Below are 119,252 nucleotides of genomic sequence, written 5' to 3' on the forward strand. Positions count from 1 at the left end.
CAGTTGATTTACTTGAATTAAAAATGAAAGAAAGTCAAACATGACATCCTCATGATTTTGGTGTGCCATAATTCTTTTTCTTGTTTCACTATCGAATATAAACAACATGATGTAGAATTCCTTACTTTAATCTGTACGTGTAAATGTAATTCTACATTTACATTTACCAATACTGTAAAAAGAAAATTTCCACGTCAAACCTCCTTTGTGACTGTTTCAGGTAACAGAAGTTGCAGAACTCTAAACAGAAAATATCTTCACAATTCACAGCAACTCCAAATCTGAACACTCTGGAAACTGAGCACTGTTACAGTGATGTTTATTCCAAAAACAAAACATTCCTGGTTACATTACCTTTATGGCATGAGGACAGGGAGGAGACTGCTTAATGCTAAAAACACAAACATTTTCTTGGCATTTAAAGTTATCAAATTATGTTCGTCTGATGATGGCAAGTTTCACAGAATGTTGGTACGATACGGGAGCTGACTGACATTTCTCCAATGGCAAAGAGGTCTAAAGTATCACATCTGGCTTTTTTATTTCCATTTTATTTCAAAAACTCAACATCTGTTTTTATTTTAACTGATGAAAAAGTACCTCAACCGTTCCCACTAAATATCCAAGAGGCCTTTGTTTGGGTTGATCCACCATTCACATTTATTTTTTGAGAAAAACATACGGTTAAAGTGTCTCTTTTTAAAATGTGGCAAAAGCAAATTTTTTAAGTCGGTCGTTGGTAAAATTGTGCACTGAGTGATAAAAACTGTGCATCAGCAGCCCACCAGATCAATGTATCCCTTCGATCTTCATCATGCCACACAAAGAAAGGAGTCTCAACGTTGACAAACAGCATGCAACTCTTAAAAAGGTTTGCTGTCCAAAATACAGAAAGTTTTCCGGACACAAAACAGAAGCCAACATTCCAAAGGAAAAGCACCCATTCTACTGAGAAAGCTGTTTCTGTATTGGACGTCTTAACAGTGGAGGGGTTTGGGGTTTATGTTTGCATAGTAATAAACTAAATTAGGACATAAATCTACAGTTCTGACCTTATAGTGAAACAAGTTCGTTCACCTGGATGTGTGGTATATCAGTTCAATGGTGCTTTAAAGAGGAGACCATAGCAAGGAACGGTTGTGGCTCAGTGTTAAAGGACTTTGGATCTTTGCTACATCTGGACAGAGTTTAACAGTCGCCCTTGTGCCAAGTCAGAAACATTTTCAACTACGTTAAAAAATAAAAGGTCCCCTATTTGGAAACCCGGGCCTTACATACTTTACAAAAAATACTGGATGTGTAATGAATAAAACAAGATTAATGGTATAATACTGCATACATTTGAGTAGTGGGTTCCATGAGGCTTTTACACAAACTCGGTTCAGACGACTCGTAAGGGGTAGAAAAACACTTACACGTGGTTATGTGTCTCATAAAAAGGTGCAATCTGTAACAGTCAAAAGTGCTCTCCCTGCTGTGTAATGATGCCGTGTTTTGAATCCAATAAATCTGTGACTGTAATGCTGAAAAAGACAAAAAACAAGTCCATAAAAAAGTGCAAACCCTGCACAAAACTAACAAAGTCAATTACTTATTCTAATTCACAAGTGTAACAAAGTACACTGTGATTAAAAACATGAAAATGACCATTTACAGATTACACCTTAGAGAGTGGAAAAATCTCTAAAAGCAGCTGTGCCAAACAGAAGGAAAAGTAAAAGTTCCAGTGACACCTGTAATTTTTATTTCTTTCTTTACCAGATGCCTGCAGATCACAGATCCTGGTGCAAAATGTTTAAAAATAAATACATAAATACGAACGTGGATAATACATCCTTACATACATACACATATTGTATCATAAAATAATTATACATTAATATAAAATTCCTATTCACAAATGCATAGTCCACATGCGGCCAGGGACAGTCAGAGCATAGAAAGTATCCCTCTTCGGAAACCCGTGGTATGCTGTGGTGTGTGTGGCACTTACTGTACAAGAATACAGGAGTTACACACCACACAGTTCTGTGCTGTTTCTTTTTGTCACAGCTCCAGCATCAGTGGAATAACTAGTGGATAAAAGTTCACAGGTCAAAAGTTGAGAGGAACATGGCCTGCTGTCTCTGTGGTGTCTGGGGTTTGTGTCCGGAAGAGTTGTGTGAGTGAGAATACTGATGAGATGAGCACAGTACAGCGCTTGGCGAGGAGCTTCACGCCATCGCCGTCCCCTTGAGCCTGTGCAGACCCACCAAGCCCCTCATTTCTACTACCAACTCCAGTACCAGTTCCAGCTGTCTCAACAGCCCTGACAAAGTCCTGGTACAGACCCACAATTTCTTTTATCTTGTCCATAGCCTGCTGGTCACTGCTATCCTCATCCCGGTGCGTTGAGTTTGCTTTGTTGCAGAAGTCACAACCAGGGCAGGGATTTGTTCGCAGGCAGGCTGCTGACAGCTGAACCAGAGCACTAAAGCTATTGGATAATGAACGTAGTGCCTCATCAGGTGCCCAGCCAACACGTGTGGCCCGCTGACACCCAGATGCCAGACGTCGAGCTTCTGCCTGGAGAAGACTCCTCTCAGCCTCTGTCATGATGGCAGATCTTTCCCCAGTACAACACAGGTTTGGACCAGGTATAGCACTGTCTTCAGTTGCATTGTGATTAAGGTCTGGCCCTCCTTTTAAGAACGTCCTCTCTGATTTTAAATGCTGATGTGGATGCTCTGGTGCTCCCCTCTCTAGTACCAGAAGTAGTTGCTCTATATCTTGATGTAGAGAAGCAAAGCCTCCCTTCAACCCAGCATAGTTCTTTTTGGTAAGGGAACGAAGGGAACCACCAAGCGAAGTTGTTGGTGAAACAGGACATGACACCAGAGGACTTAGCTCAGACGAGGCAGTGGAAAAAGTAGATAAAGGACGGGGGTTGTCCTTTAACAGTGACAAAATGTTAGGTTTTGGAGGTACTTGTGGAGAAGGGGCAGGTATGGGTTGGACGGGTTTTGTATGTATGCGTCTGGAGAATTCATAAACAGTGAGCTCTTCATCAAAGCTAACACCGTCTTCAGAGTCTACGCTGAAGCAATTTGTGTAAACGGTGCGACAGCCACAGGTATCACGGTGTTGCTGTGGAGGAGTGGTGTCTGCTGCCGAGGATGTTGGAGAGTCACCGCCAAGCTCCATACTAGATACACCTCCAAAGCCCACAGCTGAATTACACCATGACTGAGGTTGTTCTGATGAGATGCTGCAGCTATCTGTACAATTTTCTCTAAAACTGAGATTAGGCTTTGATACATTTGACCTATTAGTCTTATTCATATGGTAAGTCACTTCCTGGGCTTCTTTGATGGTTGCAATGACAACCTCAGCTCCGTCATCCAAAATGCTCCCTTTGTATTCTGATTTTAAGGAAACAGTTTCTTTGTCTTTGACAGGGGTCTTGTTTAAATCTGATAAACCACTTGCAACAGATAAACCGGAGCCAAAGCCAGATGTGTCTCCATTGATGGAGTTTGTGGAGGGATAATCTAGAGTCCCTAGAATTTCCTGTGAGCGTGTCATGTACCAGGGCAGAGACTGGATCTTCCCTCTCAGAGCCGATGCTGGTAGTCTACCTCCAAGACTTGAGGAGCTAGTTCTTAGATCAGATCCAGAACCAGATCTTCCAGGTTCCTTACTTTCTTGGCCACCTATGCCTTTGGAGTTGGAAGTGGTCAATGAGGTGGTAATGGTGATTGATGCATCTGAAGTTTTGGGTGATAGGCTCTCATGACTCAAAGACACCCTCCTTGGCCCTGACTGACTGCTACCATTGCGACTACTCCATAGGTGAATTCCATTTGGTGGACTTACTGCATCCTTAAAAGACCCTTTGTCTGGATCAGTTGGGGAAACTGGAGAGCTGGCCGGTAGTGATAATGGGTGAAGACTGATGGGAGATGTGGGTTTAGGAGGAACTGGAGGAGGACCAGTTTGCTTTACAGAGGAAATGGACAGGGACTGGTTCTGTTGTTTTTTCGATAACCTATCAGTACCATTGCTCACCTTCTCACATTTGAGAGTTTCTGTTTCATCAGGAATGCATGAATGCTTTTCTTTGGAAGTAAAAAAAGATCCATTCTTATATATTAGATCCTTACTGTGGTTTGAGACGTCTTTTGGAGTGTTTTTCTCAGTTTGTGATGTTTTGACTGACAATGGCTGCTTGCTACAACGCACTGCAGTGATCACAGATGCTGGCAAAGGCAACCCACCTGTGGTGACAGATTTGAACTCCATGGTTTCTGGTTCCATTTCCACAGGCTCAGCAGATAGATGTCCAGAGGCATCCCCATTACATTGGGAATATGATCGTCCATGCTGGGACAATTTGGAAGGAACCAATTGGGGTTTTGGAGGCAGCTGGGGCTTTGGAGCAAGTGGTGGTTTGACTTTGACATCAACTTTTTGTGGTGGTTTTGAAGGACTGGGTTGTTGGTTGAATTTATTTGCGGGGCCTATCACTGCCTCTGAACTCTTCTTGGTTTTAGAGGACTGGTCTTCTTTGGCAAGTGGGGATAATGACTCTTTCTCTTGGACCGAAGACAGACCATTCCAGATTCCACTCAAACGATTAGCATTTTGCCTGTCGGCCAACTCAGCATCTGTGAGAAAAACAAAATCACAGAAGAGAGAAATGTTTTAGGTTGTTTGATTGAATACAAATATTCCAAACTTTTCATCGCTATAAAGAGTTTTCCTGCATAACTGTCACTCAAAAAACAAATTAACATTTAACACTAAAAAAACACATGATGTTTTATTTATGGTTATGTCAAACAAAATAACAGCAAACCTGATAGATCAGGAACTGTAGGTGTAAATCTCTCCTGAGCATCGAAAAACTCATCCTCAGAATCTGAGACATTGTCTCTTAGCAGAAGCGCTGATTTAGGGTTGGGTGAAGGTGTCAGAAAAAGTCCCTCTTCATCCTTGGACATCAATCCATCAGCTTGACATGGTTTGTTTCTTGGGATTGAACTCGTCCTTACTGGGACTTTGGGAGGAGTCCTTTTTGTTTTTTTAATAGATGATCTTACAAAAGGTGTGGTATCGATCATCCTTAAATCTCTTGAACTTGGAATCTTGGAAATACGCCTGAGCACTTCGACTCTTTCAATCTCCCTCTCTTCATCCTCTTCCTCATCCTCATCAATATCATCATCACTTGTAATTCCAGTTGGACTTGACAAAGAATCAGCTTTGGAGAGCTCAGTAAAACAGAGGAAAGAATTGTCATTGCTGTGGTAGTTCAGGTTGGTGGGACGGGTGAGCCCTTGATGCCGCTTAGGCTCCAGGAGGTAGGGGTGATGAACGTTCAGACTCAGATGATCCTCACCTGTGGGTTTGGCTGTAGCAGTGTTTTCATCCAGAGCAGCACTTAAGGAACCACTGGATAAACTAGAGAAGCTGCTGGTGACACGAGGGTCAGTGTGGTACCAGCTGGTCTCCAGGCTCATCTCCTCATCTGTATTATTGACTTTACACAGAGCACTTCCTGTTGCTCCTCCTTCTTCTTCACTCTCGTTTCCCTTACCTTCTGCTGTCACCATTATCTTAACTTCCGGGTTGCCTTTGTATTCTTCTCTTTCTTTCCTATCTTCCTCTCTCCTCTTTTCCTCCTCTTCCCTCCTCCTCTCCTCCCAGTCTTGACTTGCTGGGTCCGGACTTTTATAATTCTGAGAATCCATTGGGTCATCCTCATCTGTGGAGTCATCTGAGTCACTGCAGAGGCGAGACACGTAACCTAATGCACAAACATCCAACAAGAACAGCAGAGAATTTGTTAGTGCACTGGTTTTAGACAATTGTCATAAAAGATTATTCAGTATCATTTTTTTTTTATCTGTACCCGTACTGGCTCATGTCACATGTGATAAAAAAAATGTCAGGGAAAAGGCCAAGGCCAGAAAGTGTATGTTTTAAGTGAAACCATTTTTGCTCACTTGATAAGGACTCATAGCACACGCCTCCTACTACGGTGAACCTCCCACACACACCTTCTTCAGCAGGAATCCGGTGCACCCTCACTTTCGGGCGCCCCATACGGAAGACATTAACATTTGGATCCACCAGAAGTTTGCAGTAGCCTCCCAGCAGACACCCTAAGTCTTTGGCTGCTAGAGAGTCCATCAGTAAGGCAAATGGCTGAGAAAAGGAGGGCATCCAGAATACAAGGTAGAGCAGTAGTGGTAAAGCCAAAAGGCAAGAGAGGGAAAAGTGATGGAGTGAGAGAAAAGGAGAGATTTTTATCTTTGAGACAGTGACTTCTTATTTTATTGCAACTACTAAGTCTCTATGGATTTCTCTTTTTTTTGGATTGGAAGTTGAGTTGTAACCAACATTTACTTTAGCTGTATTTATATCCACTTTTTAGGATTATAACATCCACGTTTTTGTTCATTGAAGAAGTATAGCTAGTTGTTACTACATTTTTCATACCTTCATATCATGTAGAGATATGCGCAGCAGGCTGACTTTTTCTGACTCGGAGAGCAGCTCCACCCGGCTGATGTTGCTGAACTCAACCAGCGTCGAGATCACGTTGAGTTTGTGATTGATGACTTGACTCATTCCGTACTTGGCTCCCACTAGCAAGTTGACCGACACCTCTTTATCTTGAAGCTGGGGGTAAAAATGAATGCTTATCATTTAAGTCTCTCTCAGATCATCCTTTGATCTATTATAAAAGCGTTCCAGAGGTCTTTTAAATATGATTATGCAGTTTTTAGCCAAAATAAAAAAATCTGTCATTTTCTAGGACATAGTTTCTGCAGAGTGGCAGGAGTTCATTAGAAATTTGCGTCCGAGTTGTGGACAGGACTGTGAGTGCAGAGTAAGCCTTCCCCACTTCCCATCATTCCTTTGTTTACACGTTTTCCCACTAGCCCCTCACAACCACGACCTAACGTTTCAACAAAAATGGCGAGCAATATTGGAGCTGTTCAGCCATGCAGGTTTTAGCCAGATGCCAGTTCAGATAAGAAACACGAAGAGGTATATGGATCTCGTCTTTTCCAACAGAATTTTTTTATCTGCTCCTGATTCACAACAATTTGAAAAATCAACTTACTCGGAAATGCACTTTTAAGTTCAATTTTCTTTATACTGGTCCTCCATCAGGAGAAAAATGCCACAAGAACACCATTTTCAATGTAGTGCGTGTTTAAGTATTAGATAGTATAAGTTGTATGGATTGGTAAATGGATGCACTAAGCTTTCACAAAAGCTTCAAAACCTACCATCATTGTAGCGGAGTAAGATCGTCCCCCATATGAAATGAGCTCTCCAAGCTGAGTGATATAGGCCAGCCGAGCCTGTGTTGCTGATATTATCTAAAATAAAAAGTCATTTATAAGTAGGAAGCACACACAGCAAAAGGAAGTGATATTCAAATACCCAAAGCAGTGTAAGCAAATAAGCCCCAGATTTTACCATCCCTCTTTTTAATTACACTCCCGCCCACAGGTTTTTTTTTGTTTTGTTTTTTTGCCAACCTGCTGTCATTTAGCCACATTAAACCACAGAGAGATTAGCAACCCACTTTAGATAAAAATCCCCCCAAAGCCATTATCTGTGTCTCTAAACTTGTACACGCTTCGTTCCAGTCAATTATTGTTTACCTTCTGGCGTGGCTCTAGTAGGGACTGGATCTTTTTTAGGTGGTAGCTGAGGGCTATCCTTAGGTCCTTCCTCTTTAAATTGCTCAGTAGAGTAGGGCAGACAAAGCTTTCCAGGCCAAACTCTTTCCTGTAAACAAGATGGAAAAAAATCAGGCCAAGGAGCTCTGTGGATGCTACACCTAAACTGCAGTGTCTTTTGCCACTTGTCTGATAAAATTAACAAAACCAGTCTTCATGAAGATTTAGAAAACACAAGAAATCTTTGACTGAAACAAGGAACAAAAAACCTGCTAACAGAAAAAACAAGTACAAAACTTAGGGAGTATTCAGACTGCAATAGTCTGTTGGTCCAGACCAAGTCTGCTTAATTTGAGCCGGATTGAGTCCTGAACCTTACGGTTATTAAGGAGGCGACAGCTTTGAAGGTATGTTCAAAACAGTGTGAGAAGCAATGTGTATCACGTTAAAAGTTGTTTTATAGGCCTGCATACGTCCAACCGCATTTCAAGAAGTTGCTGTGTTTCATAGTTGCTCCGCTTACTCTGTTTACATCCCGTAATGTAAACAGGTAAATGGTGGCCATTTTGGTTCAGTTGTTCCGCTCTGAGCATGGAGCGTATTCAGACAGAGGAAACTCAGAGCAAACCGGAGCTAAGACTGAACGGAAATGAACCGAGACCACCTCAAGATAATTGGTCCGAGAGCAGTTCCTGGTCCCAGACCAGGGTCTGCTTGGGTGTATTCAGACGGAAAATGTGTTGCAGATTATTAAGGGAAATTAACTTGGTGTGGTTTACTTTAGGTGAACCAAATGTGTCCAGTCTGAATACCTCCCCTGAAGACCATTTAGCCTATCTTAATAAAATGGCCAAATAAATGTATTAGCTTGCTTTTTACACATTAGCTTGGAGTTGCTAATATTAAAGAAAGCTGGCTCACATTTTCACTCCGTAGAAATTGCATGTTTCCTATCATGTTAATTGTGCAAGGTACATGTCCTTTTGTTGTCTGTTTTTTTTTAAGTATAACTAGCTGGTGTGGTATTTGCTCGTTGACAAAGATTTAACATGTTGTTGTCAGTTGTGTCAAAGAATGTGATTAATTTGGGAGAACCCAGGACAGAATTCAAACAAGATTGATATTAACAAACCAAAAAAAAAAAAAAATGGAAAAAGCTTTTTGAGATTCACGTCTAAGAAATTGTAGTTGTTTGATAAAATATAAGTACTAAATAACAGTATTAATGATTGTGTGTTGCCAGAAATACTTAATTTAAAATATGTGGGGTGGATATGTGTGGATATGTACCACACCTGCCACTAGGTGTAACTAGACAGCCATATTTCAACTGGCTGCTTAATTTCCCACACAAAGGAGTTCATGAGTACACATAAGGTTTTCTGAAGCTGTGACATTGCATTATAGGGGTCTGTGTTTTTGTTTGTCTTGGAGTTTTACACCAAAGTAATGAGACAGAATGACACATATGTCCACGATTACACACATTTCCCTCAAATTGATCAGGTATTAGTGGGTCTCTTTTGAGTTCACAATCATGCCATTGAGACTGCATTTTACCCCCAAATGTACAAAGTTACACAAGCAAAAGTGGAAGAGGACATAATTTAGACATGACCCCAAAACTCTCACAGTAAAATGACCAAAACACACACATAAGACTCACGTAATACTCTTGATGGACATCCTAGTCTGGCCACAACTAGCTAGTCTTTCATGCATATGCAGGGCAGCCAGACGGAGTGCCATGCCGCACATCATCTCTTCTATAAAACGCTCCTGTAGCACATCTCCAACGCTCTGCAAACATACAATTGAAATACACAATTGTAATAGCTTTCTAAGGCATGAAATATACACACATTTCGTAGTAAATTATTAAGTTACTACATTTTTCATATGGAGCTGCATGTTTAAGCAAAACAACAATGGAAGCTCCAAACTGCCAGAAAATGCAAAGAGCAGGAGATGTAGATCAGGCTGACAATGGTGACACTCCTTTTGCTTCTATGTGAAACTATGCACAGACTGTGAATGACTTTGCATGTTTTTGTTCTGCAAAGATTCTCAGAGCTAATCGTTATCAAAGAGGCAGCTAATGCAAAAAAAAAAAAAAAAACATTTGTGTTTGTTGTCAAGGGTTTACAAGATGATAGGGAAGCGGGAAATCATATCAAGTGAGGGTGGTTTATGCTAGGCTGAGATAATGCATGAAAGCATGAAAAGTTCAAACATCCATTAAGCTTTTACTCTTTTATATATATATATATATATATATATATATATATATATATATATATATATAGACTACTTATGATCAAGCTTCCATAGCAGCATGAGACAAATATTTAATATGCTGTGTAGGTGTTCTGTATTGTATGGGAACTCTTAATGTTTGAGACAATATATTTAAATTGAACTAAAATAAAATTGGTAGCTTCTTAAGAAAACAGACGTCTTTAAGTTGGGACGGAGGGTACAAAAATGCTGCTGTTTGACTTCTCTGACCTGTAAAAAGAGATATTCAAGGGTTGAGGGGTCATCTTGTAGTAGGTCCATTGGGTCTTTGGGAATGAAACAAACTCTGAACAGGCATCTGTAGTCATGGGAGTCTTTTTTTTGCACCACCTGGGGAAAAACACAAAGGGTGGAGTCGTTTCAAGAATTTGCATTAGATCTTAACCAGAGGGGTGAGTCATGACACTTGCATGGATAGCTCTGTATTCTCACCTTATTTATAAGCTCATCTTCGTGCAGTAGCAGTAGTTTGGTAATGCTGTACTGTTGTTCCAGTACCAATGCAAAATATTCAATGGCCCGGATAGACAGTTTATCCTTCAGAGTTAGAACAATATCCTGAAATGTAGAAGAGCCAAAAGTTTAGGCCTTTTCAGAAAAAAAACTGGTTTGTTTCCAATGTGCCCATGTTCCCTTCATTCCTAATTTTCTTTCAGCGACTTTATCTAAAGCAATGATTAAATGTTCATAAAAATAATGATATTACACATTGCTGACCTGATTATTTTCCCTATGAGACCACTATTTCAATGTTAATAATTTTATAAAGTATTTCTGCAAACCAGATCTACAATAAATTTTACCTGAATAATATTTTAACATGGTGTTTTGTTTTATTGCAAATTACTAAATGGTTTTAAACATTCTGTTAATGGGAATAGAACAAAACTATAGCTCAGAAACTTTTCCATGATGGTTGCACTCATGTTGGGTGTTTATACTAATCAAGTCTTCTCACAAAATAAGTATGAGACAGTCTGATTAAAGGACTAGAACATATTGTGAAATTTCAAACGCCTGTTATATATCATGGAAGGGTTTTTTTGCCACCAATATTTCAAAGCGATATGCAATTTTCAATTGATCATTCATTAAGCAATTTGATCATGCAATTTGAAGATGCACTTTTCAATTGAAAATCATTTAAAAAATAAAATAAAATACAAAGTAATTTTGATCATTTCAGAACTTTAATTAAACTGTTGTAAAGAAACATCCATCTTTCCATTTCCTTAACCGGCTGTATCCCTTTCAGGGTCAACGGCGGGGCACACCCCAGCCTGTCACAGGGCCACACACCCATACACACTCCCAGTCACACCTAGGGACAATTTAAATTAATCAATCAACCTATGAAGACTTTGGACTGGGGGAGGAATGCCTGGAGAAAACCCACGCATGTACAGGGGGAACACGCAAACTCCCAATTGACGATTGAATATTTAAAATTATAATTAAATCTTGCATTTTTGAAAATAACATTTTTTTAAATAAAAACAAAATCAAGCTGTCACTGGTTTTTGGTATCATAATTCAAATGAAGATACATTTTGCAATTTACAATTCCATGTTTAATTTAGCTGAGCGTTTCGAAAATGCACTTTGCAATGAGCTCACTGTGGGATTTCCTTAAGGTCACCTTAAAAACATTTACTAGCACATTTCCTCCAAAACCAATTACTCCTACCTTGACAGTAGTTGTGTTATCAAACTTGAAGGCTTTGGTCTGCCCGTTCTCCAGGTAGACCTTTAGCACATTGGGCAGAAAGAGAAGAGAATTCCCCTGGTGGAGAAAATGAAGCCAAGCGGTTAGAAGGGTTTTTGTGCAAAATGACTAAAAGATCATTCGGATGAATAAAACAACATAAAAATACATGTCATTCCTTGTGGCTTTCAACATAATTTCAGTTTCAGGCAAATCTTTCTTACCTGAGTGTGCCCATTGACCACTATCTCTTCTGCAAAGCGCACTTTAACTGGATTATTTCTCAGACGAGCTCTCTTCTCTGCAGACATTATGGACGATTTAGGATTCTGCAACACATATATAATGTTAGGTTAACATTTCAAACTGAAAACAGTGTAATAATGCAGTCAGCACATTGACACTATCCAGTTTGACAGAATAACCCTGTCAGGAGTCGCAAAGGTATGGTCACATGCTTTATTGAATGATTGTGTAACACGGTTTTGGCCTGTTTTTGTTTGAGTCTGTGTGTGTTGAGGCCAAGTTTTAAAAGGTTTCTTTGTACTCACTGTCATGTGCCGCAGGATAGTCACATTAATGCAATCCTCCAAGTCCCTGATTGGAAAAGGAAACAAACATTGACAAAAATCCTACACATCGTGTGGCATGTTTTTCTCTGATAGTTACATCTGTGTTTGGATAACCCAATGGACTCACAAACACACTGGATATGACAAGCCAAGTGTTCCCAAGAAAACAACTATAAAAGTCTCATAACTCACTAGCTTTAGCAGACATCCTGTTCCCAGGATGTTTCACCAAAATAAAGAAATGAAGGAAAAAAAGGATCTAAATAGACAGAAACCACTCTCACCTCATGATGTTCTCCACTTGCTCTGGAATCAAGTCCTCGAGCACTTTATCATTGATCTGCAGCACTTGGTCACCTGGGTAGAGTATCCCATCTGCAGGACTCCCTAAAATCACATGTGGATCAATTCCCAGGTTGAAAATGAAAAAGCATCTAAACAAAAACTCTGGCTGCACACATTGTAAGACAGGAACTCTCACAGATGAATGCACACCCTCATAAGCACAACCCCACACATGTGTCCGGTTATGTTTATTGATGCTCATTCAACATGGCTGACTCAACAGTGTTGAGCTCTCTGGGACACGAGGGGTTACAGCTACTCTGAGTTTCTTCCAACTCAGTTCAGCTCTGCCTTCCTCAGTTTATATACTCATTTGTCTTCAGGCGAGAGGGCACGACTCACTGAGGCACGGGAGTTTCAGCTTACGTCGTAATGTGGCCTCCACACGCACGATGAGCATATGGGGGGGAGAAACAACTACACTCGTGCACACATATTTTCACACAGCCGGATTTTTGAGCCACTGATGGCATGCTGTGCAGTCTGTGAGCTCTTACACACAGACCTTCACCCCCTTTGTGTTCAAGCTTTCACCTCATCTATGCTGGTTTCTTTCCGTTTTGGGGTGCTGTGTTGAGTCCCAACAACAAATGTATTTTAAATGCTTCTTTGAACAATTTTTTCGTACCTCCCACTTGCAGTTCCACATCTTTCTTTCATGCCTACACATTTTCAAAGTCAAACCACTTCAGCGGTTGTTTATTCCCTCCTGATTCCCTCCCCTCCAGTTTGATGTTATCCTCTGTTATCACTTCCTTTTCACTTTCTCACTGTCACTCCTCTGGCAGCAGATAGTGACTACAGTAAGGGTAGCAGGGCAGGACTCTCCTTAGGGCTTCTATCTGCTTATTTCACAGCACACACAAAAAAGTAATGAATCAGCATGTATCTGTCAACCTTGGTCAGCTTCCTGCATCAAAGGGGCCTTAATGAAAAGTGATTGGATTTAGAGTGGGCGAGCAGGTGGCTTTGTTGTTTCTGTGGCCTCTCTGGCACAATGCTTTACTGGATAAATGCCAAGAGAGACTAATTGTGATTGTGTGTGTTTGAGTGAGACAAAATCAAAATGTGTAACTCCAACCTGCTGCGAGTAGTTTACAGTGGCAAAAGCTGGCCATTTGGAGAGGGAAAAAGGAAACAAAGTCCACAGACACGCACAATGGCATGCAAACAGCCCGGAACGAACGCCACATACCAGCGGCAATATCCCTGACCAGCAGGGGTTCCCTTGTGGTGAGGGTGAAGCCATGTCCAGTGCTTCTGTCCAGGACTGGGTCTTTTGTGATCTGCAGCGTCAACTTGGCCTGGAAGTTTTGATTGGATAGACTGTTGGAACGCTGTGATCTCCCATCGCCTAGCAGCCGCTCTCTAAGGAGGGTAAACAAAAAAGTTATTCGACTGAAAACTGCTCAGTTCATTAAAGACCCACTCCAATGAAGATCACATTTTTGGTGTTTTTAACTTCTTCTTGTGGTATTTTTCTGATGATGGCGGACATATAAAAGAAAAATGAAGCAACAGGTTGCATTTCTGAGTATTTATTTATTCAAATTGCATTGAATCAGGAGCAAACAAAAAAGTTGGAAAAGCTTGTAGTTGTGACGATGGTGCTGCAACGGCAAGCCACAAGCTCCCTGCTCTGCTTCATGCAATACATCCACTTGTAGACAAATAGATCCGTGTATGTCTTCGCTTTCGTCATCTAAGCTGGCATTTGGCTCAAAAATGTACGGCTGGATAGCTCCAGTGTTGCTCACTGGTTTGTCACACCAGTATTGTTCGGTTGGGGTTCTGGGGGGCAGTAAGCTAGTAGAAAAGCATGTAAACAGTTGGATGACGGGGTATGGGGGGTGGGTTTACTCCACGCCAACCTTCCGGCCCACAGTTCAGATGCAAATTTCTGATCAACTACTGCCGCTCTGTGGAAACTATGTCCTAGAAAACAAAACTGGTTTTTGATTTTACAATAGATTATAAAAAGATTGGAGTGGGAATTTAAAGTAACTTTTTTAGGGGCAGTTGAATAACATCTTACTTTAATGACAATTTAATATAACACCTACTTAATTGGTTGTAAATACAATGTTAACAAACAAGCTTATTTCATTGTTAACCTTTATAATTTTTTTTCTACAATTAGATTGTAAAGAATTCTGGTGATGTTGATGATGACTTTTTTTTATTTTGCTGCAGTCTACACAGATCCTTTTGCAATAAAACGTTGTTTGAAAGTTTGTATGCAATGTAATGCCCAATTTACTAAATGAATTTGCAGAAAGTTCTACAGTTACCAAAACTGCTACATTTAATGTTTTTTAAACACCAAACAGAGACGGTTTTTAAATACTTAAAGTTATGCCAAAAACTAGGCATACAGCACTCCAATAAACATGCATGTACCTTTTTTTTTATTATAGTCTAATGGTAGCTGCCTGCATTTGCTGCTCACAATCAGGATGACCTACTGGTACTTATTTTCTGGATAAAGAAATGAAAGTTTACTGAGCTTGTTTGCTACGCGTCCATTGTTGGGAAAGAAAAACCACTTTGTGGACAGCAAGAGGACGGGCACTTTTCAAACACATATTTGTGGTTGGCTGTGGGAGATGTTTGAGCATGAGTACGACAGCTTGAATATGAACTCAGTTGTGTGTTATGTTTCCTCAGAGGACCAAAAGAAGAAGAAGAACCAAACCTCTACAGACATTTTCTAATCACAGAAGAATCTGGCTACACAATTTGAAGTAAATCAAGCTGTTTTATGGCGTAACAGCAGTTTTTTCTTTTTCTATTCCTCGTATCCAGTGACCTACAGTCACGCACAAGCTGCCAGAATTTCTGCTCACATCCACAGAGTGCTCACATGGACAGCCTCCCACTGTTTTATGTGTTCCCCTTCCTTTTTTTTTAACCTTTACAGCACGTCTTCTGTCGTTGTCTTACCTGCTTAGGGACTCTCGGGTGCGTCGTATTATAGTTCCCACCACCTGCTGCACTCGACTGGCCCTCCGAGCAGGAGACCTGCTCCTGCATCGCTCTTTCTCCTCCATTTATCTGAGGTGACAAAAAGAGACGCAACGTAAGAGACACATATTTCAGAAAGAAAGAATAGCAGGCGTAGGAGGTGGTTCGGAGGAAGCATGTAAATTTGGAACTCCTTTGAGTTTGTTTCAGTCTTTTTTTGAACCTCATAATTAGTCCAAGCTCTGTTTTTTACATACAGCACTGAATGTGGCGAATCTTTACATTTTTATAAACTTAAAACAAGAAAAAACTAAAGGGACAGAGGCAGGGTTTAGTCAGAGCGAACAGCAACACATGTGACTGGACACTCCACAACAACAACTGCTCCACCACAAAAAAACAGGATTCACAAATAGTTCAACATAAGTATGCCACGCATTCAGCACAACCTCGCAGCTGTGCATTTTCTGCTTAGGTTGCCCTTTGAAAAGGTGAGCATTGGAACATCGTGAATGCAGGAGAGCTCGGAGACACACAGAGAGGCAGAGGCTGTGCAGACTGAAGACAAACTGGAAGACTATTTTCTTTTAGATTAAAATCCCAAAAATGCTTGACAAAAATAAGCTCTAAGCACCACAAATGTGTATAAACAACTCAGAAAATGTGTAATTTTTGCAAGTTTCAACACAGCTTTGTTTTATTACTATTTTATTTTTTCAGCAGGAGTTATTTCGCAACCTTACAGAGAGATTCTGCGTCTCCTGCGACCCAGACACAATCATTGAGGCTAACGATGATAGATGCGCCACTGAAAGTTAAGAGACTCAAAAGAAAACCTGACCAAGAGCTTTGTTTGATCAGCATCCTGTAATATGGAGCCAATTTGTGCTCCAGACATTTTTAAACACATCCAAAGAAGCAAAACAGTTTTCTGGCCACTAGCCACATTTGTTCAAAGCATTAGAGGGGGCCTTATTCCTGTAAATGAAGAAAGCCGAGTCATTTGAGTCCAATAATCCAACATGGATTCAATTTCTGGGTTTGGTAGAAACAATACACAGAGAAATGTAATCAGCAGAAGATTTCAAACAAAGCTGCTTCAACTTAATGTGCATTTAAACATGAGCAGTAGGTTTTTGTTCATCTTTAACTAGTTTCCCTCAGTGGTAAGAACACATGCAGTACAGCTCTGTCCTTAAGAGGATTAGAAGCCATCATAGTGCATGGTTCTGAAGTGGTCACTGTGTCGCTTTAGCACCTCCAGCTTAACAGGGATTGTTGCTGATTGAAGTGCACGAAGAAGCCAGAGTGAGACTCGGCAGCTGGCAGCTGGCAGCTGGCTTTAAGGAACTGATTGTAATTTTTCTGATCGGAATTGCAGTATTGTTTTCCCGGAAAACAATACAGCCAATAAGGCAGAGCTTCAAGAATTGAAAAAACTTGTAGTTGTGACATTCTGAGCTGGCATCTAGCAAGATAACTCCAATATTGCTCACCATTTTTGTTACACTGGTAGGGTTATGTTGGGGGTTGTGAGGGGCTATGAGCTGGCAGAAGAGCATATAAGCAGATGGATGATGGGAAATGGAGGCCAACAGTTCCGCCCATGACTAATAGGTGAATTTCTAATGCACTCTTGCTGCTCTGCAGAAACTACCTCCTTGAAAATTTTGGTGAAAAATAATCATAAACATAATGAAAAGGCCACTGGGACCACTTTTCAAATAGATCAAAACATGATTAGAGTGAGGTTTTAAAATATCTTCTGGCTGCTATTTCAGATTTATAAAGATCTCGCTGAACATAAAGCCTGCCTGGAAGCAAGGATGAGGTCTGTCTTTCATTTTCTCTTTTCTGCTCTGTAACCTCCGGTGTCCTTGCAGAGTCAGGTAGTCGTCTCCAATGACAGTCTCCTGAGGGAGCACTGGCAGAGCATTGCTTATAGACATGCACACCCTTTGCTTTCCAGAAAGTGGCATTTTTCAGACTTTTTCATCACTTTTCCAAACTATTTTTAAAGCAGCTTGTTAGGCAGGAATGACAATTGCACACATTGTTTTAGAACCCTGGAAATTATCCAATTACCGGAGTCTAAAATGATCATGTGTGCCACATCCCTGCCACTGAAATCAAACCCATAGTTGAAGGGACTTCGGGCTCAAATGCTTCAGCTTAAAAATGTGGGAGTCACTCACCGAGATCTAGCTTGTCTCTTTAAGACTCCAAAAAAAGGACGCCCTCTTGTCCTCTGAGACATCAGCTCTCTAGCCCCTCCAGGATTGGTAGAAAAATGGCAGAGAGGGATCATCAGGGCTCAATCCCAGTCTGCTGTAGCCACCTGTGTAGAGCAGAACAAAGCTTTTAGGAGGCCTGTCAAAACCTATATACAGAGTCCCTGTCCGTGACCTATAATTAGAATCCGGCCACGTCTCATCCAGCTGCATCCACCGGTTTTCATTTGAATTCGGACTTTAGCGAAGAGGAAAACTCTGGTTGACATTAATACTGCAACACCATCAGTGTGTCAAACCAAGCAGATGTGAACCCAAAGCAGCTATGTGGCTGTGGTTTTCTGAGGCCCCTCCTCCAGTCCCAGGCTTGCTCCCTCTCCCTCTACTATTTTGCCTCCTCTCAAAGCCCATGGCGCTGAGAAAGCGAGGCATTTCATCTCCCTCTGCTTGTCGAAATGAAATTTTCATACAGCCCAGTTTAGCTGGGAGTTCTCACGAGGTAAAAGCAAAAAGTATGGGCTGTAAATCCTGATGCGATTTCGAGGCAAACAATCCCAGCTGAATCAGAACAGAAAAGCAAGACTTTTCAGTGAAAAAGGGAATACTTTGTTAAGCAACTATCATTGCAGAGTTAGTAGAAATGTAAGCGGGGGGACACATTCCTGGCATCATATGAGGAAATCACCTCATGCTGCAGTTGAATGTGAACTCCTCCAAGCTTTTTTTCTGTCTGCAACAAGGAGCTCATATCAATAAAAGGAAAATCCCATCTGTGCAACTCCTCCATCACGGTCCAACACGGAGAACTCTTTTATGGTGCCCATGTGTCCCCCTAGAAAAGCCAGAATAAGACCCACATAGACTGCAGGCCACATGAATTATGCATGGGTCTAATGCAGCAACCTCCAAACGCCTCCTTTAGCCACTCTGCCAAAAGAGGCACGAAGAAGAGCGGAGCACAGGAAGAGAAAAGGGCACCAGAGAGTTGTATGGGGGTTGCAGTGGAGAGGAGGAGACTATGAAGGGGCTGAGAAAAGGGGCAGGAATACAGAAAAGAAAATTGGGTTGAGCCAAAGAAAGGAGAGAAAGGATGTGATACTGAGGGGGAGAAAAAGGGGAGAAGAGTCTTAAAAAGAGGTGAAAGGGCCAAAGTAAAAGAAGTGAGAGAATGAAGCTGCAGGAGACAAGAAGAAGGAACAAAAGTGTCTGTTGTGAGCAAAAAAGAAGGAGTGGGGCATAAACAAAGTCAGGCAGCGGATATATTGGCAGATGTTTAGAAGATATCAGGTAGAGTGGCAGAATTTTATAGTCCCTATGATCTTTTATGTTGTTTTTAGCAGATGTGAAATTATTACTCTGCAAAAAAGGGTTCCTGAAATTAATGCCTACCTCATCCCTCAATCAATATTTCTCTAGATGCTGTCCTCATCATCCATTTTATCTTCAGTCCCTACGCTCACAACACATTGAGCAGATCAGCAAACCCTTTCCACTCGCTTCTCTTCATCCTCTATTCTCAGCAGGATCCAAGGTTTATTCCAAATCCCCCCTTTCAATGTCTCATTTCACTGAGACAAACAGCCTCACCCTTCTCACTGCCCATTTTCCCCCAAAACAATGACTCCCTATGTCTCTAGCAACACAGTCCGTTTTTCAGCTTGGGCAGGATTGCACATGCCCAAGAAAGAGGAGCATTTCATGTAAGTTCTCCACTTTCTCCTTCACGAGACAACCAGGGTGATACTGAAAGGGCAGCTCTGCGCTGCCAGCTGGAAGTGACAGAAACTATTCAGAGTTCAGACAGCAGGTACTGTATGTACGGGATCTTAAAGGGTCGCATTTTAGAGTCACTCCAATCATCTTTTGGTCTATTTTAAGTGTTCCCAGTGGTCTTTTAGTTATAATTATGCAGTTTTTAGCCAAAATTAAAAAAAAAAAACTGTTGTTTTCTAGGATATAGTTTCTAGACCGGCAGTAGTTAAGCATGGAGTAAGCCCTCCCCTACTTCTTATCACCCATCTGTTTACACACTCTCCTGCTAGCTTACAGTAATATTTGAGCTATCCAGCCATGCAGTTTTGAGCTAGATGCCAAGTGGATGCATCAGAATGAAGCAGAGCAGGGAGCTTGAGGACCGCCGATTTTAGATTTTTCATAACATCTACAAACTTTTTCATTTTTTCATCTGCTCCTGATTCACAACCATTTGAATAAAATACTCAGACATGCTATTTTAATCTTAACTTTCTTAATATATGTTCACCATAATGAAAAAAATGCTACAAAAACATGTTAAAAACACAAAAAATGTGATTTTCATTGGAGTGGGTCTTTAAAGGGTCACATTTCAGAATCAATTTAAAGGTTCTGTTTTATTTATCATTTTTGTTATTACATCAAGACTCCACAAAGTACTCAGCGTAGCGGCAAACGCTTATACAGACACAACTTTAACAGACCTTGACATCAGAAGTAAGTCAACCATTGCATGAATTGTATTTGGACTCTGGCATGAATCTCACTTGCTCCTAAGTACACATAAGGACTCCTACACTGAGCTGTTTCAACACGTCCAACAGCCTGATCACAACTGTTACACCAGTTTGAAGGCAGCAAACGTTTGAAGTGCAGGTTTTTTTCATACCAACAAATTGGTTGGATCCCACAAACTCAGAGAGGCTCTAGGGTTTTCCTTACCAACAAATTAGACTCACGAAAAAAAAAAGAAAAGAAAATGCCCACAAACACTTCTGCTAACACACCGGACACAGCTGCACAGCATGAAGCGCAGAGTGGAGGCATCAGCAGGGGTTTGCTCTGCAACTCAACATTTCATTTAGGCTCACAGTGGCTGCCAATAAAGCTGGAAACAAGCTTCTGGGAACATTCGCTTCAACAGCGGCATACTTGTGGAAAGTTTGTGTGAAGATGTGAATGGCTTGAGGTCAAGAGGATTTAAGTTTATGCGAGGCAGCTGAACTACTGGATACATCAGATTGTAACACAGCAAAAGTAAAGAACCACCGGTCGAGTACACAGTCGATGTTTTAGAGTTACTCACAGCTAAGAAATTTGGAATTTCATGCTTTTTCCCCTTGAAATGTTTTTGATCATGGGTCACTTATACGTTCAATAACCCGAAAAATAACAGTCGGCTAAAGAACATTTTTAGTAAGTTGTAAAAATGTAAACAAAACCATTAAACTGTTATTTGGTGTGGGGGGTTTTTGTACACGCAAAGGCATCCTAAGCACTTTGTGACCAAACTGCACTTGGATCTTGCCCTATTACAGCTACCACAGCAGCAGAGAGTAAGTAGGAATACGCCACATTAATGCAACTCACTGAGCTACATCCATAATAAATCTGTTCTTAACTGCAGTGAAGTTCAGGTTCAAGCTGTACTAAAGTGTGGAAATCTCAAGACTTGTTTTTACAATTACATGGTATTAACTCCATGTAAAAAGAAACTCTATGTAGTAATGGAAGATCAGAGGATTTTCTTCAAGCTGCTAAATGGTGTAAATGCAAACAAGCAGCTTTAGGCTCTGTGACGACCTTGTTTTAGAAGTTGCCGCCATGATCTTTCAATGCTTTGAGCTTTTAAATACTCAATTTAACTTGTATTTTGTGTATTTGTGTATTGGTTTTTGTGTTTTATATGAGAGAATCAGAGGATAGTAGTTCCCTGTGATCTGTATTGCTGGCTTACTCAGATCCTCTTTGCTTTATTCAGCCTGTCAGTTTGTTTCATTATGAAGATGAACTCTGCCTGTGTCACTCATAACGTCTTCCCCTTTTCATCAATTGCCTGAGAAGGCCTGATTTTCCCACCGAACAGGGTTTTCTAGAGTGCAGCATGATGTCATTGACCTCTGTTGACTGATTGCTCATGAGAGACAAAGCAACAAAGAGGTCTAAGGTGTTTGGATGCCGTGAGTCTGCTTTTCTTTTTACCCTCTGAGCCAATTTCCAACAAATCTTGATTTCTCTTTTTAAAAGTCTTATCTTTAAGCAACATATGAGTAAAAGGAGTTTGACAGTAAATGGATCCACAACATCACCGATGAGGAAGCATGCAACAGAATACCCAAAGCCATCAGTACACATGACAGGCTCCTGAGCATCATAAAGACAAGAAAAATGACCTGGTATGGACACAGGACAATATCAAATGGCCATCTTGCATGACACAGTACCAGGATTCAGAAAGAGAGGAAGGCAGCAGAAGAGGTGGGAAGACGACATCAAAGAATGGACAAGACTGTCTTTCTCTGACTGTTGCAGATGGCAGGAAATTGTCAATGGCGCCTCTACAACCCACTCAGGGTCAAGAGACCCATACGATATGATGAGTTCAAAGGGTTTGACAGGAGCTGGATTAGTCCTATTTGTGTTTTAATATTACAGCCAGGGTACAGATAAAGCAGGACTTTTAAGACCCACTCCAATGAATATCCTGTTTTGGGGGGTTTTAACATGTTTTTTGACTGTTTTATCATGATGGAGGACATATACAAGGCAAATTAAACTCAAAATTGGATTTTTGAGTATTTCCTTATTCAAATCGTTGTGAATCAGGAGCAGACAAAAAAATGATTGAAGCTGTGACGTTAAAGCTAGCAACAAGCTCCCAGCTCCGCTCCATTCTTATGCATCTGCTTGTAGACGACTGGATCGATGTACGTCTTTGATTTTCTGGCTCAAAACTGTACAGCTAGATAGCTCCAATATTACTCACTATTTTTGTTAGATCAGGTTGGGGTTGTGAGGGTTGTAAGAGGGTTGTGAACAAATGGATGATGGGAAGTAAGGGTAGGCTTACTCTGGACCAATGGTCAGAGCCACAACTCAGAGGCGAATTTCTAACAAACTACTGCTGCTCTTCAAAAACTGTCTTAAAAACGACAAGTTTTTTTTTTTTGCCTAAAAATGACATAATCATGATAAAAAAGACCACTAGGAATGCTTTTACAATAGATCAATAGGTAGTGGGGTGCGACTTTAATATTTAAAAAAAATGTGCAGAAGAAGGGAAATAAATGACATTTTTTCACAAGCTTTATGATGTTTTCAAGCTGAAGCTCTTCCCTCTAAAGATGTTTACGCTATACAGTCACATTAAGAGAGCTGCCCTACATTGTGGCACCCCTGCCAGTCAGCTGTGCAATCATCATGGGGCTGTCACATCAATGAGGTCAGGTCTCCTTTTTATTCCTTTCATGAACAATACTGGTGTACTTTCAGAGGGGAAATTTGTTTCCACGGAAACCAAAAACAACTGTTGCTAATCAATTTACTGAATTGGGTTTGATCAATGAATCACTTTCATTTTCATCAATGAGAGGAAATGTGATGAGATGTGTTAATCTGCCTCTCAATACGAGGCTGGAGGGCCCGCCATCACAGACATCACAGTTTGGAGACATGAAGCTGAGCGTGAAGATGGGGAGAGAGAGAGAGAGAGAGAGAGAGAGAGAGAGAGAGAGAGAGAGAGAGAGAGAGAGAGAGAGAGAGAGAGAGAGAGAGAGAGAGAGAGAGAGAGAGAGAGAGAGAGAGAGAGAGAGAGAGAGAGAGAGAGAGAGAGAGAGAGAGAGAGAGAGAGAGAGAGAGAGGAGGACTGGCTGACTGGCTGGCTGGAGAAAGTGGGGCAGAAGAGCAGCCGGCAGAGTAGATCCAGGCTAATGCTGTCATGCAAGCATCAAGTCTGTCCTGATGTGCGAGTTCTGCCCGTTGTGATTTTCCTCTGGCGGAGTGACCTCAGAGCAAGTCGCATCACATGGATGGAGCGCACATTCCTGAGTCACAACACAAATGCCCGCAGCATAGGACAGCTCTCACAAACACGCGCGCGCACAGACAACACCTAAATGGCAGATGGAGCTCAAAGCGCGCAGCATATGATGCCGTTAAATACCGCAGACTCGGTCGCAGAGCTGCGTGGGATCACAGAAGTCTGAAGCGCGATGAGCGGTCAGATTGTGTCACGTCATGCATTAAACGAAGGCCCCAGAACAACAAAAACGCATTGTTCCGGTCTAGTTGTCTGGTGCTGCGTTTGACATGCCCCGCACGGCACGGAGAAAGCGCAGCACAGAGGGTTAAATAAATAAATAAAAGACACAGGAAAGACAAAGTAAAAAAAAAAGATGTGCGTGTGTGGTACCCAGCGTACTGGCATCCCCATATCCGTGCGTATTTATCCAATCCGCGATCAGTGACGGTGACTCCACTGCGCAGACGAAAGCGCAGATTTCCAACCCTGCTGCTCCAGACATGTGTTGGCAAATATGGAGATTTCAATATAGTAGAGTGGTCGGATTGAAATCGCAGCTGTATTTAGGCTATAAGGCGCTATAACGCGGTAACGCGGAGATCATGGATCTTCTACTCCTTGATGTTTTATTAAGATGATCTGTCTCCACATATTTTTACAGTATAATCATTCCGATCAGTGGTCACAGCCATGCCCTATAGGAGGCCAAACAAAGACGAATAAGTGGTCAGTCTGTTGTAGCTTTCTTTCTAATCTTAATCGGATTTAAATCTTACCACCATCTCCCTCGCACCCTCACCCGCCTTCAGTCAGGGTGGAGTTGATCGTCAACTCAATCTCTCATTTCGATACGAAGGAAATTATCCCCCCCCCCCCCCCCCCCCCCCACACACACACACCACAAAAGCAGAGCTGGACGGACGCAGGGTGGACACGCGCTCATCAGACAATAACCGAGTGGGGCTCACCTCGTGGTTTGATGAGGAGACAGACAGACGCAGCGCGCGTCTGTCTGGGAGATCACGGGAAAAATCGAGATCGATTGATGCCTCCAAAATATCCGCCCCGGCCAGATGATGGTGGTGGCCCTGGCTGCGTGCTGGATGCTGTCATCGGGGCTGCTCTCTGCTCTAATCCGCGGCCCTGAGCTCAGGAACAACCCACCCCTCCTCCCCCTCCTCCTCCTACTCTGGGCTCCCTCTCTCCTCCCAACCTCCATCGCTGACTGCTGAACACCCCTCCTCCTCTCCTCCTAAAGGTCGTTAAAGCTTTTAAAGTAGTTTTAATTAAATAATATAGAACTAAAAAGAAGATTTGGAGTAAAAAAAATAAAATAAAATAAGACACAGTGAGACCAATTATCTTTCTAATAAACAGTTGATATTTCCATCGATAAAAATTACGTGTCGATAATAAACAGTATGAAATTAAATTTCTGGAACTTCTTGATAAAAAAAACAAATTTTTCCCCCCAGAAATAATTATCCAGAAATCTAGTTTAGCCAAATAAAGCAACACCCAAAAGTCCCACTTTGTGTGTCACGTCCACTAAAATGCACCCAAATCATCTGAATAATTTTATTACGAATTTCTAGATGTAAAATGTTAAATTATTCATTTTATTTTATTTTATTAGTGTTTGAAAAAAACGGGGGCAATACCATCGACATAAATAAAGTACGTAAAACGTAAAAAACAGTAAGAGGGAGGAAAATGCCCCCATTCATTTGGCTCAAATAAATGTTTATATTTAAGAAATGTTATTTTTAACCTAAGATAAACATTCAACTCAATAGAAAGAACACTGTTTTTAAATCTAAACACATTTTAATATCACAACAAAAAATGATACCTGAAGGATAAACTACTGAGGAAATTTAAATAAATCCAAAATTTAGAAAGAAAAAAAGATCGCTAAAACAAAAACAGCGATCACCTTGGCGAGTGCGGTTTGACCCTCCGAGGCTGCCATTCTACGTCAGCTGTGACGTATTTCCTGCCAGACTTCGTCCACCCCGTCGTCGCAAAGCTATCGACGGAAGAAATTTGACCCCAAAAAGGTTTTTAACCAAAGCTGAAATGTTTAAACTTGAAGGACTCGGTCCGAAAATGGACCCAGAGGAGATGAAAAAGAAAATGCGAGAAGACGTCATTTCCTCTGTACGGAACTTTCTTCTTTACGTCGCTCTGCTCAGAGCCGGTAAGCGTCCGCAGGTCACAATCTGTACTGACTTCTACACGTGTTTCCTCCTTTATTTGTTGTCATAGCATCGTTCTATCTCCGTGATCGATTATTAGTCTGTTCACACTGGAAGCACAAGCTGATTTTAAACACTAAAACAAAACAGGGATAAAACAGTTAAGTTCTCCTCTTGAGTGATTTGTTGATTTCTTATGTTAAATTAGAAAATTATGCATTCAAATTTGATTAAAATTAGTCTAATTTTCTATTAAAGGTGATATTTTTTAAATGCACATTTGCTTTTATGAATCGTAATTATTGAAAATAAAGATTAGCCTAGTTTATCATTAAAATAATAACGGTTCAATGTCAAGCTGTTTAAGATTTTATAATTAAAAAAAGTTCTGTTGTAATTGCAGAGATTTTAGGAAGACCTGTTTGTAAAAATTAAATGCTAAAAAACAATAAATTCACTCCACAAACTCAGCCAGAGTTCAAGTTTTTTATCCAAACTCTATTGCCATGTTGTGCAACATCTCAACATCTTTATGTGTTTTTTTTTCTGTCTGCAGCCCCATATGTGCTAAAGAAGCTGGACAGCATATGAGAAGAGGCCGAAGTCCAGCTGGATTTACCACCATCAATCAAGAGATTCCAGCATCAGAGACGGCGAGGACCTGCAGCAGATGTGGGCCATTGAAGCATCTCTTGTTCTTCCATCACTGCTTCAAAGATCTTTTTTTTTTTTTTAGTTTTGTTAAATGTTTTAAATGTCTGTCAGCCTTTATATTTAACACTTACTGTTTGTTAAGTGGAGAGTTCTGTTCAAAGAAATGTCTTTTAGTTGTACCGCTCAATAAATGGAAACAATGGTAATTTATTTGAGCATCTTTTTTATTTTCTTTATTTGTTTTTTTTTTATTCTTTTGTTTTTGTTATTTCGTTTTGCGATAGTGTAAGCAGGCGTAATTTAACAAGCATTTTAAATTCCTTGTTTTTCTCAGTTGTTTAATTTTAGAGCCAGAAGTTTCTTATTCCAGGTGTTTCTGGCTTTAAAAAGCTTCCCTAAAACAATTTTATTAGACCACTATGTTGTCATTCAATTATTAGATTTTTTATTATTTAAAGGTGTGGACGAAATAAAATATTTTGTTTTTCTCTATATGGATAGACATGCCTTTGTCATTGTTTACTTGTACAATGAGATTGAAAGCAGTCACAATATCAAGAAAAGACAGTATGTACACAATTTAAAAATGTCAGTTATGTGCTTACAGTGATTAAACAAAACTGTATATTGCAGATAAAGAAAAAGAAAAATTAAAGCCGTTTAACAAGGAGGTTAAAAAAGTATTGAAGTTTAAAAGAACAAATATGTTAATATAAACATATACAGTACATAGGTATGTGCCAGCACAGGGTGTTAATCCAGGAGTTTACGAGGGTTGTTGCCAGAAAGTTGTTCCCCTCTTCGGCACATCCCATAAGGGGTCGCCACAGCGAAACAACTTTGGGGGAAAAAAAGGGCTGTGTCTGCATTTAAATGAAGAAGCAAAAGCCTGCAGAGGAGTTAGAATTAAGACAATACAATATATGTTTCTATTCAATTTCAAACAAGAGAATTTTTAAAAACAGGTTTTTCTTTATCTTTGCATTAGTTGAGCTTTACCAAAGAATTGTGTATTATTTTTATTTCTAGCTTTTCTTTCCCCCTCCAGCTGGTCTTATAACAAAAAGAATCACCAAATTAATTGTTCTATATTCAGTAAGTAATTGCCAAGTAATTACTGTTATAGCCACTAGGGGGCAGTGTTGTTTAACCAAAGCGTCGATTAGGCAGCGGCATCCGTAACAATGGATGCTGCATCGCTCGGTTGTTTGAACCATCTGGCTTTATAATTACGATAGATCGGTTTTTAATGTATACTATAGTTTAGGCTTCCCTATCCGCTGCGTGGACTCATGTTTTACTTTTTGGAGACTATTCTCGCGTCTCCTCCGCATCCCTCGGTGCTTTTCTGCCCGCCCATTTTCCACAGCATCTCCAGGGCAGCCATCGCAGACGATGCTACTCTGAGCCGTGATCTACGTTTCAGCTGATGCATTGTAGGACTTGTAGGACTGTTTACCTCCTTCATATATTTTTTTCCACAGTAAAGTGGTGACTGTCCAAGAACTGACACTGCAGCAGCAGAGATGGACTTCCCAGGTCATTTCCAGCATATTTTCAGTCAGCTCAACCACCAGCGCCTCCACGCTCAGCTCTGTGACTGTATTGTGGTGGTCGGAGATCAGACCTTTCGAGCTCACCGCTCTATCCTGGCTGCCTGCAGCTCTCACTTCAGGGCTCTCATCAGTTCCTGTGACAGTGCCGACGGAGGATCAGAAGCAGACACATCTGCTGGAAACAGAGATCCCTGTGTGATGGCGCTGGACCCAGAGGTTGTGACCCCCGAGGCCTTTTCAATCCTCCTGGACATGATTTACACCTCAACTCTTTCTCTAGAAGCCTCCAGCGCCATGGATGTTTTGCTGGCCGCGTCACACTTGCATCTCAACACTGTGGTCAAAGCCTGCAAGCTCCACCTTTCCAGGAAAAACTTCCCAACATCAGCACCGAAGGGTTGGAGGTCGGTGAAGAAGCAGTGCCAGTGTCCGTGTTCGCAAGCAGCAGCCGGCTCCCAGCAGCTGATCATATTAGACCTGGATGATGAAGAAGAGGGAGAGGAGGTGAGTCAGTCAGGCGGAGACAAAGAGAGCTGTGGGAGCAGAGAGCAGAGTCTGGAAACGTCTTTGAGACAGAAGAGAAAATCAGAGGACAGGCCCAACGACAGGAAGAGATTCCATCGACTGCCTGGAGCAAACTATAAGGAGCGTTCGCCTACTGTGACCAGGAGCACTGAGGAAAAAAGAGGAGAGGAGACATCATCCCAAGATAGCCCCCCAAAAAGCAACGGAATCTGGGGAAACCAAGGTTTCGATGAAGACGAGGAGAAATATGAAGCAATGAAAGGAGAGTCGGAGGAGGTCCAGCTGCCAACACAGTCAGACAGCACCACAGGAGGCACATTGTGGGGGAATAGTGAGGATATGGATGGAAACCCAGTGGTCAAAGTAAAGGTGGGAAAAGAGGAGGAGGAGGAGGAGCTCAAAATGCAAATACTGGAGGTGAAGAAGGAAAACGTGAGCGCGTACTCCTCTGATCCAGAAACGTTGCCAAACAATTCCCTTCCATCCCCCCTGCATGACTGCACAAATCATACGGATGTGCATCTAAATGATGAGAAAGTGTCAATGTGTGGACATGCAGGAGGGGATTTACCATCCCTGCACACCGATGGTCAGACAGATGCACAAAGGCAGGTGGGGGATTTGGGTGAAGTCTCAGTGGATGGAGAAGGTCTGGATAGCCTCTCTGAGCTTGCTTTTTCCTGCTTCCTCAATCCCAGCAGTGAGATGGACTCTCTGGAGGAGGAGGAGGATAGTCTAGCCAGCCTCACAGCGGTCGCAACTGCGGCTGCAGCTGCCAGTGATGCTCCGACGGCAGATGAGCAGGAAGAGAAGTTGGAGGAAACAGGCGAGCCCTCAACCCAGCCCTCCGATTCTTCATCTCTGGTTTTTCCAGTCACAAACGTTCCCTTGCAGCAGTTTCTGCAGCCGACTCAAAACACAGGGTTTAGTGACACGATCATCCTCCAACCCACCCAGAACTCATTCACGGGGTTCTTGAGTGGGATCGGATCAGGCCTCAGCCTGGAGAACGCTGTCGTTCAACCTGCAAGATCCGGAAAGAGCTCTGGCACAACGTTTCGCCGCATCGCTCCCAAAGTTCCTCCAGGGTCAGAGTCGGTCACCGAGCCAGCCGGGGAGGCGGCAGATCGGCCCACCCTGACCAAAGCTTCAGAGGACGTTCTGTCCAAGTGTAAAAAAGCTGCTGCCGAGGACCATGTGTTGCTGGTGGAGGGGGAGAAGAAATACGCCTGCAAAATCTGCTGCAAGACCTTCATGAACTTGACCGACTGCAAGAAGCACATTCGCGTCCACACGGGGGAAAAGCCGTATCCTTGTCAGAAATGTGGCAAGCGCTTCAGCCAGTCCTCCCACCTCTATAAGCACTCGAAGAACACCTGCTTAAACTGGAAAGAGGGGCCGTCTTTCGCAGACACGCTGCTCTGAGCAGGAACTGTTGTCATTTTCACGTCCATTTCAGTAAAGATTATTATTTATTATTTATTTTAGAACAAAACAATGAAATGTAGCACTTTTACAACTATTGAATGGATTTCTGCACTGGTACTGTTCATATGCTAGCAATAAATGTTGTATTTTGTAGACTTTTTTGCATTTATTTAAAAAAAACTATCTAGAAATTAAATTTTAACACAAAGTCGAGTAAACAAAAAGTACTAATAATGCTAAAATAGCAGTGTGCGATAAAGAAAAAGTGTGAATTTAGAAATGTACTAAAAATTGCTACTAAAATAATTGAAACGTTACAAATTTGATGATCAATGCCCCATTCAAAAGTTCTAAAAAGATACATTTAAATAAGTAACTTTAAAAAATACTCCTAAGAAGAATCTTACTTCAACCCACTTTTCTAACCTAAATTTGGGATAAATATTAACATTATTTATCTTCATAATTGATTTTTTGTTTTTATCTCGTTTTATGCCATAAGGATGGAGTAACTATTACCAGAAAGTCCTAAACATGTTTTTGTTATCTAATAATCAAAGAATACAATAATTTTTCTTTATGTTGTTCTTTCTGGCTTACAAATAGTTGAGCAAAACTCAAACAGTATTTTTTAATCATTTTATTTTATTACTTTTTTTTCTAGTTTTCACTTGAGTAATGTTACTTTGAAGTACAGTAATGATAAAAATGGTAGCAATGAGCCAAACAGTAGAAAAGAGAATAATCACTTCATCTGGTTTGATATTAATCTGGTTTAGAGGAAATCTGTTAACATTTAAGAAATTAAAAAAAAACATTATTTCTTGCTAAAGTACTGGTTAGCTACTCTTCTTTATCTGAACCAATTTCAAAAACATGAAATAACTAAATAAAATCGTGTTTTGCTCAAGTTGAACTCATTCCTAAGTGAATTGTTGCACAAAACATTTAATCTAACACACATAAAAGAACATCTGCAGCACTAATATTGTCGTACTTCCATATTCAAACTGCTCTGCAGGGGACATTTGGCACTATGGCTTCATTGTTTTTATTCTATAGGGTCAGTTCACTGGGCATGTCTGACCCCTGCAAACCTCCCAACAGGTTTTGAGCCGCCAACGCTGACATGACGCCTCTGGTGGAGTAGGTGGCACTTCCTATGTGTGGTAAAACCACTGGAACGGAGAAGGGAAAAAAACACGATTTAAAGTTTTACAAGTAAGCTGGCTCAAAAACGTGCTTTGACTCCTTCACTCACCACAGTTTTTTAATGTTAGAAGTGGGTGGTTTGTTGGAAGAGGCTCGGGTGTTGTTACGTCCAGTCCAGCTGCGGCAATCTGACCGCTGCTCAAAGCGTCGTACAGATCCTCCTGGTTTACTACAGCTCCCCTACAACAATACAACACATGTGCAAAAATAACAAACGCCGTAAAAGGAATTTCAAGTAAAAATCCTTATCTAGTCTTTTAAATCCATGTTTTCCTACCTGCTGGAGTTGATGAAGATTGCGTTTTTTTTCATCTTGCTAAAGAAGGCCTTGTCACACAGGCCCTGGGTTTCTGGTGTAAGCGAGCAGGAAACAACTATAAAGTCACTTTCAGATGTAAGTGTGTCCAGTGGAACTGTGAAACGCAGAGGAAACTGAATTAGAATTCCAGGAAACAGAGATACCAGATAATCAAACCAGGGAATAAAAAAAGTTTTCTCTAACACTCTCTAACACAAAGAATTCATCTTCATCAGCCACTCTTGCATTACCCCATGTAAGTGTCTTGCTCCTTATTTGTCTTACCAAACTCTCCATTCACCTCTGCAGCGTAGCTTTTGGCTGTTCTCCCAGAGTACAGCAGCCTCTTCACCCCAAAGGGCAGAAGCCTTTGAGCTATGGCCATTCCTGCCCTCAGACACAAACAAGCCAGGCTTTAGACTATAAAGAATGGAAACATCTTACTACTGAACAAATATTTGCCTACATGACTCATATTAAGCTCTAGGATAATGAACTAGTGCTGTTAAGAGTAAACAAAGCAACAAGAGTTAGCTCAACCAATGCGTCCGAGTCCAATGATCCCCACTGTGCTGCCAGACAGACCATAACCGCACAACCAGAGAGGCTTCCATGAGCTCCAGCCACCACTGCAAAGAGGAAAATTACAGTGTTTCCGCTGTAGATAAACCATGCTGGGTTTGTTGCATTTGGGGTTCAAAAGTATGAGAAATACAAATTTAAAAACACATATTGCTATTAACGAGTACTTCAACCAGACTGACCTTTTAACCTCTTCCACACCTTCCGGTAATCTGCGAGATGTGGCCAACAGCAGAGCAACGGTCAGCTCAGCAGTGGCGTCCGTCAGGACATCCGGAGTGTATCCGACACGTATGCCTCTGAAACAGGCAAAGAATAATGATGAGACGACAATCACATCACCTTAATATTTTCAGCTTTTGGTGGACTAGCTCACCGTTTTTTGATCTCACTAAGGACCAAGTGGTCAAATCCCACAGACATGGTGCTGATTACTTTCAAGTTTGGCCCTAAAGAGATAAAAAAAAAAAAGACATTCAGACCTAAAAGGTTGAGTAGACTATCCTTTCTCTAATATGTTTTATTATAAATCACATAAAACTATGAGATTATAAACAAAATAATTTGTGTTTATTAGTAATAACCTCAGACACAGAATAGAAAGTTACATTTTTGAATTAAGAAGAATTAAGAAGAATTAGATAATTGAATGTTCGTTTGTTGCCTCAAGATCAATTCAAGGAAAAGTTTCTTGTTTTGCAAAGAATAAATCTAATTTTCACAGGGTTTTTAGACACAGACACAACTATTAGCATAAATTATTCATGGAATCATTAAAAACAAAAGTTAGTTTTATGCTTCAGAACATTTTTTTTAAAAAGCTGCACCACATAGGATAAGGAAAAGATTTTGATGGTAATGACACGATATGAGGTTTTTCTTTTTACTGTAGTCACTGTCTATAAGTTATTATTGTCACTTAATTAGATAAGAGGTGATGAGTACCTGCAGCATCCAAAACCTCCTGGTCGATCTTGTCTGACAGCAAACACAGAAGACCGTGAGCTCCTTGAACTCCTTTGAGGAGCTCTGATCGCGGTACTGGTTCATCTGAGTCCCACTGAGACACTTCACATCTGTTTCCATGGAAACAAACACATATCAATATGTCAAAACTGTACCTTTTCGTAATAAGATGACTTTGTTGGTGACTTGTTGTCACCATTGAAAGTTATTTGTTAACGTTTACACCTGTAACTCTCTAACTAGAGACTATTTTATTGCTTCAATGGAGAACTGCAAAGAACACAGAGTAGGAAACACTACTATAAACCTGCCTGGAGGGCTTATTTGGCCAAGGCTGAAAAAGGAAAGTCGTACCCTTCTGCTGCTGCCAGGATTTTCATCCCCTCTTGTGGGATTCGTCTGGTTATGAACACCTTCATGAGTTTAGCCGCTGCTTTCATCCCACTAACGCGCCCCGTGCTGGTGGTAGAGTCCTTTTTGAACTGAGCACAAAGGTCAGACTGCAATTTGAACCATTAAATTATAAACTACAATTCGCACAAACCGGAAGTGTTCAATGTCCGTTTTACTGCGCGTGCGTTGGATTTTCTTTTTCCCTTTTTTTTCTCAAAAACTTTATTGTAACTGCCAGGCACAACACAGAATGAAAATAAAATAAAGTGTCGCGGGTAGGAATGAATAAATAAAAATACAGAATCGGTATGTAAAACTATATTTGACAAAGCATTACAGATTTAATATTTTAAACAGTTTTATGTTGGGTCCACATTTCAAGACATTTTACAGCTATTTGTTTGTTTGAAGAAAAAAAAATCATCAGAAAACTGTTGTTTGTTTGTTTTTTGTTTTGTTTGAGTTTTAGATAATGTTCATTTATAAACGTAAAATACAGCAAGGAAAAACCAATACAAAAATGTGACTGTTTTAGGTGAAAGTTTACAAAAGGTACATTATTTCAATATTGGGTTTTGCAGAGTAAAATCTATGTAAATTATTATTACAATTTTTATTTATCTTACTGGAATTAAGATACCGATTAAAAAGCCCCATCCTGTTCCAAGATAAATCATCTATATATTGTTTCCAGTAATGAATAACACGTAGCAACAACATAATATTTTTTTTGAAAAAGTGCCTTAATGTATACATTTCCTGGAACAGAATGTAAAACAGCTTTTTCTATTATAGTTCATCATGTGCACTGAATGATTACTTAATTTTTTTAAACAATTTGTCCGCAAGTATTAATACCTTAAATATTGCATTTTTGATGACAAAAAATGTGCATTTACTTTTGATACTTGATCTGTGACATGTTATAAAGATTAATGAAAGAATTCTTCTCGTGCAGTTATAGGTATTCTCCCAAATTTCTATACAGTAGATTAAATATGGTAGCATTAAGGAGTAGTACAATAAATATCTACGGTTAGGTTGTATTCGAATATGTGTTTAGATAGATCTATCTATCTATCTATCTATCTATCTATCTATCTATCTATCTATCTATCTATCTATCTATCTATCTATCTATCTATCTATCTATCTATCTAACATCTTGGAGCGCGTCTAGACTTTGTCGGTGAACTATCTTCATGGCTCTAACCTCCTCCAGCACTAAATCAAGCAACTTGTCAGATTCCTCCGACACGGGTTCTGTTCGGGGAAATGTTTAGGAATTGCTTTTCGCAATGAATATTTACGCTTTTATGCAGTACATTGATTGCATAGTGCAGCAGTGCTGAGTGTTATGCCTCCTCCTCCTCGCTATTGGCGTCTTCCTCCATATCCGGAAGACTGTGTCTTTTTTTTTAAATTAACCATTCAAATAACCATTTCCAAATCCAATCCATTGTATTTAGATTAAGTTAAGTTAAGTTTTATCCAAATCATATTTTAGGTTTCGAAGTTTCGAAGACAATCGTGTTCTTCAAATGCATCTTGCGTGTGACGTCAGTGTCTCCTCCCATTAACGCTGGTGACCCACTTTAGTCGTTTTTAGTAGCTGCTATGCCTTATGGGGATTGAAGTCTTTACTCAACATCAGCAGAGGGCGGAATAAGGAGCTGTTGGCACGGAAGACATTTAAAGACATTCATATCAGGAAACCAGAGGAGAGGTTCCAGCTCTGAAAGGTGAGGAAAATGACACGAAAGGACACAGAATTACAAAGCTGCAGCAACGTATTGGGCTAGCTTAAATTGCTTATAACAACAAGCTGCATATCATATTATTAATTTTTATGTCATTGTTAACGTTACGAATTATTATTTTTTAGCACAGCACAGGAGTCAATATATATCAGTTTATTTTGTTGCACGTTATGCTTTTGTTCTGTACTGTGGACTCAGTATTTGACCCACCGAGTTGAAGCCGGCTTCTGACTTCATAGTGAGGCTTTGCTATACTTAGTTTGACGCTGTGCTTCAGGTATGTGGCTCTGCGTACTGTTGCTTTTTATTTAGTTGGCTACCAATCTATGTTTGCAAGTGTAAAAAAAAGCTAATTATCTGCTTCTACTAGTACTGCTAAATCAAATTATTAATCTAGATTGTTAGCTGCCTTTTCCACTTTTTTATTATTATTTCAAAATGCTGTAGGCTTTGATTTAAGAGGCTTAAGAGGAAGGTTCCTTTAAAAAATGTAGAAATATGTGCATACATAAAATTATAATAGTGAAAGTGCTGAATGTTGCCAAGCAACCAAAACTGACACATTAGCAAAATACTTAATATAGTGTGATCCTAAAATGCAAGGGGGTTTAAAAAATACTGTAGACTACTGTTTTTCTAAAAATATTTTAACCAGTTTTACTTTTAAAAAAAAATTATTTAAAAGAAAGAAAGCAGCACAATTCAAAGCTGGGGTGAGTTAGTATCCACACATCCTATCATCATTCTTTGAACATTTCTGTAATTTATTACAATTTTCTTCATGATGTATGTACGTTGCATCAAATATATTTTTAAGATTTTTGTAAATGTGTCACTGAGGCATCTATTCTGCATTTTATTTGCAGAGGACATCCTAAGTTAGGTTCCATGGGGAATTCAAATGTTTTATTATCAAGAGGTCAACAATAGCAGCAAAAATAGTACAGTGTGTGAACAGGAATAGGCAAACAGCTAATTTTGTGCTTTGTGGCATATTCATATTTAATAGAAAAAAATCTTGAATCAGGTCAGTGTAGAGACTAGAAGTGTTCTCTAGTCGTTTGATCATTGCAACATTTAGCAGTGATAACGTCTGTTGCACTTCTTTCTTTTAAAGTGTGCCAGTCTAATTCTAGTCCAGATATTTTGTAAAGGAATTTTTTTCCAGGCTACTAGCAACACCATGATGATATGACCTACACCCTGCTTTAGAGATGATTTACATTTTAAATCAGATTCTTGATCTTTTCCTTTCATTTTAAATACATGCTAACCTAAAAAAGGCGTTGCTGTGATAATTATATAACAGTCCTAAAGTCTGCCAAACCTTTCCAAACTTTTTTTTATAGCTACACGGGGTTTTTACGCATGGTTTAAGTTCTTTTAAACATCAGAAAAACATTCAGGTGCTTAGAGGTGCCAATGACTGCACACAAACAAGTTTGTGCAAGTTTGAGGAATAATTAGCACATAAAGTGTTCAAATTATCTTCACCTGACCTCTCTAAGCAAATTCCTTAAAAAAAATAATAAAAGCGGTTTGTTTTTGTTAAATGCACTGATATAATACATTTCGGTTATCCAGGAGTACTCTGTAACATTTACTTTAGTCTCATTTTTTGGTCTAAATTTGTACAAAAAGAGATGCTGAACCAGTCTTTCAAATAAAAATGTTAATTTTGCTTAGCAAAGGGGTTCTATTCTTTTTATTCTCATTAGATTGAATTTCACAAAAATAATTAATTTTCTTCCAAAAAACAGACACACATTTTAAGCTGGTTGAGTTAGTTTAGGCTCTTTAGGTCCTATTTACTGCATGTACCGGTAATCTGTCTGAAATATCTGTTTATCATTACAGAAAGGAGCACAGAGCTGTTGGCTGAGGAACCTGTTGGGACCTGCCAGAAACCACAGAGTGCAGCAGAGGCAGACCGCCGCTGTGCAATGGCTTTGTTGACCCTGCACAGGATCCCATCCATAGCTGCCGCTCCAGTAAGACGAGTCACCTACACAAACATTTTCCACTGCATCCTCAGATGTGTGTCAGGTTTACGGTTCCTTCAGAGAGCCAGGAATTTTGTCAACAACACGCGCACACAGACACCCGTCAGTTCTGCGTGGAGAACGCACTCAGCTGATTTCTGTAGACAACTGGGCCATATTTTCCCTATTAGATAAGCAGGCGGCTTGTCTGAACGTTACTACAAAGGATAAGTTGCACCATTAGTCTTCCAGGAAAAGATGTCGTAAAAATTGGGTTTAGGAATGACTGGCCTCATTACAACTACACCACCTTTTGTTTCAACTGCTAAGTAAGGCCAATTTATTCATTAAAAAAAAGTCATTTAAATAAAACCTCATCTGCTTCTGTCATCTTTTGTTTTTTCTCTCATTACATCATTAATTGTTCAAAGGTTTGTCTTTTGTCCTGTACTTGATCTGTTCACTATAAATGACTGAGGTATGGCTTCTGGATTCATTCTTGGCATATTTCTGTCACATAATCTAATCTTCCAACTATCTTAACTTATGTTTTCTCCTTTTCTCCTTTTTTTTCTGCTATCCTCTCATCATTCCTCCTCTGGCTCCCACCCACTTTTCTTTGCTTTTTTTTTTCTTGACTCTGTCTGGACTTGTCAGTTACATAAAAGGTAATGATACTGTCTCAAGTTTCTTTTCCTCGTAACCACTGCAGTTCATTCATTTTTAGTTATTCCTCTATTTTAACCTCTCTAGTTTTGTGTTATATCCCTCCTTAGTTTCTATTTTTGCTCAACAATGTCCTTAATATTCAGCTTGTTTAAACCCAAACCCACACTTTAATTACTTTGCACAGACTTGTCCCTCTTTGTGTGTGTTTGTCTTCTCTCTGCTGCACCTCATTAAAGTTGTTTTACTGGTCATGAGAATTACTAAAAATATTTCCTATCTTTTGTGTCTGTACATGCACAATAAAAGAACTCAAAATCAACCTTAGCTTTGTATTGTTTGAGAACTTTGTTTTTACAGCACCTTTATCTTAATTTAGTTCAAATTTGGACAAAAATATCAAATTTGGATCGTTATGTTGCTGTTCAAAGATCTGCTAAGGTTCAGACTGTCTTCTTTTTAATAACAAAACACATTAATTTGGCAGTAATGTATGTCTATAATTGCATGCATTCAACATAAACGGGAAGACACAGTCCCACTCTGATCCTCTATTGATCTGTTTTCCAAGCATCTGCAGTGGTCTTTTTATTAGGATTATGCAGTTTTTAGCCAAAATAAAAAAAAACGGTGTTGCTTTCATGGACATAGTTCCTGCAGAGCAGCAGGAGTTCATTAGAAATTCGCCTGTCCCCACTTCCCATCACCCATCTTTTTACACGCTCTCCCACTAGCTTACAGCCCCTCACATTCCCAACAAAAATGCCACTATTGGAGCTATCCAGCCGTATCGTTCTGAGCCAGATGTCAGCTCAAACGAGGAAAAAAAAAGACCTACATGGATCTGTTTGTCTGCAAGTGGATGCATCGGAATGGAGCGGAGCAGGGAGCTGGTGGACCGCACAGCATATTTTCTACATAACAAATCCGATCTTTTTCAAACAGCGGTTTTTGTCTGCTCCTGATTCATAAAGATTTAAATAAAGAAATAACCAGAAAAGTAATTTAAGCTTTTTTTTTTTTTAAATACAGTACAGACCAAAGGTTTGGACACACCTTCTCATTCAAAGACTTTTCTTTATTTTCATGACCATGAAGATTGTAGATCAAGACTGAAGGCATTTTCATAGTCATGAAAATAAAGAAAACTCTTTGAATGAGAAGGGGTGTCCAAACTTTTGGTCTGTACTGTATATCCTCCATCATCAGAAACACGTTAAAAGCATGATTTTCATCAGAGTGGGTCTCTAAGCACAATTAATGTTTATATTTTAAACAGAATTGTAATTGGTTTTTGTTTTTGAAGGATGAAAGCTTCCAAAGAAGAGGGAGACTTGAGAAAAGGTAGCTGTTGCTCTATATAAGCTTTAAAGTATCACATACATCATATGAGACTGTTTTTGAAGGAATACCTCTTAATCTGTAACAAAACATTTGTTGGTCCTACTGACTGAAAGTGTCTACTAACTGACTAAATGGTGTGTAAACGAATGAAACTTTCTTTTATTTACAGGGAGAGCTTTGCTCTTGTGAAAGGGGCAGTGCTTCACCTGGAAGATGGCGAGAGAAGTGATCCACCGAAGGGAACTTCACCACTTGCATCTCCTCCTACAAAGCAAGGCAACGCAGCATCAGTCACGAAAAACAAACACATCCACGCCATGCTGGAGCAGCTCAGACCGGAAGATACCATCAAGCTGGTGAGGTGTTTTCCATGCTGCAAGTCAAGTCATTAAAACCTAAATAAAGAGTTAAGTTTGGATCCTGGTTAGGTAAACTCTGCCCTTCTAAGGATTTTAAGTCATACATTAAACGCAGTTTATAAAAGTAGAGATATTGTAATTAATCTTTTAGCTTTCTTGCTACTTTGACAATCCTTAGTCTTTAAAAACAAAAGCTGTTATTTGGGTGGCATTTATAAATAATCCTGTGAGTGTGGCCAGACTCTTGGCTGTGTCATTATATACCTATTGTGAAACTTCATCTCCTCTGACTAATAATTGAATACTTAGAGGAAGCTTTTCAGTCTTCTCAGGGTTAGCACAGGAAGATACTCTTCCTCCACTTGTCCTCACTGATGCAGACAGCTGGGTTTAAGAAAAACTGCTGGTTATTGAAGGGAAGCATCTGTGATGCAACTGGATGACACTTGAATAAAGTCCTGTAAAAAAAAAAAAAGGTTTCAGAGTATTTAAAAAAAAAACCCAGTGCAACAGCTGACCTGAATATTACAAAAGTATTGCAGGAAAAAATAATTTATTCAACCAATCGATAACCCAAAGTGATCAGTTTTGGAATTTCAGGCTTAATAAACTTATAATGGAAAGTATGGAAAAGAAGTAAAAAATAGGGTGGGATTTTTAAATGTTTGCATCTTTCCCGTTCAAGCTATCAAACTATTTGACAATCATTATATTTAATCAATTCAATGTGTCATTTATGTGTACTGCATGTTTAAGTGGAAACATGTCTATTTATGATTAGGAGCAATTAGATTGTCCAGAAGAGAGCATTCTCTTTCTTTTCTGAATTAATATCTTAAATAGATGTGATGTATCTATGTATTTGTAATTTATTTGTTTTTCCCCTTTGTTTCCATTGCTGAAATTTGTTGAAAAAAAAACAAATCAATGAGGAGTTTGAGCACACAAAAATCTAGATAATACTGTGTAAACACTGAGACTAGAAAAATGATAGAAAATAACGTAAACTGAGCTGACTTTTTGTTGTATTTTTCACACTATATAGTTTTTTGAGTTGTCTAAAATAAGCAAAAATGGTATTATAGGATACAACGGCGTCCGACAGCCTCACAGATGACCTCACTTCTGTCCATTCTCTGCTCTCTGTCTCTCATATTTTGGGCTAATGCACCCCTGGGTTCTGCCTTGCAGGCAGTGGAGTTGGAGTCTGTCAGTCCAGTCAGAGTCAGGTATCTGATCATCGTCTCCACGCAGGGCAACAAACAGGAGAGCATCCTTCTGGGGGTGGACTTCCCCAGATCAGACAGGTTCGTGTAACTCAGATGGCGGTGTACCGTTCTGCAAAGACGAGCACAAGGTCCTGTTTATACTCTTTTAAATATTTCAGTTCAACCTTGGTAAGTTAAAATATCCCACTTGATTCTTTGCAGCAACCAATGCACCATTGGCCTGGTTCTGCCAATATGGAGTGACACACAGGTGTATCTGGATGGAGATGGGTAATTTATTTATTTCTTTAATTAAAGAAAAATAAAGACTGAGAATCCCAGGGGTTTATTGCAAAATGAATGTTTCGTTTATAAAGTTGACTCATTAAAGGTTAAATTAAACATATTTAATCTTTCAGAGCCTGATATTTTGTGGGGTTTTTTTTATTTAAATAATAGCATGTGTTCTTCTTTTCTGTATGTTTGGTCAGTTTAGCTGCTTTGAAGTGAATGCTTCTTCTTTTTTGTGAGGTTGTAGTTCGTCTAAAAGACCAAATGTGTTGGTTGGGTTGTTTTGTAACTAAAGTTTGTTCTCTGTTATGATTAAAATAGCCTCAGAGTTTCTTTTCAAGGAGGAAGATGCTGTGAAACAGAGCGTTTAAGCTAAAGTTCTTGTAGGGAGTTCTTCTTAGTAAATCTGCTGACACGTTCATCCACATTTCACTGAATAATTGTGTTCATATCCTCCTCATTATCAGTCAAAGCGTCTCTGGTTTTCACTGCATCCTTTCTCTTTGCCCTCTTTGAGAAGACTGTGCTTTTGTCCAGCAAAAGATCAATACCTCCTTAAATAGTTCTGTTTGTCTTCTGCAGTGGTTTCAGTGTTACCTCAGCAGAGGAAACCCGAATCTTTAAGCCAGTTTCCATGCAGACCATGTGGTGGGTATTCTACACAATTATTATCTTTGTATTCCTCTTGCACCTTCCTCTGAATTTGAACTGGGTTACATCCAGATGGCATTAGAACATTTCTCTTTCATGTTGTCACTTCTTTATTATGTTGTTTTAAAATGTGGCCCAAAAAAGACTAAAATTGTGTGTTTTTGAGCTGCTAGCTGGTAGCCTCATGCAAAACAAAAGAATAATCATAGGCTTGGGGAAGCTGTGCGTGCCAGGGTGTTGTTTTTTAGCATTCGAGAGCGGAAAAATGTCAGCTGAGAGAGGGGTGGTTTGTTGTGCTTCAGAGGGATTTGTTTCATTTAACATCTCAGCTGACATTTAGTCATTTCAAACTTCCAAACTTGTCCTGTAGACATCCAATAGAAATGAAAACTCATACGTACTGAAACGACGTGCAACTGCACGAAGGGATATCCTGTCCCAACATAAACAAACAAAAAAGATGGGTTGTTAATGCTACGAAGTTGGTGAGTGTTGAAAAAGTAAAAAAAAAAAACCTGAAAGGTTGCACATATTCATCAGCCTCAGACATGAAGAAGTGTTTGGTTGGTATGAACTTTACAGCCACCAATTTCCTTTGTGTACACAGACAAGCGTTGCGTAACTCCACCTGTCGTTACAATCCTGAACAATGACTTCAGCGGTGGTTTGCACTGCAGAAGGCCTCTGGAGGAATGGCTGAAGAGAGATCATGTGGCGCTTGCAGCTTTATTATTTTTTTATTGTTTTTAGATTTGATTCTCAGGAAAACAGTGACACTCCTTTATCTCTTGCTGTAAGGTCAGTGTTGCAGGTGCTGCACGGCTGCTGTGAGCGGGCTGTCAAGGCAACGCTGATCCCCGGCACCGGGCTGGAGTGGGCCCAGCACTACATTCAACACGTCGAATCGGATCGGGTCTGCCTCAATGAGTGGGAAGCCATGAATGACCTGGAGTCAGTCCGCAGAGACAGTGACGGACAGAGGTAAAAATATACATATATATATATATATATATATATATATATATATATTTATCCCAGCTTTCAGAACCCTTTAAACTCTGATCATCTTTTGGTCTATTTTCAAAGTGTTTCCAGTGGTCTTCTAATCATAATTATACCGTTTTTAAGCTAAATCAAAAACCCTGTGTCATTTTCTACGACATAGTTTCTGCAGAGCGGCAGGAGTTCATTAGAAACTCACCTCTGAGTTGTGGGTGGCTCTGTTGGTGTGGTGGAAGCCTGTCCCCCACTTCTGTTTACATGCTCTCCCACCAGTTTACGGTCCCTTACAACCCCAAATTTACGGTGCTTTGTTGAAGCTATCCAGCTGTAGGTTATTAAACCAGATGCCAGCTAAGACGAGGAAAACAAAGACGTACATGGACCTTAGTCCTCTACAGGCTGATGCATTAGAATGGAGTAGAGCAGGGCTTGTGCCCCACCAATTGTCGCTTCTACATTCAAACTACAAGCTTTATTCAAGGACATTTTTGCGTCTGCTCCTAATTTACAACCATTTAAATGAAGAAATTCTCAGAAAATGCAATTTTAAGATGAATTTTCTTTAAACATGTCTTTCAACGTTAGAAAAAATGTCAGGAGAACATGTTAAAAACACCAAAAACATAAGTTTTATGGGAATGGGTCTTTAATGTTTATTGAGCAGCAACATAGACTAAATTTAAATAAACTTTTTTCTAGTTCTAATTGTAGTTCTATATCTTGATTGAGACAGTGTTGTTTAAAGATACTTTTCTGATGATGGTAGCTAAAAATCTGATCATCTTTGGGAAATGTCCAAGTTAAAGAATGAGATATTGAGTATTGTAGCATATACACATTTTATAGCAATTTGCTCCACAGAAAAGGCACCCTATTATGTAATACATGTATCAGTTCCATGACTCTTTCTCTAAGCTAACATTGTTTTCTAAATTAAACATTTACCGTCTAGTTTCCTGAAATTTTTTAGTGCAGTTGTTGCTACAACAACAAGGAAAAAAAGGAATAATTTTGATTCTGTTTCACGTGTTCGACAGGAAAATGCTCATTACTGTGCAAAGAAAGTCACTTCCTGAAGTGGAAAAATAAGCCATTCCAAGTCAAATACTATGTAAATATCCACTTTAAGTCATTTCAGGTCTTTTCCGTTTCAGACTTTTAAAATGAGCATTTAACAACATTCAGCTAGTAGTGGTAGTAATGCAGCCAACTCTTATAATGATAAAGCTGTGGTGCTGATGTACTTTAGGTACTGTGTAAAATAGAGTAAACACTTTGTCATCTGTTATGAAAATGCAACAGATTGTTTAAAAGCTTTTCTCTTTTTATGAATAAAGTTCAGCTGACAGACTTTCCAATGAAATGCTGATCAAAGAGCACCTGAGAGACATCATGAGGACAGAAGACCTGGACAATCTCACCTCTAAAATGGTGAGACAATAATGGAAGACATGGAAAAATGGTTTATTAAATGGGTAAACGGGTTTTGCTTTCCCTACTGTAGGTTCACACTACTCTGGAAAAAAGGATAGGCTTTGATATGAGGCCCTACAAGCAGTACATAGACAACGAGATTGTGGTTACCATGGCGCAGATGGACAAGCCATCCAAAATATTTGACTACTTATACTTGGTGAGTTTTTATTTTTTTCATTTTCTAAGCACTAAGCTTCATTTTGCCGTGACAAAAAGAGGTGTTGTGTTTCTCAAACTGAAGGAAGTGCGCTTTCGCCAGGATGTTGTCATGTGACTGTGACTTCCTCTTTCTGGGACATGTGTGTTAATAGTGATAGGGAACACGGCCTTTCTCGCCGTGTGTAGCCCTGACTAAACCTCTTTCTAAAATGTGTGTTTGCTTTCAGGGCTCAGAGTGGAATGCAGCTAATTTTGAGGAGCTGCAGAAAAACAAGTTGGTGTCTTTTGCCCCTAACATTTTCCCCTTTTCAAACGTTCTATATTTTGTTTTTTACCATATAAAACACTTTTTGAACCCTATTTTGTCAGAATAAAAGTAAACATAAAAGTTTTGACTGTATTTTTCAGTGTCGGCTACATTCTGAACGTGACAAGGGAAATTGACAACTTTTTCCCAGAATCCTTTACCTACATGAACATCAGAGTCTATGACGTGGAATCCACCAACCTGCTTCCCCACTGGCCAGACACATACAACTTTATTAACACTGCAAGGTAGGACGAAATCAAACCCATCAGAGGAGGCTCCGCCTCCAGACTGTAACTGTTAATAGATCATCTGCTGGAGTTCTTTTTGGTTTTGTAATAATTCTCTTGGTTCTGGATAGCATAAAAACTTCATCTGTCATAGTGGATCAAATAATAACAGATATGGTTTTCACAATGTAGTTTTTACAAAAATGAGTTACTGCAAGGCCTAAAAGGAGAGAGAGAAGCTATTGTTTGTGTTATTTTAGTTATAAAAGCCAGACTGCACAGAAAATAAAACAATGGCTACACATTGGGTCTATCTGAAGCCTAAATCATTACTGTCCTTATGAGTGAATAAAGGGTGTCTGTGGGCAAAAGATGGGCACATCTGTACAAAATGTCATCGATTGCTTGGTGAACTCCTGGGGCAGAAACTTTCCCCCTAGTTGTTTTCTACAGGCGCGTGACGGGTCGTAGACTGCAGCATTTGTCAGTAAGCAGCCAAAGTGTGCACCATTCTAATATCTGGAGTTCTGCGTAATGGCACCATATGACAACATCAACCTCCTTTATAAGTGCATGCAACTTACATTATTACATATACTTACCTCACGCAAGACAATGGTACGTTCCATTTCCTGGTATGTTAATAAATGTTTAGTAATGAATAACTTTATTGATTTAAACAAATATAAATATTTATATGTTTAGCCTGTTCTGTTTTATTTTAGCTAGGAGTTAAATAGGCTGCTGTGTGATGAAATCAGCAGAGTAGCCAATCAGATCTGGAATCTGTGTGGCAACGCAAGCAAGGAGGCTTCTGTGTTCCACATCGAAGCTTTACAGTGAGAGTGACATGTCTGTGTCATTATCTCACTATTAAAACTCCTGCATCATGAAACTGCAAAACACAAACAACTCTAGGCCCAAAATGCACAGCCCTCCCACTGCCTTAGGCAACCCGGAATGCTGTGACAGAGCTGTGCATGTGACCTGGAGTTGTTCTTTGTGTTTGTGAGTTCAGCCACAATTTAACTCTGGTATGACTGCGACATGTATCCTTAAGGAACACATTCAATGACTGCCGTGAATGCATTAAAAGAGCTGACAAGCTTTCCCATTGAAATTCACAGAAATTGTTTGACAGCCTCTGTGGAATTCTTGCACTTCACCTTTGGGGCATGTAAAGCATTAGTACTGTCATATAAAGCTACTTGAGAAAAAAACTGAAGTCCAAAACATTTTAAGTAAATAAATTACATTATGTGGGAGATTTCCTCAAAATTGAAGTTTGTTTAAAGCCTTCTGACTCTGCGTGACACAGGAAAACAGGACAGGCTGTGTTGGTGCACTGCAAGATGGGAGTGTCTCGATCCGCATCCACGGTGATCGCTTATGCCATGAAACAACAGCGCTGGTCACTGGAAACGGCACTGACCTATGTGAGGGAATGCCGATCCATCGTGAATCCCAACGAGGGCTTTATGAAGCAGCTTCAGACCTACAACGGCATCCTCACAGCCAGGTCAGATTCTATTAACGGAAAAAGCATGATTTTTTTGTTTGTTTAGCTTGTGTACTTGACCTTTTGTTTTCACAGTAGGGATCAAGAAAGAAACGTTTTTTAATCAGATTATAATTTTTTTTTTTTTTATTTCTTGTCTTTATAGCCAAATGCGTCACTCTGAACTCTTTAGACGAAAGTCTAAAGACCTTAGACAAAAGTCAGTGAGAAGCGAAAAAGACGGAAAAGAAAAGCCAGAGGGTAAAAAAGAGGACGAGGAGGAAGAAGACAGTGATGAAAGTACTGAAAGAGATTATGACAGTCAAGACAGTCCAGAGAATTCAGAGGATGACTCAGAGGTAAATATCTTTATTTATCAATATTTTTTATCATATATATTATTTTGTATCTTTTTTTAAATCATATTTAATCAAACGCAGGTGTTTGACACTTCTTACGTGGAGTCTGACCGCGTGCAGCCAAAGGAACTAGCAGAGCCAGCAGTCGATCCTGTCGTCACTTTAAATGAACCGGAGAAGGTAAACTGTTAGTGGATCCAGTTGTAGTCCTGCTATAATAAGCACACAGTATGTCATTTGTAGATCTAAAATGTCTCCTATTTCTTTTTTAGGTTCCTTCAAGCATAAACCGCAGCGGGAGGATGAACCTTTTCTCTCTCATGCAGTCCATTTGTGAATTAGAGGATGAAAATAAAGGACATGAACAAGTGAGGAAAACTTTCCTTTTTTTAATTTTAAAAATAAAGCTATGTATTTTCAAGAACTCCCCCATAAGGACTTTGTGTAATAGTACAATCCTCTTAATATCTCCTTTTCAAAGCTGCCTGGCAGTCCAAGGAGATCTCCAAGACAGCGGATACGTAGCCAAGGGCGACGGAGTCTGACTCACCAAAGAGCCTGCGTGGACGTTTCACCAGAACCAGGACAAAGCCGGCCCTAAAGCAATCAAAGTAGAAACGGACAAACGGGGGGGAGGAATCATAAAAAGCCACCCAGGAGAGTAAAGTCCCGAACAGCAGGATTCATGCCAAGGCTTTTATAAACCATATCAAAGTTGTATTTTACATGCTGTTCCTTATTTTGTGCACGTTTCTGTTGATTGTAACTGAAGGGTAATTTTCTATGGGATCTTTCAGTATTACTGTATCTGTGAGAGAGTAGCTAAAGAAGCTGCCACCCTTCTTTGTATTGTTATTTCCCCCTTTTTTTCTGTTTCTGTCCCATCAGTTAATCAAAAAGACCTATGCAGTATCTTTTCCTACACACATCTCGTGTTTCTCCACATCCTTTCAACCCTCGGATGAATATTTGCTGTGTCTAAGCTGTGCATTTTGGAGCATACATCAGGGCCAGTTTTATGGTGCATGCCAGTTTGCCAAATAATGTATTTGTACATGCCAGTGACTGTTGTCACCCATTTTATCATTTTAACTAAACATTAGTGCCTTCAACCTAAGAATGAAAGGGCTATGACTTGTGTTTTAATGTTTTTAACGGGACTCTGGGGGAAATTTTTCTTTCTACATCAACTCAAAACTGCATTTTGCAAAAAGTGTATATGTGTATATATACACACACAATATATGATTGCTGGATGACTTGGGTGCATGAGCTTGTATTCAATTCAGGATTATGTGCATTTATGTAGACATCAAATTGATGGGTTAATTATTGATGCTGTTGCGAGATGTTTCATGCTGGTGTTATGTTTTGCTTGGTAAAGGCTTAATTTTCACATTAAAGGCAGAAATGTGGGTTTTGTATTCTGTCCACACACTGTCCACGCTGCTGAAAGTAAACGTTCACCAGATTGTCTTCCAAATAAGTTTGTGTTCACATCCTTGTTAAGTGAAACTGTTCACCGTCTGCACCTCACTTGTTTACAAGCACTTTGAGTGAAAAATAAATTATTGTACTCTAAGGACTTTGTGTTCTTAAAAAGAAGAAATCCACTTCAGTTTTGAAATATTTAGTTTAAAAGAGACAAAACTCTCTGTTGGTAATGTTCTTAGAACACATTCATTTATTCTGAGTGGCCTAAATACAGTCATTTCTGTTAACAGAATAAGGGGGAATAGGATATCCATCAAAATTTCTAAATAAAAGTTTCATGTCCCAATGTATTTTCTTCTAGGTTCGCTGAGAACGATTCCTCCCTCTTTCATTGCACTCCTGAAAGCTTGAACCTGCAAGACAGGGGGGGTAAAAAAAAAAAAACAATGAAATGGAGTTCAATGGAATCAAACATCTTTGTCTAAATTAGAGCAGTGCACTCACAGAATCGGAGCGGTATGTCCAGGGAATGGCCCTGTACACCATTCTCGTGATACCAGCCTGCTGGCATCGGCGGGCCAGCACCTCTCCCACAGCCTGACAGGCAGCCACGCAGTTAGTGGATGGCAGCTCCTTCTTCAAGGCCCACTCTTTGGTTGAACAAGAAAGCACCGGAACAGGGGAGCTGCTGGAGAACACCTGAGCGGTCACGTGGTGTTGGGTGCGAGAGAACATTAACCTGAAAACACACAGAAGAGAACTTTAGATAGGTTGAAAAGCTTTGTGCAAGAATAGAATCAACATATTTTACTTAACAGGTTGAAATTAAAACCGATTTACTTTTGAGTTATTTATAAGTCCTCTAAAAAGTAAAATGGTTAGTATTCTGACGTTAGAAATCTGTCCATAGTGTAAGTTTGAATTCCCCTCAATCGATTTACAAAAAGAGATGCTAAATATGTCCTTGGGTGTGATCTGGACCTATGGTAGAACTCCCGGTGAGGCCACGTCGTCTTCCAGCCTCGGTCCTTTACCGCCAGAGCCATCTGCTCCAGATTCCGCGGGTTTCTGTTCACAAACGTGGGGCTCACGACTTCGTTTTCATCGGGGGTCGGCTCCGGATCAGTCCCAGCCTGACTCATGCACCGAGCTGGAATAACAAGTGCTCATTAAAATCAAACGCTCTGTAGCTAACAAACAGATAAATATAATACTCTGGTAAAAGTAAACTCACCTGTTGTATTATTGGCAGGCAACGCAGGACATCTCCGCTGAATTTGACCCAACAAAACCCGAACATTGCGGCTAACTTCGTTCAAAAACATGTTAGCTTTTGCTTTGTTCAGTTCTCAAACTAAAAACTGTTAATGCCCTAACATTTAATCAAATTTTATGTGATTTAACACAAGGGTTTAAAAATTAGGCATGAATTATAAGATTTTTCCCTGCGCCATTTTTGACATTGCAATAATATCCGGTTCGCCTGGCGTAACTAAATATGGAGTACGGGCAGAAACAAAGCTTTGCTAAAGGTTCCGTTTACCTTACCCTGACCTCTAGTATTTTCGCATGAAACTTTCTTTTCTTTCTTTTTTTTTCAAATTAGACATTTTCTTAACTCAAAAATTAATATAAAAAGATTTTTAACATTAAAACAAAAGTAAATAACGAAAAATAAAAAAAAGAAATAATAGATATATAAACTAAGGCCTTTTTGGTTAAAAAAAAAAAGAAAATTAAGAGCAAGCCATTATACTTCTTAAACTACGCAAAATATCTTATTTTTTGTGGGTCTATCCTAAAACCTAACTTAAAATGTTTTTACCGTAACCATGATTGATAACTTTATACTGCAGATCTTACATTCTAGATTTAGAGGATTCCATTGGAATCTATAGGGAAATATGTTTTAATGGAAGTTTTAACATGTTCTCTGCTTTATAACCACTGCTTTCAGTCCTGAAAGAACAATTAAATCTGTTTACACATGTGTGACACAGGTATAAATATTTACATGTTAACAGTCTTAAAACTTAAACAAGAAAAATAACACAAGAAGCAGAAAAAAGCAGGAAGTTACAGTTTGCACATATTTTAAAAGTAATAAATATTAAAGAAAACGTTATTCCATCCATACAAGAAGTTTGGGGTCAGTGAAACGCATCTAGAGTACATTAAAATCTGTGCAGCAAATAACACAAATATTGTCATTTTAACAATGGGAAAAGGGCAGTTTGACATTTGTCATGCTTCAAAAACTGGAAGTTACCAAAAAAAAAAACAGTTTACATAACTTCTCTTATCGTGAAGGGTGTAGACCTGTTGTACTTTAAATGGCAGAGTTACAAAACATTCTTTGTTAGTACTTCTGTGTGAGCAGGAAATGCTTCTTTTAACAGAATACTATTCAAAATACAGTACTAATAACAAAATACTACACTGTCCAAGTCTTTAAGGATGCTGCTCAGGTCAGCAGCGGAGCTAAGAACAAGAGTTCTCTATTTAAGGAGTATTGTGTTTCTTTCAGTAAAAAAACTGTTTGACAAAAGAGTTTATTCAAAATCAGTAACTATAAACTTTTTTTATTTAAGATATAGGACATGAACAGGGGCCAGAGCCTGCTTGTCATTGAATATTGGCAAAAGTACAGACCTCTGAATAATGTATATAACTGCTGACTTTATGTGTGATTCAAGGAAGATTTACAGAATACTTTAAGTCAACGGCATCAGATTAAAAAAATAGCTTAGCAGTAATCATTTAAGGTCTGCTCTAGGAAGCAAGACTGTTACTGAACTGGATTCTTGGAGCCTGCACGGACAGCCTCTTGTGTAGTTTGAATGTTAAAGAGCACAATTTGGAGAAAAAAATGCTCTTTTCAATTTTGCTCAGTTAAAATATAATCCGTGTACAGATAGCTTTATTGATCAGGTGGCCAAAATAAAACTTGCACATCTGCTAAACATCAATGAAATGTCTAAATGAAGTAACATTTTCAACTGTATTTGCTTCATCATCTGCCTTACCTGTAAAAAAAAAAAATTAACAAGCACCTCTATAGCAAATAAATGTCATTTTGGATTAAAAAAAAGATGTAACGGTGAGTTAAATGCTATTTCTTGTTATTTTAAGATGTCCACATAAGTCTTGAAGGTTGACTCTTTTGAAACGATTTCACAAAATACTTTAAACTCTTTGCCTTTAAACTATATTTGGGAGTAGATCTTATTTTCTTCTGCATCTGAAGTACAGATTTAGTATCAAATCACCTATTTCTAATGCAAATACTGTTTAGTGGGTCAGTACCATTGGTCTGAACAGTTTTTGAAAGGTTCATCCTTCATCTGAACCTTTTATAAAAGCTAGTGTGAAATTTGTGCAAAACCACGATTATTGATTGATTACAGATTTATTTTGCATGGGTATTTAGAAATAAACAAGAGAGTTATCTTTAAAACAAAATTGCTTTTTTAATTTGACTGAAAAAAAGACAGTATTTGATAAATCAAGGTAGAGGGTTCTGCCAAAATGTTCGATTCATCATCAGGCAAAAGCATCACCATGCTTCTCTCAAAGTTTTGGACTCAAAACTGCAAACACAATTTTGCCATAAACTTCTTTCCACCTCCATGGCGCAATAATAATTAATACATAAGCATTTAATAACTTTAGTCATGCAGACCAGTAAAACGAGCGCGTCCATTTAAAAGAACTGATCCCTTCTCACAGGCTCCATAATTACAGGATACGGAGTAAAATAATTATCATCGGGATACAAAATTTGATATTTTTCTATTCAATATTGTTAGAATTCATAGCACAGTGACTTAAGCTAGTAATGCAAAAATAACAGTCGTTCAGGATTATTGTGCAAGTTCATTAAACCATTTGGTAGCTGAAAGGCAGCTGGGTATCATTGAGACATCCAGAGTTTCCTCATTTAACTGGATTACAATCATATCGCTGAAGAGGCGTGGACCAAAGATGTGAAGGAGAAAGGGACGAGTTTGTAGCCGTTTCCGCTGTAGAACTTATTCTGAAATTCCACCCTGGAACAGAGAAAAGCTTCATCAAGAAATGTAAATGTTTTTCTGTTACTGTTCACCTTACAGCTTATTCATACTTCAGTAAAAATGATCAGGGGTCTGTGATGTTCATCATGAAACACTTCCACTGTGAGTCAGAATGGGAAATAAACAAACAAACAAAAATCAGGAAATCAGATTGCATGATTCTTGTTTGTATATTGCTGCATAAAATGAAAATTAAGCTCCAACAAGCAAGCAAAACTTGTGTTCCTCACAGACCTGTTCCTTATTTCTATCCTCCATTTGTCACCTGTATTAATGGTTCCTATTTGAACTGGTTATCTGTATAAAGTCACCTGTCCACACCCTTGTACAGTCAGAATGACACCTCTCCACCATGACCAAAGAGCTGTCAAAGGACTCCAGGGACAAGATTGTACTGCAGAGCTCCAAAGGTCCCAGTTTAAAGCAGCACAGGTCCGGGCCCATCTAAACCTTGTAGAGACCATCTGGATGATCCAGAGCAGGATTGGGAGAATGTCATGTGGTCAGATGAGACCAAAATGGAACATTTTGCTATAAACGCCACTCGTGTTTAGAGGGAAAAGAATGTTCAGTTGCATCCCAAGAACACCATGCCCACTGTGAAACATCATAGTTTGAGGCTGTTTTACTGCAAAAGGAAACAGGATGACTGAGCCGTATTAAAGAAAGGATGAATGGGGCCACGCATGGAGGGATTTTGGACCTAAACCTCCCATCAGCGAGAACGTTGAGGATGAAACGCGGTTGGATCTTCCAGCATGACGATGATCCCAAACACACTGCTGTGACAACAAACGATTGGCTACATAAAAAGCATTTTAAGGTTCTGGAGGGGTCTAGCAAGTCTCTGGACCTCAGTCCAATATATGCAGGACGCCGGAAGTCTGTTGCCCAGCAACAGTCCCAAAAAATTCATGAAAGAATGAAACAGTGTGTGTTGACCTTGTGAAGACCTTCAGATCGAGATAGGTGGGTTATGCCAATTGTTGATCCGATTGTGGTGCATATAAACAGTTGATTCTGTTCGTGGCTCACTACTGCGCTGGTTTTACGTCCTGCGTTAGCCGGTGTGGGTTTTACGTCCTGCGTTAGCCGGTGTGGGTTTTACGTCCTGCGTTAGCCGGTGTGGCGCTCCAGAAGAGGCTTTGCAGCGCAAACGGGACCGGCCGGCTGCTCCGCGCGAGCAAACCGCGTCTCTGAGCAGAGCAGCCGGACTCGTAGCTTCGTGTTTGCAGGCAGGGGAAGGTGCTTTGTTACCGTGTGCATTCCAGAGGAGGATTTGGACCGCAGTTTGTACGGCTGGTCTGCGTGAGCAAACTGCCGGACTCAGGAGAACCGTGTCTCCGAGCAGAGGAGCGGCTTTGGGACAGTTTGTGTTAAAAGGATTTATTCCGATCGAAAGTGTGTCGAATGGAAATGTTTGTTATAATCGGATCAAGTTTTTCTGTACACAATTCAATTGACAACCAGGGTTAACTTTAGGAGAACTTTGGTTATTAAGTACTGTAAATACTCATTTTCTGATAAATGCTTTAAAAAGATCCTGTGATCCAGTGATTTCCTGGTTTCTTTTTTGTTTCTCACAGCTGAAGTGTCTCTAGGATGAACATTGCAGACCTCTCTCATCTTTTAAGTGGAACAACTAGTGCACTGTAAACATGAAGCCGTCTTCTCCTTACCAGTGCAGACGGAGAGCATGCAGGAAAGCTGAGAGGCCTTCCATAACTAGGAGGATGGAAACCGTTAACACTGCAAAGAAGGCAAAAATCAAGACTAGAATGGCAGAGCCCAGGTAGCCCGGCCATTTCAGCGCTATGTGCATGACCATCGTCCAGAGCACCTCCGACAGCTCTGTCAAAACAAACACACACAAAAACACAGTGATGAGTGTGCAGATGTCAGAGAGAACGTAGGTTGCAATTCAGTGTGATCTAACTGACGTGCATGTGCCAAACTGAGGGCCCAGAGTCGAAGGTAAGACGCTGTGTTGGATATACAGCCCAGGCAGTATTCTATGGTGTGGATGGCTTGATGCATGAACACATCAGCAACATCAAACTCCTGCAAGCCGCAGAAATCAAATCAGTAAATGAGAATCACAGGGGCACCAGTGGCCAAATTAAATCTGTGTAATGAATTGACTCATGTCTTCTCTTACTTCCTCTTCTGCTGGAGCTCCACCCTCCACCTCCCCCTGGCGAGTGTTGACAGAGCCGTCCTCCGTCACCAGCGGGCGTCTGTCTTCCTCCTGGTGCTGCTGCAAAGTCAAAGCAGGGAAAGTCGGTTTTGTTGTGCGTGAACAGGTCTGTTTGAGCAAAAGTCAACTCACCAAGGGTTGTCGTCGTCTCCTCCTAAATGTGAGGTACTGACACATGGGCTTCCCCAGCAGCAGGACCGGGACTGAGCAGAGAGCCAGCACTACCAAAACCTTCTGCACCACCAGCTACACAAAAGCACAACAGGAGAGCAAATGTTCAGCTGCAGCCTTGCTGGCATTTCAACAATGTCTGCCTGTTTCACGGCAGAGCCGTAAAAGTGACCATTTCAGATGAACTATGGGATAATTATATTCTGCTGCTTCTTCATCTTTATCATGCAGGAAACGGTAGTAAAAAAAATTGCTTATTGGAAATGGAAAAAATGCTTTTAACAAAATAAAACCCAGTTTGGCAGATAGTAAAATCTGTGCCCACCTGTCCCTTGAAAAGCTGCGGGTTGTCTGGGTTGTCAGTGAAGAGGAACATGTCTATAAAGTGGATTAAAATACTGGGAGCAATTTTGGACTGAGCAGGGGTGTAGGCAATCCACTTAAAGACCACCATGAACACCAGGTAACCGAACAGACACAGCATGAAGAACAGCTCTGGGATTAGAACAAAGAACACGCTGCTCATCTTTTTAAAGTGCCTGGAAAAGAAAAAGAAAGAAAACTTTATGAGACAAAAACAGGTCAAATGGGGCTGGGCGATAGAACCAAAAAAGAATCCCTCTGATTTTTCAGGCCAAAATTGTTTTCCAAATTTTGTTCTTCCTCCTTTTACTTTCTCAAACAAAATTTACAAATGACTGACTTTATTTAACACAAGCTATTTTATATTAGCATATCCTTCCGAAGTTGGCCTGGATATGAACTGCAACTAAAAACAAGCAACAACCAAAAAAAAGGCTAGAACAGTGCAGCAGGTTTTTTGTGAGCTGCCGCTAGCTTGAGTACCTTGAGTCTCTGTTTCAGGCGTTCAAACAAACAACCTTCAAACAGATTTTGCAGCGTAGGATTTTATTACTCCAATTCTAAATTCAACGGTTTGCTTCTGTGGGTAAAAGCTCCTCTTTGCTAGTTGCCATTTTGGCGTCTGCGCGTAGCGAGAAACGGGCTTGCTGACCTTACTCCAAACAGAAGCCCAAGAAAGTAAACAATAAAACCCAAATTTAAAGAAAAAAAAAATCTTTAGAACAGCTTTTTGACTTTATTGATAAAATCGATTAACCGCCCAGCCCTAAGGTGAAGAACACAGAAATAAAGAGATAACCATAAAAAGCCAAGGCTGCTCACTAACCAGTAGTTGAAGAATGACAAGCAGACTCCAAAAGTCATGTGTATGACGCCGATGATGACTGACATCTTCATCTTGTAGGAGTTTAAGAAGGTTAGTTTGTTGTTAGCCATGCCCCAAACCTATCAACAAAAATAAACACAAATGAGACAAATGCTACATGTTTGTTTGTCATTAGAAGGGGGCGAGTGTCATACTGGGTCAATTCCAAACGGGTATGGGCTGGTGAAAACACCGGACACAACAGGATCCATGCTCAAGAACTTGTTCCCCCCTAGAACTGATGCACTGAAAGCAACAAAGAAACAAGCAATGAGACAGAATGGAGTGGATGAGAACACTCGCAGCGATGTGTGATCTGTCCTCACTTCCATATGTTCTTGTCAAACATGGGGCCAACGTGCCACCCTGAGGCGAAGGTACTCAGACTTCTGCTGAAACACTCGTTGTAAATAGCGCCGGTGTAGATGGAGAACAGTCCCATCAGGAGAATCAGATACCTTCCTCCAAACATCATCTTCCAGATCTGAAGCAAACATGATGCCAGTCTTTACACAGAGCTTCCATTGTGTCATATAGTTCAATGGTCCCCAGCCCCTGTGGCGCAGAACAGTACTGGTATGTGCGCCACAAAAAAGAAACTTTTATTAATAAACTGATTCTGAAGTAAGTTTTTCTTTGGAAAACTATTGGATTCTCTCCACTACATCAGACTCATTCTTGTCGCATGTCGAGTCATTCGGTCACATGTTGAAAATCCATCCGGTACTTTGTTAAAGCGGCTCCACCGACCGCTAAATTGAAACCTCCAAGTTAGCAAAGTAAACAAAAAACAAATGTTTTTGGATTCACTGTGACAGTTATTCCCAAACACCAAAACCGCTAAAACAACGGGCTGTCTAATGTTACCAGGAGGCTGCTAATAAAGTTGCTCAAACGGTGGATTTGCATGTTTGTTAATAAAAATAAATCAGTTTTAGGGCAGGTTGTTTTTTTTTGTGTTCATTTATCTATAGCACTCTAAAAGTCAGAGGAGGCTGAATGCTGCTTTATCAGATTTTCATGGTTCCTCAATAAAATCTCATGTTCAAAAATGGTTAAAAGCAGCTGCAGACATTTTACAAAAGATGAAGATAAACGTTACCTCTAAAAGTAAAGGGAAATTGGTGGCTTAAAAAATAAATAAACATTGGACGTCTGCCTCTTAACAGGCCGGCCCGTCACATCAAACTGGTCCATGGCCTGAAAAAGGCTTGGGACAACTGATATGTAATATTGGTCACAGGAAGGAACCGCCCTGGAACGTGAATTAGTAATCCTGTAGACATGAAACACCTCAACTTAGAACTTGATAGGTTTTTTGTTGTTTTTTGCGCTTTAGACCATTTTGAGAATGAAGCTGAAGCAGACATTTCCCTCCTGCTGGACCAACCTCATTATTACTACTCTTGAGTTTGGGGTCCTTCTCCTCAAGGACCATCCAGAGGGCAGCCAGGGACATGAGAATCCCATGACCCACATCCCCAAACATGACGGCGAACAGGAAGGGGAACGTAATTATAGTGTACACCGCTGCAAAGTTGGAGACCGATATTTAGATACACCAGAGGAATACTTGAAAATGGTTTTGTTCCATTTTAGGAGAGTCTCTTGGTGAAGTACCTGGGTTGACTTCGCGGTAGCCGGCTACTCCGTAGGCATCAACAATGTTCTGGAAGCCAGCTGTGAAAGAGTTGAGGGGAAACAGAGTTGGAGGGGGAGTAGAAGTGGGCAGGCGGTTGTAGAAGGAGTCAACCCCGCTGCCGCTCTTCCTCTGGGGACACAAAGTAAAAGAGGGAGGGTTGGAAAAAGAAAGACATGATTACTAATGTGTGCCTCTCATTAAGTTGCTGCTGGACATGTCGACTGCGTCATCTCACCCCTCCCTCCCTCAAGGCGCTCTGCAGCTCTGGCAGCTTGGCAGTGGGACACCAGGCCTCGGCAATCAGACATTTGTCTGTGACAGACGGGCTGCAGAGGTTCAACACCATCTGGATTGCTTTGCACTTCTGGACCCGCACCTTCCACTGGGGGAGAATGGCAACTGATCGCAGCAACAGCTGCTGCAGGAAGGCCTCAGTCTGAGACAGCACCTGGTCATAGAAAAGGGGAAGTGAAATACCAGCTAGAGTTATAAAGAAACCACGTTTATTAAGAAGAAAAAGTTCAATACTTGGTGCGATAAAAGTAAAACCCAAAACTCTCCACTCACTGATTTAATGTCTTCAATTCTGCTATTAAGGCCCTGCAGAATTTCCTCTCTTTCAGCTGGGCTCTCAGGATATGCAAATGTCTGCGTGTGGAAGCTACGAGGACAGGGAGCGAAAACCACATTACATTTTTGTAAAAGTGAACCACATGATAAGATAAAATGCAAACACTTCCTCACCAATCACATATCTTCTTAACTTTCTGCCCAATCTGGTCTCCCCAGAAAGAAATGAGGAACACAGTCCATTGCACCATTTCTCCCTGACAAATAAACAGAAGTCAGGCTGTGATCCATCACATGTTTCAAACGGCAGTTCATCTGTCAATCACAGCCTCTCTCTGCAAGCTCTCACTGTGTCTGGGTGTTCCAACCGTTGGTCCATCTCCCTGAAATCCACAATGATGTATCCTCGACACGCTCTCCAAAGCAGCCGCTCAAACGAGGGCACCTTCCAAGGGTGCACCACTCCTGCAACAAAACTGAGGAAGAGGAGATGCAGAGAAACGTGTCACGGCTGGATTAACAAAGTTAATATGGGAAAAAAGCAAAGGACATACCTGAGACGGACATCTTGCCGGTTGTCAAACAGCCCGTGGCTTTCGAGTGCAGGGGGCGGAGCCTGCGACAGTCAAAGTAGAATTTTTACTTTTGGTTTCTCTTTTTCAAAGAGCAAATGAAGAGAGTAAAAAACAGTGTTAAAATACTTGGATGCCAATTACATGTGAAGCTGTGATTGAGTGCGTTTTGTTCAGAACTCCTTTGTATTGACTGAGCTGGGTCTGTTGGGCCCGAAGGCTGTCTCTATTCCTGGAAACCTGTTAGGAAAAAACCCCAATTTCCTATGAGTTGATGTCCTTGTCTGGTGATGCTCTGCATCATCAACACAGCTCATTCTCACCTCCCTGAGCTCCCTGGCTAACCTCTCGCTCTCCTCCTCTATGGTGATGAGCTCACGTGGTTGCGGGGCAGAGGGCATTGGGCAGGGGAGAGGAAGAGGACCCTGCAGGGGCGGAGACAAGGAGCGACTGATCTCCTGCTCCAGGAAGGCTGAATGCCAGACAAAGAATGTCAGAAAGAGTCAATAAAGATTGGAACAAAACTAAGAAAGAAAAAAAAAGAAAGAATGAGTCAAGACTTACTAAACGTCTTCTCAAGTTCCTCGCATCGTCTGACCTCACCCACAAACTTCCTCTGGAAAGCATTCACGTTGGGATTCAACTGAGACATCAGGGAGAGAAGAAGAACGAATGAAACAAAAATATTTTTGTGTTTTGTCAAAAGAAAAAAAGTTGCAATTTGATTATGGTTTTCGGTGACTTCAAGCATGACATGTTTTGTTGTACAACAAACTCAGAATGGCTTCTCAGTTCACTGCAGAATGAACTAGAAGACTTGTAAACAGACTTGAAACCAATCTGTTACTCAAAGATCCTAGAACAAATTCCACTCAACTCCCTGATCTTTGCACCATAAGACAAAGAGCGCGGGGGGGGGGGGGGGTGATTTAAAAGCATTTACATCTCTGAACTCCACCAGGCCCAGCTCTCCTAGCTCACTGACACAGTTGTAGGCCGATCCGGACTGGAGGAAGAGCTGCACAAGGCACACCTCTTCGCTACGAAACATGGAACCCATAGCTTGGCAGCCAGGTCCTAAATGATCAGAAAATGAAAAAACAAATCAATACTTTTCTTCCAACTTTGATCAAGAAGCCACAACTCTGTTCTTTGGAGACAGAAAAAATATATTTTTATTTTGGAGAAACAATCTAAAAAGCAGCATAAAGGTCACATTTATTAAAAGGTAAATCTGGAACTTCAAAGTATGAAGCAGTTAGTGGAAAGAGGAAGAATCTATCTTCTGACTAATGATCAGGTGGGGATTCCATTCTTGCACAGCCGTGTCATCTTATTTATTTTTTCAATGCAATTTGACAAATGTAGAAATTCTCAATTGATTATAAATTATACTAATCATCAGGTACACACCACCTCTAGTTAGCTTTATACTCCGTTTGATGGGATTTAGGTTTACAGGGTGAACGTAGTTAGAAGAAGTATAGTTAACTGACTACGTTACAAAACTAGTTAGTAGACAAAAGGGAGAAATAAAATGGGTAGTTTAAAACAACCAACATAAAGTGAAACCAGGAATACACGAGGATAAATTCAATTTGGATTTTGAGAAAAACCCTCGTTCACGTGACGGTGAGACCTAAAAATGAGGTCGCCTTGTGTCAACATTGATTTACTTTTGGAAAAACTTTAGATTTTAGCGGGACTTCGTCAAAATGAAATGAAATCTGTAAGTTAAAAAAAAACATATACGACAATTTGACGGGTAAAAATGGAAATTATGGGGGAAAGCAGAGCAAACAAAAATTGATCTGACAAAATTTGACAAATCATGATTATAGATCCGCGCGCGCGCAATTAGCAAGAAAATCCAGCCAACTGGCTGATAACCTCTCACCCGCTCGTCTCCTGAATTCCTCTGGAGGTCTTCTCTGGCCTCCTTTTGGTTGTCCGACCCAGTTCGGACGAAGAAACCGTTATGAACCTTCAGGGACAAACCGTGTCTGCGGGAAGTTTTGTTGTCCTGTGGAGGCACTTCCCGATTGACGATGTCACGTTACCGAGCGCGCACGTGACGCACCTCCTTCTGTCGACCGGGCGGAAGGGGTGGAGCTTTCCGTTGATGTTAGCTGGTTTCTGCCGGCTACTTCGTGGTTTAATATGTTGCAGGATTTTTTTCCTTTTTTATGTTTTGCTGGATTTTCTTTTATTTTTAATTTATATTCGCACATTGGTAATATAAACTGCAAAACTGATAAATAAATGTAAAAAAGATAATCATAAAGACATAGAATGATAGAAACTTCTGTGAAGCAAGTGAAAGTACATTTAAAGTACTTATGTTCTGCACCTTGATGACGTCATAATGTGTACATTATACAATTACACATTTTCTTACTGAAAGTATTTATTTAGCTATATTAAATTCATACAAATATCCACCTGAACTTAGCAGAAAACAAATGTTGATCTTGTGAATGTTCAAAAAAGAAAAAGGCTTTTCTTCAATTCTTCACCCCCCTGATGTTTTCAGTTCAAGTCCCTAGATTTTCACTGAAATCTAATTTTGCAAAGCATTATTGCCTTTTTATTATTCACATATATAAAAAAAATCTCCCCACTTAATTTTCTGCACCGTCTTTAGTTATGCAATTCTAAGTTTATTACTGAATTTCTTTATACAAAAACAATCTTGCTAGAAAATGAATTGTAGGAAAGACGCAAAATATTTCTCACTAACGTGCAATTTGTGTCCAACACATTATTTATGGTATTTCTCCACATTTTTAAGTAAAGCCAACAAATTAATTCATTTGAAAAAAAAATATTTTTATTTTATCAAAGGCAGAGCTGCAACAAGTACAATGCTGTTTAATGAGCAATACAGGAAAAAGGTTTAAACTGAACAAATAAAATGAGAATGAAACTTTGGATGGCAAAATAAACAAAAAAAAAACAAAGTCTTCCTCTTTTTCAGGATGTTTTACCTCATTGAAGCTGTGCATAAAGCTAAGTAGGTTATCAATTCATTTTTGACAAATTACAATGTGAAGTTGTACAATATGCTATAAAACCCCCTCTTCTGACAAGTTAATTAAAAAAGAAAAATGTGTAATCAAATAAAACAGCTGGCACTGACAACAGGAATAGTTTAAGCTTTTGTTCCAGCAAAACAAAATGTACTTTTTTTTTAAACCATCAAAGTCAATAAGCATGTTCTTATTATGCGGCTGTGGTATTAATGGAAGATGGTTTCATATAATCTCTTCCAAACATGTGAACTAACACACTAAAAAAAAGTTGCCTTATTTCTAAAAATGACTATTTCCAGGACAGAATCAGCTCAGACACGCAGATCACACCATCATCATCCCCCCCTCAGCTGGCAACGTAAATCCTCTACAAACTGTAAAATCGGAGACTTCTGTCCATTCCTGCGGATGTCAGGAACTTGGCATGTTCTCCAAAGGCCACCCCAGTCACCAGTCCAGTGTGGTCTATTAGTGAAAACAAACACATAAATGATGTATTCCTTTCTCAAGGAAAAAAGTCATTTCAAGAACAAAAAGCAGCTAAATATTTTGATTAAGTAACTGCTTCTTCACCCCTCACCTGTAAAGTTGAGTACTTCAGACCACTGTTTGCAGATGTAGACACGAATGTCAGTTCCTGCAACGGCCAGGTAGGTACCGCTCTGATCAAACACAAGGGACTTGACCTGAAACACAAACAGGAAAAAGATGCAGCTCATGAGCTCCCTATGCAAATAAAATAAAAAAAACAGGGTATAATACATTTCCTCACTTTAACATCAAGCCAGATGTTTGTTTATATTTCTATTTAATGGTCATTTATGGTTTCTCCACGCTGAATGTGTGGGGGGAGGGGCGGGGATTAGAGGCATTGTGTCTTAATTCCTACTTTTTTTCGGTAAATGTGTAGGTTTGCTTTGTTTTTTTAAGTTAGAAAAATATTTTTATCCTGTTAGCAACAAAGTAAAAATAGCTTTAAAAATAAAGTTTGAATTTATCCCGAAACCATCCTAATATATACAGTATATTATACAGTCCTCAAGTTAGAAATAGTTTACAAGCTGAAAAGTTATACATTAAAGTTGACATTTTGGAAATATTGGTGAGTATGTAAACACAAATACTTCTAATTTCAGGATGCAGAAGAAAAATAATCCTAATAACTGCCGTTCCTCCTTTAACTGCTGTTATTGTGTGAGAGAAACCTCGTACCTCGTAGTTGTTGTCCAGGGTGATGGTCTTAAAGTTCTTCAACTTCCTCAGATCCCAGAGTTTCAGAGAGCTGTCCTGAGCCCCTACAGTAAAAAAAAAGCATGCAGGAGATTAAAACATGGCAACAAATCCCCATAAAGTCTTCTGCTAATCAACTGCACAACACAAACGCAATCAGAATATAGACTGCCGTCACATTGAAGCAATCTCTAATATTCAAAAGCTTAAAACATGAATCATTACAGCTCGATGGTGTACTCATCAAAATGTACACGTGTGCTGTGTGGAGGAGGAGGGTTTCATTTGTGCCTCACCTGTAGCCAGATAGTATCCGTTCTCAGAGAAGGCGATGGAGGTCACAGGTCCAGAGTGGCCGGGGAAGTTGGCCACATTGGTTCTCTCCTTTAGATCCCAGATCTTGATCTGAGAATCAGCAGTGCCAGTTCCAAAGATCAGACCGTCGGGGTGGAACTGAGCACACGTGAGAGCTGTGGAACCCAAAAGGAAACATTGGCAAAATGTGGAGGATGAGTCCAAGCAGCAGTCTGATGGTAGAGGGACTCAGAAGGCGCTTACCACAGCCAGCACTTTCATCAGTAACTTTGGTGAGGACTTTACCAGTCTGGATATCAGAAAAGGCCCAGTACTGCAAAAAAAAAAAAAACCCACAATGTTGTTAAACGGAGGAACACAATTTTTGTCATTTGATAGCACAATGTTGGGGTTGAGGCTCTACACAGACCTGATCCTCAGAGGAGCTGAGCAGATAATCTCCAGTGGCGTGCAGAGACAGACCTGTCACGCCCGCCTCGTGGGCTCGCACCACCTGCACACAGTTCCCTCCGGTGACGGACCACACGCGGATGGTGGTGTCAGGAGAGGCCGAGAAGACCACAGACTAGACAGGTCAGAAAGCAGCGGAAAAGTCCTCCCATTAAGATATGAAAGGACATTTTAGCTCACAGAGGTAAGTAGAAGAAACAGAAGACTTACCTGAGATGGGTGGTAAATGACAGAGGTCACTTTCTTAGTGTGACCTTTAAGTGTCGCCACAATCTGCTCTTCACTCTTGTCAAACACAACAACGTTCTTATCAGCTCCACCTAAACAAACAGAGTTAAAGGCACATCAACTCTTTTTTGCATAGAACACCACCACTACATTTATTCAACTGTTGAGGAGATTTAAGCAGCAGATTTTAAGAGTATAATTTTATTTTTTTACAGCACATTGTGTCCTGATTGGCTGGGGAACTTGTGAATCAATCTCTTCTGTGTCGTTTCTCAACAGAATTTGTTCAGATTGTCAAATTCACATAAACCTTTGTTTTCATTTATTATAGTGAACTTTTTTTCCCCAATGGATGTTTGAACTTTGAGAGTTAAAACAAGAGAGAAAAGTATGAAAATGTGAATGTCTGTCTGAGGAAAGTGAGGGATTTACTGCCGTAAAACATCTAGAACTGGAGTGCTCATTATGTTGAAGGACATGTGGGTAGATCTCCAGCCATCAAAGAGAAATAATCCAAAAAACATATATATACTTTTTTTTTTAATCTGTCAATCATCTTCCTCACCGAGAAGTGCATGATTTGATTGACATGTAGATCGGTCAAAAAAACATCCTCTCATCCATACGTTTATACAGCACATGCGTGTGTGTACGGCACATTCTTTCTGCGTTTGGAGAGCCACTAGCGGCCTCGCTGTGCGCGGACTGTTTAGTGAGGCCTGGGTCGCCCAGCATGCCTCCTGGAGCGAGACCGAGACCCCCCGTCTGACCCAGCCGTCCTGTCTTGGCGCCTGTGCCCGGTCGGGGGATCTGAGCCCACTAAGCCAGCAGTGTCGTCGTGAAGCATGTGCTTCTGGAGCTCTGTCCACGGGCCAGTGGCCGCTGTTCGCTCAATCATGGTTAAGCCTGCCGCGCTTTTCAAATGTCCTACCTTCTCCAACACGGTTTACAGCAGAACATAGAGGGCAATAGTCACTGCTTTTTGTTTTCACAACAGAACGCCTTATGTGTTCCAAATTATGTATTACTACAAAAATAATATTAATACACACAACAAGGCTTTCTCCTTACAAAGATGTGCATACTCTTACTCTGTAGCTTTTGAATTTTTAGTACATAAACAGTATTTTAGACAAAATACTGCACTGGTTCTCAGCTCAAAATACTGTAGGTAATTCTTTTGGAGCTTGTCGTCTCAAAAGTAGCTTGCCTGCCAAAAAGAAAATGTGGGCACCCCCATAAAAAAAAAAAAAAAAAAGAATACCAGTACTTTGTAGATCTCACATATTGTGGGTTATTTTTTAAAATGCAACTCCTGTTATAAACAAAGCACTGATGCTCCACTTGCACCTTTCAGCTTTTGAATTCAAGTCTCTCCTGGGTGCTGTGCTGAAAAAAGGCTTCAGTCAGGGAGAAGCAGCAGCACAAGAGTGAAACTCACAACGCTGCACCTTAAACAGCCAGTTTTCATAAAGTCAAAACAAAAGCACACAAAATCACCTAAAACTAAATCAACATTAAAATAATGACACTTTACCTGTGAGCACTTTGTTGGTGTCAGAGGGACACACATCCAGAGCCAGAATACCAGGCACACTGGCACTATGCAGACCCTACAGGAAATATCAAAGTCACACCACAAATATGAAGCAATCCAAACAAAAAGTTACATCCTCTGGATTCTCCAGAATCTCTTCTTACAGCGTGGGAAGCAACTTGGCGGTACTTGCTGAGATCTTCAGCTCTGACCAAATCCTCTGGAACAGTTTTTCCTCTCTGTAGATAAAAAAAAAACACAGGGTGAACTGGGCGCTACCAAGACAGATAAAGACTCCACAAACTGTTAGGTTGTAGTCAATACTGCACCTTCTTTCTCTCTGTGGTGAGGATGGTCGCCTTGTCTTGAAGCTGCAAACACACAACAACAGTCAAATAGACCAAAGGAACAAAATCTTTCTACAAACAAACTTTACAAAGTAGAATGGTTTTTAAAACTAAAGAAAGCCGTACCTTCTGAATGATCTCTGGGGTCATTCCCACCTGTTCACTGATCTCCATGGGTTCTCCACCAGCACCCTGAAACACAATATTGACAGTTATTAGACAGATGAGTTATGAAAGTCAATACAAAGCCTTTTTTTTAAAGGAAAATAATTCAATAAATAAATCAAATTTTACTGCAGCAGCTGGCTGAGAGGCAGGGACTGCTTGAGGGGCCACCAGTCCAGCTTGGGGTTTAAGTGTAGCAAGAGCTGGAAAAAAAGACAAACAAATGAGCCAATTAGACAACCCCAATTATGAATAAACAAAACACACTCTTCATTCAAAATCACTTTGTAAGATAGCATTTGACGCAAACTTCACTGACCTTCTCTTGCAGCAGTGACCTCTTTGTTGAGGCGGGCGATGACTCTGCAGGCGGCATCGTGCTGGTAAAGGGCATGAGAGAGTTCTTGGCGAGTCGTCTGCAGCTGCTGCCTCAAGGTGAAACTATGAAGCATCACAGCATCCTAATTCACAAAAGAAAATGGGTCAGGTTACTTTTACCAGAGAATCTCTCAAAATCCACTTCGGGTCGTTTTGAAAAGCGGATTCCAGAAGGAACCCATCACATCAAACGCAGATCATGACGTTTTGTTTGACCAAAACACATTCTTCATTAAATAATGACAATTCCACTGACAAGATATGATCCCATTCTGCCACAATTGTAAAAATGAACTGTTATTCATATTTTAATGACTAAAAACATTGTATACGTTGATGCTACTTACCCACTCGTCTTGAAGTGACTTGAGAATGGCAGGAATGCTAGTAGCAGATGGAGCCTTTGGTCGAATAGGATGAGTAACTACAAAGAAATTAAAGCAGACATTTTCTAAAGCCGTATAGAATCACTGTATCCACATTAGGTTTTCTTATCATGCAAAATCAACTTTTTGAGCTTTAAGTGAATCATAATGTTAAGCCCTCAAGAAAAACGACCCCAAAGCCATATTTTGATCCATTGACGAAGCTCTGAGCATTCCTCTAAACCCAGACCCCCCAAACCACCTTTTATATGCACAATACATCCATCTTTACAAGTTTGGATTTTGTTTGTTTTTGTGGGCGAAACGCAGACACACTGGCGAGGCCAGCTCTAAGTTAACAAAATGAAATGGGCGGCAACCACAAGGAAGGAGCGAAAGCCAGTGCCTCAGAGATCGAAAGTCTTACCTCCAGGTAGGAAAAGGAGCTGAAATAACTAATATTTCATAAATAATTTGTTCTTTAGTGTTCCAAAGGTAATATATGTCATTTATATGGATATAGTTTACTCTGAAATGCTTAAGAAAAGCATGATTATAGGCCCACTAATTAAGTGTTGCAAATATACTACAACAATATTTTTAGGTTAGGCGTGTGTGTCAGTGTATTAGTTTTTGTTTTTTTACTATAGATATTTAATAAATATGTTATTATGACCTTCTCTATTTTTTAAAAACAACAAAAAAGTACTTTTCCCCCCCACACCATTTGTTACTGCTGTTTTTTGATCAACTTTCTGGCATTTTTTTTTAAATACTTTGTGAAAAATTGTTTTTCCAATAGTTTTGGTTTCATAAATTCGTTGTTTCTTTGCTTAATTTTCTTATATATTTATTTAAATTTTGTAAATTGACGTGCTTTAGAGATGCAATATGTTATGAATGATATTTGCTTTTTAAGACGAAGGTCTTGAACCTGCGCCATTATAGGCTGATGTGTCGTTTACCTTTGATATCCACAAGCTGCTCCTCGGACAGGGGCTGTCCGTTCATCGGGTCCGTCCCATTCTCAGCGATGTACTTCTCTATCAGTCTGCGCTCGAACACATGGTTGGACACCGGAGAGATGCACGGGTGCTCTGGAACCTCGTTGCAGACTGAAATAAAGGTGTGGCAACCGCTTGAAAGACTATTCTAAATCAGTAAATTCTTTTTTAAAAAGTAAATAAAAGCAACAAACATAAAATGAACGGAAGCAATTCCATATAAAAGGCGGCATTGATGGCCGCTAACTGCTACATTAGCTAGTTACTAGTAGCATTTGCGTGGCGCCTCGCTAAACACACACATTTCAAAGGTTTTCACTTAGCTTACTTGCACAAACCAGAGACATGTTCCCAACGCTGTGTAAATAGTCTCCTCTGGAAAGTAATATATGCTTACTCCAACCTTGTGTTTCGCTAGTGTGCACCGATAATGACTGAATTGAAACTAAGAAAAGCTATGCCCTTTCATAGCCTCAATAAAATGAGCCAGCTTCTTCTTCTTCGTGAAATGTCTGCTAAACGCAATTCGAACGTTGTCTCCACACTGCCCCCTAGTGCTTAAAATGAACAATGCGTTGGATTACTGTGTCTAGCAGGAAACTAGTAATCTGAAACTAAAAATTGGATTACGTGTGTTTAGATAAAACGGATTTATTGTTTACCACGTGTTTATTTTAAATTTTTGTTATAGAAATATTTTATGTTTTGTTCATGAAGTTCAAAGGTTAGCAGACCAAATGGAAAAGCACATTTCACAGCACTTTACAGTTGCATTGAGTTGAAAGGAATGACACCTGCAACAAATACTACACTGTTACAGATAAGATCATAACTAATTCAATAATTGTTGTTTGGGTTATAAATGTATTAACACTGTGGAAGAATGTTTAAGTGAGTATGAAATATATATATTTAGTGTCAATACTCTATGCAGCTCTAGAAATAATACAACACTTGCAAACAGGGTGACACTCAGTAAACACAGTGCAGATAACAGTGGCCCTGAGGGTCTGGAGGTAGGTAACAGCAAGAGATCTTAAGAGTACAATCCACCACTGCAACATGAGACAGAAAATGCAATGCTAAATTCATGCATCCAAAGATTATGTTTACCAAAATATTTTGAACTGTAACTTGCATTGAGTAATGTCCTTCACTGTTATTTGTTCATTCTATAATGTCCTTCTTTTCTCATTTTGGCACCTGTTTTATAAAAAGTCCAGTTTCTCTGACGTGTAAACGCTGCAGGATTCAGAGGTGTCTGTGTCCAGTGGCAATGTTGAAAAGAACTCTGAGCTCCACCTTTTTTCATCTCCATCCTTCTTAATCTGGTACTGAGCGCAGTCCTCAGAGGAGTGGAGGCAGTCTGTTGCTCCAGGCACAGGAAAGGAAATCTTCTCTTCATTCTCATTCACTTTGTTCTCCTAGAGGGAATTCAGGGGGTGGGGGGTGGGGGGGGGGGGGCACATGGGTAGTTTTTATTTCTTTTGATTTTATGTCAACATGAGCCAAAAAAGGCTGACAGAGTTTTACCTCAGTGCTTCTGTCATGCCTGGGCGAGACCCCAGCTGTCCGTTGCTGTACTTGCTGGTTTTCAGAACTTGGTTCCCCTATCGTGACAGGAGTGTAATCCTAGAAATGAAACCCACATGTTCAAACACTCAGTTCTATTCAGCTGTTTAGGCTTCTGTGATTCCGTTCATTGGTCTTACAGTGTGAGCAGGGCTCGCTCTTGGGCTCCACTTTCTTGGTGTTCCAGGATGCTCAGGGTAACTGTAATAAGCTGCAGGGTGTGGATGGGTGTGACTGTAGTCCTGCAGTGACAAACAATAATTCAGCACAAAGTTACACTAGATAGGACTCTTAAAATTTTTCCTTCCCATACATACAGGTGCAAAACTTTGCATTTCAAAGGTTGGAGACACAACAGACACATATTTTAACCTCCACCACTACTGGTAAAGGTTGCACAACTATTTCGGAGCTTCTAAATGTTTAAAATTAACACTTTATTTATCCCACCATGGGGAAGTTTTTCTCTGCATTTTGACCCATCCCATGGGGGGAGCGGTGAGCTGCAGACTAGCCACGCTCGGGGGGCAACAGCTGGGATTGATCCACCAACCCTGCGGTTAATGGACGACCTGCTCTACTGCCTGAGCTAAACTGCCGCCCAAAAGTCTTGATAATTAAATTCTTGATACATGTTCCATGTCATCTTATTCAGCTGGAAAATAATTATAATACAGGTTGGAGAATGTTTCAATCAAATTGAACGTTTAGGACATCTCGTCATTGTTGAATTTTAAATGGAGGAAAGAAACAAAAGAAGCAAGTTAATTTGTTTTGAAAAATCAACATTTGTGTGTGCGTGGGGGGGGGGGGTGCATTTCAAAATGATAAAAAGATCCAAGATTTATTTTTGCTGCTTGGTTTCATGAATGATTGTTTCAGGTTCTAAAGATACATTTCTGGAAGTGAAAGAAGACGTTCTACAACAGAACAGCTAACCTCGACACTGACGCTGCTCATTCAAAAAGAGGAAAGAAGTGGTTCATAAGAGGAAGGTATTTTTGCGATAAAAGACATTTTGAAAACTTCTGATCCTAGCGGCGTGACCGCTCTCCACTGAATAAGATCCTTTTTGCTTTAGTTAAATGCTTAACCTTACTATTTTCTGATGACTATACATAATCCATTCCCACGTGGACAGTGTAAAATGACATACTGGGAGAAAAGGCAATAGCTAATTCATTGTACATTAGAAACATCACTCAAATTCAGTCTCAGTAAAGCCCTTTTACTCTTGCAATAAATGACAGAAGTTTGTGTTACTGCCGCCTGGTTCTCCTCACCTGGATGTTAACTCTTGGAGGGTTGGCTGGTGGGGTGTGGTTTGTCCTGATGCCAGTGATGATCTGTGACAGGCTGCAGTTTGGGTATCGCTTCATGAACAAAATGAAGCCAGCCAGCGAAACAAACATGCCAGAGGGAACGGTGATGGACTTCAAGAGCGCTCGCCAGGTCCCGCCCCTTTTCTCTGATAAAAGAAGAAAGAAAAAAAATACAGAGGTCAGACAGCAGGTCAAATGAAAGGTTATGAAATGTGTTACCTTACCGATTATGTGCAGGTAGGTGGCAGACACAAGGTTGCCGTTTTTGTCTCTGACTTCATACAATCCATCATGCCTCGACGTGAGTCTGGTAATGACGATTTCAATGAGGGAGCCGTTTCGGTTCAGAGAGACGAGTCCTCTGTACCGCAGGTCGTGGTCGTTTATGTGGCCCTCGCGAAGCAGCTGCACTGGGCCACGAGGGGGTTTAGGGTCAAAGGGACCCATGGATGATTCATCAGGAATTTGTCCAGGGGTAAAAGTGAGATGGGCATGGTGGACCGGCAGATACAAGGGAAGGCTCAAAGACTCCTTGGTGAAGCGTGTAACATTGAAGGAGTGTCCTGCGGATTCCCAACAAACACACAAGAAGGTTTGAAGGCGTGAAAGCATAGAAAAACCCTCAATTGTTCATCAGATTTGCGGAAAACGACAGAGACCTGGACATTACATTAAATAATAATAATAATAAAATAATAATATTTTAGTGTCTTCAATAACTAGTACTAATAATAATTTGTGCCACAAAATGCTAATATGTGCAACAAGATGTTAATATATCTGCACAAAATCTGTGTCCACAAAATGCTAATAAAATACAAATTTGTCTCTGCAAAAGTCTAATTTGTTGCCATAAATGTTTAATTTGAGGGAACAAATATTTTTTATGTCATGTCAAGGGCTGTGTAGAAAACAGATGTGTCTCTGCTCACCACGCACAGACAGGGTGCTGCGAGATAGCACCTTCCCATTGTCGTCCCTCACAGTGTAGTTGCCTTGGTCTGCTTGTGTGACCCTCTCCGCCACCCAGAATTTCCCCCCTCTCAGCAGTCGCCCTCGGCCCGTCTCAGCAGTTTCAAGATTGGTCCGGTTCCACAACACAACTGGCTCGGCATCAGGCAGAACACCCCAAGGAGAAAACTCCAGCACAGAACCATTTTCTGGGATGCTGTGCTCAAAAGTCTCCCCATAGTGTTTGCGGTAGGGTTTCACACATTCTGAAATATAAAAAGACAGAACATATCGATTTCTTTTTACTGTATGAAGTATCATCATTTTCACAAGTTAACACTGTAACTATTTAATGAACATATACAAAGCTCAGGTGCTGCAATGAAAACAGAAAGACTCATTCACAAAACAAAAGAAAACAGATTTTACCCGAAACAATCAGATGAACCGTCTCATAGGTGAACCCAATAGACAGTTTGTTTGCATAAAGTCCCTGATCACTGTGAGTCACTTCTTTCAGGACTAATGTTTTATCTCTGGTCCACTCGAACCGGGGATCCTTCACCTGTGATCGGGGACAAAATCACAAAACACTTTCTTCAACGAGTTTTAATTAGTGAAAAGAAGTGTAATTTCATGTTACTTATGTACAGTGGAGCAAGAATGTGTTTGTAAGTCACAGATTCTGCAAGTTTTGCCTTTTAAAAAGATGATTTTGGTTTGTAATGTTCATTATAGATACAATTCAATTGTGAGACAGAAATTTGATTTTCACAGGGCAGTTCCTTCTTCTTTCAGAAGCTCTTATATCATCCGTTTGTTACTTGCATTAATGTCACCTGTTTGAACTGGATATCTGTACAAAAACAACTGTCCAAACCCTTAAACAGTGAGACTGCAACCTCTCCACCATGACCAAGACCAAAGAGCTGTCTAAGGACACCAAGGCCAAGATTGTAGACCTGAACAACACTGAGATGACTCCACATTGCAGGAGGAAGAATGCCAGAACCTACTATGAAGCACAGAGGTGGAAGCATCATGGTTTGGGGCTGCTTTTGAGCAAAGGGGACAGAACGACCGACTTGTATTGAGGAAAAGACAATCTACTTAAAGTAAGTGATCATGTTTGTTTCTACATGTTGAAAAGGGCAGTAATTGAAAGCAAGGCTCTGACTCATTCATAACCAACAAACACATAGTTGAGTATTTACACACTCACAGTGGTCTTTTCCAGCAGGACTTGTCTTGGTCCATTATTATCTGGAGTGAACGTCACAATTCTGGATGTGGAGTCCACCGGCAGGTGAAACTCCTTCCCGACGCACACCGTCAGGACTTTTTCCCTCTCACCTGCAGGAGAAAAGGTGAGCAACCTCTGCAAAAGTGAAAATGTTTCTTATGGAATGATTAAATGATGCCTCAGACTCACCAAGTAATTCCCAACCTGTCGGTAAAGAGATGTAATTGTAATCGTATTTCAGTGGGTATAAACAGCTCATGTATATCTAAGGATGACACTCATCTGAATATCCTTGTATTAGCAGAAAATACAATTCAGCTTTTCAATTCAGTTTTATTTATACAGCCCAATATTAAAACACAGTTTTCTCAACGGGCTTCACTAATTCTACAAATCATCAAACCAGTTATAAAATACAATATCTGATTGCTAAACTAAAAAAAAAAACTAAATTAAACCGGGCATCCCAGCCCTTAGACCCTCCTTTACAAAAGAAATATATAAATTATTCATCAGGCGTGTAACTATTAATGGATTTCTATTTCTATGGTCTAACCAGATGTATCTGTACGAGGCAAGTTGTTAATCCAATAAACCTGTACCATTATAAAATCATTTGATTATTCATTTTGAAAATTGCGATTTAGATTGAGGCATGGACAACATATATGTGATGGCAGCTAAAAAGGATCAAATTATCATTCCAGTCCAAGGTGTGGAAACGCTTTGAATTTAGCAAAGACATGTGACCATACAGTGTGATAGAATGTTCTAATAATGCAGTTTGTATTATTTTGATGTGAAAAACAGCATAGGGCTGAGCTTTAGGAAACTAAAATGTGAATAGATTTGACATTAATTCTTGTTTACATGTGTGTTTATTCACATATTTAAATTCACTTGATTATCTTGCAAGAAATACAAGGAATCTGGAAAACTTTACTGTACTGTTCAGATATTTATCTCTGAGTCACACTGATTGAATTTTTGACTAAAGATCCATTTTAGATCAGTGAATCGCATTGTTTAAAATGAACAGATATCGACTATAAATCGAATCAGCAACCAAAAAATATGATATGATATGAAATAAGCGCATTTATTCATACTTTATCCTATCTAATAATAAGTACCGGTAATGTATGCCAGCAAACTCACATTTTTTTTAAATACATTCAGGCCACAAACTGCTGACACTTATTATTATTTTTTTTTATTTGATAAAGAGGTATTAAATGAACACTAAAGGATCGGCTTGTTTTTTATCTAACACACAAAAACAAGATTTATTGAAAGAAAAGAATAAAAATTGTGACATCAAATGCTCACCTGCTGCAGCTTGAGCTAAATAAAGTAGTAGAAGAAACTGAGGAAGGGGCATCTTCTCCTGTAAAACACAGCATCAGTTCATTGTCATTCACCCCGAGCCTCCTGCCCGAAACAAGCCGAACCTCACATCACATCCGATCATCAATCAACAAGCAGCAGGGAGGAGGCAGGGGGACCGCAACCGCGGTGAATGGCGTCTCTGCTGATTTAAACCCACATTATTATTCTATAAAACATCCGTGCAGACACAAATACGAAGCATCAGCTGTCATCACTGTGTGTGTCCGATCATGACGTGAGTGCACTAGACGTCCGCTCGCCTTCGGTTAACCTCCACACAGACACAGCGAGCAATCAGTTAAAGGCATGACAGATAAATTCCCACACACGCGGCGTGACTGACGGAGCTCACCTGCAAGCGGAGTCGCAATATCAGATCTACGACTGGAGACGCGCGTCTGTTTGTGAGGATTGTAGGATAACAACGTCCTCTGCAGAGCGCGCATGAGCAGTAAACCCCCACCACCACCACCACGCTCACTCCTGTCGTGGTTGTATTCTGGGCAGTTTTTACGGAGATAATGTCACGTGACGCTGATTTTTACGCCAGGAGAGGAGCACATGAAGCGCAAACAAATACGCTAAGGGCAGGTTGCTGCAATTGAACGGATCACAAATCTAGATAATGAAAGAATGAGCTACAGAAAAAGCCAAGATCATTATAAGAATTTATTTGAAATCAGAAAATCCATCTGTGATTATTAGAAAGAATCTGGTTGTCAATTTTACCTTAAAAAATAAAAGAATTATAAAGTATATACATTTGCACGGTTGACTATTAGTAAAACATTATTTAAATGTAATATTAATCCATTTACTTTTAGTTCTATTATTAGTAATTCGCAGCTGATTCCTAATGATGTAAATTTGAAACCATTACACCATTAACATTGACAAAATAATTCTATTCTATACTATTTTGTTCTGTTCTGTTCTATTCAATTCAATTCTAATCAATATTTTTATGTAAGTATCTCCAAGTAAAGGTTAGTTTATTTAATCCATTCCTTTTATGTTTATATCTCTGTCATTTTGCAGAACTTCAGGTCTGTTTGGACAAATTAAGTGCTTTAAAAATAAACTTGATTATCATTATTGTTATTCTTATTATCATTAATAAGAATAACAATAATGATCTAGCCACAGGGGTTGCAAGCCAGTAACTTCTGTGCCGGTCCCAAGCCCGGATAAATAGAGAGGGTTGCGTCAGGAAGGGCATCCGGCGTAAAAAATTGCCAAAATAACCATGCGAATCATCCACAACACTTTAGACATACCGGATCGGTCGAGGCCCGGGTTAACAACGACCGCCACCGATGCTGTTAACCTACAGGGTGTCGGTGGAAATTTGACTACTGTTGGTGGAAGAAAGAGGGGAGGCAGAAGGGTCCGTGGCCAGAGAGAGAAGGGAAAAGGCAGGAACATAGGTTTGAGAATAGGGACTCTTAACGTTGGCACAATGACAGGGAAAGGCAGAGAGCTGGCAGACATGATGGAGAGAAGGAAGGTAGATGTACTGTGTGTGCAGGAGACAAGGTGGAAGGGCAGCAAGGCACGTAGTATTGGAGGAGGGTACAAACTGTTCTATCATGGTGTTGATAGGAAGAGAAACGGGGTAGGAGTGATTCTGAAGGGGGAGTTTGTAAACAGTGTTCTAGAGGTGAAAAGAGTCTCAGACAGGATGATGAGCCTAAAGTTAGAAATTGAAGGGGTGATGGTGAATGTAGTCAGTGGGTATGCGCCACAGGTTGGCTGTGAGTTAGAAGTGAAGGAGAGATTCTGGAGTGAGTTGGATGAGGTCATAGAGAGTTTTCCCAGAGGAGTTGTTATTGGAGCAGACTTTAATGGGCATGTTGGTGAGGGCAACAGAGGTGATGAGGAGGTGATGGGCAGGTTTGGTGTGAAGGAAAGGAATCTGGAGGGACAGATGGTGGTGGACTTTGCGAAGAGGATGGAAATGGCTGTAGTCAACACTTACTTCCAGAAGAGAGAGGAACATAGAGTGACATACAGAAGTGGAGGTAGGAGTACTCAGGTGGACTACATCCTATGTAGACGAGGTCATTTGAGAGAGGTTAATGACTGCAAAGTGGTGGTAGGAGAGAGTGTAGCCAGACAGCACCGCATGGTGGTGTGTAAGATGACTCTGGAGGTCAGGAAGAAGAAGAGAGGGAAAACAGAAAAGAAGACCAAGTGGTGGAAGCTACAGAATGAAGAAACTTGTGAGGAATTTAGGCAGAAGTTGAGGCAGGTCCTGGGTGGTCAGGATGAGCTTCCAGAGGACTGGGAAACTACAGCAGAGATTATCAGGGAAACAGGTAGGAAGGTGCTAGGTGTGTCATCTGGAAAGAGGAAAGACGGTAAAGAGACTTGGTGGTGGAATGAGGAAGTACAGGAATGCGTCCAGAGGAAGAGGTTGGCTAAAAGGAAGTGGGATGTAGAAAGGACTGAGGAAGGTAGACAGGAGTACAAGGAAGCGCAGCGTAAAGTGAAGAGAGAGGTGGCAAAGGCCAAACAGAAAGCTTACGATGAGCTATATGACAGGTTAGACACAAAGGAAGGAGAGAAGGACTTGTACAGGCTAGCCAGACAGAGAGACAGAGATGGGAAGGACGTGCAACAGATAAGGGTGATTAAGGACAGAGACGGAAAGGTGCTAACAACCCAGGAGAGTGTACAGAAAAGATGGAAGGAGTATTTTGAGGAGCTGATGAACGAGGAAAATGACAGGGAAAGAAGGGAGGAAGATGTGGTTGTTGTGGAGCAGGAAGTAGCAGAGATTGGAAAGGATGAGGTTAGGAAGGCTCTGAAAAGGATGAAGAGCGGAAAGGCCGTTGGTCCTGATGACGTACCTGTGGAGGTATGGAAGTGCCTAGGAGAGACAGCAGTGGAATTTCTAACAAGGTTGTTCAATAGGATTTTAGAGAGTGAGAAGATGCCTGAGGAATGGAGGAGAAGCGTTCTGGTCCCAATCTTTAAGAACAAGGGTGACACGCAGAACTGCAGCAACTATAGAGGAATAAAGTTGATGAGCCACACAATGAAGCTGTGGGAAAGAGTAGTGGAAGCCAGGCTTAGGAAGAAGGTGGAGATTTGTGAGCAGCAGTATGGTTTCATGCCCCGTAAGAGCACCACTGATGCCATTTTTGCTTTGAGAATGTTGATGGAAAAGTACAGAGAAGGTCAGAAGGAGCTGCATTGTGTGTTCGTAGATTTAGAGAAGGCGTATGACAGGGTGCCGAGGGAGGAGCTGTGGTACTGTATGAGGTCGTCTGGAGTGGCAGAAAAGTATGTCAGAGTAGTTCAGGACATGTATGAGAGAAGTATGACGGTGGTGAGATGTGCTGTAGGTCAGACAGAGGAGTTCAAGGTGGAGGTGGGACTACACCAAGGATCAGCTTTGAGTCCTTTTTTGTTTGCTATGCTGATGGACAGGCTGACAGACGAGGTAAGACAGGAATCTCCCTGGACAATGATGTTTGCGGATGACATTGTAATTTGCAGTGAGAGTAGAGAGCAGGTGGAGGAACAGCTAGAGAGGTGGAGGTTTGCTCTGGAAAGAAGAGGTATGAAGGTCAGTCGTAGTAAGACAGAATACATGTGTCTGAACGAGAGGGATCAAGGTAGAAGCGTTAGGTTACAGGGGACTGAGGTGAAGAAGGTGCAGGAGTTTAAGTACTTGGGGTCAACAGTTCAGTGTGATGGGGATTGTGGAAAAGAGGTGAAGAGGCGAGTGCAGGCAGGTTGGAGCGGTTGGAGGAAAGTGTCAGGAGTGTTGTGTGACAGAAGAGTGCCAGCAAGACTCAAAGGAAAGGTGTACAAGACAGTGGTGAGACCAGCTCTGCTCTATGGGTTAGAGACGGTAGCAGTGAGACAGAGACAAGAGGCTGAGATGGAGGTAGCGGAGATGAAGATGTTGAGGTTCTCCTTAGGAGTGACCAGGTTAGACAGGATAAGGAACGAGTACATCAGAGGGACGGCTCATGTTGCCTGTGTTAGCGACAAAGTCAGAGAAGCCAGACTGAGATGGTTTGGACATGTTCAGAGGAGGGATAGTGGATATATTGGTAGAAGGATGTTGGAGATGGAGCTGCCTGGCAGGAGGGCAAGAGGACGGCCAAAGAGGAGATACATGGATGTCTTAACAGAGGACATGAAGTTGGCTAATGTTAGGGTAGAAGATGTCCATGATAGAGTGAGGTGGAAAAGGATGATTCGCTGTGGCGACCCCTGATGGGAAAAGCCGAAAGAGAAAGAAGAAGTTATTCTTATTATCATTCTTATTCTTATTTGTTTGGTACCTTTCATAATAAGTGGTAAACTCTATAACTTGGGCAGGAAATGAAACAGGAACGAGAAGACAAAAAAGTAAACATGTAACATGTTATTTTAATAAACAATATAAAGCAGTAAAATAATATTGCAATACAATCTTGGATTGAAAAACTCAAGACACTGCTTCCTGGGATAATTCCTCCAAAAGAATCATTAGAGTATTTTTTGTCTTTTTCCTAGAGCTCATTTTTAAATGTACTTTTAATGTGTTTTTGACAATTTATTGTTTCCATTTTGGGTTATTTACAATACCCCCAAAAAAGTTTTTTTACCCCACGGGTTTTCCCGGGTTAAAAAAAATTCTGTTATGAATTTACAAGCACCCCCTTGTCTTAATCTACACTCTCTTCTTCCCACTCGCTTTCAAGCAATAAATGAAATCTACTTGACTTAACTGATAATCAATATATTTAAAAAAAGTGTTGCTTGTGTAGGCATTATTTAAAAAAAAGTTTCTTTATGATTAGGAGCAATTAAACGGCAAAAAGATGGCATCGTTTTCTACAATCTGTTTTTTATACTTTGATCAATGTAGCTTTTTACTTTATATCTGAAATGGGTTGGTTATATCTGTGTTTTGTATTTTTCTTTTGCTGCAGTATTCTTTAAAGCGTGAAATAAATGAAATCAAAATCATATCAAACCAAATTATTTAGGGAAAACATTTCTTTGTATCATTTTCTAAAGATTTTTAATTGCTTCTTTCTTCAAATCCTTTTTTAAATCTTTACAAACAAAGAACTTGTGTTTTTTTAAATTTTTTGCACTTGTGAGAAAAAAATGCTGCTTCACAGAACTGAACCTTACAAACAATGAAAAGTAGAGAGCTGTTTTAAACTGTGAATTTTCATAGAAAAAAGTAGATTTGAAATAAAACCCAGTGTTGGCTGTGAAGAACAAGTTAGAAAGTACATGACTTGCGATCATGTAGACAACCTATTTTCTTAATCACACTCAACAGACACACAAACAGTGTATTAAAGTGTAAGTAAATCGATCTGAGCGCGCTCCGGTCGGGAGGAGATGAAATGACTAGGAGGGCGTGGCTTAATGCCGCATTTTCCGAAGTGCCCCACCCACTTCCTGTCTAGCGGAGGTACGCTCTTGTGCCGACAGAGATCAGTGTATTTCTTCTGAAGAGACACGAAGGAATTATCATTCATATTTCTCCGTAAGTACTAAGTTTTCTTTTCTGCATTAATAATGTGATCTGCGTTTATATTACTTTTTGTTCCTGGAAAATTAAGATAAGAAAGAAAGACGGAAAAAAGTTCCGTCAATGTTAATTAAATTACATTTCCGATTGTAATGTGATACCCATATGCTAGACGTTTGTTACAGAACTTTGATTTTTTTTAAAGCATCACATTTTACAAGACTGACTGCGGTTTAGAAATATTTTCCCACAAAGTTTTGCTTCAATGTTTGTTTTAAAAGAATTCAAAAACAGCGTCTTGGCGGAGGGATATGAGTGGTGCTTTGTTTGTGTTCGGTCCTCTCCCATAAATAACCTTTGGCTTTGTCCCAACATTTAACAAGTGTTGAGGTGATGAGGTTAAAAATGAGAATAATAGTTACTTTTGCGCACTTCTGCATTAAACCACCAGATAACACATTTCTAGATCCGATTTTGACTGTTTGAACAAAAGTGTCTGACTCCTCCCTCCTCCCTCCCTGCAGGACATGTTATTCATATTCTTGACAGTATCCTGTGTTGTCCTTGGTAAGTATTCATTCATACAAGGATTCATACTTCTATCACAAAAAAAGTCAGCCTAACAGAGGTTGAACATATCTAAAACTATAAAGAATCTGATCTATTTATAGCCTTTGCAAGTCACATGTAGTCACATTTCACACTTTGATTACAGCTGTAGTTGAACTGCAAGAAGAGCCGGTTTGTAAAGCAGGACTTCTAGGAAGATTCCATTGTGAAGTGTTAATGTGCAGCAACCAAGAGGGAGGGGCTGTTAATGGGGACAAAAGCTAAAAGCTGAAGAGGTTTGTTATTGATGGTCCTTAGCAAATCCTTCAACGTCAAAAAAATTGTGCTTCAATTTTAGGTTCATTGACATAAAGCATATTTATTTGGGACTAAAAATAACTTTACAATGGGAGAAAAAAAAACACGCTTGACAACAAAACCACACCTTTTTTGCCTCTATTTGTCCTTAAATATTTATTGTGATTTATTTTGTGTTTATTTTTTAACTTTTCTTTTTGTTTAAGGTTCCTCCAAAGGTATAGATCCTATGGAATTCTGCTTTAGCTCTAGTGCACGGCTACCAGAGCGTTGTACACCCAGTGTCTATAATGGCCCGCTGTATTTTACTCCAAGAAATGGTGGACAAAGGAAATTGCTGATGGATAACAAGGAGGTGGGTAGTGATGAATGACAGGTAAAACCTGTCGACTTTACACGGGTTGTAACCTGCTCTTACCTAAAACAACCACTGAACTCCTTTCAGCAAAGCGTGTTTACATGAACAGTGTTAATGCCAAATGTTATACGGTAAATACATTTTTCACATTCACAAAGGGAAATCTGCAAAAAGTATAGCATTATTGAGGATTTTGACTTTGTGACTGCATTCTTGTACTTCTTTATAAGAGCAATATGAAAGCAGCTAATTATTCAGTCTTTCCATAATCATTTTTTTAGGATTGTTGAGGCACAAAAAGCCGGAAGTTAAGATAATTTTTATCTATGCAATAAGAGCTGTGGTATTTGAAGTATTTTTTCCAGTTTATTGAAGTCAATTTGATGTTACTTCACCAGAAACACACTGCATTGATGATATTACTTAACAAATACTGATTTATTTTTAAATAAAGTTAGCGTTTTTCACTTTCACGAGCAACTGTAAAACTTGAACAATTTAATATAATTGTTGTTAGTAGTGGTGCATTTGACAAAAAAATGACTAAAATTATATGTATTTTAAAAATGTACACATAAAAAAGCTGATATAATATGATTTAATGAGTTTTTCTTATGTTTAAATTAATGTTCACTAATTTTCAGTTAAAAAACTATTATTTCAACTTAGTATAGGTTTTGAATAAAGGTGACTTTTAGTCACTTAGCCTTAACATTGTTTCTTTTTCTTTTGTTATTCTCAATATTTAATCTTGATTGATATGTTTCTCCAGTAGAGGTCTGAAATTTACTTTTTCTTTTAACACAGAGCACTTGGCCAAACACCTGTATTTCTGCCTTCTAATAAAACCTTTTAACACATTATAATTGCTTCAGTTGTAAATTTAATGCTTTTATTTTCAGTTTTTAAACAGATCATTAGTTTTTCCATCAAGTTGACTCGGTGTGGCTTACAAAAACTTGCCTTTATATCTGTTTGCATAAAACAAAACATCATATTTCACCCAAAGAACCTCAACAGGAGAATTCTTTCAAACCCACCCATGGGAAATTCCCACACATGCCGGCAAACTTTTGACAAAACGTTCAGTCGTTCTCCATGTTTGTTTCACGATTGAAAAAATGTCCTGTCAGTTCTGTCAGTTTTCCAAGGACAGCTTGGAAAATTGCTGCAAAGTTGTGGTGATTGGACAAAGTTGCTGTTTCATTAAAAAAAGGACAGGAAATTCTTGAAGGGACTGATTACTTTTGTGAGAATGTTGTTATTGTGAGTAATGACTTCAGTGTGGACACATTTCATTTGTTGGGTGGGTGGTGGGCTTATGTAACTACTGAAAAACTGTTTGTTTTTACATCCTCGCAGGCTAAAGATCCTCGGCTCGTTATTAAACCAGACTCTGTTGTGCTGACGCATTTGACTGAAAAGGATGATGGGACTTTTGCAGTTTCTGGTTCAAATGGAGAGATCATAGATATTTTCTCCGTGAAGATTTTGGGTCAGAACCTTGCAACACTCTTTGCTTTTTTTTCCCCTATCAAAAGATATTTGTGTAAAATCTCAGTTAACTTGATTGCACTTGGGGGTTTATTGTACACATTAACCACATATACAGATAATCTAAAAGGCTTTTTGAAATGCAACCACAAACGTAGATTGCTCTACAAACTAGTTACCAATGTTTTTTTTTCTTTTTATTTACATTGAAATAGTTTTATCCTTCTAAATTCATAACATTTAGTGGAAAAAACAGATAATCTATTCTTTTTAAAGTAAAGTTGAATGAAAAAATGCTCGGATGTTGAATTGTGCCTAATATGTTCCTTCAGACTGTGCCTCAGAGATCTCAAAGGTTTATGGGGAGGAACTGGAGTACGGTCTACCTCAAAAGGCTGTATTCCTGGAGTTCACTCCGTTTCACCGACTAGACTACCCAGTGATTCTGTGGAATGGCACAAACTTTTATGAAGCAAGAGTCCGAGTGGAAAAATATAAATTTAGGATGTCCAGACTCACCCAGGCAGACAGCGGCTTCTACAACTTCAAGCAAAAAGACAAAACTTTGGTGTCAAGACTTCGACTGACTGTACAAGGTGATCCTGGGAGTCTAAAAGAAGCCACATTGAAAGTTCTCTGCACACTATAATTAGACCAAAATGTCCTTTTTTTTAAAGGGAATACCAGTTATTATGGGGGAGAACTAAAAGGGTCTGTGTCCATTGCATACCCGGAGTCTGATGGTCCATGGACTGTGACCTATTTCCCTGAACATGGAGGGGAAAATGTAACCGTGATAAAAGCAAGAGCTCTGGTCAGGAACGACAACCCGCTTCGTTCAAGAATTCAACTTTTGCCCTCAGGCTTTAAAATTAGTCACATACAAAAGGGAGATTCAGGCTTCTTTGAGTTCAGAGACCCGGCCGGGAACGTAGCTTTGACCTCGCACTTGACCATTATTGGTGAGTCCTTTTTTTTTAAATAAATATGCTAAATCACTAGTATCCAACTAAATAAACTCTCCTCTCTCAATATTTTTGCTTCCAGAATCTCATCATGCGGTAACATACTCTGTTGTTGCTGTTGCTTGTGTCGTTTCTGGTATTATCTACTGTGTGTCTCGCAAAAGAAGATGCTGTAATAGTTCTTCCACTGCGACTGCTCAGGCTGTCCAGCCAACAGCAGGACCTAACGTATATTACCATGTAAGTATTTCATTTAGAAAGACTATAACACCGCCTGATTTAATGTAGGTTTTTAAAAATACACTTGTCCTGGTTTCAGGATGCAAATGGTCCTGCAGGCCCAGGATACTCAGCAGGAGTGTATCCTCCTCAGAATAGCAAAGATGTGGTTTTTCATGATCCTCCCGCCACCTTTCCAGGGCCTGTGGTAGGTGTCATAAAAGGGTTTCTAAGGTACAAGGTACAACAAGCCTCTAGAGAGGTGCAATGGACAGTCAAGTTATACTTGTTTATTAAACTTAAAATATGGCCTAAAACATAAATTTAATGTAATCCAATTTTTTAATTTAGGACAATACAATCTAAAACACCTATTTAAACATTTCTATTTACTGAGTCTTTTTGTATCTGGGTTCTTATATTTATTTAAAAAGTCACACTTCAGTGTGTAGAGCTCATTCAATTCTACTCAACTGCTACAAATATTTATTTCCTTATTGCTAGCATTTGATTTTAGGTTTTGGGCACTTTTTCCAATTTTTTATACAAATGTTTATCTACTATGTCATTTAATATTACTGCTTTTTTGTTATAGGTTTTTATAACTGATCTTTGATTTTGATTTGATTGATTTAATTCAAGCATTGTAGTCAAAGCAATAGATAAATTACACATATTTTTCAACCTCATTACAGAAATGATGTAATGCATAGGTTAAAAAGACAGAAAATAAATCAAAAACAAAAACGTCACTTAAATCACATTTGCTTAATTAAATACAGTGATCATTAACTGAAGTATAAGTAGAGTTTGATTTATTGCTTGAAAAGGAGTGGGAAGAAGCAAGTTTATATAATCCAACCACTTCTGAGTTCATTAACTTGATAGTTATACAGTTTTTTAAATCCGGTTCTGATCAGATAGATTCTCTTCAAGTAACAGAATCCAGTGACTAGTAATGATTGATGATCTTCAGAAAACATTCATTCATGATTTCAGTAAACAGTAACGATACCGATATGTAATAATAATTGATTATCATTAGAACACATGATCGCGTCAAACAAGTAATTGTTGCTACACATTGCAGATCAAGTTAACAAAATCAATAGCTTATTGGTTGTAATTCAAACCTTTCAGTAATCTATATTGCACAGTACAATGTAATACTCATTGGTTGTAATTAAAAGAGCTTTGATTATTTCACCACAATCAAGTTCACACATGTATTTGGAATTATTCAAACACCTGTTGATCCTTAAATCCTCTTATCTTCATAGCCTGAAATAAGAGTTTCTTTATACATTTTCTTGAATATTTGGATAATTGAACATTTTTTGAGTTCATTACTTAAACCGACACACAGAAACTTTTCTTAGTGGTTCTTATCAGTTTGATCTTGAAGTTCCTACATCCCCTCAGTTTGTAGCCTCCTTCATTTTCAATGAACTGTTTTTAGATATTGAATGGTAACTATTTCCAACTGGCTCTGTATAAAAGTTGCGCAGTGTAAAAATCCACAAGGTCATGCAGTTTTAAAAGTCTTGATTGATAAAATAGATTGTTTGTATGATCAAGATATCCGGCTTTATGTACAATTCTGATGGCTCATTTTTGAACTAGAAAGAGAGGATGTAGTGAGCTCTTGTAATTATTCCCCCAAATTTATATACAGGAGGTGAAAGTAGTACGGTAGTATTAAAGAACAGTACAATAAATATCTACTGTTGTATCCTAATATATGTTTAGATTTATTTACGATTGAAATACTTTTTGAGACTTTAGTTTGTATGTTTCTGATGTGTGGCTTCCAACTTAGTTTGTCATCGATAAAAACCCCTAAGAATTTAATTTCTGTAACACTTTCAATTAAGACATTATTTATTTCAATTGAGAGCTCTTTATTTGCGTTGTAGTTTCCGAAAAACATCACTCTGTTTTTATCTAGGTTCAAAGATAATTTGTTGTAATCCATCCATATTTCTATTTTGTTTATCTCTTTGTTCACCACCTTGATAAGTTCCCTATGATTGTCTGTAGAATAGAATATATTTGTGTCATCAGCAAATAATATGAGTTTCATAAGCTTTGAATCATTGAATATATTATTTATGTAAATATTGAATAGCAGCGGGCCCAGAATTGATCCTTGTGGGACACCACAACTTATCTCTTTGGTTTCTGATGTGTATTCATCAATCTTGACAAATTGTTTTCTTCCCGTTAAATAGCTACAGAAAGCTGAAGGTCATGGATCCTGTTTGGGTCTAGATTTGTAAAGCAATAAAGTTTATCACCTTAATAAATAACGTAATAGATGTTAGTAATGTAGAATACCACCTAAAAAGGAAGTAAACTAATTGTTCATTAAATCCAGGTGTGTGGAGAAACTGAATACAAAATTGCTTTCAATGACATATCTTTGACATACTGGCAAAAAGATAAATACAACTTTTAGAATATCAGACAATCAAAGATCAGCAAAAAACTTTATTTTACCTGAAATTTTTTGCACACTGATTTAATTTAATGTATTCTTAAATATTACTTTTACTACCCTTATTTCTGTTTCAGGGTGGAAATCAGCCTCCAGGTCCAGGATATTTCGCCCCACCTTATCCTGCAGCGTATCCTCCTCAGACAGTGAACGCTGTTGTTTCTAATGAACCTACAACTACCTACTCTGGACCTGTGGTAGGTACAACAAGAACATACATGAAGGATAAGTACACCCATTCAGAAGTAACATACAGATTAAAAAAGCAGAGACGAATCCCTGTTTATATCCTGCAAAAACAGGCTGGTTAGTTTTATATTGTAGGTATTATTAGTTAAGAAATGGTTGAAACACTTTTCACTTTAAGGGATTTGTACAAACCAAAAGTGGAACTCCTATTAAAAAAATGATTGATTTTTACTCTATGAAACAACAAACAAAGCAGTTTTTTGCCTGTTTTTTCAAAACTCCATTCATGTATTACATGTTTTACATCTCATACAAATGGCATCTCATTTGTACCTGGAAATGTGTCCATGCTTAATCAATTACTGTTGACTCATTGAGTTCAAGGGGCAGATGTTGTTGCTGTAAAACAAACCCACATTATCATCAGGTGTGTCACAGCAAGTCCCCTGAAAGCTCCAGTCTCTACCTGGAACAGACGTGTCTGTTGAATGGAACAAATTTCTGGATCTGTGTGTTTTTTGTGTTCTGTTTCTTATCCTCTCACAGCCTGCGTTGTGTGCCGTTTCGGGAATTCCTCTACACAGCTGGGATCCTTAGAACTTAGAACTGCTTCCTAAAGCTTGACTTTTAGTTTACTGTGAATGAAAGTGTGCTATGCAATACCTAAAGCAATCTATACTTGGCTGTTTTGAACATTTGCGTTAACATTTTGCAAGAAGTGTGATTTAAGGGTAAACACTGAGAAATATAGACAAATACAAAACTGTGAAAAATCTTCTTTATCAGACTAAATAATATTGACTTACTAAATGTTTTTCTAAATACTCTATTAAACGACCAGTGAGTGTAAATAACTAACAGAAAATAACCTTCAAGTCATCAGAATTACATGATTCTAAGATGAAAATAGTTTGACACAGTTGCCGGTTCATAAAAACAATTCTAGCTCTATAATGGCCGTACAAAAAAGTTTTTTATAGATCTGAATCGAATACATGAAGTGATTTCCTTTGTGTTTATTGAAATGTTCTTTTCATTTCAGTTTCAAGACTTAAATCAGCCTGCAGGTCCAGGATTTTCTGCTCCACATTATTCTGCAGCGTTCCCTCCTCCATTGGTGAATGCTGGGACTTCTTATGATGCTGCAGCTGCTGCATCTGGACCTGTGGTGGGTGGAGCGATGTCTGGTTGAAGTGTGGGATGCACCTTCAGAGAAAGATTCAGTGTTTATCAGGGAGACTTTGTAAGGAAAATAGCTGTTAAAATACAGATCAGGATGATAAATGATGCTACGCTGTGACTACAAAAATCCATATATCACATCGTATAACAGCAGTTGGTGTCAACTTTCAAGTTAATTTACATGAATTTACTTGTGAAATCTTGTTTTTATTTTAAAGCCAACTCTTGTCACTGAAGTTGAAGGGTAAATGCTTTGCTTTTAAGACACTTTCCAACATCTTCAGTCTTTTATAGTAGATCCTGACGTGTTTTACTTTTTTTTTTTGTGAGGGGGGCGAACAGTTATCGCATGTTTTCTTGTATTTAAACTATCCCAATAGAGGCTGTGATGGACTGTCTGCATGGGCAATGGTATACGGCAGTGGCTCCGGCGGTAGAGCAGGTTGTCCAATAACTGTAAGGGTTGGCGGTTTGATTCCCGCTCCCTCCAGCCAGCTGTCGTTGTGTCCTTGGCCAAGACACTTCACCCTCCAGTGTGATTCCACTGGTGTGTGAATGTGCATGAATGTCCTGGTGATGGTCAGATAGTCAAAGTGGCAGCCACGCCTCCGTCAGTCTGCCAGCTGACGAAACAAGCGAAAAGTAACTCGGGCTCCTCTGTAGCTTTTGTATTAACCCATAAGACCTCAGACATATTTTCCTGAAAAATTAAATAATGTAGAATACACCACAAACCAAGTGGACCAGTAAACATATTTATTTTTTAATCCTTACCTTGGGTAAAAATTAGTGGAATAACATCTTCACTTGTCCACTTTTAGACAGCATCAGTGTCAAGAATCTAAATGTTTTGATAAGCATTTAAATCACTTTTTTTGAAAGAACATTAAATTTATTGAATACACTAACTTGTTACCCACTTACTTTCTAGAACTAACAAATGAGGGTCTTCTATCTTTGCTTTGATTAGTCCGGTTTCACTAAAGCCGGCCAAAGAAACAAAACTACAGAATGATGGAACAAAATGGAATGGTGTCAATAAAAAAAAACGAAATATGCTCAAAATTACCGTTTTTTTTTGCCCTTTCTGTTGCCTTTCCGCATGTATTTGTCCTTTTTCCTCATTCTTGACTTTGTGTTCATTTTGGGTGGCAACACATGTCTTCTTTATTCCCTGCCTTTTTTTTACAGCCCTTGATTACCCCTTTTTTTTTTTTAATTTCTTGCTGTTGGCGGAATATTTGCATCGTTTGATAACATCTTACGGCCTTCTTCCTGGTGTGATCCTGTACTTGAGGCTTGTTTCTAAAGTCTCATTACATATACTTAGTGTTAGATCATATAAAGGGAATATGCAAAGCAATCTTTATAAGGTATGCAATGAAGTGACAAGTTTGAATGATGCTTTGCAGCAGATGATCTATGCATTAACTGTGATTTGAGGGCATTATTGTTCTTTCGTCTCGCCTGTGATGAAAATGCAATGATTCTTTTCTTTTGCTCTACAGGGATTTTATCCACTAAATATGAACGTCTCCCAGGCTGAGGTACAACTGCAAACATTGACATACACCTCTAAAGACTTAACTGATTTGTATCAATATGAGCCTTTTGTAGACACTGTTTTTATGTGTTTCTTTTTCAAATATTGTCTCTAGATGACACCACCGACCAAAGAGACGTGTGCTCCAGTTTCAGCCTTTGGTTCCAACATTCTCTCTTCTGATACTCAGCCGTCGTTTGAGTTGAACAGACTGAATTTGTCTTCGGATCTCCCACTTAATACAGAACAGCCATCCACTAATGTTAATAAACCAAATGAATTCAACTTTTTATAAAAAGAAGGCCATGAAAATCTAGTAATATGTAAACTCTTTCAGCTTCTGACTGAATTTAAAAAAAAAAGTTCTGTATCCTGATTAAATATGACACATGTTGGTGCATGATAGGTGTGTTTTTTAAGTGTTTATCTTTACTATAATAATATACGGGTAGTAAATATTTTATGTCATGGAATAGCTATTGTTTTTTTCTCAGGTAAAAAACCTCAACAGCTAGAGCTATTTTTTGGTTTTATGTATAAAGTAGAAATGTATTTATCTTAAACATAATACTGTATATTTTGCATGTATTATGCATCCTTATATTCAAATAATATTTCTTCTAGCAAAAATTCAAAATGTAAATTGTATTAGTTCTTAAGACGTCTGTCTGTATAAACCCAAGACCATGTGGCTTGTAAAGGTTAGAGTAAGCAAGTTTACATAAATGTACAATTTGATAAGGAACCAAAAAAAGTCTATTTAAGAAATTTAATTGTATTTACACACTACTTTTCTCCCGACATGTTTGCTAATGATGGGTGTGTCAAACAAAAGTGTATTATTCTTTTTTTTTTTTAATATACAGAGTTTGAACACTGATTAAAAAAAATATTTTTAACACATTTTTCTGTGTCTGGTTTAACTACTGTTATGGAAAAATGACTCAACTTCTTCAACGTTTCATTTTTAAAATTCTGGACTACTGTTTACTACCAGGCTACTAGTAATAATAATTTTAATATTGAAAAACACAATGTTTTGTCTTTGTCAGAACCTGCTCTACCTTAGTTTATTACTTTTATCGTTTATTCTGTTGTTGAGTTATGACTTTGATATGTTTGTTACCCTTGAATGTAAATAAAATCTAAATAGAGACATTTAAAAATGAACAACTTTAAGAATTATTGCGCTTTTTAAGATAAAAATATTACATTTTTATTGTTATTTTTTATTTGATTGCTTATTTTTTATTTTAAGTGTATTCTTATTAATATTATTATTTATTTATTTTTTAAAACAAACTTGCTTCTCTTTGAGCTTAAAGAATGTAAACCCCCATTGCGGAGGGATATGTGATGCGGTTTGCGTTTGTAGTCTTTGGGCGTGGTTCTGTTCTGGGCCACCGTAGGTTAGACTTTCCTGAACTAACAAGAAATGTTCCAAAATCTTAGTTATCGCGGGCGTTAACTAGGGTAACCTGCAGCAGGACAGCACCGTTTCTGGCGTTTTCACAGATATCTGTTTTTCAGAGCAACTGGACTATTGAGGTTGTAGAACTGAAGAAGCTGCTTGAATGAGCAGCGATCACATTTTAGTCCAGTTGAGCAGAAGAACAGAGCACCGTGAAAACATGACTTGGAGGACTAAGAATTGTGTTTAAAGTAGTGCGCCATCTCTTTCCACAGGTCATGTTCCTGATTTTCTTCACAGTCTTTTATGTCCTGTATTTCTATGTCCTGTTCAGCTTATTATTTTCATTTAGTTTATTTTGTTTTGTTTTTTTCCAAAAATAAAAGATTTTAAGTGGGTAAATAGCAAACCATGAGAAAACAGATTCTCAGTATAGCACAAGGATGAGCTGGATTTCATCTAGATTTAGTTTTGATAAAGTAAAACAAAGTTTTGGTTTCCAACATTTCATGTCCAACTCTCTTTAGGAAAGTTGAGAAATGAATCTTTATTTTTTCTGGTCTTTCTCCACTCACCCACCCCCCACCCCCGAATATGAAGAAAACTTTGCAGCAAGTGGAACAGAAAAAGAAATTTGATTTCCTATATTTGTGCATCCTTGTCTTTGTAATTACCACATCTCCAATAAAAACGTTTTACATTTAAGTAATTTTATCTGCGAATAAATACACATTTTAGAAATTGAAAAGAGCATTTAGGGATTGCATCAAACACAGCTGCATATTCCTCAGATGTCACTGGGAAGCTAAAGTTCTGAAGAAATTCTGAAGATGACATGAGGAAACCATCTTTGTTTAGTAATTGACCTGAAAACCTGAAAACAAAATAGTTTTGAAAATGTATGTCTCCAAGATTACTGAACCGTCTCAAACTCAAACTGTCTCAGATGCTGTCAGGGTTTCAAGAACTCTATAATCCTTCTAATTTTGGAGGTATTTCTGGAATTAAAATCCAGCACCTCCAGACCAATTTAACTTTTACAACCTGTGATAACAACGGTTTTAGACAATGATTTTTTTTTTTCTGCCAATTGTAGTCATATATTTTTTTATATAATCCTTTGATTATATTTTTGGTTATATCTAGTGACAAGGCAACATTTACAGACTGTGACATGCCTTTTTCCTTTCAGATTAAGACTCTGCTATATAATCACGAGTCTCCCAGTATGAATTTAACTAACCGGTAGATTCAGTTTTTAAATTTTACTTGTTCTATCAAAAAGGGCCAGATTGCAGTTTTTCAGTGGAACTAAAAGGAATTTATTAACAGTCATCTTTAACCCAAATGCTGATTGGATGATGATATCCATGTCACTTCATGCCAAATAAATTTCATTTAAAATGAGGGGGCAGGTGTCATTATCAAATCTATAAAGTCCCATAGTACCTACCTTTTACGATTTCTTCTTCTGTTTCATTTTTTTAACATTTCTTTTTAATTTCTGAAAATTACTTTTTTCATTTCATTTTTTGTAATTGTGTTTTGGTTTCTGAAATCTTGTTTTGATTTCGATAATATAATGTTGATTTTTTGTCATTATGATTTGTTTTGCTTTTTTAGATTGTCATTGTGATCTTTAATATGTTTTTGAATTGAGTGATTCGTTAGTATGATTTGCACTTCAGGGTCACTGTGTTTTTCGAAAAACAATGGGGGACATACAGTATATAAAGGAAATTAAGCTTAAAATATCATTTTTGAGTATTGCTTTATTCAAATCATTAGTAATCAGGAGAGGACAAAAAATGCCTTTTGCTAAAGTTGGTAGGTGTGACGTATTCCTTACAACAGCAAGCCACGGCCTACCTGCTCCACTTATGATGCATTCACTTGCAGACAAATAGACAAATAGATCCATTAACAACTTTGTTTTGTTCATCTAAGTGGTATCTGGCTCAAAACTGTATGACTGGATAGCTCTGTGATGGACCAGGCAATCATGGCCAAGAGCACAGGTCTTTAGACCACAAAAGAGGTCAACTTAACAAACTTAAAATAACTTGTAACTTAGGAAAGAACTCAAATGACTGACCTCCCATTACCACACACATGATGACTTTTAAATGAGTGGGTTAAACTACTAATGATACGTATCTAAAGATCCTTGGTCCTCCAAGTAATAATATAAAAAAATAATACCACAGTGTTCTGTTCTTTAGCGCAACTGGACTAGATCCGGAAATCATCGCTGCTCGTGGGGGGTTGAGACAAAAAAAATGAACAAAAGCAGAACAGAGAAAGCCATTCCCAGGTAGTGGCAGAACCCTCTTGGAGTTCTCAGTTTGGCACCATATTTAGGCCACCTCAAGAAGGTACAACTCCACATGAAAACTTAAGACAACAAGCAATTAATATAATAATAATGGATTGTATTTTTCTGTGCTTTTCCAGACGCTCAAAGCGCTTACATTGTGTCCATTATTCATTCACACTTGGTGATGGTAAGCTACTGATGTAGCCATGGCTGCCCTGGGGCAGACTGACAAAGAGGTGGCTGCCAGTTTGCGGGACATTCGTACGCACACCAGTGGAGCCACACAGGGTGAAGTGTTTTGCCGAAAGACACAACAGTTGGCTGGGGGGAGCCAGGAGTCAAACCGCTGACCCTTTGATCATTGGACGACCTGCTCTACCACCTGAGCCACTGCTGCCCACATACACAAATCATAAAATCAAGTAGAATTGTACACTACATCTAAATGTTAATCCTGTGTGACCGTAGTCATCACAAACTCCAATATTGCTCACCGTTTTTGTTGCACCACTAATGTTAGGTTGGGATTGTGAAGGGCTGTACACTAGTGGGAGAGTGTTCAACATAATGATGGGAAATTAGGCTTACTCCAGTCCCACCCTCAACTCAAGGGCAAATTTCTGATGGCATTTTTTCTTTGCTGCTCTGCAGAAACTATGTCCTAGTAAACACTGTTTTTTGATTTTTTTTTTTCCAACTTTGTTTATTGAACATTTTCAAACAGACATTCCAGTGCAAAGAAATTACAATTAAAAAAACGAGAACACTCAAAGAATGTCACCGCCCTCCCCAACCCCTTCAACCCTTTCCCCTCCCATTCAATCCATCCCCCAACCCAATCCACTTAACCCAGCCAGCCCTCCCATCTTTCCTTCCCAAAACCCTCCCTCCTTTCCTTGGCCAAATAAATTAGGGTGAAATGTGATAGGTATAAGTGTTAGGGGGGTGGTTGATCGTGAAAGGCAGTAAGAAGTTTGGAGATGGGATGAAAAGATGAAATTGAATTATTGCAGGTTAGAGGATGATCTGGGTGAGCACACACAAGCCACCAAAGAGGAACCGGGTATTTTTGGCCACAAAAACAATTTATTAATCCTAAAACCTGACTGGCCAATGAGATAATAAAAACTAAAATACATAAAACCGCTCTAAAAAGTATAAGATACAATAAGATGCAGAAACAGGGTAAAAACAACTAAAAAGCAATACTAAAATTCCGGGGGACAGTTGACAAAAGCAGCTTTGGGAGATAGCAGATCTGGAATCCAGGGGACGTCCTCCACCCGCCAGACTTGACCCATGATGTCCTTTCTCCATGATCAGGGAAGTCCTCAGGTCACACGCACCAGGACCTGCAGGCAAACACATCTGCCAGCACCAGAAGCAACCACGGTTGCCTTAGGCCATCCTGAGGAGTGTGGCTACGCTTTCCCACTTACAGGCCAGGCAGAGTTCCCCTCTGCCTCTGCGCGTATTCAGCCTCACACACTCCTCCCCGTGTCATGTCGCTCCTGGCTGGCCTTCCGGCGCGCTGGGACTCCTGCGTGGAAACACACAAGTGGCAGCACCAAAAGTACTCCAACTTCCAGGTTGGACCCAGCCTTCTTGTGTGTTTCTACCAGTCTGCTAAGTCACGTCGGGCTACTTACAACACAGGCAGGGTCCCTGCCCTGCCCCTGCGTGTCGACTGCATGTCAGAACTGGCGGTCCCAGCGGTCCAATTGTCCCCGGTGCGTGCGCCCTCCTCACTCCATTGGTGCATCTGATGAGTGGTCTGGCGGTCCAAATGCGTCCCCTGTGCATACAGGCCCGGTGGTTCCCGGCGTGTATGCCATGCTCCCAGGGTGCGCAGAACCAAGCGCCCCTGGGGTGTGCGCCCTCCTGGCCGGGCAGGAACTTTTCCCAGAGTCCGCTTTCTGGAGCGCCCGTCTGCTTCTCTGCTCCACTCCTATATAGTCTCTCAATTAAGAGCAGGTGCTTCTAATTAAGGGGCGTGTCCACATGCAGCATGCAAGGGGTGTAAAAACACAACAAACATGCAAAAACCATCCAATCATGCAATTAGTTTGTCCCACCTGCTCACATAAGCTCCAGATAACACATTAAACACACAGAACCAGAATTGTTTGAGCTCAGGACACAACCAAAACACGTGAACGTGGTTAACAGGGGACTTATGACATCGGCAACAGGCATCATCAACAGGAGGATAAATCTTGGCAAGTTTTGAATTGGTATAATGTACCCTGTACACAACTTTACATTGAAGTAATTTACGGCGAGCACAAATAGATGAAGAATAAACAAAGGATAACGCAGATTTCCAGACTTGTTCTGTTAACTTAAAATTAAGACTTTTCTCCCAAGCAGTCTTAACTGCGTTGGTTGATGTTGAAGTGGAGAGCCAGTTGAGTTTGTATAAAACTGATATACAACCTTTATGTAGAGGGTCAACAGAGAGAAGAGAGTCTGACAGTATTTCTGGGGGATGGTTTGGGAAGTGAGGAAACAGTTTCTTAACAAAGTTATGAACCTGAAAGAAACGAAACAGGTGATTCTTAGAAATGCCGTATTTAAGTGAAAGTTGGTCAAATGATGAAAAGACGCCATTTGTGTAGTCAGCAAGATACAGCAAAAGGTCATCCGCATAAAGTGAGACCTTATGGATGGTGCCAAACCGTTCAATCCCCATAAAGGCTAGTTCAGAGCGTAACCATATTGCTAAAGGTTCTATAATCGAAATAAAAAGCAGGGGGGAAAGAGGGCATGGTGCAGGAAAACGGAGGGGGAAAGGATGCCATTAGTACAAACAGATAATTTAAGGGCAGAGTATAGAAGCTTAACCCAGTCGACAAATGCCCCACCCAATCCGAATTTGGCCAGTACAGAATAAAGGAACCTCCACTAGACTCTGTCGAAGGCTTTCTCTGCATCAAGAGAAACCACAACCTCTGGTAGCAAAGAGTCAGGGGAACTGATTATATCAAAAAGGGGTCTGGTGTTGCAAGAGGACTGCCTTCCCGGCAGGAAGCCTGTCTAATCCATATCTATGACCGAAGATAACACATTGTGTAGTCGGGTGGCTAGAATTTTTGACAGAATTTTAAAATCCACTTTCAAAAGGGAGATGGGCCTATAACTACTGCAAAGGAGGGGATCTTTATCCTTCTTGAGAAGAAGGGAGATTGTGGCGTCTGAGAGGGTATCAGGGAGGCGACATAGTGTAAACGCTTCATTGTACATGTCTTTCAGGAATGGACCAAGCAGATCTGAAACTGCCTTAGAGTATTCTACGGTGAAGCCGTCAGGTCCGAGTGACTTGCCACTTTGAAGTGCCCTAATAGCTTCTAGGACTTCAGCAGTAGTAATGGGAATGCCCAGATTGTCTGCGGATTCAACTCAAATATGTGGTAAATTTGTATAGTCCAGAATGGAATCCGGGGGACGGGGCATGTCCAAGGTATAAAGATCAGCATAGAACTCAGGGTTTTTCGATTTTGCCTAAAAAACTGCATAGGCCTACTTATATTTAAAAGACCAAATGTAACGCTTTTAGAAATAGATCAAAAGATGATCGGAGTGGGACTTTAATACACAGCATTTCAAACAATACACCAAATTAATGCATTTCCACTGCAAATAAAAATGGGACGGAGATAACTATTTTGGAAATAGCAATCTTTATCTATTACTACATTAGCACGTAATCTTTGTATAAGAGTTGGCATTAAATATACTCAAAATGCACACCATAAAATGTTTTTATTTTCATTATGTGAAATGTGAAATATGAGCTGTTTGGAATTGTCAACCTACTCTTGTTTAATTAAGTTTTAGCTTTACTTTTTCAACTTTGTTCTACTGTGACTTTACAATGTTGTGATTGTAACTGTACAACTATTTGGGGAGGGGGATGTCAATTAAGTTACATCCTGTAGTTTGTTGTGGATGACAATGAGCCATTAGAACGATTTTTTTAATACTTGAAATACTAATTTTTCTACCAGACACATGATACACATGGTATAATTAACGGTTTCACAGGAATTTGTTTCTGTTGGGCCAACAAATTTAGAGGGAGGGATATTCCCAAAAAGAATGTGAACTGTTTTCGCGGAGGGATATGTGATGCGGTCCGACCGTGTGTAGTCTTTGGGCGTGGTTTGAGTCGTTGCTGTGAACAGATACTTCTTTTCTTACATGATTTAGTAAACAATAAATGTTCCAAAATCTTGGATAACGCCGGCGTATTCTTGTTGTAACCTGCAGGATAGCACAGTTTCTGAAGTTTTTTTGTTGCTTTATTTACAGATATCTGTTCTCCAGAGCAACTAGACTCTAAGGTTGTACTGAAGTGAAGAGAAGAAGCTGCTTGAACTATCGTGCAGCGATCATTGGTCAATATCTAGTCCAGTTGCGCTGAATAACAGAGCACCGTGGTATATTTTTTGATATTATTATAATTACTTGGTCGACAAAGGTTCTTCAGACACATTTTAAACGTTGTTTTTAGAGTCGCGTGACTGCTTCACGTGCCGGTCTGTGTCCACAGCAGGTCATGTTCCTGACTTTCTTCACCGTTTTCTATGTCCTCTTTGGTGAGTTCCGCTTATTTAATTTAATGATCTTTAAGCAAAAACTGGTTTTGGCTTAAAGGGTAGGAGGAAAGAAAACCCTTTTCTGAAAAACATTTTTAGCTCACACAAGTTTGGTCTTTTCTTTTACTTTCTTTGTTCTACAATGTATGCATCTCTGGAAGTAAAAACACGTGAAGTGTCACAGTTTGGTAAAGTTAGAATGGTATTCACAGATTCACAGCGGTAAAGTGAGCCGACAGCTGTGGAAGTGCGGTCTCGCTAGCCGTCACTGGCCTTTTCGCATGCGCGTTTACATCATAGTTTACGGTACACACGCCCAGCGAGCTGGAAAGACTGCATAGGTGCTAATATCACCCATGTCACAGTTACCCATTATCAAATAATCATCTCAGCAAGTTTGAAGAAAAATGACTGCAAAAAATACTCTAACCATGTAATACTTTATATGGAGGTTTATAAACATGATATGTTCTGACTATGAATGACGAGGCCTGAATTGGTCTATAATGTCAATATCTCTACTTTTCTACAGTCATTTTTCTTCAAACTTGCTGTGATGTTAGTGAACATCACTACTAACAATAATCCAGTGACAGTTTGGTGTCACCTTAAATGAAGCAACTTTAGAAAGAGTTGACAAGACCAGATGTTCCCCCTTTACGTGGAGTTTCTTCATTTCTGTTTGATTCCATTCCATGTCATGCTCAAAAACCCACAAAACACTCTTGTCAGTGTTAAATCTCACTTTTAGAATTTGTCTGATTGATTATATTTCAGACAAAACACATTATTTCTGGTAGTGTTATATGGAATGAACAGACATGCAATAGAAATGAATACATTTGTACATCAAATAACAATATAGGGCTTGCAATAACTCTCATTTATTTCAGAGCACAGTACATGTTATTTGATAATGGGTAACAGTGACATGGGTGATAAAAGCGCTTTAAACCGTCTTTCCAGCTCGCTGGGCGTGTGTACCGTAAACTATGGTGTAAACGCGCATGCAAAAGTTCAGTGACGGCTAGCGAGACTGCACTTCCACAGATGTCGGCTCACTTGACCGCGGTACAGATTCGGACTTCCGACCTCAATAACTCTTTTGATAAACGTTCAAATCAATCAATCAATCAATCAATCAATCAATCAAAACTTTATTTATAAAGCACTTTTCATATAAAAATATAACACAAAGTGCTTTACATTAAAACACAAAAAAATAAATAAAAAGAAAATAAAACACAACAAAATATAAAAACAAGCATGACGATTAAAATAAACAAGCACAAAAATAAAAAAAAATGGGCTCCCCTCCCCGTACCTAGCCCCCCACTCCTTTCACACCTCCCACCCAGGGCCAGCCCTGGTCTTCCGGGGGCCCTAAGCGAAATTTAATTTGTGGGCCCTCTAACTGATCAGCAGCACCAAAAAAACGCAACTGTTGTTGTAATATAAATGAGATCTGTTTATTAATACATCTGTGAATTATTGTTGCTGCCGAAGAATTGAATACAGTTTATTGCCTACATGTTGGATGCACATTTAATGGTGCCAAACAAATTTTAAATGCAAAGAAAAAAATATGAATGACAAATTTGTATATGTATATATATATATATATATATATATATATATATATATATATATATATATATATATATATATATATATATATATATATATATATATATATATATATATATATATATATTTTTTTTTTTTTTAAATATTTTTTTAATGTAACATTAGGCACTCAACAAATTACATTCCCAAAAAACAGCAAATTAATAGCAAATCAAATATCAGTAAAACAATCCAACATAAAGAAAACAACAGCTCAATGAGGGGGATTTCGGAAAGTCATAGTCTTTCTCAGTCTGAAAAGGATCTCTTTGCACCAAATCCATTCTTACTGGATCAGAGAGTGTGGTTGGCCATTCAGCCGGACCAATTTGATTTGAAGTACCGGTAAGTGGAATTTTGGATCCAGTAGGCTCCTCTTTCATACACGCCTCTCTTGGAGCCTCTGGAACACAAGATACAGAACTTCAATAAAAGCAAACAGTGAAAAGTCAAACAGTCAAATGTTTTCCCTTTCAACAGTAGAAGTGGTGACAGGAGTTTATTCTGCAGCTAAAAAAACAAGAATTATTATTATACAATAATCAATGATAAAGCTAATAAAATATCTATAGCAGAATACTAATAATATATTGGCTCATTAAAATCGGTCTGCAGGTTTTTCCACAATTTCATGATCTTTTTATATATTTATAAGAGATTTATTGTTTGATTATTTGCATGAGGTCATATTTATTAATTTAATTATGAACAGTTTGGGGCTCCATACTCTTCAAGTGGTGTTTATGAAAAAAGGGGTTATGCAGCCACTGTTTTTTTTTAAATTACCAATACTTTTTGATGCTTTTTGAGAGCAGAAGAAACTGTCGGCTGAGACGGAACCGTGCGAAACATCCTCATGTAAAACCAAAACTGCAAAATACAAATAAGAAATAAATGTACCCATTTATTAATAATAAATGTGAACAATAATTTGAGTATAAATGGAAATATAAGCATTTATACACTTCTTTATCTATTATTTTGTATGTTCATAATTTTAAAATTAGTACATTTATTTTGTTTGTCATTCATAAATGAGAACATTTATTTCCTATTTGTATTTGGTAGTTTTGATTCTCCAGATTCCATGCCAATGCAAGATTTTAAGACACACACATTATTGAAAAGTCAGACTACCAGACTGTTAACTCTATAACAGATAAACAGCAGTTTTTATACTGACATAAACCGGAAAATCCAGAACGCACTAAATATGTGTAGCAAAACAATTAAACAATACGATAACATGAGTTAAAACATTGATCAGCCATCACCGTTGTCATTATTTACTCTTCTCTCCACTCCACCGTTTTAGAAGGTCATGTCGGACCTCATCTTGGAAACTGGGGTATCAGAATTATTTTCCAGTTTTCCATTGGAAGTTACGACAAACGGGGTCGTTTATGTACCATCTTCACCTCAGATCGATTAGTATCTTACGTAAATTGCGCAGCTGCACAGAAATACTGGATAATGTAAAAAACATCCTTCAAACTTACCTTGTGATTGATGTTGAAGTTTTTCATCTTTTTTCAGCTCCTGATGGATAAAGTCTCTGTGGCATGAAGTTCTCTTGTTGTCGCTTTGATCATTGTGACAAAATGCGCTCGTTTTTTTATTCTTTTTCCCAACTATATTGAAACAAACTGCGCTTGTAAATGCACATTGTGCCAGGATCAGATGCAGTGATGTTGACCAATCGTAGCTAAGAGTGGTGTAACGTCATTATTTGGGTTGCCAGATTGGTTCAGGTGTGTTGAAGGGGGGATCATTAAAGTGCAGGCATCTTTATTTTGCACAATATTCAGAGCGCACGTTGGTACGGAAGTTCTATGAAATGGGTTGCCAGATTTTGGTCTTTTTTATTTAATTTTTTTCGCCACTTCAGGGCCCTGGTGGTGACGGGGGCCCTACGCGGCTGCATAATTCGCGTAGAGGGAGGGCCGGCCATGCTCCCACCCCCTAACTGATGGGGAAAGACAGTGAGAAATAGGCTGAGCACGAAAACAACGCTGATAATTGAAACCTCCCCCTCTGTGAATAGCCGCATAGACAGCCAAATGCAGCATCACAGGTGTGGACCGCTCCACCACAGCTAAGTGGTGATGCAGTTTCCCATCCAGAGCCGCAGTGGCTGAACAGCAGCCGACCCAGAGGGAGAGGTTCCAGCTGAGGAAGCACCGGAAATAAAAATGAAAATAAAAATGAGAATGAAAAAGTAAACATATTGATAAAAACAATTAAACACTGAAATAAGGAAAATTAAAATAACGCGGTAAAAATCTAGTTCAAGTTCATAAAACAAGATGAAATGGGTAATTAAATAAATAAATAAATACATATAAATAAATAACTAACTAAATAAATGAAAGTAGTAAAAAATTAGCTGAAAGCCAGGTTAAAAAGATGGGGCTTTAACCTTTTCTTAAATGCATTAATGCTCTCTGCGGCTCTCAGGTCGTCTGGCAGACTGTTCCATAAACGGAGGCCATAGTGCTGAAATGCAGCCTCTCCATAGGTTTTGGTTTTATAGTCGGAATGGTTAAAAGACCAGTGCCAGAGGATCTCAGGGTCCGCGAGGGTTCATACTTTACTAAAAGATCTGATAAATAAGAAGGCGCAAGACCCTTAAGACATTTAAAAACTGTTAAAAGTATCTTAAAATCAATCCCAAAGCATATGGGGAGCCAGTGCAGGGATTTTAAAGTTGGGGTGATGTGAGCCCGCCTCCTGGTCTTGGTGAGAACTGGTGCAGCAGGATTTTGGAGAAGCTGAAGGTTCCTAATGTTGGTTTTTGGAAGACCAGCAAGCAGGGCGTTACAATAATCAATTTTACTCATAATAAAAGCATGCATTAGCATCTCCATATTAGCAAGAGAGAGTAGTGGGCGGACCTTAGCCAGATTTCTGAGATGATAAAAACCAGTTTTATGTGGGGGATAAAAGTTAGCTTAGAGTCAAAGATAACACCCAGGTTTCTGGCTGTTTCTGAATGACTTAATGAAATTTTCTGTAGCTTCAGAAACTGTTTTTCCCTCTTGGCTTCAGGACCGATACCTAAAATGTGACAGCAAGTATCTCAATCCTTTTGTATTAACAAAGAGAGTGAACTACAAATGCATATCAAAATAATTTTTTTTGTTTTTTTTCACTTTTTGATCAAAATTGTTCTCTTCGAGGTGTAAATGCAACAAAGTGCAACCTCTATGAAACAACTTTCTACAAAAATCAATAATCTTTTAAAAAGCGAATAAATGTCTTCATTTATGTGAAATGGTAATGAAGACCTGTCAGCATATTCATGCTACAATAAATGTTGTAGCAAAAGAGTTATTGAGGCCGGAAGTCCGAATCTGTGAAGATCTTTCTAACTTTACCGAACCAAGTGTCCCCCTCAAAAATGCTCATAACATTGTTGGAGACAAGCTACAAAATAAAACACACACAAAAAACTAAATGTAGGATCAACAGTCTTTATTAAGAACCAGAGTTTATCCCTTGTGCTATCTTAGATGACCCCACCCTTACATTGACATGTTCCCCCTACCATGACAAAGGTGGATAAAGGTGGAAAGATTTCATGTAATCCATGGACACCAGTGAAGATCACAAATCATTGAGGAAAAAAGGTTCAGCGCACTGTCTAGTGGGTCTAGATGACGCAACTCCCAATGTTAAAGTGCCTAAGATAGCACAAGGGATACAGACCAACTCCTAAAAATGGGACAGAGACGGTCAGAAAGAGCTGCATGGTGTCTGTAGGACAGATCAAGTCTATGACAGAGAGAGGACCTGTGGTTTTGTCTGAGGAAGTCTGACAGTGAAGCATGTTTGAGTTGTTCAGGACATGTGTGTGAGAGCTGGAGGACCACGGTGAGATGTGCTGTAGGTGTGACAGATGAGTCCAAGCAGGAGGTGGGACTACACCGAGGATCAGGTGGAGGAACACAGAGGTGGAGGTTTGCTCTGGAAAGGAGGGGAGAGAAGATCGGCTGCAGCAAGATGGAGTATCTGCGTGTCAATGAGAGGAACTGAAGTTAAACTGTGAGGTTTCAGGGAGCAGAAGTGAAGATGGTGGAGGACTTTAAGTACTTGGGATCAGCAGTCCAGAGATACTGAGCTAGCCAGTCAGGAAGGGTGGAGGAAGTAGGTTTTATTTTGGAGAAAGAAAAAAAAAAGTGTCAGGAAATGTATTATTATTAATATCAATGTTTTTTAAAAAGAGGCTTCTCTCAGTTTCAAATGCAAATCCAGCTGACTGATCAGAAATCATCACTTTTGTTAAAGAATTTACGCATAAATTTGGGTTTTGACCCGATTTACCCTCTGAATCAGCACCCTAAATGCACTCAGACAATGTTGCCATTTGTTAAATGAACAGAAACTGGGCAGTGTTCATTTTAGAATTCCTTTACGAAAACAAATGCCAGAATGCCTGGATTGGCGCCACCGGCGTTCCGCACTAGCGAGACCTGAGGTTGGGGCTCTCAGGTTAGTTCCTGCAGTGGCTGGGCCTTTTCCCACTTTCTGCTCTTCCCACCGTCTCTAAAGGATGCTGGAGGTTTTGTGTGAGTTTGGTGTCTGGTCTGGATGCCTCCTTGGGGAGGTGGTTCAAGCATGTCCCACTGGCTGCAGACCCCAGGGGTTTCCCAGGGATTTACTGGAAAAATGACATCTCTTGATGGAGAAAGGGAAGTCCGGGCCTCTTTGCTTAGACTGCTGTCACCGTGACCCCTGTCCTGGATGAGCGGAAGAAAACGGATGGATGGATCGTTTTAGTTTTAAGTTCTTTGTTGTTTCCACATCTCTGTAATTCATTTCTCTGTCTTTCTTTGGTTCTGCTTTAGGTTCTTCCTGTGGTTTTCAGAGAAAAGAAGTGTGCTACGGGCGCAGTGTAGATATAGATATTTATTCATATCCTTTTTACAAAGGGCCTCTGTATTTCTATCCAAAAGCAGGAGGAGCAAGGAAATTACTGATGGATAATCGACAGGTGAGTAGTATTTGTTAAAACAATAATATAGTTATTTTCCAGACATTCTAAGGTTAGTCTCTGTTCATAATAACTGTTTTTATTCTTTCTTAGGCCATGGATGCACGGCTCAAAGTGCGCTATTCCAAAGTAAAATTGACACAGTTGACTGAAGCCGATAATGGAAATTTTGTTATTACAGGCAGTGATGGACAAAACTTAAATCTATTTTCACTGAATGTCTTGGGTGAGAATTTCAGTCTTTGCATTCCTTTTCTGTCAAGTGTTAATTTAGTTTCACTAAACACATTAAAGCTGAACCTGCTGGAGTCACAATAATCAACACTGTTGTAATTTTTTTAAACATACATTTTATGATTTCATTATTAATCATATTAATAATAATAATAATTAGCAATTCATCATCATAATCATTATTAATATATTAAATGTATGATTTACTTGAAATGTAATAACCGTTACAAAGCTAAAGGTATTTTAATAATACATCACAATAGAGATTTAGTGAAGTTTGATGAGTCTAACTAATCAACCAATCCTAATTAAACTAAACTGTGGCTCCAGATTAACATAATTAACTGTACTTTCTTTTTAATTTTGCATTGTTTGCTTTTATTTTTAGATTGTTCTACAAAGAAACCGTTGTTTTACGAGGAGGAGTTTGCGCACAATGTTCCTAGACAAGCTGAACTCAGAGAGTTCACTTTATCTCAGGTGGACAATAATGGTGAGCCAAAGAACATTCTTTGAAAATGAGACGAACCAATGTTTTTTTCTTCTTCTAATCAGTATAACAACATCTAATATTTATGCTTTCAGAATCTAAGCATACGAAGACATATGTAATCGTGGCTGTCGTGGTTGCTGTTGGGCTTCTCCTCTGCTGCTGTTGGTGCTGTTGTAAAGCGTGCTGCTGTGGTGATGAAAAGGCTCAAACAGTACAGCTTATAACATATAATCATGTTAGTATTTATTTGAAAATAAACACAGCACAAAGTGGTTCCTTTTATGTGATGCTTTAAAATATAATCTCTTAATTTCAGGATTTAAATGAGCCTGCAGGTCCAGGATCTACTGCTCCACCTTATTCTGCAGTTTTGCCCCCCCTAGAAGTGAATGTTGGGATTTCCCATGATGCTGCAGCTGCTTCCACTGGACCTGTGGTAGGTGCAATGACAACTGGTGTTTTTCACTCTTTTTAATTTGTGTAATTAAAAACTGACTTGATTTTGTATCCTGTACATCTTCAATAACGTTTTGAAAAAAAAAAGGAAAAAAATGACAACTGGTGTAAGTGTGGGATGCCAATGAGTTATATCGCCAGATTAGACACACACGCTTGAGAAGCCTGACCGACAGTGGCGGAGTGCGACGCCATCTTGGTGAGGTCGTCGGCCCCCACGTGACAATGCTTTCCATTGCTTTTAGTGGCATCTAAGTAGGTTTTATATAATAAATATATTTTTACATTTATATATATTTATATATAAATATATTATATATATATAATATATATATACATCATTTGTCGTTGTTAAAGAAGAGAAACAGTCAGCCTTAAAAGCTCAAACTTTAATGAAAATGTATTGTGCGGGACTTCTTACAAATAAAAAAGTTATTACAAAGAATTTTTAAAAATAATTTCTAAACATTTAGAAGTTTTAGACCCCTTTGACATGTCATTTAAATTATTATAGAAAAACTCAACCATAAGTCAATAATATTAATAATAACAAATCAATAGTAAATCAATAAAAACAATAAATAAATAATAAGTCAATAAACAATAAAAAATATTAATAATAATTAATTAGTAATAATAATAATAATAATTATTATTATTATTATTATTATTATTATTATTATTATTATTATTATTATTATTATTATTATTATTATTATTATCAATGATAATAATAATAATATTAAAATAGTCAACAAAAAGTCCAAAAGTGAATAATAGATTTACCCTTAAAAAAAAACAACAACAAAGAAAAACAGTAGATTCATACTGATTCATGTGAGTGATCAATTTGGTGTAACACAGATATTATGGTGCTGGTTTCAAGCGAACAGTTTGACCTGTCTTTTCAAAATGTACTGTATTGCTAGTTGGTACCACAGTGATCCATCTGGGTTAGATGTTGTGATAGCTAAGGCCCACTTTTGTGAAGTCTGAATCCAACCTGCAAGAAAAGTTTAGTCACTGAGTCAGAAATGTATAAATCTATATTACTATAATAGCCTAGTATGCTGTATTTAGGTTTAACAAAATAAAGTTTACATTTATGTCGACAGCAAATTATACATTCATCATGCAGCATGTTGATAATAGCCCTGCAGCATCATGCATGTCAACATGAGTATGATTAATGAAGCCCCTGCAGCATTAAAAGAAAAAAATTATAATACTTACCTGTCAGATGTTCTGCCTTCCTCCTTCATGGACTCATTTGTCCGATTTTGGCAGTTGAAACCCGCACAATGAACTGGCATTTTGCAAAAAATGTTTTCACATGCATGCACGCCAGCAGTAAATTGACCTCACCAAGATGGCGTTGCTCTCCTCCCATGAGGAATCACGTGATGTCTCCTCTAGCAATAGAACTCATTGTGGGATGCACCTTCAGAGGAGATTGAGGGACTGGTTATGGTAACAAAAAACTGGTATCTCAGTATCATGGCATAGCAAAGATGAGTCTGTCTTTATAAAGGGTTCATTTTTACAACATATGCATCCAGTCACTTGTTTTAGTTTCCAAATATTTTATGTTCAGCTCTTAAGAGTCAGTCTGCTGTAGATTTTATGTTCTGGTTGGTTCAAAATCCCTCAGTACCTATATTTACTTATTATAAGAAAGTTGCAGTCAAATTATTTAAAAAAAATGAAAAGAATGAAAAATGGCATCAAATAATAGTAAAACAAGTGTTAAATATAAGGGGAATAGTTGTCCTGCTGCTTGTTTTTTTCATTTTTTAGTAAAAAAGTTAATAAGAAATTGTTCTTATGTGTCCAAGTAATATATTATCATAGACATGGAAATTGTTTATTATAAAACGCCTAAGAATTAGATTAAATTAAACTTCATTTGTATAGCCCTTTTCCAGCTACAAAGCTTCTCAAAATGCTTCCCATGATAAAATAGATAATAGTAAGATAGAAAATAGTAGTTAAAATAGTAAACAACATTAATAATAAAATAACAAATAAATTAAAAACGCATAAAATCCAGCACATACACATCCCACAAGTACAATCAAAATAGATTTAATTATAAGTTAATGAGATTTAAAAAAATCAAATAAAAACACGTGGACAAGTAAAAACTACATAAAGGCTCTCCTAAAAAGATGAGTTTTAAGAATTTTGTCTGAAAAACATCCTCAGTGGATGAAGCCCTCACCTTCTCAGGTCCATGCTATTATAGCAATGTATAGGCCCTTTAAGCCTAAAAAAACATTTTTTTCAATGAAACACTGATTGTAGGTCACACCTAAAGTTTCAAAGAAATCTGCTCCATCTACAATCCTCCATCTTTAGACTATCAGCCAACTACTAAGCTCCACTTTTGCTCAGTAATGACCTATGAAAATATGAATTTCAGTGCCGTATTTTCACAGCTGGGTTTTTTTCTAATGTGACCTTGGGTTAGGCATGATAGTTTGTCTAAACCTAATGCTGTAGCTTTGGTGTATTTTATTAACTATCGGTGAGTCCTTACCGTGAACGTTTGTAAGCTATAAGTTCATGAAGAATGTAAAATAAGCTTTAACTGTTTGGGGAATAGTTGTCTTCCTGCTTGCATTTTCCCTTTTAATATCAGTAATTAATGAACTGTTTTTTCTCTTTGTATTTCTCAGCAGTCATACCAACCAACATTTCAGATTAAGAATATCTCTCAGCCTGAGGTACATAAATAAACAACAGCACTTTAAACTTTAACAAAATGTAATCATTTGTATTGATATGGACCTTTTGTCACTCTCTCTAAATTACTGTTTGTGTTTTTGTTCTCTGTGTTTTTTTTTAACTCATTGCAGGTCACACCTGTTGCGTCAGAGACCTCTGCTCCATCTTCATCTTTTGGTTACAACCTTCTGTCTGCAGACTATGAACCAGTGTTTCAGGTGAAAGGACTAAGCTCCACCTGTGACCTGCCTCTCAGTAAAGAAACCTCGTCTCCAGATGTTTACAACTCAGAAAAAATGAACTTTCTATAAAAATAAAAGTGCTTTATAAACAACGCACTCCTTCATACAACAGTGTTTTACAGGCTTAAAACAATTAAAAATGCATTGATAAAACACTCATGGTCCATTAAAGGGCCTAAACCATGCAGAATCAACTTTTTGAGCTTTTAATTGTATTATAATGTTAATTTCTCAGGAAAACAAACCTCAGAGCGGTATTTTGATCCATTCACACATTTCTGACTTCCTAAAAACCTGCACTCTGACCACCAGCCCCTCCCAATCCACAAAACAAGCGGGTTTTCACATTGTGACGTAGATAAGTGAGAACAGCCCCTTCCAGGAAGAGTCTGCCCTGTCAGCTCCGCCCCCAGGCTAACACACACACACTTTCTCGGAAGAAGAGCTAGCGGTAATCCGCAAAAATGTTTATTTTATATACACAACATGCATATCCATCTTTGCAAAAGTTCTAATGTTGTTTTCATTGGAGAAACGCAGACACGCGGCAGAGGCCGACTCTAGGATGACATCGTTAAATGGGCGGCACCCACAGTGAGCAATAGGCCATGCCTCATAGATCGAGCCGTCTTACTTCCAGGTTAGAAAAGAGCTTGAGAAAATAACTAATATTTGTTTAAAAATGTGTTATTTTGCGTGCCAAAGGTAATAATATATTATCATAAAGATGGATACTGTTTACTATAAAAGGGCTTAAGAATAGCATAGCATAGGCCCTTTAAAGGTCAGTAGGGCTGTAGACTCTGTGCTGAGCTTACTTATCAGGCAGAGGATAAAAGTGGTTTCATTTACACTGTGATATCACAAAATCGTGAAATGCAAAGTTGCAAAGTCAAACGATAATCATCAGATACATTAGTAAAAAAATGTTACCATGTACGTTAATGACACTAATGCTGCAAATGTAATATGCAACAATTAGCCTGTGTTGGGTAAAAAATAGAAGGCTTCTGCTTATATTTAGCATGCATAAATTGTACACACTTTTCTTTAAATTGTCTTCTATGTTAAAGAAACCAAAGTGTAACAAACTTTGGTTTCTTATGCCAATGTGCCACTATATCTTTGTATATTGTTACTGGCTATACCACTATATCTTTGTATATTGTTACTGGCTATACCACTATATCTTTGTATATTGTTACTGGCTATAAGGTGTGTAAAGTTGCTGATATTTCAAGTGGGTGATCTCTATACAAATACTCTAAAAAAATGTAGGTTTTGTTTTTTTTTTTCTGTGTTTTTTAAGTTAAGTTAACCAGCTTTAGGCTGTAGCTTTATGACATAAATTTAAATCTTTTCTTTTGTGTCCGCTTTTTTCACGTGTTTATAATGTTAATATAAACTACATTTCAAGGCTGTGAACACACTATCTTGGAATTTAACAAGACTTAAATGTTTATGATCCTTGAGCAGGAAACTTAAAAAAAATGTCTTGTAGAATTCACAAATCATGTACTTTTTGTTTGTTCATGTCAATGACTGTATATGAGAACCGGACTGAGTGACCCCTCCCCCTTTTGCGTTCCAAACAGGAAGTACCCGCTGGTCCCAAAAAGCTGACTTCACGTAGACTACTCTTGAGAAATAAACTCTGTCATTTTTATCAGAATAACCATTCTTGCTCTGCTACCTCCTTTTTTTTTACATGTTGTTCGTAATCCTTATTTATTTATTTATTTATTTTTGCTGTAGTCCAAGTTAATCAAGTTATAAACCGACCAATCAGATGTCTCAATAAAAGTAGGTTGCCCCACATTTGATGAACAGATTGTCCCAAGCCCACTTTCATAAAGGGGTGTGGTCTTCTAACAAGCTCACTCTTGATTGAAGAGAATAGTTGCCACTGTGGACTCAGATCAATCACTGCGCACTGAGGAGTTCTGGTTCCAACATGGTAACTGAATTGACTTCATTTGGTTGGAACCAGGAGCAAGTCATTTTCTACACTTGCTCAGTCCAGCTCTCTTATACAGTCAACGGTTCATTTGTGTTTGACAATTAACCAAAGATCTGCCTATAGGAGCAAAAGGACCTCAAATGCCTTCATATCAAGTCGTCAGTCGTGTTAGAAAAAAGGAACATGTGAAAACCTGTTGAAGTCGGTCATTTATTTCTATTGCAACTGATTCACTTTTCACAGAGATGCCTGGAATACACTGCATTGGGAAAAATGTTCAGCTCAAATGGGGGTTAACTCTCTAAACTTTTCTGTTTCGAATCTGAAATACGACATTTTTGTTACCTTAAAGCAGTGGTTCCCAAACTGGGGGGCGCGGAGGTATTGCAGGGGGGCGCGGTGGAGTTGTTTTTTTTTCATACTTTATTGACAAACAACATAATACAATAACAATTTGAATGTCTCAGGGGGAATTGAAATGTGTATATATTGCAGAAAAATATAAGAAATAAAACAAAAAGTATATAAATATATACACATACATATACAACATAAGACAAAAAGAATTATTACTTCAAAAATCTTTGGGGATTAATAAATTTTAAATCTTTCAAAAATTAAATGAGTTGGAATTGCTTTTTGGTTTTGCAGATGTTTGATAATGGTACAGTACTGATTGATTTCACTCAAAAACTGCTGGAATTTAGGTTTTGAGTTTGACCATTTGGCTTTATGGATATGGAATTTTGCCAATAATAAAAACAATTGTGTAATGAACATACTATCTTTGTCTACTTTGACATTAAGGTAACCCAAAATAATGTCTTTATCTAAAAATGTAACAGTTTGTTTAGTTATATTTCCAATATAGTTTTCCACTTCAATCCAAACCTTATTTGTATGTCTGCAGTCCACAAACAGATGATAAATAGTTTCCTCCTGAGTTCCACAGAATGAACAAAACAGGTCCATGTCCACAACAAATCTATTCAAAGTTTTTTTGGTAGGATATATACAATGCAATATTTTGAAGGACACCTCTTTTATTTTGTTATTTAGACAGTATTTATTGCTAATAGTCCAAGCATAAGTCCATTTATGTCCACAAATTTGGATTCACAATAAAACCTCCCAGCAGGTAAGGTTGTGGTATGTAAAAGATTTCTTATTTGTTTATTGGAAACTGAATTAACACAAATATCCACATTGTCCAAAAAAATTGTCTGGGTTCTTAATTGACTTCTGTTATAAATCCCTTTAAACAGTTGAAGTAGACTGGTTGGAACGGCATCTAACACAATTGCATATTCTCTGGGTGGAGCAGGAATACCAAATTTTAAAAGAAATTCTTCATACGTCAGAAGATGTCCATGAGAATTGAAAAGTTGTCTAAAGATTGCATTAAAACAATATCATTATCATACCATCTAGGAAAAAAAGTGATTTATTCTTGTATTGTACATTACTGTTATTCCAAATAAAACAAGTTGTTGGAGAAAAATTATGTTTATAAAGGAGTTTCCAGGCCAGCAGGGCTTGTTTGTAAAAGTTTGAAAGTTTTGTGGGTAATTTTTCAATTTTACAATTACATTTTAGCAAGAATTTAATGCCTCCCATTGTGTCAAATATATATTTGGGAAATGCATTCCAGATATTGTCTTCCCCTTTCAATAAATTACTTTATTTTAAAAGAGTTGTTTAAAGTTTCAAAGGTTAATACATCCATGCCCCCATGTTTTCTGGTGTTACACAAAACAAATTTTGCTTAAGTAATGACATTTTTTCCTCCAAATAAAATCAAATAATGTTTTGTTTAATAGGTTATAGATGTGTTTTGGCATTTCTAAAGACAGAGACGCATAGACAGATCTAGAGATTCCTTCAGCTTTAGATAGCAGAATTCTACCGTTCAGAGAAAGATTTCTCATTAACCACATGTTATAAGGCGCGGTGGAGTTTAGAAACAAAGGATTTGTATATTTGTGTCAGTGTGGGGGGCTCGAAAATATTCTAATCTTCAGAAAGGGGGGCCCTGCAGAAAAAGTTTGGGAACCACTGCCTTAAAGTAACACAAAATAAGTGAGAATTTTTGTCATGGTTTCAGTTTGTTGTGTCTTGTTTTTCGTTTTAGTTCTTGTCCTGTCCTGTTTGGTTCTGTTTCTTGTTTTATTTTGAAAGGTTTCCTGTCTTGTCTTGTTTCTTGAGTTTTACTTCCTTTTGTCCCATCTGCCCTGATCGTGTTCACCTGTGTCTTGTCTGCCCTGTCTGTATATAAGTCTCGTCTCTGCCTTCCTCCTGTGCTGGTCCATTACCTTTTGTCATGGTGTTCATGTCTCCATGCTTTTGCCACACTCATGTTTCCATGTTTCATGCCTCGCCACAGTGAGTTTTTGTTTTGTTGTTGTCATCCTGCTCTGCAGCGCCTTTTGTTATAATTAAACCCTCTAGCCCTGAACCCGTTTGCCTCCCGCCTCTGCGTCTGGGTCCTACCGGCTCTCGAGCCTCCCGCACATGACAGAATGGACCAGCCATATTTTCTGGACCCAGCAGAGCGGGACATGCGGCTTCTGGAGGCCTACTGCCAGGAAGCCGAGCATACGAGGTCTTATTGGGTCTTCGACCAGGCCCAGTTCTCCTCGTATGCCTGGAGTGGGAGCCCCCTGGACTTTACTGGGAGCCGTCTTGCCCTGAGGGGGGGTCGTCGTTGCCGTCGTCCCCGCCGTCCCCTTCCTGTTCCAGAGGTGGTCCGGCACGCACCACATCCCTTTCCAGTGGTGGTGCCGGATGCACCCCATCCCCGTCATGTTCCGGTGGTGGTCCCGGAAGCACCACAACCACGTTCAGTGGTGGTCCCGGACGCACCCCGACCCGTCCCGGCTCCCAGGGGGGTGCCGCCTGCGCCCCCACCCGTTCCAGCTTCAGGGGTGCCGCCTGAACCCCGACCGGTCCCCGCTTCCACTGGCACGCCTGACCCGCCTGAGCTCGGCTCCACGCCTGACCCGCCTGAGCTCGGCTCCACGCCTGACCCGCCTGAGCTCGGCTCCACGCCTGACCCGCCTGAGCTCGGCTCCACGCCTGACCCGCCGGCGGACTGCTGGCCCGACCCGCCGGCGGACTGCTGGCCCGACCCGCCAGAGCCTGACTGCTGGCCCGACCCGCCAGAGCCTGACTGCTGGCCCGACCCGCCAGAGCCTGACTGCTGGCCCGACCCGCCAGAGCCTGACTCCATGCCTGACTCCATGCCTGACGACGCCTCCACGCCTGACGACGCCTCGCCGGACCGCTCGGCCCCCCGGCCGTCCTCCGGACCTGCCTCGCCGGACGGCGCGGACCCCCGGCCGTCCTCCGGACCTGCCTCGCCGGACGGCGCGGACCCCTGGCCGTCTCTTTGAACTATGTTGCCCGTCGAAGTTTGTCCTCCGGGCATCCCCCCCTCAAGTGACTTTTTAAACCTCGGAGCGGTTCCTTGAGGGGGGGGTACTGTCATGGTTTCAGTTTGTTGTGTCTTGTTTTTCGTTTTAGTTCTTGTCCTGTCCTGTTTGGTTCTGTTTCTTGTTTTATTTTGAAAGGTTTCCTGTCTTGTCTTGTTTCTTGAGTTTTACTTCCTTTTGTCCCATCTGCCCTGATCGTGTTCACCTGTGTCTTGTCTGCCCTGTCTGTATATAAGTCTCGTCTCTGCCTTCCTCCTGTGCTGGTCCATTACCTTTTTGTCATGGTGTTCATGTCTCCATGTTTTTGCCACACTCATGTTTCCATGTTTCATGCCTCGCCACGCCACGCCACAGTGAGTTTTTGTTTTGTTGTTGTCATCCTGCTCTGCAGCGTCTTTTGTTATAATTAACAAAAGACGCTGCACCTTGACAATTTGACAAAAGTTTTTTGTTTAAAAAACATAAAATTCAGCACACAAAACTAAGCCTTGTTTGTGTGTAAAAAAATATAAAGGTTTGAATTTCTTTTTTTTTTTTTTTCTATGAAGTTGTAAGTTTTTATTCGTTTGTAATAAATCGATATATGGTGTATATGTTTTTTTTTTTTTTTTTTTTTTTTTTTTTTTTTTTTTTTTGTGGGGAGTATTTTAGAAAACTTACCACCAAATGCTTCTCAGGTTTTCTGCATCTTTTCAATCTACTCAAGCTAACGAATAATAAATACAATTTGTTATCATTCTCACCATCAGGTTTTCATTTTTTCCGCCAACAAATTAATCTATAACCTGACAAGTTGTAGAAAACCTTCTCTTCCATCTGTTAACAAATGTCACTAAAGTGCTGATCTATCAAAAAGGGCAGCTGAGGCATGAAATCATTTCTGATAAACAATAAAGAATTAGATTTTATACTATAAATTTTCCTTTTTATTAAAAAACATATAAAAGTTTGGGACTATTTTAATTTTTATTTTATGTCCAAGCAGTGAATATTAGTTTTCTATCTTAATGTTGTTTAGAGGACAGCTAAAATTGACAGTTATTTATTTTATTTTGGTAAACAACCAACATCCAGGAGTAGGAATGATACGGCTGTGGTGCAGAGGTAGAGCAGTTGATGTCTGATCAGAGGATCACAGCTGTTATCAATATGGGTGTGACTGTAAAGCAGTTTGGGTCTTAAAGCAAGGCAGAAAGAGCGCTACATAAATACTACATGTACCGTTTAACAGTACGGCTGCCAGGAGCAAAGCATTCACCTTAGCTGCAGTGATAAAATACATAATGAATGAATGCAGTTTGAGTAGAAAAACAAACCAAGATTCATTATTCTAACTACTAAAAAATAGCTAGAAATCATATTAACCTACAACAAAAGGAAATGTAAAAATACATTTCAATGATCTTGAAGTGGATCATATTAAAAAAAGTTTCAATTCATGAAAAACAAACCTTTGCTTTTGGATCCTTTTAAATCCTTTTCCTGTTAGAAAATAAAAATATTTTTTTAAGGAAAAGGACGTTTATTTCCGTTTTTCTAAATTAAATTCTAAATAAATAGCTAATTAAATACATTTTTTAATCATCCTTGATCATAGTTAAGTTTCTTCTAATCTGGAAGTGAACAGAAAGAATTTGTATTAAAAAATCTGAAGGATTACTTTATTTTCCCCCACATTTCACAAAGATTTAGACATCTTTAGTGTTTCAACTTTCCCAGCCTGCATCACTTCTTCTCTACGGCCTTCAGTCGACCCTCCAGCTTGCTCAGTCGGTTCTCCACTGCAGTCTTACTAGCATTTGACTTTACTGATTTGTATCAATATGAGCCTTTTGTAGACACTGTTTTTATGTGTTTCTTTTTCAAATATTGTCTCTAGATGACACCACCGACCAAAGAGACGTGTGCTCCAGTTTCAGCCTTTGGTTCCAACATTCTCTCTTCTGATACTCAGCCGTCGTTTGAGTTGAACAGACTGAATTTGTCTTCGGATCTCCCACTTAATACAGAACAGCCATCCACTAATGTTAACAAACCAAATGAATTCAACTTTTTATAAAAAAAAAAATGCCATAAAATCTAGTAATATGTAAACTCTTTCAGTTTCTGACTGAATTTAAAAAAAAAATGTTCTGTATCCTGAATAAATATGACACTGGTTGGTGCATGATAGGTGTGTTTTTTAAGACTTTATATTTACTATAATAATAAGCGGTTAGTAAATATTTTATGTCATGGAATAGCTATTGTTTTTTTCTCAGGTAAAAAAAAACCTCAACAGCTAAAGCTGTTTTTTTAGTTTTATGTATAAATGTATTTATCTTAAACACAATACTGTATGTTTTGCATGTATACATTATGCATCCTTATATTCAAATAATATTTCTTCTGGCAAAAATTCAATGTGTAATTTTTATATGGTCTTTAAGTCTGTATAAACCCAAGAACATGTGGCTTGTAAAGGGTAGAGTAAGCAAGTGTACTTGAATGTACAATTTGATAAATAACCCAAAACAAGTCTGATTTAAGAAATTTAATTGTATTTCCGCACTACATTTTTCCCGACATGTTTGCTAATGATGGGTGTGTCACACAAAATTGTAATATTCTTTTTTTTAATATACAAAGAGTTTGAAGACATCCCTGATTAAAAAAAACTGTTTTTAATATATTTTTCTGTGTCTGGTTTAATTTCTGTTATGGAATAATGGCTCAACTTCTTCAAAGTTTATTTTTAAAAATTCTGGACTACTGTTTACTACCAGGCTACTAGTAATAATAATTTTAATATTGATAAATACAATGTATTGTCTTTGTCAGAACCTGCCTTGGTTTATTATTTTTATCGTTTATTTTGTTGTTGAGGTATGACCTTGATATGTTTGTTACCCCTGAATGTAAATAAAATCTATATAAATAAATTTAAAAATTAACAACTTTAAGAATTATTGCGCTTTTTAAGATAAAAAATATTAAATTGTTATTGCTATTTTCTATTTGATTGCTTATTTTTATTATAAGTGTATTCTTATTAATATTATTATTATTATTTTAATTATTTTTTAAAACAAACTTGCTTCTCTTTGAGTTTATAGAATGTAAACCACCATTGCGGAGGGATATGTGAGGCGGTTTGCGTTTGTAGTCTATGGGCGTGGTTCTGTTCTGGGCCACCGTAGGTTTGACTTTCCTGAACTAACAAGAAATGTTCCAAAATCTTAGTTATCGCGGGCGTTAACTAGGGTAACCTGCAGCAGGACAGCATCGTTTCTGACGTTTTCTCAGATATCTGTTTTTCAGAGCAACTGGACTATAGAGGTTGTAGAACTGAAGAAGCTGCTTGAATGAGCAGCGATCACATTTTAGTCCAACTTGTACAGAAGAACAGAGCACCTGAAAACATGACGTGGAGGAGTTCTTGTTAGGAGGAGGAAGGAGTAGTGCTCCATCTCTTTCCACGGTCATGATTTTCTTCACAGTTTTTTATGTACTGTATTTGTATGTCCTGTTCAGCTTATTAATTTCATTTATTTTATTTTTTACAAATAAAAGTTTTAAGTAGGTAAATAGCAAAACATGAGAAAACAGATTCTCATTTCTCGTTTCATTTTTTAACATTTCTTTTTGATTTCTGAATATTACTTTTTTCCCAAAAGGTTTCAATTTTATGTCATTTCATTTTTTTTGTAATTGTGTTTTTTTTTATCTTGTTTTGATTTCTATAATGTAAAGGCCCGTACACACCGGGACGAATTTCGCCGTAGATTTTCGCCGACGTTTAATAATGATTATTTTTTACTATTATTATTTAGTTTGGTTTTTTAGATTGTCATTGTGATCTTTAATATGTTTTTACATTGAGTGATTTGTTAGTAAGATTTGCACTTCAGGGTGATTGTATTTTTCGGGGGAAAAAATAGGGGACATACAGTATATAAAGGAAATTAAGCTTAAAATAGCATTTTTGAGTATTGCTTTATTCAAATCGTTGGTAATCAGGAGAGGGCAAAAAAAAGGCTTTTCCTAAAGTTTGTCGGTGTAACATATTACCCATATTACTTACAACAGCAAGCCACGGCCTAGCTGCTCCACTTATGATGCATTCAAATGCAGACAAATAGATCCATTAACATCTTTGTTTTCCTCATCTAAATGGTATCTGGCTCAAAACTGTATGACTGGATAGCTCTGTGATGGACCAGGCAATCATGTTCCAAGAGCACAGGTCTTTAGACCACAAAAGAGTTCCACTTAATAAACTTAAAATAACTTGTAACTTAGGAAAGAACTCAAATGACTCATCTCCCATTACCACACACATGACTTTTAAATGAGTGGGTTTAAACTACTAATGATACGTATCTAAAGATCCTTGGTCCTCACGTAATAATATTAAAAAAAATACCACATTGTTCTGTTCTTTAGTGCAACTGCACTAGATCCGGAAATCATCGCTGCTTGTGGGGGGTTGAGACAAAAAAATTAACAAAAGCAGAACAGAGAAAGCCATTCCCAGGTAGTGGCAGAACCCTCTTGGAGTTCTCAGTTTGGCACCATATTTAGGCCACCTCAAGAAGGTACAACTCCACATGAAAACTCAAGACAACAAATAATTCATACAAAAATAATAATAACGGATCGGATTTATCTGTGCTTTTCCAGACGCTCAAAGCGGTTACATTGTGTCCATTATCCATTCCTCCTCATTCATACTTGATGACGGTAAGCTACTGATGTAGCCTCAGCTGCCCTGGGGCAGATTGACAGTGGCATGGCTGCCAGTTCGCGCCTACAACCCCTCTGACCATCACCAGGACATTCATGCACATTCACACAGCAGTGGAGCAACACTGGAGGGTGAAGTGTCTTGCCCGATGACACTTCACCCACACACAATGACAGTTGGCAGGGGGGGAGCTGGGATCACCAGCAGGCTGGTGATCCTAGCTCCCCCCCCAGGCTGTCCAATAACCTTACGGTTATTGGACAGCCTGCTCTACCGCCAGAGCCACTGCCGAATACCATTGTCCATGCAGACAGTCCATCACAGTTTCTATTGGGACAGTCTAACTACAAGAAAACATGTGATAACTGTGCTCCCCCCACACAAAAAAAGGTAATACATGTCAGGATTTACTATAAAAGACTGAAGATTTTGGAAAGTCTCGTAAGAGCAAAGCATTTACCCTTCAACTTCAGTGGCAAGAGTTGGCTTTAAAATTAAGACAAGATATCACAAGTAAATTCATGTAAATTAACTTGAATGTTGACACCAAATGCTGATCATTGGAAAACCTGATGTACCGCCTGAGCCCTGCCACCCACATACATACACATGCACAAATCATAAAATCAAGTAGAACTGTACACTACATCTTAATGTTAATCCTGTGTGACCGTAGTCATCACAAGCTCCAATTTTGCTCTCTGTTTTTGTTGCACCACTAATGTTAGGTTGGCATTGTGAATGGCTGTACACTAGTGGGAGAATATTCAACGTAATGATGGGAAGTTACTCCAGTCCCACCCTCAACTCAAGGGGGAATTTCTGATGAACAGCTGCTGCTCTGCAGAAACTGTCCTAGTAAACGACACTGGGTTTTCGATTTTTTTTCAACTTTTTCATTGAACATTGTCAAACAGACATGCCAGTGCAAAGCAATTACAATTATGAAAAAAAAACGAGAACAATCAAACAATGTCACCGCCCCTCCCAACCCCTTCAACCCTTTCCCCTCCCATTCTATCCATCCCCCAACCCAATCCACATAACCCAGCCAGCCCTCCCATCTTCCCTTCCGAAAACCCTCCCTCCTTTCCTTGGCCAAAAAAATAACAAAAAACAAAAATAAAGAAAACAATATAGA

The 119,252-nt window shown here is 39.2% G+C and overlaps 11 protein-coding genes across 18 annotated transcripts; 5 read left to right on the plus strand and 6 right to left on the minus strand.

The window, feature by feature from the left end:
• Positions 1-302: 302 nt before the first annotated feature.
• On the minus strand, positions 303-24,738 carry frmpd1b (FERM and PDZ domain containing 1b). Of its 5 annotated transcripts, none has more exons than XM_011480216.4 (17): positions 24,542-24,724; positions 17,762-17,904; positions 15,546-15,656; positions 13,798-13,970; positions 12,542-12,644; positions 12,237-12,282; positions 11,910-12,014; positions 11,668-11,763; positions 10,413-10,538; positions 10,191-10,310; positions 9,349-9,482; positions 7,665-7,791; positions 7,284-7,376; positions 6,484-6,666; positions 6,042-6,189; positions 4,838-5,788; positions 303-4,646 (listed from the first exon to the last, which is right to left on the minus strand). In XM_011480216.4, exons 3-17 carry the CDS (start codon positions 15,650-15,652, stop codon positions 2,095-2,097), a joined length of 5,064 nt encoding a protein of 1,687 aa, XP_011478518.1. In that variant the 5' UTR covers positions 15,653-15,656; positions 17,762-17,904; positions 24,542-24,724; the 3' UTR covers positions 303-2,094. The 5 variants fall into 5 exon arrangements, with proteins under 5 accessions (XP_011478518.1, XP_011478516.1, XP_078810340.1 ...); XM_011480214.4 differs by having other exon boundaries at positions 5,988-6,189; XM_078954214.1 differs by lacking the exon at positions 24,542-24,724 and adding an exon at positions 18,483-18,733.
• Positions 24,739-25,531: 793 nt separating this feature from the next.
• On the plus strand, positions 25,532-26,635 carry tomm5 (translocase of outer mitochondrial membrane 5 homolog (yeast)). The gene is made up of 2 exons (XM_023959194.2): positions 25,532-25,773; positions 26,328-26,635. Exons 1-2 carry the CDS (start codon positions 25,653-25,655, stop codon positions 26,360-26,362), a joined length of 156 nt encoding a protein of 51 aa, XP_023814962.1. The 5' UTR covers positions 25,532-25,652; the 3' UTR covers positions 26,363-26,635.
• A 1,316-nt stretch (positions 26,636-27,951) lies between these two features.
• On the plus strand, positions 27,952-29,931 carry LOC105354952 (zinc finger and BTB domain-containing protein 5). Its single transcript, XM_011480426.1, has one exon. The coding sequence runs from the start codon at positions 27,952-27,954 to the stop codon at positions 29,929-29,931; it is 1,980 nt and encodes a 659-aa protein (XP_011478728.1).
• Positions 29,932-30,559: 628 nt separating this feature from the next.
• grhpra (glyoxylate reductase/hydroxypyruvate reductase a) lies at positions 30,560-33,567 on the minus strand. The gene is made up of 9 exons (XM_023959193.2): positions 33,347-33,567; positions 32,972-33,102; positions 32,403-32,475; positions 32,209-32,325; positions 31,985-32,073; positions 31,730-31,831; positions 31,424-31,559; positions 31,196-31,326; positions 30,560-31,112 (listed from the first exon to the last, which is right to left on the minus strand). Exons 1-9 carry the CDS (start codon positions 33,430-33,432, stop codon positions 30,991-30,993), a joined length of 987 nt encoding a protein of 328 aa, XP_023814961.1. The 5' UTR covers positions 33,433-33,567; the 3' UTR covers positions 30,560-30,990.
• Positions 33,568-34,977: 1,410 nt separating this feature from the next.
• On the plus strand, positions 34,978-48,259 carry si:ch211-203d1.3 (protein phosphatase Slingshot homolog 3). 2 transcript variants are annotated; one of them, XM_023959195.2, is made up of 17 exons: positions 34,978-35,127; positions 37,003-37,136; positions 39,100-39,137; positions 39,307-39,493; positions 40,688-40,803; positions 40,927-40,995; positions 41,578-41,643; positions 42,445-42,627; positions 43,986-44,079; positions 44,153-44,281; positions 44,511-44,557; positions 44,692-44,838; positions 46,139-46,339; positions 46,485-46,677; positions 46,759-46,857; positions 46,950-47,045; positions 47,159-48,259. In XM_023959195.2, the coding sequence occupies exons 2-17, from the start codon at positions 37,089-37,091 to the stop codon at positions 47,276-47,278; spliced, it is 1,833 nt and encodes a 610-aa protein (XP_023814963.1). In that variant the 5' UTR covers positions 34,978-35,127; positions 37,003-37,088; the 3' UTR covers positions 47,279-48,259. The 2 variants fall into 2 exon arrangements, with proteins under 2 accessions (XP_023814963.1, XP_078810342.1); XM_078954216.1 differs by having other exon boundaries at positions 35,120-35,422.
• Positions 48,260-48,338: 79 nt separating this feature from the next.
• mrpl18 (mitochondrial ribosomal protein L18) lies at positions 48,339-49,616 on the minus strand. Its single transcript, XM_004073298.4, has 4 exons — positions 49,346-49,616; positions 49,093-49,261; positions 48,616-48,850; positions 48,339-48,524 (listed from the first exon to the last, which is right to left on the minus strand). Exons 1-4 carry the CDS (start codon positions 49,434-49,436, stop codon positions 48,447-48,449), a joined length of 573 nt encoding a protein of 190 aa, XP_004073346.1. The 5' UTR covers positions 49,437-49,616; the 3' UTR covers positions 48,339-48,446.
• A 1,940-nt stretch (positions 49,617-51,556) lies between these two features.
• Positions 51,557-60,695, minus strand: tcirg1b (T cell immune regulator 1, ATPase H+ transporting V0 subunit a3b). Of its 2 annotated transcripts, none has more exons than XM_011480218.4 (21): positions 60,462-60,695; positions 59,508-59,641; positions 59,129-59,207; positions 58,888-59,036; positions 58,709-58,804; positions 58,547-58,608; positions 58,342-58,468; positions 58,167-58,249; positions 57,990-58,083; positions 57,658-57,870; positions 57,401-57,551; positions 57,171-57,310; positions 56,107-56,264; positions 55,936-56,026; positions 55,742-55,860; positions 54,878-55,091; positions 54,514-54,627; positions 54,343-54,441; positions 54,125-54,245; positions 53,864-54,035; positions 51,557-52,160 (listed from the first exon to the last, which is right to left on the minus strand). In XM_011480218.4, the coding sequence occupies exons 2-21, from the start codon at positions 59,622-59,624 to the stop codon at positions 52,067-52,069; spliced, it is 2,493 nt and encodes an 830-aa protein (XP_011478520.1). In that variant the 5' UTR covers positions 59,625-59,641; positions 60,462-60,695; the 3' UTR covers positions 51,557-52,066. The 2 variants fall into 2 exon arrangements, with proteins under 2 accessions (XP_011478520.1, XP_011478521.1); XM_011480219.4 differs by having other exon boundaries at positions 54,343-54,438; positions 60,462-60,663.
• A 677-nt stretch (positions 60,696-61,372) lies between these two features.
• On the minus strand, positions 61,373-68,156 carry prpf19 (pre-mRNA processing factor 19). The gene is made up of 16 exons (XM_023959198.2): positions 67,944-68,156; positions 67,577-67,726; positions 66,594-66,670; positions 66,188-66,329; positions 65,998-66,071; positions 65,830-65,895; positions 65,686-65,727; positions 65,521-65,595; positions 65,357-65,432; positions 63,802-63,911; positions 63,551-63,706; positions 63,385-63,454; positions 63,123-63,296; positions 62,809-62,891; positions 62,177-62,282; positions 61,373-62,061 (listed from the first exon to the last, which is right to left on the minus strand). The coding sequence occupies exons 1-16, from the start codon at positions 67,960-67,962 to the stop codon at positions 61,964-61,966; spliced, it is 1,518 nt and encodes a 505-aa protein (XP_023814966.1). The 5' UTR covers positions 67,963-68,156; the 3' UTR covers positions 61,373-61,963.
• Positions 68,157-68,250: 94 nt separating this feature from the next.
• Positions 68,251-74,588, minus strand: LOC101174031 (uncharacterized). The gene is made up of 11 exons (XM_023959199.2): positions 74,445-74,588; positions 74,033-74,090; positions 72,893-72,907; positions 72,683-72,813; positions 71,890-72,025; positions 71,442-71,726; positions 70,734-71,072; positions 70,471-70,655; positions 69,328-69,429; positions 69,149-69,247; positions 68,251-69,039 (listed from the first exon to the last, which is right to left on the minus strand). Exons 2-11 carry the CDS (start codon positions 74,082-74,084, stop codon positions 68,824-68,826), a joined length of 1,560 nt encoding a protein of 519 aa, XP_023814967.1. The 5' UTR covers positions 74,085-74,090; positions 74,445-74,588; the 3' UTR covers positions 68,251-68,823.
• Positions 74,589-79,479: 4,891 nt separating this feature from the next.
• On the plus strand, positions 79,480-90,067 carry LOC101174273 (uncharacterized). The gene is made up of 12 exons (XM_023959200.2): positions 79,480-79,598; positions 80,108-80,150; positions 80,657-80,805; positions 82,171-82,303; positions 82,635-82,898; positions 82,980-83,264; positions 83,350-83,507; positions 83,587-83,694; positions 86,061-86,180; positions 87,215-87,340; positions 88,863-88,901; positions 89,013-90,067. Exons 2-12 carry the CDS (start codon positions 80,111-80,113, stop codon positions 89,190-89,192), a joined length of 1,602 nt encoding a protein of 533 aa, XP_023814968.1. The 5' UTR covers positions 79,480-79,598; positions 80,108-80,110; the 3' UTR covers positions 89,193-90,067.
• A 6,685-nt stretch (positions 90,068-96,752) lies between these two features.
• Positions 96,753-116,057, plus strand: LOC101174512 (uncharacterized). 2 transcript variants are annotated; one of them, XM_023959201.2, is made up of 9 exons: positions 96,753-97,223; positions 103,697-103,842; positions 103,936-104,068; positions 104,465-104,569; positions 104,662-104,804; positions 104,886-105,005; positions 107,704-107,751; positions 107,884-107,970; positions 115,265-116,057. In XM_023959201.2, the coding sequence occupies exons 1-9, from the start codon at positions 97,184-97,186 to the stop codon at positions 115,442-115,444; spliced, it is 1,002 nt and encodes a 333-aa protein (XP_023814969.1). In that variant the 5' UTR covers positions 96,753-97,183; the 3' UTR covers positions 115,445-116,057. The 2 variants fall into 2 exon arrangements, with proteins under 2 accessions (XP_023814969.1, XP_023814970.1); XM_023959202.2 differs by having other exon boundaries at positions 107,707-107,751.
• The last annotated feature ends 3,195 nt before the right edge of the window (positions 116,058-119,252 follow it).

This window comes from Oryzias latipes, chromosome 10 (genome assembly GCF_053564925.1).
Source record: "Oryzias latipes strain Hd-rR chromosome 10, Olatipes_Hd-rR_3.1".
Classification (NCBI taxonomy): domain Eukaryota; kingdom Metazoa; phylum Chordata; class Actinopteri; order Beloniformes; family Adrianichthyidae; genus Oryzias; species Oryzias latipes.

Bases quoted from the DNA above. Each gene is read 5' to 3' on its own strand.
- frmpd1b (XM_020706597.3), bottom strand. From the start codon at position 15,652: ATGGAGGAGAAAGAGCGATGCAGGAGCAGGTCTCCTGCTCGGAGGGCC. The intron at 11,764-11,909 runs GTAAGAAAGATT...TTTCTCCACCAG, and splicing joins TGGTCAATGGGCACACTCAG to GGGAATTCTCTTCTCTTTCT. The intron at 6,667-7,283 runs GTAGGTTTTGAA...TTTTACCCCCAG, and splicing joins CTTACTCCGCTACAATGATG to CTTCAAGATAAAGAGGTGTC.
- tomm5 (XM_023959194.2), top strand. From the start codon at position 25,653: ATGTTTAAACTTGAAGGACTCGGTCCGAAAATGGACCCAGAGGAGATG. The intron at 25,774-26,327 runs GTAAGCGTCCGC...TTCTGTCTGCAG, and splicing joins CGTCGCTCTGCTCAGAGCCG to CCCCATATGTGCTAAAGAAG.
- LOC105354952 (XM_011480426.1), top strand. From the start codon at position 27,952: ATGGACTTCCCAGGTCATTTCCAGCATATTTTCAGTCAGCTCAACCAC.
- grhpra (XM_023959193.2), bottom strand. From the start codon at position 33,432: ATGAAAGCAGCGGCTAAACTCATGAAGGTGTTCATAACCAGACGAATC. The intron at 33,103-33,346 runs GTACGACTTTCC...CCATGGAAACAG, and splicing joins ATCCTGGCAGCAGCAGAAGG to ATGTGAAGTGTCTCAGTGGG. The intron at 31,113-31,195 runs GTGAGTGAAGGA...TCTCCGTTCCAG, and splicing joins TCTAACATTAAAAAACTGTG to TGGTTTTACCACACATAGGA.
- si:ch211-203d1.3 (XM_023959195.2), top strand. From the start codon at position 37,089: ATGGCTTTGTTGACCCTGCACAGGATCCCATCCATAGCTGCCGCTCCA. The intron at 40,996-41,577 runs GTAATTTATTTA...TGTCTTCTGCAG, and splicing joins GTGTATCTGGATGGAGATGG to TGGTTTCAGTGTTACCTCAG. The intron at 46,340-46,484 runs GTCAGATTCTAT...TTGTCTTTATAG, and splicing joins AACGGCATCCTCACAGCCAG to CCAAATGCGTCACTCTGAAC.
- mrpl18 (XM_004073298.4), bottom strand. From the start codon at position 49,436: ATGTTTTTGAACGAAGTTAGCCGCAATGTTCGGGTTTTGTTGGGTCAA. The intron at 49,262-49,345 runs GTGAGTTTACTT...TTGTTATTCCAG, and splicing joins GCCTGCCAATAATACAACAG to CTCGGTGCATGAGTCAGGCT. The intron at 48,525-48,615 runs GTGAGTGCACTG...CCTGTCTTGCAG, and splicing joins GGACATACCGCTCCGATTCT to GTTCAAGCTTTCAGGAGTGC.
- tcirg1b (XM_011480218.4), bottom strand. From the start codon at position 59,624: ATGGGTTCCATGTTTCGTAGCGAAGAGGTGTGCCTTGTGCAGCTCTTC. The intron at 56,265-57,170 runs GTTGGTCCAGCA...TGTTTGCTTCAG, and splicing joins TCAAGAGTAGTAATAATGAG to ATCTGGAAGATGATGTTTGG. The intron at 56,027-56,106 runs GTGAGGACAGAT...TGTTGCTTTCAG, and splicing joins TTTGACAAGAACATATGGAA to TGCATCAGTTCTAGGGGGGA.
- prpf19 (XM_023959198.2), bottom strand. The intron at 63,912-65,356 runs GTAAAGTGTCAT...CTGTTTGTTTAG, and splicing joins CACCAACAAAGTGCTCACAG to GTGGAGCTGATAAGAACGTT. The intron at 62,283-62,808 runs GTACGAGGTTTC...TTTGTGTTTCAG, and splicing joins CCCTGGACAACAACTACGAG to GTCAAGTCCCTTGTGTTTGA.
- LOC101174031 (XM_023959199.2), bottom strand. From the start codon at position 74,084: ATGCCCCTTCCTCAGTTTCTTCTACTACTTTATTTAGCTCAAGCTGCA. The intron at 69,430-70,470 runs GTGAGGAGAACC...TTGTCACTGCAG, and splicing joins CTCCAAGAGTTAACATCCAG to GACTACAGTCACACCCATCC. The intron at 69,248-69,327 runs GTAAGACCAATG...TTTCATTTCTAG, and splicing joins GAGCGAGCCCTGCTCACACT to GATTACACTCCTGTCACGAT.
- LOC101174273 (XM_023959200.2), top strand. From the start codon at position 80,111: ATGTTATTCATATTCTTGACAGTATCCTGTGTTGTCCTTG. The intron at 83,265-83,349 runs GTGAGTCCTTTT...TTTTGCTTCCAG, and splicing joins CTCGCACTTGACCATTATTG to AATCTCATCATGCGGTAACA. The intron at 88,902-89,012 runs GTACAACTGCAA...TATTGTCTCTAG, and splicing joins TGAACGTCTCCCAGGCTGAG to ATGACACCACCGACCAAAGA.
- LOC101174512 (XM_023959201.2), top strand. From the start codon at position 97,184: ATGTTCCTGACTTTCTTCACCGTTTTCTATGTCCTCTTTG. The intron at 97,224-103,696 runs GTGAGTTCCGCT...GTTCTGCTTTAG, and splicing joins CGTTTTCTATGTCCTCTTTG to GTTCTTCCTGTGGTTTTCAG. The intron at 105,006-107,703 runs GTAGGTGCAATG...TGTATTTCTCAG, and splicing joins CTGCTTCCACTGGACCTGTG to CAGTCATACCAACCAACATT.